Source organism: Schistocerca serialis, chromosome 5 (genome assembly GCF_023864345.2).
Source record: "Schistocerca serialis cubense isolate TAMUIC-IGC-003099 chromosome 5, iqSchSeri2.2, whole genome shotgun sequence".
NCBI classification, from domain to species: Eukaryota; Metazoa; Arthropoda; class Insecta; order Orthoptera; family Acrididae; genus Schistocerca; species Schistocerca serialis.
Genome location: NC_064642.1, coordinates 418925415 through 419069593, shown reverse-complemented (window position 1 = coordinate 419069593; position 144179 = coordinate 418925415). Strand labels below are relative to the sequence as shown.

Sequence of the window (144179 nt, the reverse complement as noted above, 5' to 3'; positions counted from 1 at the left end):
TTCTGATACAGGCACAGTATAATTTCCGAACTGTGATCGGATGTGAACAGTGGGCGCTATACATCTCTGAAAAGCTGTATTGTACACGTATCGCACAGAACCAATGTTTTAAGGAATTAGTGTTTTCGTTTTACTGCTTGATAACATAGTTTATGGTAGAGAAATGGAGAAGAAGGGTGTATATCCTGCGCTTGAAATATATTTATTACACTGGAATATTAACAGCACTACATTCCATATGACTGATAGGTTGGAAACGCAAGCGATCTAACATTACAGACCGTTTTAAGTGTAGAATGTTGTAGCCTTTGGAAGGCGTGTGTTTATGTTCTGTCTTAGCAATACCTTCCAGGTACCGATCCTAGACTCTAGATCAATAGTTCTACCTTGGTTGATTCACATAAAAATGCGTCGAACTGCATCCGTCTGAAGCTCCATCGCGCATAAAAATCATTCGTTTGTTGTTCTTCTTAACTGTCTGCTATTACATAACGAGACTTTGAAATCTGTTGCTGCTCATCGATAAGGAGTTTTAAGCCTCTCGGCATGGGTGCATCTCGAGAAATCGAGACGTGATATGTAGCGGTCTACTACTGATCGGTTGCAGATTAATTAGGTAACGGTGCTGCAGGGCGGATTGGTCAATGATAGTGTGATGAGGGTCTTTCACTCTCTAATTTTACCCTAAGACAGCGAGAATGCTCTCTGACTGTCATACGCAGAGAGATAGATCATAAATTAAGCAATGCAGTCGAGGTGTTAGAAAAATGAAGAGCGCTGTCTGGTATACTCTGATGATTTAAGTGTTCGAGAATTAACACTGAATGGATGTACTGCGCAGTCATCTATCTAGATTCGCAATGATACTCGCCAAGTAGAGAAGGGGCGGTTTAGTTATGATAATGAAATTGGGGAAACATGCTGTCACATCATTGGCTGATGTTGAAATTACTGTAAAATTGTTAAAATTGTTTGTGCTATCAACTGTCATGCTTATTATTACAGTACATTGGTGGTGTCTTTTCCATCCCATCCATGCATTCGCGCGCTGTTGGTTACCGCATAATGATTGACTAACAGCTCTTGTTTGAGATTGGCTATGAGTTTTGTGGATGGGTGACACCTTCTGAGAGTTGCAAGCACTGGGACAGTGATCACGTACTTGAGTGCAATGTGAGGAATCAGTCGAAAGGGAACACAGAGCTATCATCTATTCCGTCACTGTGAAAGATGAGTTTGAATGTAGAGGCCGTCAATCATTTTTGGACATCAGTATGGAAACTCTCCACAACGCAGCCAAACTCTTCTAGTTTCCTTATGTTGTAACTGTCTTTTATTTAAAATCATCCACCGTGTGTCACGTGTTATGGTAGCTGCAGTAACAAAATTATTTACACCGTGCGATGTCTAGTTTTCTGCGAGAGGCCGTGGATCAGAGCGTCTTAATGTCAGTTTAGGACCTGACACGCACCTCAAAGTCGTAACAGAAAAAGAAAATGTATGGCAGTGTACAAAGCGTGTTAGAAAATAGTGTTTCAAACAACGACACATAGTCACAGGGAGTGTCTCTTGCGACTTACAGTATACTCTGTGGGATGCGGTCATCATCCTACAGTATAGGTGATGAAACCTTAAACTGCCCTCTGCAGTGAATGAAAAGCTGTATATTTAATAGGATCGTCCCGGATAGACAGCAGCAGCAGTTTGACAGGTAAAATCGATGACAGACAGGGTGTCCCATTAGGAATGCTATTCTGGGGAGCATCGCACAACACTCTCTCTCTGCGCTGGATCCACATCGCAGCTATGCGTCATTGCGCCTGCAACAGCGCCTAGGTGAGTTCTATAGCGGATGAAGTTAGTAGAGCTTTTATACTTCGTAATTTTTCTCTGCTGGATAGTGCAGAATAACGATGATAGCATGCTGGACTGATAGATATGAATGGACGCGGATCTGCATCGGACTGTAGTATCTGCATCTAGTTTGGAGACGTACCGCATTGCACGCATTTCCACCGAATGGTCAAACACGGTCCTGTTGCACTAACTCAGGTCGTTCTGTTTCTACATGGGTTGCAGAAGGTGGTGGATATGTCTTCCTCCGACTTCTGCTCAGTTCCGACTTAAATTGGAACGATCACAAGCGCAAAGTTGTAGAAATGTGAGCCGTTGCAAGATGCGTATTGGGTGACTAAAACCACGTTGGAATTTTACTGTAGTAGCCAGGTTCGAGAAAGGTAACTCATTTCGAGATATGAGAGAGCCGGAAACATGATTGGGTAGTGGTTGTAATCATTAAAGGACTTGTCAATAGAATCCAATGCAGGGGTCAAAACACGTGTCCTGTTACACTAACTCAGGTCATTCTGTTTCTACATGGATTGCAGAAGATGGTGGATATGGCTTCCTCCGACTTCTGCTCAGATTCGACTTAAACATGACTGATCACATGCGCAAAGATGTAGAAATGGGAGCTGTTGCAAGATGCGTATTGGGTAACTAAAGCCACGTTAGAATTTTTCTGTAGCAGACAGGTTAGAGAAAGGTGGCTCGTTTAGAAATATGGGAGTGCCAGAAATATGACTGAGTAGTGGTTGTAATCATTAAAGAAATTGTCAATTGGATCCAACGCAGGTATGTGCTTGAAGGGAAAGACCTGATTCCAAATCATAGACATCGTTTCTAGCAGATAGCGTAAAACTAGAGATCTGAAAAGCTAGTGTACATTCTCTTACGACCTCAATCAGCACACCATCTAATACTGTTTGTGATCCCTCTCAGTCAACCATTGCCTATACCTCAGTTGATATATCACCGAACTTGTGGCATGGGATCGAGACCGAATGCACTACAAATACTGTAGAAATATCTAGCCTCGGTGGCGTACAGGATTCGCCGATACTGGTTTCATACCACGTTCCATAGCCGAATCACTTTCTAGATTGGGTAATTTTATTACGAGGGTGCACTGTCAGCGAGGTGTAAGTGCACTGTTGGTCTGATATTATATACTCCTGCGATCACCGTCATGGTATTTGTCTGGACATAAAAACCATCTCATTCAGAGGTAATGTCGTACCTCGATTTGTAAAGTGTGCATAGATTTTAACATTGATACTTGTATGCACCTGAAGAACCAAGACCGCTTGTGACAGTAACATACAGTAGTTGTTGGGGTCGTTTTTCTTAACATCTGGTGGTTAAACCTCACTTTCTAGGACACGGTGTTAGCACTCACAATAATAACTTATGAGACACTTCTACCAATGGTTGATTTTCTCTCAGTATTATTTCGTATCACCAGTGATCAGTTATTGACAAAGTATTACACAGCTCTACAAAATAAAATTTTTTTTTCGTTGCCAGGGAAGTTTGAACGAAAATGGGATATTGTTATGATACTCATTCCGAGTATATTTGTACTTTTTCCAAATTGGCTCTGGTTTTTGAGATATAGGTTATTTGTGGAAATGAGAGTTTCATGTGGATAATATCGACTGCAGGGTCCATATATGGTGTAATGTATTTGCTACCTGTTTTTTAATTAGTGATATTGTACTATCTTTATTAAACAATTGTGCTCAGGGAGTGCATCTGTGTGGTTGAGGATTACATCATGCAAACATCACACTGTCAGCATGTGTTCAGTCCTGTTGTGCGGTGCGTGTGTTGAAGATATTGAGGGTTGTGCAGATTTGAATTCGGCGGTACTCGACATTCATTTGTTGGCCGAGGTAATCCCTGCAACAGCCGATAGGTAGCGTTCAGTGTAAACAAGAAAAATGGCGATGGTCGAAAGTCACACACATGTGCAGTGCAGCTTCAAGGAGATAGAACCTTTTCATCGTGACGTAGCAAATAAGAGGTGAGTATTCATTTCACACAAAACAATTAATGATGTTTGTTGGATGCGATTGACATGCAAATACAAGAAAGTTCTGCATAATATGTAGTATTTGTGCAATTTTGTTTTAGGAAAACATGAGTTCTTCACGCCGTCTTTGCGTGAACCATCCAGATGAGTTCTGCTACATTTGTGGTGAATACGTTCTTCAAAAGAACAGGAAGCATATCACTCATTTTGTGAAGGAAGCGTATCTGGCATATTTCGGAATTAGACTTGGAGATCAAGACAAGGCGTGGGCACCCCATAAAGTTTGTAAATGCTGTGTGGAGTGCTTACGGCAGTGGACAAAACGAAAAAAGAAAATCTTAAACTTCGGAGTGCCTATGGTATGGCGAGAGCAGAAGAACCATACAGATGATTGCTATTTTTGCATTGTTAATGTGAAAGGTTTTAATAGGTTCAAAAAACGAAAGTGGGAATATCCCGATTTGGAGTCAGCAAGAAGACCGGTGGTGCACAGGAACGATGTTCCTGTACCAACCTTCACAACATTACCCACGCTAACATCATCAGATGACGATGTGCACGGCGAGGAATGTACAAGTAGTGGTTCGGAATACGAAGGACGTGAGACACAACCCCAGCAGTTCGACCAGAAGGAGCTCAGTGACTTGATACGAGAACTCAATCTTTCAAAGCAAGCATCAGAACTCTTAGCATCCAGGCTTAAGGAAAGGAACTGTCTTCATCCAAGTGTTAAAATAACAGCTTACCGGACGAGAGAAGAAAACCTTCTTCCATACTTCAACCAAGAAGAGGTTATAGTGTATTGCAGCAATATACCTGGACTTTTACTTGAATTGGGGCTGCCGGAATATAGACCAGAGGACTGGCGTCTCTTCATAGACAGTTCCACTAGAAGTTTAAAATGTGTTCTCCTACACAATGGCAATCGTTACGCATCTATTCCAATTGCCCACTCAACAAAACTTTGTGAAGCATATGCTAACATCAAGATGGTTCTGCAGAAAATTCAGTATATGCAGCACCAGTGGTTGATTTGTGTTGATTTGAAAATGGTGAACTTCTTGTAGGACAACAAAGTGGATACACAAAGCACTCATGTTTTATCTGCATGTGGGATAGTAGGGCAAAGCACGAACATTGGAAGCAGAAAACATGGCCTCCAAGGGAACATATGGCTGTTGGTGAAGCAAACATCATTAATGAACCTCTGGTTAGTAGGGACAAGATTGTTCTTCCACCATTACATATTAAGTTAGGACTAATGAAGCAATTCACCAAAGCTTTAGACAGAAATGGTAATTGCTTCACATACATCTGCAATACGTTCCCTGGACTCAGTAGTGAAAAACTTAAGGCAGGAATATTTGATGGTCCTCAAATTCGCAGGCTCATCAACGATACCAATTTTACAAGTGTCATGACTGTCACTGAAGCATCGGCCTGGAACAGTTTTGTCGCTGTTGTAAAATGTTTTTTGGGCAATCATAAAGCTCCCAATTACGAGGAACTGGTCAAAAACATTCTCACTAACTTTCAAAACTTAGGAGCTAACATGAGCATAAAATTGCACTTCCTTCACAGCCACTTGGATCGATTTCCTCGTAATCTAGGTGATTTCAGTGAGGAACAAGGAGAGCGGTTCCATCAAGATATGAAAGGAATAGAGGAAAGATATAAAGGAAGATGGGACAGGCATATGATGGCAGATTATTGCTGGAATCTGCAACGTGACTGTTCTGAAGAGACCTATAAAAGGAAAGCGTGCAGGAAGCGGTTCGTCATGGACGGAAAATGATATACTTACAGAGAAACTTTTCAATTATGTTTTATACGTGGACAAATGCCTATCAGGTTTTCATAGAAGCTATTTATAAAGATTATTTTCTTTTTTCATTGTAGTTTGTAGCGCTCGAGTTCAGTATTAGCAATTTTTTCTATTTTTTTGAATAAATCATGCATTATCTCAAAAACTAGAGCCAAACTGCATAAATGGTTGCTATATTCGTCCTCAGCACCACTAACCCATCCTAAAGCCACTCAAATATCCTTGGCAAGAAAATGAGTGTTGACCAGTGTTATAGTTAGTAGTAGGGAGTGCGTGATATGTTCGCATTTGAGCATCAGACTTATAAAGTATGTGTTTGTGTTCCGATATGTGCAAAAGAAATGACTATGTCCAGTTGTAAGGAAGGTTTGGATATGACGTGGAGTACTGTGATAGCATTGTAAGAGTATGTCAAGTCATAAGAACGGGTACCGATATTTCTACACTCCTGGAAATGGAAAAAAGAACACATTGACACCAGTGTGTCAGACCCACCATACTTGCTCCGGACACTGCGAGAGGGCTGTACAAGCAATGATCACACGCACGGCACAGCGGACACACCAGGAACCGCGGTGTTGGTCGTCGAATGGCGCTAGCTGCGCAGCATTTGTGCACCGCCGCCGTCAGTGTCAGCCAGTTTGCCGTGGCATACGGAGCTCCATCGTAGTCTTTAACACTGGTAGCATGCCGCGACAGCCTGGACGTGAACCGTATGTGCAGTTGACTGACTTTGAGCGAGGGCGTATAGTGGGCATGCGGGAGGCCGGGTGGACGTACCGCCGAATTGCTCAACACGTGGGCCGTGAGGTCTCCACAGTACATTGATGTTGTCGCCAGTGGTCGGCGGAAGGTGCACGTGCCCGTCGACCTGGGACCGGACCGCAGCGACGCACGGATGCACGCCAAGACCGTAGGATCCTACGCAGTGCCGTAGGGGACCGCACCGCCACTTCCCAGCAAATTAGGGACACTGTTGCTCCTGGGGTATCGGCGAGGACCATTCGCAACCGTCTCCATGAAGCTGGGCTACGGTCCCGCACACCGTTAGGCCGTCTTCCGCTCACGCCCCAACATCGTGCAGCCCGCCTCCAGTGGTGTCGCGACAGGCGTGAATGGAGGGACGAATGGAGACGTGTCGTCTTCAGCGATGAGAGTCGCTTCTGCCTTGGTGCCAATGATGGTCGTATGCGTGTTTGGCGCCGTGCAGGTGAGCGCCACAATCAGGACTGCATACGACCGAGGCACACAGGGCCAACACCTGGCATCATGGTGCGGGGAGCGATCTCGTACACTGGCCGTACACCACTGGTGATCGTCGAGGGGACACTGAATAGTGCACGGTACATCCAAACCGTCATCGAACCCATCGTTCTACCATTCCTAGACAGGCAAGGGAACTTGCTGTTCCAACAGGACAATGCACGTCCGCATGTATCCCGTGCCACCCAACGTGCTCTAGAAGGTGTAAGTCAACTACCCTGGCCAGCAAGAACTCCGGATCTGTCCCCCATTGAGCAAGTTTGGTACTGGATGAAGCGTCGCCTCACGCGGTCTGCACGTCCAGCACGAACGCTGATCCAACTGAGGCGCCAGGTGGAAATGGCATGGCAAGCCGTTCCACAGGACTACATCCAGCATCTCTACGATCGTCTCCATGGGAAAATAGCAGCCTGCATTGCTGCGAAAGGTGGATATACACTGTACTAGTGCCGACATTGTGCATGCTCTGTTGCCTGTGTCTATGTGCCTGTGGTTCTGTCAGTGTGATCATGTGATGTATCTGACCCCAGGAATGTGTCAATAAAGTTTCCCCTTCCTGGGACAATGAATTCACGGTGTTCTTATTTCAATTTCCAGGAGTGTATATCCAGAGCCACAGCCGTCAGCAGGGTGTATTTCCGATACTTCACTCATTGACGAGTGTCACTCAACTGAGACCGCAATGGTAACATTTAGTTGTAAGTACAGGGATAAAATATATATGTGAACGATTTTGTAGGATCAATCTGTCTATGCGTGCTTGGCCTGCAGCGCCGGTGACCTGTGAAGGAATGATTCACGTTTCCCATAAATGGCAGCAGCCGTCTGAATGCAAAGGCCTGTTGGAATGCAGGAATGTATCTGAGTTAACTTTGCCATCCTCTTGAGGGCAAAATCGTAAACTAATACTTAGTATGTGTTGGGCAACTTTCGTGATCGCGTTGAAATTTGAGAAAATTTAATATGGAGGAGTGTTTGTGCTGGACCGTCATCCCCTGCCATGTAAATTGTTAGGTTCACTGCTTCTGCACATTTCGCGCCTTTATTTAGTTGAGGGAACATCGATTGTGGTGTGGGCATCTAGCAGGTGAAAGAGATGTTTGCTTGTTCTCCAGACATGAGAAACACCTTAGTTGACTTTGTAAATTATAGGGATGATTTGGAATCTTACATCACCGACATCGATATTCGCGAGTAGAAATATCATTTTCCTCTATTTGTTTCGAGTTCTCACATAAAGGTCTGCACAGACAGGATAAGCGCTAAAGTTTTGCGTTTGTAGAGAAATAATTTCCGGTCTGTATCTTCGGAATTATGTTGCATGAGCGATCGGTAAGCTACCGCTGTGTGCGTGATATTGAGAAGTACCGCGAAAATAGTATAATATTATGGCAAACCATGCAAAAATACTTGTGTTCTTGTAATCCCAGAGTCTGGAGATGGGTGTAGAAAAGCAAGCAAGCAAGCAGTGTCGGACCAGAAACAGTAAGGCGTTTGTGCCGAGGGGAAGCGAGCCTGAATTTGTAGAACAGCTCTGAGAGTGACCTTGGTCTTCTGAGGGTGCTGTGGCCTCCCATCGGGCGTGGATGCCCTAATGCTGTCTGTCTTCGCAGTATAAGTACGAATGACGTAAAAGGGGCGATTTTGTATGTTTACTACATCGACACGGTACGCGGTGATCTATTGCTAGGTTGGAGTTTGGTTCCGCACTCTAATATTCGAGCTCCTATCCTCAGTGGGAGAGCAGTATAATTAAGTAGGAGTCTTTCCATATTTGACAATATGTAGGGGCACTTTGAAGGGGTTTAATTGGCGGTGCAATATGCCTATCTGTGTAAAATAGAATTTTTCCCACTGAAAGTCTCGTCTGCAGAAAGAAAGAAAAGCCGGACGGTGCTTCCGCACCGGTCGCATCATTAATTCGGAGGGTAAATTCGATAAGAGTCAATCATAATGCTTGATCCATTCACATGACATTGTTTGTGCTGGGATATAGGAGTCTGTAGGAATTTCCTAAAGGTTGACTTGGTTCCGATTTTACACAGCCGTGTGGCTTTAGTATAACATTTAGAATATTGCTATATGCCCTTGCGATGGTATGCAGCTACGTGCGGCGATGTGTCAGCCACACGTCATGCGTGGTCCGTTAGAATCGCTTGGGAGAAAGCGGCTTGTGCCATTCTGGAACGGATTTCTGCAGCATCGCTCGTTAATTAGCTCTTCGCCGCACCGCCGGTAGAGGGAGGGTTCACATAAGCAGCCGCAAACACACGCATACGCGGCCCACCTTGGAGCGTCTGCGCTCTGTAAGTAGGTTTTCGCTCCCTTCTGGTTCCATCGTCAGCAGCGCCTAGGTAGTCACATATTTCGAGAGGAAGTTCTCAGGTGTCACGTATGAAGGGGATGCCGCCACCTCATGCTGGAGGGACCTGAACGGGAGCCTGTGCGTGGTTTGGCAGTTGATGGACGCGTCACTTAGCGGGTGCTACCCCAGCCTCCTTTGTGGTCCAGTGAACAGGGGGTAGTGGACGGCGCTTGCGAGCGTTGATTGTGTTTGTGTTGCATTATTTTGTGAGCAGGTCTGTAGGCTGTGCTATGCGCTATTTGGACTGTTTACAAGTTGATTTTGTGTCTGCACATCTGTGTACTGCATTATTTAGGAGGAGTTTGCATGCCTGTACTGAAATTATTTTGGTATTTTAGGAGGAGTTTGCGTGTCTGCAGAGCGTAATTTACGAATAGTTTACAGGTCTGTGGACTGTGTGGCGTTACCCCAAGCATGTCAGAGTATGTGTTCTGTATCAGTGTGATAAATGTACTCCATCCCAAAATAAATTGTTCAAAAATAAATAAATTACACTCCTTCCTTACTCTCTCCAGCAACCTGGCGTAGGCTGAGTCATTTTCGCTCTATTTCCCCCTCCAGACGATCATCTTGGATTACATCACAGGAAGGATGACAGCACTGTGTACTAGGTCAATTGGAGTCTAGATGTCGTAGTGGAGACACTGTCTGCAAAACAAAGACTTATGTCCAGCACAGGCAGAGTCACCTTTCCGTCATTTTCCCCAACCCCAGACGGCCATCTTGGGTTATATCACAGAACAGATGACATAGCCCTCTCGTGTTGGTACTGTCTACTAGGTCAGTTGGGATCTGGACCTTGTGGCGAACACACTGGATGATGGCAGGGGCTCTAATTGTTTAAATAAAAACTGGTCCATGATTTCGACAGTTGACAATTAGCAAGCAACTTTGCAGAGTCTTTTAGTGGTTTGCAGGACTGTAGTCTGTGTGGCACGACCCCAAGCATGTCAGAGCATGTGTTTTGTATTAGTGTAATAAATATACTATCTCTCAAACTCTGTTCCTAAATAAATTGTTCCAAAATAAATAAAGTACACTCCTTCTTCTCTCCAGCAGCCCAGTAGTGGTCGAGTCCTTTTCACACGAATCCCTAGGAGGAGGTTGCGGTCGGGTGACTTAGGTTAGTGGAGGTGACCTTTCTTTTCCGCCACTTTCTTAGGTTAGTAAAGACAGCCCAATTGACCTTTCTTTAGGTGTGTTTATTTTTTTCTTCGTGTCTAAAACGTGGTAATGGTGTATGAAACATTCGTTTGCGCGTAAAACCGTACACAGTGCAATAAACTTACGTCTACGTATCGTTTAGGTTCTACAGCTGTGTAACATATTGTGGAAGGAAATGACTCACCAAAATTCAGGGGCGCCAGCTTCTAGGACGATGTGGTGGTCGGAAGACTTAGGTTAGTGGGGATAGCCCAAGTAACCTATCTTCCTGCGATTCTCTTAGGTTAGTAGAGATAATCGTGGTGTGATGCATTATCCTGTTGGAATTTGAACTACCCGCCCTTTTTCCTGGCGAGGGGAGGGGAGGGGGTTAGGATGGTGGAGGGTAGCCTAGTTGACCTATCTCCTGGCCAAAATCAGCAACTTGAATGACGTCATGGCCGCCTTCTTGGATGACATCATGCACTGTTGCCAAGTCTACATGCCGCAATCTTGGATGACGTCATCGCCGCCATCTTGGATTCATCTGGCAACAATGCAGAGTGGCTCAGAATGCAGGTTTTCCCAATACTGACGCTCAAAAACGAAGCGCAAAAACAAATGAAATCTGCATGCAACTCATTAAGTGAGCATGTGAGATATGTGGGTGTGTGCATGATGAACTAAAAATGACAGTACTTCTTTGTACATGAATTTTCTGTGCTCGACAATGTCATAAACACATGAATTTTCTGTGCTCGACGACGTCATAAAAACATGAATTTTCTGTGCTCGACAGCTTCGTAGAAGGGGCAAGAAACTTACCTCGTCAGTGGATGTATGGCTGGTGTGCCCACTGAATCAGAGCGATCGACTAGTTGAAATACATTCTCGAGGCCGCTGATATGGAATCCAAATGTTATTGCACCAAAGATTTCACAAAGGATCACGCCCTGAACATGAGCTTCATGAATTTGTGCAGTGAAGACTATGTGAACGCATGGCACGGGCACTCTGACTTTGTGGTAAACACGTAAAAGCGAGCAGGGACGGTAACGGACCTCGAGCTGCGCGTACGTGCTATGCAAGCTAAACACTGGGCAGATACTGACTGATAATAATGGGACTATGCGCCTACAGCAAGCACTTTGTTACGAGGGAAAACTTATGTATGTATGTGTTAAGGAAATTGATATCCCTAAATAAATTGGTAACCATACAGGATAATTCCAATGGCCGAAAACGGCTATGCCCATACCGGCCAGGGTTATCAACCCATAAATTGAGAAATAAGCAGACTCTGTGCAGCTCCATATGATTTCAGTGCACGGTGGGGGGCAATTGTAATGTAACATATTTTCTTTTCTTCCTCATTCTTTTCTTTATATGTTGCTGTTGTTGTGGTCTTCAGTCCTGAGACTGGTTTGATGCAGCCCTCCATGCTACTCTATCCTGTGCAAGCCTTTTCATCTCCCAGTACCTACTGCAACCCACATCCTTCTGAATCTGCTTAGTGTATTCATCTCTTGGTCTCCCTCTACGATTTTTACCCTCCACGCTGCCCTCCAATACTAAATTGGTGATCCCTTGATGCCTCAGAACATGTCCTACCAACCGATCCCTTCTTCTGGTCAAGTTGTGCCACAAACTTCTCTTCTCCCCAATCCTATTCAATACTTCCTCATTAGTTATGTGATCTACCCATCTAATCTTCAGCATTCTTCTGTAGCACCACATTTCGAAAGCTTCTATTCTCTTCTTGTCCAAACTATTTATCGTCCATGTTTCACTTCCATACATGGCTACACTCCATACGAATACTTTCAGAAATGACTTCCTGACACTTAAATCAATACTGGATGTTAACAAATTTCTCTTCTTCAGAAACGCTTTCCTTGCCATTGCCAGCCTACATTTTATATCCTCTCTACTTCGACCATCATCAGTTATTTTGCTCCCCAAATAGCAAAACTCCTTTACTACTTTAAGTGCCTCATTTCCTAATCTAATTCCCTCAGCATCACCCGACTTAATTAGACTACATTCCATTATCCTTGTTTTGCTTTTGTTGATGTTCATCTTATATCCTCCTTTCAAGACACTGTCCATTCCATTCAACTGCTCTTCCAAGTCCTTTGCTGTCTCTGACAGAATTACAATGTCATCGGCGAACCTCAAAGTTTTTATTTCTTCTCCATGAATTTTAATACCTACTCCGAATTTTTCTTTTGTTTCCTTTACTGCTTGCTCAATATACAGATTGAACAACATCGGGGAGAGGCTACAACCCTGTCTTACTCCCTTCCCAACCACTGCTTCCCTTTCATGTCCCTCGACTCTTATAACTGCCATCTGGTTTCTGTACAAATTGTAAATAGCCTTTCGCTCCCTGTATTTTACCCCTGCCACCTTTAGAATTTGAAAGAGAGTATTCCAGTCAACATTGTCAAAAGCTTTCTCTAAGTCTACAAATGCTAGAAACGTAGGTTTGCCTTTCCTTAATCTTTCTTCTAAGATAAGTCGTAAGGTCAGTATTGCCTCACGTGTTCCAGTGTTTCTACGGAATCCAAACTGATCTTCCCCGAGGTTGGCTTCTACTAGCTTTTCCATTCGTCTGTAAAGAATTCGTGTTAGTATTTTGCAGCTGTGACTTATTAAGCTGACAGTTCGGTAATTTTCACATCTGTCAACACCTGCTTTCTTTGGGATTGGAATTATCATATTCTTCTTGAAGTCTGAGGGTATTTCGCCTGTTTCATACATCTTGCTCACCAGATGGTAGAGTTTTGTCAGGACTGGCTCTCCCACGGCCGTCAGTAGTTCCAATGGAATATTGTCTACTCCGGGGGCCTTGTTTCGACTCAGGTCTTTCAGTGCTCTGTCAAACTCTTCACGCAGTATCATATCTCCCATTTCATCTTTATCTACATCCTCTTCCATTTCCATAATATTGTCCTCAAGTACATCGCCCTTGTATAGACCCTCTATATACTCCTTCCACCTTTCTGCTTTCCCTTCTTTGCTTAGAACTGGGTTTCCATCTGAGCTCTTGATATTAATACAAGTCGTTCTCTTATCTCCAAAGGTCTCTTTAATTTTCCTGTAGGCGGTATCTATCTTACCCCTAGTGAGATAGGCCTCTACATCCTTACATTTGTCCTCTAGCCATCCCTGCTTAGCCATTTTGCACTTCCTGTCGATCTCATTTTTGAGACGTTTGTATTCCTTTTTGCCTGTTTCACTTACTGCATTTTTATATTTTCTCCTTTCATCAATTAAATTCAATATTTCTTCTGTTACCCAAGGATTTCTACTAGCCCTCGTCTTTTTACCTACTTGATCCTCTGCTGCCTTCACTACTTCATCCCTCAAAGCTACCCATTCTTCTTCTACTGTATTTATTTCCCCCATTCCTGTCAATTGCTCCCTTATGCTCTCCCTGAATCTCTGTACCACCTCTGGTTCTTTTAGTTTATCCAGGTCCCATCTCCTTAAATTCCCACCTTTTTGCAGTTTCTTCAGTTTTAATCTACAGGTCATAACCAATAGATTGTGGTCAGAGTCCACATCTGCCCCTGGAAATGTCTTACAATTTAAAACCTGGTTCCTAAATCTCTGTCTTACCATTATATAATCTATCTGATACCTTTTAGTATCTCCAGGGTTCTTCCATGTATACAACCTTCTTTCATGATTCTTAAACCAAGTGTTAGTTATGATTATGTTGTGCTCTGTGCAAAATTCTACCAGGCGGCTTCCTCTTTCATTTCTGTCCCCCAATCCATATTCACCTACTATGTTTCCTTCTCTCCCTTTTCCTACACTCGAATTCCAGTCACCCATGACTATTAAATTTTCGCCTCCCTTCACAATCTGAATAATTTCTTTTATTTCATCATACATTTCTTCAATTTCTTCGTAATCTGCAGAGCTAGTTGGCATATAAACTTGTACTACTGTAGTAGGCGTGGGCTTCGTATCTATCTTGGCCACAATAATGCGTTCACTATGCTGTTTGTAGTAGCTTACCCGCATTCCTATTTTCCTATTCATTATTAAACCTACTCCTGCATTACCCCTATTTGATTTTGTGTTTATAACCCTGTAGTCACCTGACCAGAAGTCTTGTTCCTCCTGCCACCGAACTTCACTAATTCCCGCTATATCTAACTTCAACCTATCCATTTCCCTTTTTAAATTTTCTAACCTACCTGCCTGATTAAGGGATCTGATATTCCACGCTCCGATCCGTAGAACGCCAGTTTTGTTTCTCCTGATAACGACATCCTCTTGAGTAGTCCCCGCCCGGAGATCCGAATGGGGGACTATTTTACCTCCGGAATATTTTACCCAAGAGGACGCCATCATCATGTAATTTTCTTTATATATATATATAAACAAAGATTATGTAACTTACCAAATGAAAGAGTTGATATGTTGATAGACACACAAACAAACACAAACACACACACACAAAATTCAAGCTTTTGCAACCCACGATTGCTTCATCAGGAAAGAGAGAAGGCGAGGGAAAGACAAAAGGATGTGGGTTTTAAGGGAGAGGGTAAGGAGTCATTCCAATCCCGGGAGCGGAAAGACTTACCTTAGGGGGAAAAAAGGACAGGTATACACTCGCACACACATATCCATCCGCACATATACAGACACAAGCAGACATATGTAAAGGCAAAGCATTTAAAAGTTTGTTCGTACATTCATGATGACCATACCCAACTGTTCATCATTCCACAACATGCGTAGAATCCTACATCAAGAGGGTTGAAGCAGACAAGAATAATTTGCATGAGTAGGTGAGGGGAGATCCTGAACCAGTACGAGTATTGTCATACCAAGCTCTATGCACAAATGTGGTAACAAGAAAAAGAAGTACATAAATTTAAATGCTGAATGTATGTATTGAATATTGAAGGTCTGTTGATATTAGTGCCTGTTAAAGTTCACTCAGGATATGTTTACTTTCCATTTTTTTCAATTATTCTTTCCAAATTTCTTTTTTTAATTATTTCAGCAGCAATTATTAATCAGTTTCCATTATATATTACATTTTATTCCCTGCATCGCTATTCAACTATTTGCTTGACATCTGCATATGCTGCAGCTACGTTGACATCACCCTCAGTTGTGATGGTTGTTTCGACATCTCTGCCTCATACAGTGGGCCTTCCGGGTCCCCCGATAACATCCGCCCCCTTGGTGGCTGGGAGCACCTCTTCTTCCATTGCTCCCAAAGCTCCTACTTTGTGAGCAATACCCCTCCAAGCACTGAGGACATCAGTCGCCTCCCCAAAGTCAGAGAGGCCATAGACTCCTCTGACTCCTCTGACACAGAAGAGGTCCCTCACAACTCTCCCTTTCAAGATCTCCACTAATGCCACAGTGGACACACGCCAGTGGCTGATGGAGCCAGAAGCTGCTGTACAAAGAGCTTCACATTCTTCCTCCATGCCTAAAGCTACTTCTGAGTTCTCCTCCCAGCAAGCCCCTAAAGAGAAGCGAGAGAGCAAGCAGACAAAGAAGAAGTCTGCTAAGAAACAGATCCCTCTGGTCGCCCCAACACCATCTCTCCCTACCAGTTCCGCATCTGAGGACGAGGTGGAGATTCAGCATCCCCCAAGGACCTGGTTCTTGCTGACGCCTCACCTGCAATGGCAATGGATCCAAATATTCAACCAGTGGCAGCATGTGATGCTGAGGCGCAATCTGCCTCCTTGGTCAGTTCATGCCTACTCCGTCTCCAGAAAGCATCATCCTCCAGTGGAACTGCTGCAGTGTTTTCTCCCACCTGGCTGAGTTACGACAACTCTTAAGTGTTACACCTGCTTTCTTGTATTGCCCTTCAGCAAACCTGGTTTCTGGCAATGTGGACTCCCCTTTGTGGCTATCAGAGGTACTACAAAAACCATACTGACTGTGACAGACTGTCAGGTGGAGTTTGTATCTATGACCTTACCTCTGTCTCTAACTAACCTGTGCCACACCTTTCCTACTTCCGGGTGATTTTAACACCCATAACCCTTTGTGGGGTGGAACCAAGTTTACTGGCCATTGTGAAGACATCAGGGACCTACTAACTCAACTTGACCGTCGCCTCCTAAATATAGGTGCCCCTACACATTTCAGAGTGGCACATGGCACATGGCATTGACCTCTCTGTTTGCAGTCCTAGCCTTCTCCCATCTATCCCCTGGAGAGCTCATGACGACTTGTGTGGTAGTGGCCACTTTCAACTCTACCCCACCATCACTCATCTGGACACTTGCCCAGATGGGCTCTTTCCAAGGCTGACTGGTATGCTTTCACCTCTACTACCACCACTGAATCTCCTTTGCCTGGAAATATCGATGAGGTGATCTGCACCATCACTACTAGCATTATTGGTGCAGCTTAATTGGCCATACCTTCTTCTCCAGGCTGAACTTGGCAGAAGTCTATGCCTTGGTGGTCACTGGAAATCGCTGTGGCCATTAGAGATCATAGGCAGGCCCTACAATGTCCTAAGCACCACCCACTCATTGCTTTCAAATGGCTCTGTGCCCGCGTCCCCCTACTCATTAAACGACGGAAGCAGGATTGTCGGGAACGATACATATCAACCACTGGAACACGAACCTATCCTTCCTGGATCTGGACCAAGCTCCAATGTCTTCTCAGCTATCAGATTCCTGCAAGTTTATCTGGAATTTCCACACATGGAGCTGTATTCTGCCGATCCAGACATAATCTCAGAGCATCTTGCCAAGCATTACGTTAGCACCCCTGTGTCTGAGAATTACCAGCCCGCCTTTTGTCTCCTCAAACAGCTGGTGGAACGACAACACCTGTCTTTTGCTCCATGTCACCCTGAGCCACATAATGCTCCTTCAGTTAGTGGGAACTTCTCAGTGTCCTTGCCGACTGTCCTGACACATCCCCTGGCTCAGACTGCATTCCTTCACAAATGATTAAACATCTGTCAGCGGATTTCCAGCCTCACCTCCTTGGTGTCTTCATCTGCATCTGGAGTGATGGCGAATTGTCGTCGCAATGGCGGGAAAGTATCATCGTTCCAGTGCAAATGCCTAGTAAGAATCCGCTCGACGTGGATAGCTATCGTCCTATCAGCCTCACCAACGTTCTGTGGAAGCTGCTCGAATGTATGGTGAGCCAGCTGTTGTGTTAGTTCTAGAGTCTTGGGGCCTTCTGGCTACGTCCCAGGGAGGGTTTCGCCAAGGGTGCTTCAACACCGACAGCTTGGACCACATGGAGCCATTCGATCGGCCTTTTGCCGGCGACAACGCCTTATTGCCGTCTTTTTTGATGTGACAAAAGCCTAAGATACCACTTGGCGACACCACATCCTTGCTACTCTGGATGGGTGGGGTCTTTGGGGCCTGCTGCCGATTTTTATATGGAACTTCTTGTCGCTGCACACTTTCAGAGTTCGCTTCAGTGCTTCCCACAGTGCGTTCCATATCAAATAGAGTGGAGGCCCACAGACCTCTGTCCTGAGTGTCACACTCTTTTTAATTACCACTAACAGTTTTTTACTAGTAGTGGGGTCCTCAGTATCTCCTCTCCTATCCGCTGACGATTTTTTAATTTCCTTCTGCTCCTCTTCTATTGATGTGGCAGGAAGCCATACGAAAACTGCAGTCGTGGGCTCTCACTCACAACTTTCAGTTTTTAGCAGCCAAAACTTACGTCACGCACTCCTGTCGTTGTTGTACTGTCCACCCCCACCCAGAACTTTACCGCAATGACCAACTATTGATGTAGTGGAGACTTACCGCTTTTTGGGACTGCTCTTCGACACCTACTTAACTTGGCTTCCCCATGTTCGTCATCTTAAGGAAATGTGCTGGCGGAGTCTTAATATTATTTGATGCCTGAGCTACACCAACTGAGATGCTGATTGCCCTAAAATGCTGCAGCTGTACAAAGCCCTCGTACAGTCCTGTATTGACTATGGCAGCCTCGTGTAAGGTTTACGATCGCCCTCTGCACTGCGGCTACTAGACCCTGTCCTTGACCGTGGAGTTGGGCTTATGAGGAGAGCTTTCCAAATGAGCCCACTGTAAACCCTCCTTGTGGAATCTGGTGTTCCCCCATTGTCGCTTCTGTGGAAACTACTGCTTGCAGATTAACCACCCACATTCATAGTTTACCTCACCATCCCAATTACCATCTCCTTTTTCTTAATACGGCGATCTATCTCCCACAACGCCAGCCCAGAACAGGGATCCCCTTGCAGTCTGTATCCTGTCGCTTCTTACTGAATTCGACACTTTCCCTGTACCACCTTTACTGTGGGTCTACTTACGTACACCTACATGGTCTTTGCCTTGGCCACAGCTTCGTCAAGACCTATCGGAAGACCAAAAAGGCTCAGTTGCATCTAAGGCCTTCTGTCGACAATTTTTCCCTATTCTCGGCGAGTTCCAAAGCTCGGAAATAGTCTACACTGATGGATCAATGGTCGACGATCTTGTTAGCTTTGCTTATGCTCGCGTTGGACATACTAAACAGCGCTCCTTGCCAGCTGGCTGCAGTGTTTTCACTGTAGAGTTTGTAGCCATCTATTGTACTCTTGAGCATGTTTGCTCCTGTGTTGGTGAGCCCCTCATCATCTGTAGTGACTCCCCAAGCAGCCTACAAGCTCTCGACCAGTGCTTCCCTCGCCATCCTTTTGTAATGACTATCCAAGAGTCTCTTTAGATGCTTGTCAATAGTGGACGTTCAGTGACCATCATTTGGATCCTAGGGCATGTTGGGATTCCGGGCAATGAACTTGCTGACCACCTGGCCAAACAGGCTACCAGTAAACCAGCTTTGGAGATTGCCCTGTCGGTGACTGATTTTAGACTGGTCTTCCACCACAAAGTTTCCGAGATCTGCGATACTGAATGGTGCACCCTGCGTACACCAATTAAACTACATGTTACCAAGGAGACAAGAATGTGTGGCGGTCATCCATGCAAGCCACTAGCAGGGACTCTATTGCACTTTGATGGCACCACAACGGCCATACTTGGCTAATACACAGTCACCTCCTCCACATAGGGATCCACCTCAGTGTCGCTGTGGCACCCACATGACTGTCGCCCAATTTTAGCCGCGCTGTGGCGTACTTTTAACCTTTCCAGCACCCTGCCTCCAGTGTTGGACGACAATACCCCAGTGGCTCATGTTATTTTACACTTTATTCGTAAGGAGTGTTTTTATCACATACTCTAACGGTGGGCATCTGTCCTTCCCTGCCAGGCCTCGACTCTCCCGCTATTTGAACTATTCATCACTTTTTTTGTTCGCCTTAGTGTTCGTCTTGCCTCTATGAGTGTTCATCTCGCCTTCTCATTTAAGCTGGAGGTATTAGTGTATTGCAGAATGGCTACCTCATCCTTTTTTATTCTTGTAATCAGACAGACTTGGCCATCTGCTTTTTTATTTTGGTACCTTCCACTGCTTTTCCCTTTACTGTACATTTTTCTCCTTTTGCTTAGCTTCTTTCGTTTTCTTTTTTCACGTGGTTCCCCATTAGTTCTCCGCCCTTTTCCTTTTCCTTTTTTTGACTCCTTTTGGGAATTGTGTCAACTTGGGTCTTGTTTGCATGAGGAAAAAGGGACTGATGACGCTGTAGTTTGGTCCCTTTACACCCCAAACCACGAAGGAAGGGAACCATAGAGAACCAGAGAACAGAGGTTGTAGACACTTGGCAATTTGCGGGACCGAGTTCCCACAACATAAAAAACCAGAGAGTAGAGGCAGGCGAATGAACAGGGCGAGAACTGATAAATAAATGAAAGGACATGGAGAAAGTGGTGGTGGCAGTTAGAGAATTCGTTTTGTTAGAGCAGATAAAATGATAAGATTTGGAGACAAAGTTGAACTCATTTACAACAAATATACTACTTAACCAAGAATAAAGGTCTGCATTTCACTATCATAACACCAGAAATTCGTCTAATTCTTCCTTACTTTAATAGGAGTTTGACCCTGTAGAAACGTTATTGGTTTCTTCACCAGCCATATTTAAAAGCAGCTGTCTATGTACTTCAATTTATAACAAAATGATTATACTTGGAAGAGAATTGTAGAGATGAGAAACATCAGTCACAGTCAGGTGGTAATACAAAGAAAGAAAGTTATGGAAGGGAAATATTTTGTGTAGAAAGAGAGAAAAGTTAACACGACATTCTAATACAAAGGGAGTCATCATAGGATGTATCATCTCTGTTTACTGAGTGGTCTTGCTTTTTGCCTTACAGCTATGTGGAGTAACAAGGAAAAGAGCTTGGCGTAAAATCATCAACAGATCTATATTTGGGATAGTACCAGTAAAATGCAGCTACTCATAGATGTAGAGTGTGGGCTGTAACTATCCTATGGCAGGGAAACTTGGTAATCATTCTAATGCATTAAAGTGGAATAGATTTATGCTAGAAAACATTAGGTTCAATTCTGACCACCAAGTGCAAATCTGGCGCTATGAATGCAAGAAAGACTTACAGGACTGTTTTCATTTGTAGTGCATTAGAAGTGAGACATGGGCAGAAAAGGTCAAACAAGTGAGAAAGATATAATGTTAATTTTATTATTAAATGCTACTTACGCAATTTGTTCAAAATGAGCACTGGAGATGTCGAGGGGATGCTCTACAGCGCCACATTAGGACCAGGTGGTAAAAATTGTAACTAATTTTTTCCTGCACAAATCGGCTCCGCACTTCACATTAGAATATCAACCAAGTTTCACTGCCATGTGATAATTACAGCACAAACTGCACCTCCGTGAGAAGCTGCATCTTAATTATAACCACACAGTATTTCAAGAAAACATTTTGAAGATAATTTGCAACAGCTGAAGGCATAAGTATTTCATCAAAGAAAGCTGAGAATTAGCATGATCTTGTACATATTGCTTTCCTAGTAGTAAAAGGTGAAGAACACTAATGTATTGTTACATTACATCTTACAAGTATGGTATTCTCTGAGGACCTACAATCATAGTGAAATTTTCATAATTAAATACGATTCAGTACTGACAAATTTAGTTATACCTACAGTATCTGCAGAAAAGAGAAGCAGTATCTCCAGTCGAAAGTGTTGCTGTAGGGGATTTTGTAACTATCTTCTGTAGTAATCAGAGACTTGGCACACAGGGAGCTAGATAGGAATTCACATCATACTACTACTACAAAAGTAACAAGTACATTTTTCCACTTTAACAATTTGTTAAAGTAACGGTATGTTACTACATGTTTCTCTTCTACGAAACATTTTAAAGATGATGCTCTTCACTTTAAATCTTCATTGACGCCGTGTTGTGTACCCATGCGGTCTAGGGTGTCTTGTCATGGTTCACAAAGCTCCCCCCATTGAAGGTTCGAGTCCTCCCTCGGGCCTGGGTGTGTGTGTTGTCCTTAGCATAAGTTAGTTTAAGATAGATTAAGTAGTGCGTAAGCCTAGGGATCGATGACCTCAGCAGTTTGGTCCCATAGTCCTTACCACAAATTTCCAAAAATTTCTTCGTTGACAACACACCGGCAGCAATCAGAAGCATCCTGATAATGAGCACAGTTGCTAAAAAAAGAAAATAACCAATAAGTAATCCTGATTTATAAAAGCTAATCCACACACACACGCACACACACACACACACACACAGTTTGCAGCTAACTCATACAGTTGTCTGAAAAATACATCTAACAGCTAGCTCATCTGTATCTACAGTACCACAAATGGGTCATACTGTTGCACACACACACACACACACACACACACACACACACACACACACACACACACACATATTCATCCATTCACTATCTCACTTCAGTCAATAGAGTGAGTATGGCAGGGTTGCAACCCCACTCTTGCAAACGACCTGTTTATCAGCACGACTAGAGAGGACAATTTTTAGTTAGACTACATTATCATCTACATGACTGAAAATGAGCCTACTGCACCACATGTGAAACATTATCTGCAGCGCCATATAGACACGCCAAGTATGCTATTATGAACTGCACTGTTATGAGTCACACTTACCACATGTGTCTGACCTTTATAATTTAAAGCCAATATTGAATTCAGCTTCAACGATCTTTCTGAACATCCCTTCTGGAACGCCACTGATGTTCTTCTGCTTGCAATAATAAAAGTAAAATGTTTTGTACAGGACAGAAACATTCATGTCACAGTCAAAATACTGCTTTCTGCGATTTTATTACCAACTGTAGTGGCTGGAATACTTTGGAATACTGACAAAGAAATAACAAAATATAAAATAACACTTTCTAAACAGGCAATATTTATAGGATACTAACTAGCAACACAGAGGGTATTCATACTTTGCAATGTTGTAAATATTTACTTCACCTCTCTGATTTAGTATTGGAGTAGAGCAGCCACTTTTCAGTTGTTTCCATAGTGCAGCAGCAGTGCAGTAGCGAGTCGCAGATTTAGCTTTCATATTTGTTTTGTAGTTTGATTCTTAATTTCTTGCATATTTAATTACATAAAATCCTTGCGTATTCTCGTATTTGAGAGGAGTTATATTGCTTATTGATAGCTGCAAAGTCATTAGTCAGTTGTTTGTTTTGGACAGCCAGTGCTTTCTGTTCATTTCGTAGAGTCAGTCAGCAGCAGACAGAGGACAATGCAGTTTCATCTTTCCTTGCAGAGTGACGTGTGCGAGCAGCAGTAGCAGAAACTAGTCATATATTCAGTTTTTCGTATTAGTTCCGCAGGTTTAATTCAAATTACTTTGTGTGTTTTTGCGCTTGCGTGGTGAAATTTGTCGGATCTTTGCGTATTTTAGAATTAGAAAGGGGTAGTATCAAATTTTAATAACAGTAGAGAGTAACATCGCGTAGGCGGTTGTCATTTGTACTAAGACAGCGGTAGGATCGCATTGTAATATCTGTATAGTAGCGTAGTCGTGGTCATTTGATTGCTTAGTTCGTAAGTAAATGTTCACATATTGCAGCTCAAACTGGCGCTGGTGACGCAACTGTGCAGTCGCATATTGCTGTTTTATTTGTCGCAACTCTATACGTCCAGATATTAGCACTACGATGGATAGGGTGTGTGTGTGCTGTGTGCGGGCGCAGGAGGAACTGGCCACAGTTCGCGAGCAGCTGGCTGTGCTGTTGGCGAAGGTCAGCCGCCTTCAGGCTGATGCCTTAAGGTGCAGCGACGGCGGAGGGTCTGGCGCGTCGCTTGAGACACCCCAGGTGTCGCTTGCTGCGTCCGCTGACTCAACCGCCGAGGCACCTTCTAGTGTACCCGGCGCGTTGGGGCTGCCCTCACCTCAGGGTGAGTGGCGGACTGCAACGCGTTCGCGTCGCTCGAGGCGGAGGGCCAATGTGGAGGCTGGCCAGTTGGCCTCGCCCGTTCATCCTGTCAGTGGGCAGGTGGCCACTCCGTCAGCAGGGCCCGAGCAGGCACACGGGGGCAAAGGCTTGCTGGTTATTGGGAGCTCCAACGTTAGGCGGGTGATGGAGCGCCTTAGGGAAATAGCGTACAGGGCTGGAAAGAATTCCATCGTGCACTCGGTTTGTCTGCCGGGGGGCCTCATCCAAGGTGTGGAGGCGACCTTGCCTGTGGCTATCGAGCGTACGGGGTGCAGTTGTCTGCAAGTAGTTGCTCACGTCGGAACCAATGAAGCCTGTCACTTGGTTTCTGAGGCGATCCTCAGTTTGTACAGGCGGCTGGCGGATTTGGTGAAGACTGCTGGCCTCACATGCGCAGTGCAAGCAGACTCTCTATTTGCAGCATTGTTCCCATAGTGGATCAGGGTCCTTAGGTTTGGAGCCGAGTGGAGGGTCTAAACCAGAATAGGAAAAAGAATCCTGCAATGTTTGAATACTCCATTAGTAGTGTAGCGCTTGGCACAGTAACGGCGATTAAATATTTGGGCGTAACATTGCAGAGTGATATGAAGTGTGACAAGCATGTAATGACAGTTGTGGGGAAGGCGGATAGTCGTCTTTGGTTCATTGGTAGAATTTTGGGAAGATGTGATTCATCTGTAAATGAGACCGCTTATAAAACACTAATACGACCTATTCTTGAGTACTGCTCGAGCGTTTGGAATCCCTAACAGGTCAGATTGAGGGGGGACATGAAGCAATTCAGAGACGGGCTGCTAGATTTGTTACTGGTAGGTTTGATCATCACGCGAGTGTTACGGAAATGCTTCGGGAACTCGGGTGGGAGTCTCTAGAGGAAAGGAGGCGTTCTTTTCATGAATCGCTACTGAGGAAATTTAGAGAACCAGCATTTGAGGCTGACTGCAGTACAATTTTACTGCCGCCAACTTATATTTCGCGGAAAGACCACAAAGATAAGATAACAGAGATTAGGGCTCGTACAGAGGCATATAGGCAGTCAAATAATGGCTCTGAGCACCGTGGGACTTAACATCTGTGGTCATCAGTCCCCTAGAACTTAGAACTAATTAAACCTAATTAACCTAAGGACATCACACACATCCATGCTCGAGGCAGGATTCAAACCTGCGACCGTAGCGGTCGCGCGGTTCCAGACTGTAACGCCTAGAACCGCTCGGCCACCCTGTTTGGGAGTGGAACACGGAGAGTAGATGCTAGTTGTGGTCTGAGGTACCCTCCGCCACGCACCGTATGGTGGATTGCGGAGTATGTATCTAGATGTAGATTCCGAATTCTTCTGATGTGACCCTGTACACCATGCATGTTTAAGAATGCCTATTTGCAAACATCTATTACTACACTTCTGCTACAAATTTTGTACTGAATTGTAACTCCCCTGCTAGAAACTTCAGTCTTTCTCTGTTTGGTGTACCTGAAATAAACTGAAAGCATTAATTATTCATATGAAAACTGTATTGTTTAAATTATCTCTTTGTGATCAATAAATATAATATTATATTCAAATTCTCTGTGCTCAGCTTTCTTACCTTCTCTTTACTTCAGCAATTTTCATTAGAATGCATAAGGTATGCATTTTGACAATTAGGATCAACCAAATCCCAAAATGCATCAAAAATGGTGTCTTTGTCTCTAGTTTTTTCGAAGTACTTCTTTGAACAAAAGCAGATTTTTCCAAGAACATCACGTATCTTTTTTATGGGTTTTATCTGGCATGTAAGCTCTTCCTTCATTTCTTCTCTTTTTGTATTTCACCTAAGAACAAGTTCTGACATTTTCATTTCTTTTCTGCTTTTTGGACGTTTAGATGTAGTTACTTCATTTTATATGGTTATTGGAGCCACCTGCAGCAGAAAATCCACATTGCCATGTTTGATCAAAACTCACAAAAAAGTAGTATGATTTTTGAAGTGTCTACTTCAAGTATATTAACGTTAATACTTCAAGTTATTTCTTGTCTCAGTCTATATATACACATATGTGTACAATTTTAGTCTGTTACCTCTGTTCAGTATTATTTTACTGCATCTGAATGATGGAAACACATGTTTTTGAAAACAAAGGTACAGGCCACTTAAGGTTATGTTCAAACAAGTAATAAAAATATACTGTACCGGTTCACATTCTAAATTTAATGCAGTTGTTTCACTATTCCATGAACTTCCACTGTTGGAAAATCTGTTGATTAATAATTAATGCTTAAATCTTCATTTTCTTTAGATGTAAGCGAAAGCTTCTTCTAAACTAAACCTATTTTACTATGGCTTGTGATTATCTTTCTAGAATTTTATGACTGATATGGTATAGTAGACAATAAGACTGACTTTTTATAATTACTTTTTTAGCCACCAGATGTCACAAAAGATCTGTAGATAGATACATGTATTGGTTAAAAACATAACCACTGACAAAACTCTAAATTGCTTGGAATGTGGCTTGTGACTATCTCTGGTACAGCTCTTCAATTGAGGAAAAGAATTTTGATGTCCAAAATATTCTCAGAGTATATAGGGAGCACAGCTGACTTTATGCTAAGAATTTCTGAGATACAGGGCTATGAAAAGTAGTAGTATGGGCCATATTACTGACTGAGAGTTGGACAAATTCTTAATCATTAATGACTGCTTCTGCTATTCTGTAGATAAAATCTGATGTTGTTGGTTGAATTGTTGGTTGAAGGGATGTAGGGGAAGGGATGAGAGATTCACTGTCTAAAAATCTATACTAAAATACAAGAAAAACAAATATTAAAATGCAAAACTTGAAACAACAAAGCAAACATGTTTCCTGAGTCAGTACTGTCAATATAGGTCTATAATTAGCAATGTTCATGGATAAATGCAGATGTTTACTGATATTTTTATATGACTCTGTCTCCATTTTTGTATAATTGGTTCAGCTGTTAAATGTACCTGCTATCGTTATATGACAATATACAGTTGTTGTTGTGGTTTCATTGTTTTGTGTGTCCAGGTATTCCGCTAAAGGCCTCCCACAGATCCGACATATAACCACATAGTTGGTTATCAGTGTTTATTTCTAATGATGTCTGACATCAAAGACATTCACAATGCATTTTATGCCATTCCTGAAAAGAGTAAGCAAGATGCATTCACTCTCAAATATTGTCATACTGAGAGACCCGATCTTCAAGGAAGGAGAACCAAGGACTTGCAGAAAAATCCATCACTTTTAAATACAGTATCCTCAACCAATGCACTAATAATATGCAATTCTGTTGTGAAATATTCTTCAAGGCATTGACACCAACAGCAAAGCATAGGATCACAGTGGTGTTCAAAAACTTCAAGAAAGGTAACTCTCACTTACCAGTAGAAACACAAAATGGCAATAACCAAGAGATCAAATTTTGCCCACTTAGATATGCAGTCCCCCCCCCCCCCCCCGCCCCAATGAAACATGGACCTTGCCATTGGTGGGGAGGCTTGCATGCCTCAGCGATACAGATAGCCATAATGCAGGTGCAACCACAATGGGGGGGGGGGGGGGGGGTATCTGTTGAGAGTCCAGACAAACGTGTGGTTCCTGAAGAGGGACAGAAGCCTTTTCAGTTGTTGCAGGGGCAACAGTCTGGATGATTGACTGATTTGGCCTTGTAACACTAACCAAAACGGCCTTGCTGTGCTGGTACTGCGAATGGCTGAAAGCAAGGGGAAACTACAGCCATAACTAGCTCCGCAGCTGACAAAGATATTGATGAAATGTATGATGAGATAAAAGAAATTAGTCAGATAGTGAAGGGAGACGAAAATTTAATAGTCATGGGTGACTAGAATTCGATAGTAGGAAAAGGAAGAGAAGGAAACGTAGTAGGTGAATATGGAATGGGGTTAAGGAATGAAAGAGGAAGCCGCCTGGTAGAATTTTGCACGGAGCATAACATAATCATAGCTAACACTTGGTTCAAGAATCATAAAAGAAGTTTGTATACATGGAAGAAGCCTGGAGATACTGGAGGGTGGCAGATAGATTATATAATGGTAAGACAGAAATTTAGGAACCAGGTTTTAAATTGTAAGACATTTCCAGGTGCAGATGTGGACTCTCACCACAATATATTGGCTATGAACTGTAGATTAAAACTGAAGAAACTGCAAAAAGGTGAAAATTTAAGGAGAAGGGACCTGGATAAATTGAAAGAACCAGAGGTTGTACAGAGTTTCAGGGAGACCACAAGGGAACAATGGACAGGAATGGGGGAAAGAAATACAGTAGAAGAAGAATGGGTAGCTTTGAGGGATGAAGTAGTGAAGGCAGCAGAGGATCAAGTAGGTAAAAAGACGAGGGCTAGTAGAAATCCTTGGGTAACAGAAGAAATATTGAATTTAATTGATGAAAGGAGAAAATATAAAAATGCAGTAAGTGAAACAGGCAAAAAGGAATACAAACGTCTCAAAAATGAGATCGACAGGAAGTGCAAAATGGCTAAGCAGGGATGGCTAGAGGACAAATGTAAGGATGTAGAGGCCTATCTCACTAGGGGTAAGATAGATACCGCCTACAGGAAAATTAAAGAGACCTTTGGAGATAAGAGAACGACTTGTATGAATATCAAGAGCTCAGATGGAAACCCAGTTCTAAGCAAAGAAGGGAAAGCAGAAAGGTGGAAGGAGTATATAGAGGGTCTATAAAAGGGTGATGTACTTGAGGACAATATTACGGAAGAGCATGTAGATGAAGATGAAATGGGAGATATGATACTGCGTGAAGAGTTTGACAGAGCACTGAAAGACCTGAGTCGAAACAAGGCCCCGGGAGTAGACAACATTCCATTAGAACTACTGACAGCCTTGGGAGAGCCAGTCCTGACAAAACTCTACCATCTGGTGAGCAAGATGTATGAGACAGGCGAAATACCCTCAGACTTCAAGAAGAATATAATAATTCCAATCCCAATGAAAGCAGGTGTTGGCAGATGTGAAAATTACCGAACAATCAGTTTAATAAGCCACAGCTGCAAAATACTAACACGAATTCTTTACAGACGAATGGAAAAACTACTAGAAGCCAACCTTGGGGGAGATCAGTTTGGATTCCGTAGAAATATTGGAACACATGTGGCAATACTTAGAAGCTAGATTAAGGAAAGGCAAACCTACATTTCTAGCATTTGTGGACTTAGAGAAAGCTTTTGACAATGTTGACTGGAATACTCTCTTTCAAATTCTGAAGGTGGCAGGGGTAAAATATAGGGAGCGAAAGGCTATTTACAATTTGTACAAAAATCAGATGGCAGTTATAAGAGTCGAGGGGGACGAACGGGAAGCAGTGGTTGGGAAGGGAGTGAGACAGGGCTGTATCCTATCCCCAATGTTATTCAATCTGTATATTGAGCAAGCAGTGAAGGCAACAAAAGAAAAATTCGGAGTAGGTATTAAAATCCATGGAGAAGAAATAAAAACTTTGAGGTTTGCCGATGACATTGAAATTCTGTCACAGACAGCAAAGGACTTGGAAGAGCAGTTGAACGGAATGGACAGTGTCTTGAAAGGGGGATATAAGATGAACATCAACAAAAGCAAAACGAGGATAATGGAATGTAGTCGAATTATATCGGGTGATACTGAGAGAATTAGATTATGAAATGAGACATTTAAAGTATTAAATGGGTTTTGCTATTTGGGGAGCAAAATAACTGATGATGGTCGAAGTAGAGAGGATATTAAATGTAGACTCGCAATGGCAAGGAAAGCATTTCTGAAGAAGAGAAATTTGCTAACATCGAGTATAGATTTAAGTGTCAGGAAGTCGTTTCTGAAAGTATTTGTATGGAGTGTAGCCATGTATGCAAGTGAAATGTGGACGATAAATAGTTTAGACAAGAAGAGAATTGAAGCTTTCGAAATGTGGTGCTACAGAAGAATGCTGGAGATTAGATGGGTAGATCACATAACTAATGAGGAGGTATTGAACAGGATTGGGGAGAAGAGAAATTTGTGGCACAACTTGACTAGAAGTAGGGATCGGTTGGTAGGACATATGCTGAGGCATCAAGGGATCACCAATTTAGTATTGGAGGGCAGTGTGGAGGGTAAAAATCGTAGAGGGAGACCAAGAGATGAATACACTAAACAGATTCAGAATGATGTAGGTTGCAGTAGGTAGTGGGAGATGAGGAAGCTCTCACAGGATAGAATAGCATGGAGAGCTGCATCAAATCAGTCTCTGGACTGAAGACCACAGCAACAAAACAAGATATGCAGTGAAGACGTTAATTTGTAGTCTGAATGTCAATGAACAGCATTATTCAAGGGGGGGGACATAAAGTCCTGCGTTTAACTGACCTCAGTTTCAGTAAACAGTAAATTATGGAGAATGTTCAATACAGAAAGAGATGATCAAGAGAAAGTCATACAAGCCGTTTTCAGAAACGTTTTCTGCACACAGTTTAACATAGGATTTTCTTACCCAAGTGTAGATGAGTGTAGCAAATGTACTGAACTGGGAAATAAAATCTCAATTGAACAAAATGGGACTGCAAAGTCAGGAAAGGAAATTAAGTTGGAGCTACAGAAAAAACAAGCATAAGCTTTTTTCCATCATTTGCGTATAGAACCACCAGGCAGTTACCTCTTGAGTTTCGACTATCTAAAGAACCTCCAGACAGCTGTATTGCTACAAACTTTCAGTTACTCAAGGCTTGTCAAGTGATTGTCTGAATTCTGCTAACGTATCAATATACAGCTGAACAGAATATCAAGGCAAGAAATTCTCAAATGAGATGGCTTGCATCATATTCAATGTGTTGAAAGCTGTTGACTTCTCGCACTATAACACTACCTTCCTGGTGGGCGATGGATGTGCAGGGCAAAACAAGAATATCAATATGTTAACAATATTGAACAAGTTCCTGGTTAGCTATGCACCAGAAGCATAATGATGATTGAAATAGTCTTCCTGGTTATTGGCCACTCTTTCCTACCTTTCAATAGAGTGTTCAGTCTAATAGACAGAGATGTAAGGAAAAAAGACACCATCTTTAATAAGCGTGAGTAACACATAGTTTGAGAAGTATGGAACTCTGAAACTAACAGGAGGAGATTGGATATCTCAAGATTGGAAAGCACAAGCCAAGTGGCATATGAAGCCAACATGTGAGCTCCACTTAAAACTATCAGCATGCAATCGCATAATTCTTCGTTAAACCAAGTCAGGCAAAGTGATGGTCAAAGGAGAAATTGCTTACAACATAGATATGGAAGCAGAGACCAATTTCTAAAGTCAACAGCAAGCTGGAAGAGATAAACTGTCAGAATATTCCCATTGGTACACCAATTAAGACAGAAAAACTTAGATATGTTGACACACTGCTAGTCAAACATTTTGGAGAAAACTGGAAGAATCTTCCCACTCTTGAGTGGTACAAAAGCATGCTGCAGAGCCCAACTCATGACTGAGATTTGCCTGATTATCGATGTGAATGTGAAACACAGCAGGATTATTTTGGCAGTGATCTCATTTTAAAATCTATTTGAGATCAGATTCATGCCTATTTGGATTTGGATTTTCAAATGTGAGTTAACATTTTAAATTCCTCTGACTATTTTCTCATAACGCAAGAACGTTAAAATATAAACAAGTTTCATTACTACTCAAAATCCTGTAAGTGAGAAAAAATTTCAAACATCATTAAAATCTGAATCTAATTTTGTAGGTAGCACACTAATTACTGTAGTTTTTACGGTTTTCTGTAATAAAATAGAGTTTAATACTTAATTTCTTTCACTTTATGTCCAAATTCCCACAATTTCCCAGTTGATACTCTTGTAAATGATTTACAGCATTATAAAGTAAATCCCTGTACATAAAAAATGGACACCTGCAAATATGCTCCCATCAAAAGTCGGTATCTATACTTTTAGTTTCAAAGATGGACATATGTATTTTCAGAGACAATTTTAACTGGTTTATCTAGTTAAATTGATATTGGGTGCTTTACAGAACCATTCCTGCAGTATTAATGTTAATGGTACATAAAGCAGCATAGAAATATTTTACCTCCACAATTTGTAATGAATGCATTTATCTCAATTTCTTGCAAACGACAGATGCTTGTCTTCGATAATAAGCTTTCGGCACCTATCTTGCATTTTGGATCCCACTGGAACACGGAAATGGTTCTTTGAAAAGACAGTTTGCAAGTAATTCAAGAACTACCGGTGTCGTTGTAATCATCTCCATTGGCGTCTGCTGTGTAAGAGCAAATGAACAAGCTAACGTTCAACAAAAAAATGGTTCAAATGGCTCTGAGCACTATGGGACTCAACTGCTGAGGTCATTAGTCCCCTAGAACTTAGAACTAGTTAAACCTAACTAACCTAAGGACATCACACACATCCATGCCCGAGGCAGGATTCGAACCTGCGACCGTAGCGGTCTCGCGGTTCCAGACTGCAGCGCCAGAACCGCGCGGCCACTTCGGCCGGCTTAACGTTCAACACCTTGCGGATTTGTTGGTTACTTTTCTTTGAATGCTGTTAAACGTAACGTAGATGCTGCAGTCTGAAAGAAACGACACTTAAATCTATCGCGCTACTGCTCCTGTAGACTCCGTGAAACTTGGCATCAGAGTCGCGAACACACCTTTAGTTGTGCACGTTTTAAGGAGCTTTTGCTCATGTGAAATTCGCGTGGCGTAATTGCCTTACGAGCCAAGTACATACGCATTTAATAAAAAAGTGCATGGTTCACGATGTGTACAGCTAGCCCTTGTCATTGAACTAGAAGTTTACGTGAGTGCCACGAGATGGTAGCACACTGTGGCAGATTTTTATCCCAGTTCGCTCGACATAAATCCTGCTAGATGATAGCACATTACTCAGATATGCTAATTAACTGACTATATAGTAAAATTAGATCGAATAACAGTGTATGTTAAAGTTGTACTAACAGTACACCATTGTGTGGGTTTCTGAATGAGTTATAGTATATTAAGTTATGAATTTTGTCATACAGTAATCCATTTGAGGCGCTGAGAATTATAATGGCTTAAAGCACATCGCTGTCGATTGTGAGATTGTAGCATTTATTCACGCTTCTGAAATATGTTGAGCTTATCGGCATTCCTGTGCAGTGTAAACATGAACTATATTGAATCTATTTTAAATAACTAACATAAAACTAAAGTTGTGAGGACGGATCATGAGTAGTGCTTGGGTAGCTCAGTCGATAGAGCACTTGCCCATGAAAGACAAAATTCCTGGGTTGAGTCTAAGTCTGGCACACTGCTCTATCTGTCAGGAAGTTTCATATCAGCGCACACTACGTTACAGAGTGAAAATCTCTTTCTGAGGACAGAAAAGTAAATTACCAGAAAACGTTTGCTGCAAACGATCTATGGCCTCTGATACACAGATCATTTGATTGAGAGAGTGAAGACATCAAATAAGCGTAACTACAAGCGAACATTTAACAAGGAAGTGTACAAAGGACAAGTTCTTGTGCAGCGCATGAATATCTGATTTTTCAGCCCAGAAATAAATTTATGAACTAATACATCTGTTAGGGATCTTCTACATTTGTCTGAAAAAATGGAAAAGTATGAAAACTCCCACTTACACAGAAATGCGAAACGGAGAGTTGCAAAAGATTACACATTATTTCGTTACTACCCTAAACTGTACTTGCTTATGTACAAAAGAACAAAATTCTACAAAAACAATTCTTTGTTTTGTCAGATAAGTTATGAATCTTATTTTTATTATTATTATTATTAATGTTGGTATTATTATTGGCAGTGGCTGTAGTTGTATAAACTTGTTGATAAACGTTAACTGTTATACAGTAGATGCTATTAATTTCACTCTCTGAAATTTATCTGAATCTATAAATCTGTGAACCCCAGAATGTATACTCACGAGACACCACTGATCATCTCACACATTTTATATCTGTATAATAAGTACAATAGATCTTTTTCTGAAATGTTGTCAACCAAAAAAAGCATCTCAAAAAATGGTTGTATTTTGTGGTGTTGTGAAAGAAACAAATGATTTAACTAAAAAGCCATTCAGCGCGAGTTTCATGGATAACTTTTTCCTGCCTTTTACTGTATTGAGTTAAATGACTGAAGTATCCATGAAATTATCAGTATTGAACTAGTAGTAAACCTTTTATTTTTAAATACATTTGTGTGTGAACAATAATATATATTTCAGAAATTATTGAATTTCACTCCCTTCTGTTAATGGCTGCCTGTGTTCACTCAGCTCTTTTTCAAATAACTGATGACTGATTCCTCACGCGAACCTTTGCGCTCCTTTCAGCTGGTGACTAATCAAAAACTTATCTTTTGTTACTTTGGAGGTTTTCATATCAGTGAGAGTGTGGTGTGTTGAAGCTTTTGAAAAGGAAAGGATAATCTTGTTTCTTTTTACTTGATGTGGGATAAAGACTAAACAATGTTCTTGTAGTCTAGTGAACTGTTGCTGTAGATCTGTTACATACTCTGCCTCGCTAGGCAACATTATAAGCAGGTCATCTATGTAGATGCAACAGATCTCTAAGTCTTTAGTTAGTTCATCCATGATGTGTTGGAAAGTCTGGACAACATTGCACAGTCCGAATAGCATTTACACACATTGCTTAAGTCCAAATGGATGGAGTGCAAACAGAATTTTGGGTATATATTCATGCTAAACAGCACAGATGCGGTCGACTGTGGAGGAAACAGTGTTACAATGAAATTGTGTTGCAAAGTCTTTGTTACTTGGGCAGGATAACGATCAGGTATCGTTCTGACGTTAAGGTAACGATGATCACAACATGGGCATCAACCGTTATTCTTCTTAGGAGCTTTATGGAATGGAGATGCTCAGCTATTATTTGAAGATCGACAGAACCCATGTGCTAGTGTAAAAGAGATCTCTTGCTTTGTGGTCCTTAGTTTTTCCAGATTCAGACGATGGGTCACTCCATGAGCTGGCAGTTTTGGTGTAATCGCAATGTGATATACCACTGCATGTTTTACCAATGCTGGAGTTGGTCACGCACATGTGATTTCAGGGAATTGCTGAAGTGGGTATGTGTATGGTGAATCACCTTCAATCACTTTCATGGCAGCAGGGTTGGTATGGCGTAGGTGCTCATAACTATACAATGTACTGTACAATCAAGCAGGCATCGATTGCGAAGATCTGGGAGGAGAATGTAAAAAGATGAGATGTGCACTCCAACAATAAGGTGCAGCACGTCGGCAACAATGAATCTCCACATGAATTCACGTCGAAGATTGAACTTACGATGTAAGTTGATGTAGCTGTAATTCTTGTTGGAAGATCCACTGGCAATATACAGATAACTGTCATTGACATTCCGCTGTGGAAGTCAAGAAGAAGAGTAAACTGACAGAGCAGCACCTGTGACAAGGAAAAATTGCGGTTTGGAAGAGTGCTTTGTCACGAACAGTTGACCACTGCCTGTTTGAAATCAGTAACCATGGCTACTGATTTCCAGCAGGATTTCCCTTGTCACAGGGTAGTCGTCTCTGTGAGCTTCAATTCCAGATTTTTGCGATAGCAGCAGATATTCTCTCTGATGAGCGATTTTCTGTTTCTTCTACAAGAGAATTACCATCAGGATGCACTTGCAGAGAGCCGTATTTGTATACTCACAGCTTGTTTGGACAGTTCAACTATGTGTCTCGCAGTGCTTCCAGAGAAGTCTTTCTTCTGCTGGAGACAGTGGTGATGCCTGTCGATGGATACATCTCGACTATTCGCTCAGCTGTTTGAGCAATAGCATCGAATCACAAGCGCAAACTGTATTTTCTGTGCATTCGCAGCTAAGTATGATAGCCAAATATTCCACAGAGTATCGTTGTTAATTGCATTACCTGCCAACGTGCGAAGTCGAAGAAGTAGTTGTGATGGTGTGCCGTAGATGAGTTCTTCAGCGTGGAGCAATTTTTCAAATTGTGTAGCTTCTGATGCAATAAATGTGTTGTAAGTGGTTGCTTGATAGAGTAATGCTTGGCAGCAAAGCCAGGATGTCTTGCACTTCTGTAGCCATTTGCTCGTTAAGTGCAGCCACTACATAACTGTATTTAATATAACATAAGTTATATAAACACAACAGGCACACATAACACAGACTTTAGTGATTAGTAACATATTCGCCTTCACAATTTACAACAGTCTGCCAACATTGTGGTAACTTTTTGATCCTGTGACTGCAGAAATCACTTGGTTTTCGGCCAAAGAATTCATTAAACAATATTCAGTGCGCATTTTATGCAGACAGGAAGTTCCTTGATGGCTGTTCGATAGAGAGAGTAAAAGATGAAAACATGAGTGTGCGAGATCAGGTGAATAGGGTTGTTGCAGAATGACGTACCTACCCAAATCCTGTATAGCAGTTTTTGTCAGTCTAGCAGAATGTGGGCAGGCATTATCTCCTGGATATCACTTCACACAGATTTCCTGGTCATTGTTCGTGAATTGCGTCTGAAAGACGTCGTAATTGTTGACAATAAATGTCAGCAGTGATGGTTACATCTCAGGGAAGCAACTCATAGTACACTACACCATAGCTGTTCCACAAAATGCATAACATTATCTCTTGTGTATGTGTGCAGGTGTTTGTATGGGGAGTTGCTTTTTCGTTTGGGCTCAACCGTTCCTTTCTTTTCATTATGTTAGCATAAAGACACAACTTCTCATCATCAGTAACGACACAATGTAGGAACAGTCGGTGTTGTTCAAGAGTCAGTTGATGATGAGGAAGCAGAGATGAACATATGGCCACTTGCTGGTTTTTGTGCTTTTGGCTTAGATCATGCGGTACCCATACAACCGATTTTTGAACCTTCCCCATTGCATGCAAATGTCACGCAGTGGTGGAATGATTACAGTTCATCACATTTGACAGTTCCCGAGTGCATGGATAATTGTGGATTGATGTGTTCAAGCGATTTCCAGAAAATCCTAAAGGTCTTCCTGATCACAGTGTCACTAATGTCAAAACGATCCTCCTTAAAACTAGAACACAATTTTCTTGCCATGCTCTGTGCAACGGCATTATCCCCATACATGGTGCAAATATTACTGGCTTCCTCCACTACTGTCATCTATCTATTGAACTCAAAGGGAAGAGTATATCGGAAATGTTCCGATTTTTCTAGTTTGGCACTCCATTCTCTAGTGTCCACAACTTCACCACCTATCTCCATATGACAAAATGACAATATGTAAGCTCAAATAGCGATAGTGAACTGCAAGTAAAAAAATGAGGGAATACCAACATGGAAAACAAAAATGCTTCTAACTTATGCACCAACCTAATAGTTTTGTCTGAGGTGATGTGGCTCAAAACAAACTGCGTCTCAAGTCGGGTATGATACATTACTGGATTATCAGACTAGAAGGGTGGAGTTTCACCACAATCGGGCTGTATATTACGTTTGCCAGTGTTAAGTCAGTGCTTGCACGATTCTGTATGTTTCTCTTGGTAGGCATTGACTAAAAGATGCAGTTGTTCACGAGTGATTCTGCATGGTGCGGTTGATGCGAGAACTTACGTAAGACGTGTTTTATAATAGTGGCAGGCGATTCAGTTTTTCCGTTGTGCAGTGTGATCACCTGGCGTGTAATTCAGAAACTTTTGGTCGATCTTCACATCTAGTATGTAATCAGTAGCTATGCCTGCCCATACATCGACAGATAATCTGTACTGATTCTCATCAGCCACAACATCACGATTGAGACTATTTAGCATTCCATCTCTGGTGAAACAGCTTGCATCGGCGAAAATTACATGTACAGAAAAGTGAGAATCTACTTCAAGGCACTGTAAGAACCATTGGCTGAATGTGAAACAAGGTCCAAAGTCAGCATGTTTGTCGCCCTCCTCAGTTGTTGTACTGTGATACCAATTGCCCTGTTTCACTTAATTGTTAGAACAGTTTTGGAAACGTGGTATGAGCTGCATGTCTTCTGCATGGATACTTATCTTGTACAGCCTTTCGTCTTTTCTGCTGCTTCCATTTCTTGCTCATACACGAAAATCGTGTCTGCAAGTTCCATCGCCGGAAACAACGCCATTTCGTTAGGATTGACTGAAGTTAGTACTGTATTTCTACTTGTAATTGCAGACTGCTGCATACTACTATACAGACACTGTACACCAGTATTGCACTTGTCAGTACACACTACGCCGTCTACACGTAAGTGCTCGTCCGGATTGCCTACCAGTGTTAGCAACGGTAGTATCGTTTCGTGTTTTCCATTGGCAGAGGTATCAGAACACTGTCGTTTATATGTTTCGCCTCGATCGTCTCCTGACCAGTCTCTCTTACATCGAATTCATACATTAACCCTTTTCCACCATCCCTGAAAGTTTGTTACATCACAGTGTAATGACGTCATCACGGAATCATCCTGTATTCTTTGTTTTTAGCTGTGGCAGCGCGGATAATCGAAGAGTTTGTACTGCACAACTGAACTATGTAGCAGACGAGTCACTGTCCCAAAAATATTTCATTGTTCAAGGATTCGATGTTGCTTGCGCTCTGGTTACATGACATTTGGTCATGGTCAAATTGTTAACTAATAGTCTATCAAATCAAAAGAGTAACGCCACAATGTGTGAAATAATTCTTGTCGAATCTAAGGAACACAATAGTTGCCATCCCTATGTGTAATCGATGGACACACTTTTTCAACTACATACTGTATATAGTAACTTCTTCGTCCATGAACTTTGACAAAATCAGCGGGAAAGCGTATTTACGTCTGCTGTTGATAAATAGAACTTCACGTTGTAATTGTTTTAAATGGAAAATTGCATTTCTCACTTATATTACGCCTAAAGAACACGCATTAAAAGCGTATGAATTTACTGAAAGTCGTCATTAAAACGGCATCGATGTGTTATTTGAAATACTGATAAGCCATAAGTTTCGGTCAGATCACTAACATGTGTATTATAAACATGAATTTTATGAGTAAATGTGGTAAAAGTTTTAAATTTTTCGAAAGAAATTCAGCACGCTTTCGCCTGTATTGTACAAAGTCATCTGATAAAGATGGACCACCAGTCCAAAAGTTCGAACATCCATTGAGTAGGACATTAAGGATATTAAAAGCAGACTTAAAAACTATAAAAAATTATATTCCCTTTATACATAAACAGCACTACGAAAATAAGTTCTTTAGTGATCACTGTGATATTGTTGTCATCGGTGGTGGCGTCATTGGTTCCTCAATAGCATACTGGCTACAGACTAGGGTGCGGGATGGTGTCAGAGTTATTGTCATTGAGAAAGATCCTTCGGTACTTAACAGAATTGTATTTATAAAATTGGTTAGTTTATTATGTTAGTTATAGATAATTAATAAATATAATCTGTTCTTGCTGTAGTATGCCAAGGCCTCTACACCACTTTCCTGTGGCGGTATAAGGCAACAGTTCAGCTTGCCTGAGAACATTCAGATGTCAATGTTCGGTGCAGAATTTCTTCGAAACATAAAGAGATATCTTCATGTAGAGGGAGATAACCCACCTGATGTGTGCTTTACACCTTACGGGCACCTTTTCTTAGCAACTGACAGATCTGCCCAACAACTGGAGGAAAACGTACGCCTGCAACAGTAAGTTAAGACATATTCAGTCATTTATTTATCCATCCATCCGCGCATCATCTCATGATGGTGCATAATTTCTCATCATAAACAGGGAGAATGATAGCAAAAATTTTGCATAAACATGGGATATGAAAGTGGGTTTTTATGAGATAATAGCGGAGGTGGTTGGTCGTGACCATGCTGAAGGAACCAGCCTGGAATTAACAGTACAAACCAATCTCCATCCTCACAAAAATAAGATCAGTGTCTCAACAACTGCGCTGCCTCATTTAGTTGATTCCTGTTGTACAGTGTTGCTTTGATTGCACACAGCTCACATCAGAGAATTTATAATATAAAAGATAATTTATCACTGTGTACACTATGGAGATCCACTGGTGACTCTTGGACCATGAACAGCTTACTATGCCCCTTGCACTCCCTCCAGTGCATTTGGAAAACTTGACTACTGCCGTAAACATCTGCTCCACACGTTTTCATGTCCTCTCTTCAGTCCATCCGAAAAACTGAGTCAGGGCCCTCCCATGATGAGTGAGATGTTGAGCTTATGAGAATACATTACTATCATGCACTATAGATCTTGACGCATGGTTTTCTTGTAAATGTATTACATTTGATCACATATTGTTATGTGACAGAGCGTATTAGTTATTTTCTTTCATTATTAATCACTACCTTAACTCATAACGCTAATTTTTAAATGTGTAGTATCCAGTATGTATGAAGTATATTGTAGTTGCCGTATCAGACAAAGGTGTTTTAGTGATCATTTTTATCTCCATGGCAGTTTACTATACACTTACATTTCTTGATAGAAAATACTGTTTTGAGTTTTTTGTGTATTTTTCCTATTGTTCAAACTGCCTCTTGTTCCATGATTACTTATAGAACTCTTAGTGAAATACTTAGTAATATTTTTCCCGATATGTGCACAACAAGGTGGTAGGTGACTAATTGGTACCCCTAAAGATACCCAGTGTTTTCAAAATAGTTCTTTACAGTGGACCCCAACTACTACTTCTAGTTGTTGTTCTTACTGCATCTTTCTCATGGCTGAACACTAAAATTCCAGAAGTTGGCTTACAGAAAAAGTGAGGTCACTGTGTAAACAAGGGGATCATGAAAAACTTCAAATGATGTAGCTATCAGTATGGTAAACAATGCCTACAACATATACTCAGTTGTATTGAATAATGGATTAAAGATTATTACAATGTGTTACTTCTAGAACAACAAAATGGTTATGTAAGAAGAAACAGGATTATAAACGATTTATTGCAGCAAAATAGCCATTATAGTTATACATTAGAATACAATCATTTGAGAGTGAATTACAAGGATGTATTGATTGTCTACATAATTCTTAGTAGTAGATTACATTTAGTGCAGGTATTATAACAGATTATCATTTGAACCATTTATTGCATAGTCTCAATTGATCTGGTCCTCTTGTTGCGTATTTTTATATGGTATCTCTCACAAGACTGTCCACATAGTGTATACTTGCAAAGGTTTGACGGTTCATGGTATATTGTATTTGCACAAATTTCATGGTGGAATCTGTGTACTGCGAGTCTTGTAAGTACGTGTCTCATCTCAAAATATGCTGCTGTTCAAGTGCGGTCGATCATGGCCCCGGATCCATAGAATTCCGTTGGTACTTCCTCTCTTTTCTTGAGTTGTGATCTTAGTAGGTTCTCCAATGCTGATGTGTTGGGAAGTGAGAACCTTGTCCTTAGATCCTCTATGATGAAAGATTCTCGGGCGGGAAGGTAAACTAATCTTGATCTTGTGGTTTTTGCTACCCCTAATGCTCTTTTGATATAGGTTGCTTTTACTATTTCCAATGTTTCTAAGTTCTTTTCATTTAGGTGTATCCATATGATTTCTATCCCATAAGCCAGCATCAGTATTATTTTTTATTTGAAGAGTGCCATAGCTGTGTCTAGATTTAGTGTTCTGATGGAGCTTATTTCTTTTATCGCTCTGTTGGCTTGTGTCACTTTCTCTGTTGTGTGTTTAGTGAAGCACTTTGCGGACGACTGGAGTGTTATCCCTATATATTTGTAATCTTTTGTGATAGATATTTGCTTTCCTTGTAGTGCAATTCTTGTCGTTTTTGGGATTTGCCCACCTGAATACCATCATTTCCGTCTTGTCGGTGTTGATTACGAACTTGTGTTTTGTGCACCATGTTTCCACGTCTTCTGTAGTCTCGTGTAGTTTCTTTAAGTTTTTTGAGCCCATCACAATGTCGTCCGCGTAGGCATATGCTTCGACATCTTTGTCTTGAGCGATTTCCATAATGTCCTTTGCTGCCAGAATGAACAGGAGCGGGCTTAGTAGGTCTCCTTGGAGTACTCCGTTTGTTTGCCTTGTTGGTTCAGACAGATCGAGGTTGTCCAAGATCCTTATCTCGTTCCATTCATTTATGGAGTTTATGATCCTCGTCCAGACAAGAAACAGTATTGTGAAAAGGAAAGTTGCTACTCACCATACAGCGGAAATGCTGAGTCGCAGATAGGCACAATAAAAAGATGGCCACAAATATAGCTTTTGCGCAGTAAGGCCTTTGTTAAAATTAGATGACAAACACACACATACATGCTCACACAAATGCAACTCCCACACATATGACTGCAAACTCAGGCAACTGAGGCCACATTGGCTCTGAAAGCTTGCCTAATTATAACCTTCTTTTCTCTGTGTGTCTGCCGTTGCTTGGTTAGAAGATTTTTTTACCTATCCAATTACATGATACTAAATATCAAATAATTTGTGTCTTCGGCTTTAGAGCTGGCGACCTGCAGCAGGGCAGCCAGCAACACAGACTAGTCCACACTGGATGCATCACAGCTCATGGCAAAATCGTATAGCAATCCCAAAATACTTGGGTGTCACATTAGCTGGAGCAGTCATTTTCGGGGAGCACTGATGAACACAAAGCATAAAGTAGCTGACAGAAACTGCATTGTGCGCAACCCATGGCGGTAAGGACTATGGCTATAGGTTTGTGATACTTAGCTGCGTAGTACACTTATCTTGTGTGGTATAACTCTGGCCATGCCAAATAAGTGATAATACTACTCAGTTGAATCATGTCACATCATCACAGGCTGTTTGAGACCAACAAATACTAAAAAACTGTATTGTCTAGCTGCTATCACTCCCCATAGCATCAGATGAAAAGTGGCATCCAAGAAAGAAGAAACTAAATCATTTACATCTATGACCTGCTCCCGTTTTGGAAACCAAACAGCCAGCTGCTGATTAAAATGAAGGATGAATTTCACGCACACAACAGAAATTCTCACTGATACACCACTACAAATCCGAGTAGAAATGTGGCAAGAAAAGAAATGTTGATCTCCAATATTGGTGTATATCGAGGGAACACTATTCCTCAAGACACACAGAGAAGTGGGAAGTATCAAGATCTTGGAGATTACATTCCAGAGTTGCAAGAATCAAAAGCACTATGAATAGATAAGGATTATCAGTTGAATGGGTGGTGTGTGATTGCGGACAAAAAGAGACTAGTACCCAGCTTATGGCAGTGAAAGCTATGCCACAGCACTTGCTCTGTTGGAGAGCTCATGAAGGCTACCCCAGATGTGCTAGACATGCCCAGTTCATGGTCCAAAATATATTAGCTTATATGTTTGTTTACTCACTGTTTTTAATCTTCCAATTTTTCACCTTTCCAATTGTTATCTGTTGTTTGGTGTTATATAAAGTGTTTGATGCTTACGACATGCTTAAATAATAAATCTAGAATTGTGGTTTGTATTCATGTGCAAATGCATTAGTATTTAATAAAATGTAATAATTATTATATTTCAAAGACTTGTTACTGTATAAAGTTCTTATTTATTTCTAGTCAGCTGGGTGTTAAAAATGAATTACTGTCACCAACAATGCTGAAGAAAAAATTTCCATGGTTGGACACAACTGGAATTGCATTGGGTTGCCACGGTCTCGAAAATGAAGGGTGGTAAGCTGCCTAGGCATTTAAGATGACTAAACTACATTGTAGTTGCAGTAGAGCGCAGAAGTCTGAGAAATGCTAATTCTGTTATTTTTCCTCTTAATTTACATCTTTTAGTTGCATTGTTGCTAGAAGCTTGCAGCAGTTGTGCCTGGGACCTTAACAGTAAAAGGTGCTAATGTCCGAGTAGTTTCAGTGCTTTAAAACCATAACCATCCACCCATCTTAATAGTAAGATACATTATAGAATAGCTGGATTACTACTTATACTCAAAGGCTATTTTTTACTTCTTTCCATTACTCATAATGAATATCGTTCTCTGTTGATCGTTGCAGTACAAGTTTCTCATTTAGATTCATAGATATTATACTCAAGATCACGTTATTGTTTTTTCAGGTAGAGTTCAGGGAGGTTTTATATAATAGAGGGAAACATTCCATGTATATATATAACCAAACGAGAAAGCGCTGGTAGATAGAGACAATAAAAAACACACAAGGGAGAGGGTAAGGAGTCATTCCAATCCCAGGAGTGGAAAGACTTACCTTAGGGGGAAAAAAGGACAGGTATACACTCGTACACACACACATATCCATCCACACATATACAGACAATGGTCTGTCTATCTACCAGCGCTTTCTCGTTTGGTGAGTCACAGCATATATAAATCTAAAAACAAAAATGATGTAACTTACCAAACGAAAGTGTTGGTATGTTGATAGAGACAATAACAAACACAAACACACACACAAAATTCAAGCTTTCGCAACCCATGGTTGCTTCATCAGGAAAGAGGGTAGGAGAGGGAAAGACAAAAGGATGTGGGTTTTAAGGGAGAGGGTAAGGAGTCATTCCAATCCCCCTAAGGTAAGTCTTTCCACTCCTGTATCAACATACCAACACTTTCGTTTGGCAAGTTACATCATCTTTGTTTTTGGATATAGCAGTTTTTTCATTGTGATGGTCTGTGTCTCAATATCTCCTTTATATGGAAAGTAGCAATCCGTCCCTTTCATAATATTGTTAAAATAATATTGGCACTTCATACCTCTATCACAGTGGTGATGTTGATATTTGAGGTGGTTTTTAACAACATTCAGGAAATAATGTGGAGACAGTTGGAATAGAGTTACATTAGATTAGATACTATACACATTGTTCATTCTGAGGACTCATATTGAGGAGATCCTTGATGATGTAAATGGATTAGAAAATAAAAGTACACAATACATGTTTACAAGAGAATTGATGTGCTCATGTTCCTTCTCACACGTTTCGAAGTGTGTGAAATTACCCTAAAATTTTAAAAATATTATCATTTACAAGTTACTAAAATATTTATCACCGTCGTCATACATTTTTACGTCAGCTGTTGATAAAGGGTTCCTCTAAACCTTCTCGTGCATTATGGTCAGCAGCTATATCCACCAGTGCTGCTCCAGCATGTTTCCTGATGTCACCTACTACCCTTCATAGGCCCTCATGTGACTGTCTTTCTTATCTCATGGACTTCAGTAAAGTACTGCTTTGGTAGATCTCGTATCCATTCATCTGGCTGTATTTCAAGTGTCCCTTCTGCTTCATTGCCATTACAGTCATAATTACATTTTCCATTCAGTGTGCTCCCCAATCGGCTTATTTGATTCCCTCTGCCTGTAAATTTACATATACTACAGTGATAAGATGATTCCTAGGTTATCATAGCCTGGGAAAGAAAATAGTTTATGAAATTAACTCACACTAATCCATTAGGCCCGTTACACTGAAGTGTGTAAAGTCATATATTATAAGGGGCAATCAAAAAGTTTCCGTTCGACGGCGTTGCTGCATTGTACTTGCAATGTAGCATGACTCCAGTGTCTTTCTGATGTGTTTGCAGTAAATATGGAAATGTGAACTGGGCAATGTTATTATCTAATGCATCCAACCACATGGCCAACATGCTGTTATTCTTTTCTTGGCTGCCAAAGGACAAACACTGGCAGGCATCATGGGGGGGGGGGGGGGGGGGGAGGAGTTGTGACCCCATCAAAATAAAAGCTTATCTAGGGGTATGAGTGTTTCGACGCGTAATCACAGAAGTTCCATACCAGTCCTGACATGGCACTGGCTGGACCCAGGGCACTAGAGAGTAAGGCCAATTTCATTAATAGATTTTTAAAAATTATTCTTGATTTGCTATTTTCCACAATGTTTTTATCATCTGAAAACAAAATAAACTTAGCATCTGATAATGTTTTTGATGATTAAGATCATTATCACCACCGCCACTTTTTAACATTAGTGGGCTTTTAAGGCCTACAGCAGAAAAACGAAAGAAATAACCACACTACAAAAGAAAAAAAAACAGCTCACTGTAAAAAAAAATTACAAAAGCACACATTACAAAACACAATAAAGGAGGAAGTCAGTCAGTCACAGCAGAGGAAATACCTACTGCAGACGATAGCCTACCGTTGCCAGTCATTAGCTTCATCTTCCACCACTGTCAGCTCGACTTGTTTAAGGATTGTTAATATTTGATCCTTCCATCATATCCTTGATAGCTTCTTGGGCATTTTCCAGCAGGATGACAATGAAGGACTGGCCATGGGAGAGATCCTTCAGCTACAAGGATGTGGACAAACTACTGTAGCCTCTTCTGCCCTTATATTTAGCCAATGTGTGGTTTTACAAACTGCTGGTGCAAATCATCTCTCTTTCATCGTTCTTGGAGCACTGACCAAGCAGTTTTCCTTGATATTGTAGACAGGTCCATAGATCTTTTAAAGTACCTCTTCTCAAGGGCACAGATTGCTTCTTCGGTTTTTACTGATGTCGCCTGGCTTTCACAGCCATGTAAACGTACTGGCTCTGCTAGCGTCGTGCAGCTGTATCTTATTCTTCTGTGACATTAGTCATGACTTGAATAAATTGTTCAGACTAAAGAACATGTAACTAGTATTTTATTATTCGTTGATCCTTTTCTTTTGTAACTTCACTTTTTATTAGTCAGTGTGGATCCCAGCCACTTGAATTTTTGAGCTCGTTTTCAAAGGTGTTTCCGTCAACAACAATGGAAGGAAGGAGAGATTGGTGGTGTGGTAATAAATATGCAAAAGAAAATGTAAGGGCCCTAGATGCAACCAAGTGGGACACCACATAAGTACTTCTCAGTCAGATTTGTGCTGATAGTTTAATACAGAACACTGTTCTGTTGTTAGAGATATAATCTGAACCACTCTGAAGTATTTCTTGTGGTATTGTCATATTCTAATTTATTCAAAAGGATTTTTAACAACTTGCAGAATCTATTGGTAACTTGTAATTGTCTAATTAGGAGCTTTTTCACTATATGTGTAAATAATTTTCTCATTAAATATTTTGAATGATGGTGCTCCACAGCTTGCATAAACTTCATTAATTACATTGTATTTCTGAAGAAACACCTCTTGGCTGTAATTAAATAATTTTACTATTAGACATGTTTTCAGACTTAGCACATCATCAGGAGGTTTGGGAGAATAAAAATACAAGTGTGCAGTGACATAATTATTCAGTTATAAAACCCTTTGTCAACTAAATTAATTTAAAACATGATAAAAACAGTCAGAAGAAATAAGGGACTTAATTGCATCCGCAGGAAAGAACTGAGGAGGATAGTACTGAAAAGACTGCAGAAAGAATTAGATGCAGAAAAAATGGAGTCATCCCCAGACTGGAAGTAAAGACGAGGTGTGTCCAGAAAGTAAGTACCATTTCATTGTATCGCCACCACAGCAGTAGTGTTGCTGTTCCGCTCATCTCTCTGGCTCATTGTCTTCTCACTGAAGCCTTTACAGCTGGATTTTGTTGTGTTTACATTTGTTACTGATCAGTCAAAATGTTTAATAACTTGAATATGACTTATTAATGTTCCACAATAATATTTATTAGTTTGTTATGAACCAGCTTTTGGTTTCTTAGGCCATCGTCAGATAACTTAATCCTTAATACACTCCTGGAAATTGAAATAAGAACACCGTGAATTCATTGTCCCAGGAAGGGGAAACTTTATTGACACATTCCTGGGGTCAGATACATCACATTATCACACTGACAGAACCACAGGCACATAGACACAGGCAACAGAGCATGCACAATGTCGGCACTAGTACAGTGTATATCCACCTTTCGCAGCAATGCAGGCTGCTATTCTCCCATGGAGACGATCGTAGAGATGCTGGATGTAGTCCTGTGGAACGGCTTGCCATGCCATTTCCACCTGGCGCCTCAGTTGGACCAGCGTTCGTGCTGGACGTGCAGACCGCGTGAGACGACGCTTCATCCAGTCCCAAACATGCTCAATGGGGGACAGATCCGGAGATCTTGCTGGCCAGGGTAGTTGACTTACACCTTCTAGAGCACGTTGGGTGGCACGGGATACATGCGGACGTGCATTGTCCTGTTGGAACAGCAAGTTCCCTTGCCGGTCTAGGAATGGTAGAACGATGGGTTCGATGACGGTTTGGATGTACCGTGCACTATTCAGTGTCCCCTCGACGATCACCAGTGGTGTACGGCCAGTGTATGAGATCGCTCCCCACACCATGATGCCGGGTGTTGGCCCTGTGTGCCTCGGTCGTATGCAGTCCTGATTGTGGCGCTCACCTGCACGGCGCCAAACACGCATACGACCATCATTGGCACCAAGGCAGAAGCGACTCTCATCGCTGAAGACGACACGTCTCCATTCGTCCCTCCATTCACGCCTGTCGCGACACCACTGGAGGCGGGCTACACGATGTTGGGGCGTGAGCAGAAGACGGCCTAACGGTGTGCGGGACCGTAGCCCAGCTTCATGGAGACGGTTGCGAATGGTCCTCGCCGATACCCCAGGGGCAACAGTGTCCCTAATTTGCTGGGAAGTGGCGGTGCGGTCCCCTACGGCACTGCGTAGGATCCTACGGTCTTGGCGTGCATCCGTGCGTCGCTGAGGTGCGGTCCCCGGTCGATGGGCACGTGCACCTTCCGCCGACCACTGGCGACAACATCGATGTACTGTGGAGACCTCACGCCCCACGTGTTGAGCAATTCGGCGGTACGTCCACCCGGCCTCCCGCATGCCCACTATACGCCCTCGCTCAAAGTCCGTCAACTGCACATACGGTTCACGTCCACGCTGTCGCGGCATGCTATCAGTGTTAAAGACTGCGATGGAGCTCCGTATGCCACGGCAAACTGGCTGACACTGACGGCGGCGGTGCACAAATGCTGCGCAGCTAGCGCCATTCGACGGCCAACACCGCGGTTCCTGGTGTGTCCGCTGTGCCGTGCGTGTGATCATTGCTTGTACAGCCCTCTCGCAGTGTCCGGAGCAAGTATGGTGGGTCTGACACACCGGTGTCAATGTGTTCTTTTTTCCATTTCCAGGAGTGTAGTTAGTCCGCACAACTTTGGGGAGAATTCATAACTTCAAAGAATGCTGTACAAAGGCATGCAACATTTTATGACTCTGTTGATACGAAACACAAGTGTGACGTAATACCTAAGGAGACACTGAACAAATAATCTTATATTACAGTATAACAGCTCTCCTTGTCCGCGGCTTGTGGTCTTGCGGTAGCGTTCTCACTTCCTGCCCACGGGGTCCCGGGTTCAATTCCCGGTGGGGTCAGGGATTTTCTCTGCCTCGAGATGACTGGGTGTTGTGTGTCTTTCATCATCATTTCATCCTCATTCACTTGCAAGTCGCCGTAGTGGCGTTAAAGAGCTTGTGGAGCGGCGGCCGAACCGCCCCACGAGGGGTCTCCCGGCCACCAATGCCATATGCTCATTATTATTCATTACAGCTCTCCTTTATCCACCTCAAGACAGCACAAAACCACACTGATAGCAAAAGTGCCCCCATTCTATGTGTGGGTAGGACTTCACAGGTTCTTGCCAGGACACTAAAATCCAGGAAATATACTCCAGCTTTTTGCACTAGGAATATTGTTGCCTGCCTTCTGTTCAGCAGTAAAGATAAGATTCCACCTTTAGAACAGAGTGGAATTTACGGAATTTCCTGCAATCTGTGTGGCAAATGGTGTGCAGTTCAATCATGTAGGGCTATAACCACTAGACTGGCTGAGCATGAAAGGAGTTGGAGACTGAGAAAGAAAGATTCCACCTTCTCTGAGTGTGCTCTTAACGAATGCCATTCATATGATGTGAAATGTGATATTCTCCATGAAGGAAATAAAGGGAGAAACCTAATATTACCTGAAATTGTGGCCATTAATAAACACCAATCAGAGAATCCTGACTTTGTCGTTAAACACAGTCCCACCACTCACAGTTGTTAAAGCAGCAGCCAGTTATTATTCCTCTTGCCACTAGCTAATAAGCGTGTTGAAACTGTTCCACATTCACATTCCATAGACGTCTTTCTTCCTCTCCCTTTATTCGGTCTGTTTGCCACATTCACCAGTTTGTACGTATGACATGGTAGCCTGTGCCATTACTCACTTGTAGAACATTTCTGTTTTATACACTCACATAGGTTTAATATTGGAATGTACTGTAATAAAAGATTTATTTGTTCAATGTCACTTTAAGTATTACAACATGCCTGTGTTTTGTATCGATATAGTCATAAAATGTCACATGATATTAATGTGGAACATAAATACGTTGTATTCAAGTAATTAATATGTCTACGTTCCTCCAAGAACCGACGGAATATTCCGTAAATATTATCAAAATGTTTAAGACTGCGAAGTGCATTCTGTAATACGGTTTTTGAATGCAAAGAGTGTGTAGGCAGCTGAAATTCATTGTCAACTTTTTGATGTTTATAATGAAAATGTAATGAGTGATGGAATGGTGAGAAAATGGGTGAGACAATTCAATGATGGACAAACCAGCGTAGGTGACGAAACATGGAGTGGATGGTTTCTTTTGTCAATGATAGTTTGGTTGAGAAAATGAATGAGAAAACTCACAAAAACAGGCAGTTCATAATAAGAATCCTTTGTGGTGAATTTCTACAAATTTTAAAAACTGTTTTGCATTAGACTGTCACAAAGCACTTAAATTTTCACAAATTATGTTCCTGTTGGGTTTCAAAAATGCTTACAGTTGTCAACAAAATGAAGGAACATGGCAATGCTACAGTGATGAGGGAGATGAATTCTTAAACAGAATTGTAACTGGTGATGAACTTTTGTCATGTCACTCCAGAATTAAAACAACAGTCAGTGGAGTGTAGGCATTCACAGTCCCCCAAGAACAATGTTGTCAGCAGAGAAAATTGTGCACTTTGTTCTGGGATTGATAGGGAATTCTTTCCCAGAGGGGAAACTGTCAATCCAGTACAATATTGTAAAACACCGAGGAAACTTTGGCATGTAATTCAAAAGAAAAGGTGTGGAATGCTCAGTCAAGGCACTGTGTTGCTTTATGACAACACACACCCCAATTTTACTAGTGTCACTCAAATCCTTATTCAGCAATTCAGTTAGGAGCAGTTACATTGCCCACCAAACAGCCCTGGTCTTGCACCCTCTGACTACCACTTGCTCTTGAACTTGAAGCATGGGTTTGGGTGAAGGTACTTTGGCAGCGATGGTGATGCAAAAAACAGTGTTCAATGGTGGCCGACTTCACTGGCACTATCTTTCTATGAAGAGTCCATAGAAAAGTTGGTTTCTTGCTATGAAAAATGTCTGAACAATAGTAGCAAATAGTGTAGAAAAATGATTTGAGAAATGGTCTTTCTTCTAAAAATAAATTTTGGTTTGGAAAAAACTGTTTTATGAGTTTTTTTCCAAAATAGTACTTACTTTCCGGACATGCCTCATAATATAATTTCTCTTATGACTGTTTCTGATGTGCGCCAGATCAGTGGTTTACAACCTGGGGGTAATTACCCCCTGAGGGGTAAAATTAAATTTTCTGAGGGATAAAACCTAAAGATTCGAATCTGTAGCAGTCATGAAACTAAATTATTTTCAAAAGATCATTACTATTATCACAATTTTATTAGACTCTAATATTGATTATGTAAGTTAACAATAATTACTTTTTTCAGTCAGTAGTATTAATGTGGTGGAGGTTACAGGTTCCTCGCATTGTGCACTCACTACACACATATGTTGTGCTTTGTCATGTGCATCACTGACGATAAAACTGAGATGTATACATAGCAAATGCAAAATAAATTGCTTCATTACTCTCTTTGAAACAGATAAATGAATTAATTACCAGTGCAACACAGCAGTAACTGCATCAGGGCTACTATAGTATTGTAACAGTTTTATATTATTGTTATTAGATTGGTTAGACACAAAGTGTCAATAGCCTGGAGTTATCCAGTTTCTGCCAGTTCGTAAATAAGGAGTGCAGCAATGAAGTGATTTATGAACAGTAAGTATAGTGCACAAATCTGAACTTGTTTGATTTCAAATGGGGTTACAGTGGGCTGGTCAAGCAGGTGCCACAATGGAGAGAAATAATGCCACGGAAGCATGTTTTGTAACAAGTGTGTACCCTCACTGTGGATAGTTAGCTTTCTTTTCTGAGAAGGAGTTGTGGGTGGCACTTGCGATGCACTGCAAATTCCTTTGTCATTAATTTTTTTTTTAAATTCATTCCACAGTTTAATAAGGGGAAAGTTGATGATAATGGGGGGAGGGGCGGATGGCGGGGGACTACCTAATGTCTGATATTGCACTCATGAATAATGGCTTAAGAAAGTTTAGGATCCAATTCTCTCGATTAATGTTGTTGGCAAAAGTTCCATTATTGATTAAGCATTTTTCTGGACTTCATTATTGATTACGCATTTTTCTTTATTTGTATCTTTTGTTAGATGTACTACTAAGATAAAACTGAACCTTAATCGGGTACCAGACTCATTTAAATACAGCTGAGAGATGGAGATTTTTCACTATGGGAGCTATTTAGAAACCCAAACTACTTTTATGTTATTTGCGGTCAGGTAAAAAGCCACTTTATATACAGGCTGTATCAAAAATATACTTGTGATGGCACAAGATTATACTGCTACATGAATCAAGATAGTAACATGGGGTGTATTTTAATTTATGCATAATTATTTAATTGGATAGGTAAAAAGTCTACTCACCAAGCGGTGCCAGAACACACACATAAAAGACGGTTGTAATTGGCAAGCTTTTGGAGCCAGTGGTTCCTTCTTCAGGCAGAAGGTTGAATGGGAAGGAAGAAGGGTGATGGAAAAGCTCTGGAGAGGTCTAGGAAAAGGGGTAGATTTCAGGAAAGTCACCCAGAACCGTGGATCAGGGGAGAGTTACCATACTTCTCATCCCGTATGGTAAGTCTCCCCTGACCTGCAGTTGTGGGTGACTTTCCCAAAATCTACCTCTTTTCCTAGACCTCTCTAGTTCTTTTCCTTCACCCCTCTTCCTTCCGCTTCAACCCTTCTGTCTGAAGAAGGAGCTTCTGGCTCCAAAAGCTTGCCAGTTACAACCATCTTTTATGTGTGTTCTGTCGCTACTTGGGGAGCAGATTTTTTATCTATCTGATTAAATAATTTTGTCAATAATTAATTTATGCATATAACTATAAAGTTTTTATTTTCAAAAGAGCTATCTGATTTTACAAAAGTTGTATCTTTTACATGCATGCACGTAAAATATTATGTTTAGGGTCAAAGTTTTCATTAACCTTTCACAAATGTTCAATATGCTCTCCACTGGACACACAAAAAAGTCCAGACATTAGTGAAATTTATCCCTTACTTTTGTAAGCTGTCTGGAAATACTGCATTTTCCAATTTGAAATACAGCACTGCCAACACTAGCATTCTTCTTTTCAGGCCTTTCTCTCGTATCTCAAACTGAGGACAGGGATCAATATCATCTCCCCTCTCCTCAGAAGCCCACTGCATCCAAACAGCACATCTTAACACACTAATGATAAACCCTATCCTAAAACATATAACCTTATCTAAACAACAATGTAAGAAAAGATAGATTGCTACTTATTGAAAAGATGACATGCTAAGTTGTAGGCAGGCACAATTAAGACACTTACAAATAAGCTTTCAGCCACAGCCTCCATTGGAAAAAGAGAAACACACATCCTTCAAGTGCTAGTACTATCCCTATCTTCCTGCTCAAACCATCTACATTTCCATTTCCTCCCACGTTAGTGGATTACTTCATACTCAAATTCACTAAGTTTCAATGCCCATCTCAGCAATGTACTGGATGGGTCTCTGAGACCTAGTAACCACTTGAAAGCAGCATGGTCTGTTACTGCCTTGAATTTCTTACCATACAGGTAACTTCAGAAGTATATTACTCTGTACACTAAGCTGAGCATCTCTCTCTTTGCTGTGGAATAATTTCTCTGTGCTGCACTGAACTGTCAGGATGTAAAGGGAAAAATATGTTCCTGACCCTCCTGCCTGACTCAAAACACATGCAGGAGTATGATTTGATCCATCATGTTATAATATGAACTCCTTTTGAAAGTCTGGAAACACCAACACAGGTCTTGATGTTAAATGCTCCCTGACATTCCTCTGACCTTACAAATTTAGTACCCTTTTTCAACAATCGTGTAAGTGGTTTTGCAATATCTGCAAACCCCCTCATGAACCTCCTATAATAATTCATGAGACCCAGAAAGGATTACAACTCCTTTATTGTTCCTGGTACCAGAAAATCTTGTATTGCTTTCATTAATCTAGAATGAAAAATTATTTTATTACATTATTGCAGGGTACTTCAGCAACCAGTTTTGAATTATTCCAGAATAAAAACAGTCTTGGTATTTAATATTACTGATGTGTTGTATCCTTTAGGTGCATTATCAGACTGTGTAAAAGTAGTTGGAAATGTAAATCTTCTGCCATAAAGCCATATAAAATGGAAAATGGATGCAACTGTTGCTGGATATGTAATCCATCGCTCATAAAAAATTATGAAACACCAGGTATAACTTGAGCGCACATGGCAGTGTCAGCTAATGATATGGTCCAACTAGTTAACTTGCTGTTGTGCAAAGTGCATTTTTCCGTGCTGAGTGTCAAACAGGTTGCTTGTAATCTTTTTAACACTTCCCTCTGACCTCTATTCTCTTCCATATCCCTTGAAAAGACGATTATGTAATCAAGATACAATAGATGCTGAGGTAGTTTCACTTCTTTCAGCACTCCATCTAGCAAGTTTTGGAATCTTCTTGTTGCATTCTGCAGCCCAAAAGGCATTGTTCTATATTGGTTGTTTCCCCAGGGTGCAGAAAACGCCGTTTATTTATCTGTTATCCAGAGCCATTTCGAAGCGATGGTACCCACTCCTTAAGTCCATTTTTAGGAATACTGGCTTTGCTGTGTGTTATCTATAGTTTCTGTGATGTCTGGAACTGGCTAAGCATCTATTGTAGTCTTATTATCCAAATGGTGGTAATCGCAATAAATGCGACACTTCTTTGAGCCATCCATCTTTGGGTACAATCACAGTTGCCGCCCCAAGGGGCTGCTGCTCTTTACTTTTCCCATCAGCCAATTGCTGATCTATAAAGTCCTCCAAAACCGGTTAAAGTCCTCCAAAACTGGTTGCAGTGATCATGGTATTCTGTCGATACACTGATGCTTCATTGCTTGTCGGAATCCTGTGTCATGCTACAGGTATAGCGGGCAAGGCCCTTGCAGAAGAAACAGATCCTGAAACTCCAGCAACAGGCCTCCGTCTTAGTTCTTCCTTTCCCCTTTAAGTGCTTCAATTTTTCACAAAATGCAGTCCTAGCAGCATCCCGTGCCCTCTTACAGCCTACATAATGTGCGTGGCAATCTTCCTCATCCAGAATTTATAGGGTAGCTAACAAAGTTTCCTTCAACAACTTAACCCCCTCAATACCAAAATTATCCACATTGATGAGTACCACTTTGCCTCTGTCCCTCTCTCATATACGTAGAGTTTTGTGTTTCACCAAACAACACTTTATATCCAATACTTCATTGGTTTCCAGCAGTTCTACTACACATACCAACTGGTAAGTCATGCTCCACAGTCACCGATAGTGACTTTCCAGCATCTCCTGATACACAGTCATGGGAATCAAATCAGGTCTTAATGTCATTGCTCGTGGTTTCACTGGATTGTCTCATATGTTAGACATTCCTTGCAGCAGATCAACATTGACACCAGTTTTGCCGAGCCGGAATTTCTTCCCACAAAGTTCCACTTGATGTCATCAGAGGTCATTTATGGCATGATGTCGATGCAGAAAGTCTAACCCTAGGATATTGCTGTAGTCCTTCCTTACATGAGACTCCATTTCCACACATTACATAAACTTGGTTGTCTCCAATGAAAAAGTCATCACCCCCGCAAACTGTAACATGGTGGGTTCCAAAGTCTCCTACCCACTAACTCCCTTGAGACCATCGACACGTGGGCCCCTATGTCCAACAGTACTTTATATCCCTATCTTTTATGACACCCACTACGGCACATTCTGCTTTCACATTCGTTTTTACTGCAGTCACCTTTGCTGGAAACTCCTTCCAGCAGCTCTGGGGCTCCCTCTTGAGTTTAATGGGTACTTCTTATCACCCAGACCACCTCTCCCATTACCCTAATATCCCTGCCATTGGTCCTTTTCCATTAAACCGTGTGTAGTCTACAGCATATCTATTACCCCTCTGTGGCTGGTTTCATGATGGTAAACCTCATATAATCACATCCCCTGATTGTCACCACACAAGAACAAAAATTAGTGCACTCACCCCAAATGAAGATTTTGTAGGCTGTAGCTTGGACGTCACACTGCAGAGGTGGCACACCTTCTGCTGTCAATTATGGTGACATCGGCACTTCTGACACCACTCAAGAAGTATGACTGACCCCTCCCTGAAGAGAGTGGGATGAGTGGTAAACCAAAATCCCTGTGGAAACACTATTGACAATGAAGAATGACTTTTATGGACTTCAAAACATGACGTAATGAGGCAGGCATTCGTCTGCCCCTGGCTGATGCTGATACATGGGTGGTGGCTTCTGCCTGTAGCTGCTGAGCCAACACCCTGCATTGCCAAGGCCAGCAATCTTTGGAGGCCACAGTTATTGATGTCAGTAGCACTGTGTATTGTGCTGTCACAGTGTTCCACTCAGGAAATGGCTCCACAGTGGCAGCGTGTGGAGTCAACCTGCTGTCCTCAAACAAGTGTCAGGTGGCAGGTGGCGCTGTGGTGCCGAGTCCCACTGGGAACTCAGCATTGGTTGTAGCAGGCACAGATGGCAGGTTGACAGGGCTGTGGCATCAAATCCTGTGAAGAATATAGTGCTGGCTGCAGGCGCAGTCCAATCTTGAAGCCATGGCTGCTGCTGCTGGCAATGATGCCCACTCGTCTCATCGTCCAGCATAATTGACATTGTGGGGATGCTGCTGGCTTCTGGTGATGAGAAACGATCTTCGTCTCAGAATTCAGACTTATTTATATGCCTCTGCCATGCATTTGTTTTACTAAAACCAGCACATAGTGATATCGCTCATAACGAGAGACCTGCTCTGTTGTGGTGACATTACCCTATTGGCTACACACTACACAGTTACCGCCGTGAGGTACACGTTATTGTTGCACTCGGTTGTCCTGGCTCCACAATCCACTTGTGTGTCTGTTGTTGTGATCCACATCCAGGTCATCACACTGGTGGCTACTGGCTCATCGTCATGAATGAATGCTCTACAGCAGCTTGCACATTCATCCCCATTACTTCTGCTAAAGACTTATAATTTTTGTGCAAAGAGGTAACAGTACTACATCATCTATTCAGCTCCTTTACCTTTACTGCACAAATTGTGACATTATGCTCCTGCCGGTGGCACACGCTCCAACTCTGAATGAAGCGATAGGCCTGGAAAGAGGGTGGCCGGTCAGAAGGTAAGTACCCAGTGTGTCTTGCAAAAACAGACTATATGTGTAACAATGGACTGTACCCTTATTTGTAAACTTTTCTCTGCCTGCGAAGTCAGATTCATCATTTTTCATAATATTCATAATGAAACTAATTTTGTTAATGCCATTGGTGGCCCACTCTTATACTCACTCAGTGCAGCCCTTTGGATTGATCTATCTCATCCGAACAGCATCTATGTGGACGTACTAATTCCTTTCTCCCAACCTGCTGGAACAGGGATGAGCCCATTCTGTTGTTGCCAAAGGATTCCTCTCCCCTCAAACTGCATCTTATGTTTTATTAGTTTGGTGCATATGTTCATAGCATTTTTGTTTTGCATGTTGATATTCCAGTTGCTATGGGTGTATTTGTCAATTGTCATTTTTGTTTATAGTTCACTGTTGCTATTTGAATTTACATGTTATCATTTTGTCATTTGGAGATAGTGAGTGAAGCTTTGGATGCTAGATAATGGAGTGCCAGGTGGAGAAATCAGAACATTTCTGACATATTCTTGTGTTTTTGACAAAGAAACTTGGCAAAAACCATGCAAATTGAGAAGTCATTTGATTTTGTTTTTGCTACAAGTTTTGACAGTTCAAAATGCCATTTTCAGGCCCCATATGCACCTCTAAAAAAGTGATCGATATTGGCATACTGGGGCAGTCTGTTTCTGGATGTCATGAATTCTCAAGTGCTTCCTTAGAAGACTTGACTGAAATTCTTCTGTTTGTGGGGTGACAGCAGTGAAGACAGCCAGAAACATTTGTGCCGTACATGGGAATAATACCAAGGCAAGAAAATGGTTTTCTCATTTTAATGAGAAGTGTTTTGACGTTAGTAACTCTGTCCTTATTCAGGAAGACATTTGAGATTTGTTGAAGATTGTGTGAACACATTAATCCACATGATCCACATCAGTGTACTCGAGAAGTGGAAAATGTGATTAACTGTGGTCATTCCACTATTGTGTGACATTTGCATGCAATGAGGGAGGTTCAAAAATTGGTCACTTGGGTACCACTTCCTCTAAGGCAAAATCACAAAAATCAATGGGTGGGTATATGTTCATCTTTGCTTGCTTGTCATCGATTGGCTCATGAACAACACCAACAATTCCTGTTATGTATCATTACTAATGGTGAGAAATGATGCCTTTATGCTAACATAAGGAAAGGAAAGGATGACTGAGCACAAACAAAGCAGCAACTCCCCCCACAAAGACCTATGCGCATCCGCAAGGCATCTGGTGGAATAGATCTTCTGCGGGCTTTCCGTGTCGCCTTGAGTAACAATGACCAAACATGGCTGTGGCATACTGCCTTGAATTCTGCTGATTGGCTCAATTAAAAATTACATAACCCAAAAATGAGACTTTGGATTTTGATCCACGTGGCATAAATTGCAAAATTCCAACCACATATTTTATGATCTGTTCTACAATAAGCTACGCTTTTTCTCAACTTAAGGGATTATGTGAGATTATTTTTGGAAATGAGCATTGACAAGGTAATCACACACCCATCGACATCTTATGATGGAAATGAAATGAAAAATAAACGATTGTATACTATAGACGCCTGGGAATCCCCCCCCCTAGTGCAGTTCACCCACTGAGGTGCAAGTCTTTTCAGTTGATGCCACATATTCCTTCTGTGTTGTTGTTGATGAAATGATGATGAGGACAACACAACACCAAGTGGAGAAAGTCTCTGACCCAGCCAGGAATCGAACCCTGACCCACTGCATTGCAGTCAGACATGCTGACCACACAGATAAGAGGGCAGACCTAATGGCGGAGATCTGCAGTCTGAACACACTTCAGTCATGGTTGTCAGGCAGCTTAGATGTTCTTCAAATGTGTTTGGAAAAATGACCATGTCATCCAGATTAGCAAAGACACATTATCCATTTAAGGAGTAGAAGCAGGTTGTACATCATACATTCAAAGGCAGCTGAGTTGTTATATTAGGCAAACAGCGTAACTTTCTACACATAGAGGTCTTCAGGAGTTATGAAGGCAGTTATTTCCTCGTCAGCCTTGATTTGTCAGTAGCCTGTCTGCATTTCCATATTTAAGAAGTACTTTGCTCCTTTCAAGCATTTTAGGGTGTCATAAGTGCACAGTAACTGGTAGACATCTCTTTTCCTGAGTTTGTTCATTCATTGGTAGTTGATGCAGAGACACCATGTACCATTCTTTTTCTTCATGAGCACCATACAAGAGGACAAAGGACTCTCTAAAGGTTCAATGATGCCATCTTGCAGCATCTTCTCCACTTGGTCCCAGATTGTCCATCGTTCAACCAGTGAAACCATACAGAAGGGCTGGCAAATTGTTGGATGATCCCTTTTGCTGATACAGTGTTTTACCATGGGCCACTTGATCTGCCTTTCCACTTCTTCAGATTTGAAAGCATCTAAAAACTGACACAGAAGAGATAAGACTCACCAACTTTGTTTCTCAGTCTGGCCAGATTATATTGACAGTTTGATTTTAGCTTCCTTCTGTGCTTTGTGTATTGTGGTAGCAGAACATGATTCTTTGTTGATGGCAATAAGCTGCTCTTCCTGGGTGGGTTCAGTTGTTCCCACCCACACACCTGTAGGGATGAGTTGCAGCTGCTCACGACAAGTAGTGATAACAAAGTTCTCCTTGATCAGCTGCAGTTCTTATGATTGGCACTGGAATGCAGATTTCTTTTGTGAGCTTGACTCTTTTTTTTTAACTGAAAAAGCTTCATAATGTAACTGAGCATCTACAAGAGCTTTGCCAATATAGAACTCTGGTATTTCAAAAAATAATCTTCTTTAACTGTTGATGATAAGCATTCAATGTTAGTGAAAAAGAAGCAATTATGGCGACTAGTGTCCAGACAGGTTGACAGTCAATGATGACATCAGTGAGATTTCGTGACATCTTGTTGACTGTCCATGGAGAATTTTCATCTGTGATGGCATCACCTCCATAAATTGTTGCCTCAATAAGTTTTTCTGGATTTGGAAGCTAGGCAAGCGGCAGGTATCTCTGTATGACAACAGAAAATGGCTACAGCATGTTGGGGAGTGACCTCATGCAGGGTAATGCAGTGGGCTTCAATCCACAGAGTGATCATAATCACGTGAAGTTGAGTGGCGGGAAAACAGCTGTTGTAATGCTTGATGTCTGGTAAAAACTTGTGTTCTTTCTCTGCATTAGTGTACAGTGTGTCCAGGGTGACCACATTGAAACATACTGGTGTATTTTCCTCTGTCATCCAAATGTCTTTCTTCTGCATAGCCTTTAACTTGTGGAGGATGTGGTTGCACCTGTGTTGATCAGATGCTGGATTGTTGTTTCATGTCTGTGGTATAAGCCCCAGTTGTCCAAGTCCTTTTTTCCTGGGGCATGGTATTGACATTCATGGCTACTATAATCCAACATTTCTGACCTTCATAAAATGCTATATCTGGCTTGTGAGGGAGGTGAGGTTGTGATGGTCTTCCCTAACTGCCATAGGGTGCACATTGGGGCTCGGTCATACTTCCTCATCCAACTCTCTTTTTCTGTTGCATTTCCTCAATGCACTGGCACCACTTGATGAATTTCTCAGTTGTTGTGACATCCTTTACCAGAACAGCCTGGTACATATTCTCTGCTACCATTTTCAAGTGTGAGATTTTGTCGGCTTCCTGTATGTAGTATTTTGTTGTTTCACCGTGACACTGAGGCCCTGTTCTTTATTTTATTTTATTTCTGCTAATTGGACTTGCTGTTGGTTGTCACCAAATGTTTTCTTCAGTTCAGCTGTGAAATTGTCCCAGCTATCAAGCTTCTCTTTCTTGTCCTTGGACCACTGCTGAGCAGTGACCTCCAAGCAAAAGTACACATTTGCCAAATGCATCATGTCACCCAACCTATTTTATATGGTGACTCAATAGAATCATGGATCCTGATCTGTGTCTCTGGTAAAATTGATGGCTACCTGATGTGTAGCTGACTTGTTGCCATTTTGGAATCTGTTGGGACCTGAATGTATGGACCTTAGGAATTATGTAGTGCTTGTATTCCAGTTTGTGTTTGTGGAGGCAACGGTGTCATCGGTAACCACAATCCAGTCCAAATCCAGAAGCAGACTTGTCAGTGAAGTACAATGCTTAACATTGAAAGCACATTTATAAGGAACACCAACATACAGCCAGAACAGAACTGAAGTCCTGGTTGGAGAGTGCTGCTGTTTATATAGACATTGAATATTCCACAAGATTCAAACATTAAAAACATAGGAAATCTCGAGCACTTTCCAGAAATGGTAGACTGTAAGTAACATATAATTGCTGATGGTTGGGTTTCAACTGGCAACTCATAGCATGCCAACCAGTGACTCTTAACTGATATGTGACATTGTGAGCAGCACAGCATGCAGCGGTATTCCTGGCAGTTGATTTCACACTTTTTTTTTAGTGTCATCAGTATTAGGATTATTTGATGATGTTCATCTCTTTCTGTATGCTACTTAAATTTCCATCTCTAAATAGCTAATACATACTACATTAAACCTATTTTTTTTAACCTAATGCATGTCTGCCTTTACATATTTTCCCTTTCTTAATGCTTCTTCCAGTAAGTATTCCTGTATGCTGCAACACATGTCTGGCTAACTTGTTTCTTTTCCTTGTAAATACTTATTTTCTCTTCTATTCTTTCAGTATGTCTTCATTTCATGTTGTGTAACTCCCCTTTTAGTTTTTAAGATCCTTCTATAGCACAGTATTTCAGATCGTTTTAGTTTCTATTCCTTCTCCAGTTTTTTAATGATCAGTATTTCAGACCCATACAGTAACTGCCCCAGAATTTTTTTCTTTCAGTTAATTGTCAGTTTTTAACTTCACTGCAACTAATTGTGCTTGAATCTTATTGCCTTTTATAGGAATAAACTTCGTCTGAAGTGTATATTAGTTGCCACATTATTAGGACTCTGTTATGAATTTTCATGTAATATTTCAAGAAATTAGCATCATCTTCTTGTCAGTAGCAGTTGGTCACTTTGTCATGGGTGACTACCATTGCAACTGTGCATGCTTCCTTAATTTCACAGTAGTTTTGCTGGTCTATCACATCAACATCTCCTCAAGGAGAGGGCAGGATTGTCATGTGTAAAACACAGAATGAGTTAATGAACGAGCATGTTGTGTCCCCCCCCCCCCCCCTTCCCCGCCACCCAGAGCTCCACTTCTCATCCCCCTGCTTTCTGAGCCAAGAATATTGCACTCAGTGCCCAGTTGATATTTCCAAACATAGAGCCATACGTATCCATCATCTTCATTGAAATGAATGGCAATTTCACCTTCTGTATTACAGAAACCTTTTAAGTAAATGTAAAATGTGATTTATTAGTCTTATTACTTACTTTGTCCAGATCATAAGATCTGTTGTACAGGAGACACATCAAGTTTAACAAAAATATAATGTATAATGATTTACAGAAATTCTTTTTACACAAATTTTAAGAATAATGCCAATAAATACAACACTAAAATATTTACTATAAATTAACAGTTTACCAATTTCCTTTGTTGTACACAGACAACACTACAATATTAGCTACAGATTTTTATTATTCAAAGTGTCAGACTGTCTTCCATGAATTCTTCAATGGTGTAGTAACATTTCTCTATTAAAATATTGTGGAGTAAACTTTTCAGTGAACCAAGGTCCATTGTTAATATGTTTCTTCCTTTTAATTTCTTATATATTCTTAGCCCCATGTACAGTGGTGTCTGAGCATAAAGCTTTTAAGTGATGCGAAGGAAATTTGATATTTTCCTTGTGGCGAGTACCATAGCTATGCTTAAAACAGAACTTTTCAAGATTATGCTGATTATCATATACAAAAATCAAAATTTCAAAAATGTACAATGGAGTAATTGTTAGTATTTTTAATTTCTTGAACAAGGCAACATGAATCATTTTTGTAGGCAGCACACATGTTTTTAACTATTTTCTTCTGAAGAATTAGTAGCCTTGTACTGCTTCTAGAGTTTCCCCAGGAAATTATCCCATACCAAATAACAGATTCAAAATATCTGTGGTAGACTGTCTTTCTTGTGTCCATATGAGTGCCACCAGATAAAATAAACGTAGCAAAAGCTAGGGAATTTGATTTATTTATCAGGAAGTCTGTATGTGTCTTCCAGTTTAAACTTTTATCAAGCTTTAGGCCCAGGAATTTCACATGGCTCACTTTTGTCATCATTTGATTATTATGGCTATTCGTACAGGACATGTTGCTGACAATTTAGAGACAAATTGCATTATCTGGGTCTTAGTGACACCGAGCTTTAGCCCATTTTTATGGAACTAGGATTCCAGTTTCACAAGAACATTTTCTATACCATCTGGAATCTTTTCTGTTGTATCATTTTCTATCAGGACTGAGGTGTCATCTGCGAACAAGACTGAATGAGCATCAATATTTAATGGTAAATCATATATATACAACAAGAATAGGTAAGGACCCAGTATTGAACCCTGTGGAACTACTTGGGAAATTGTTTTCCATTTGGAGTGGTGCTTAACTGGATTTGATGTTAAAATATCTCTTTGTTTCCTCTCTGTCAGGTAAGAGTTGAACAACTGTAATGCTGTAGTCTTCAGTCCAATAGCTCTTCAGTTGGTGAAGTAATAATGAGTGATTCACTGAGTCAAAAGCTTTAGATCACAGAATATTCTTGAGACTTTTGTACCATGTTCTAGTGAGGAGCTTATTTTTCTGTAAATTCTTTGGTGGTATTTATGGTGCTTTTTCCTCATTGAAAACCAAACTGTTATTTACAAATAAAGTCATTTACTGTAAGGAAATTTTTTCAGTTGTTTTGCCACAAGTTTTTCAGATATTTTAGAAAATAAACATATCTTCTGGTGATCTCTTTTTAAATAATGGCTTAATCTCTGCATACTTTAGGACATCTGGGAATGACCCATGTTCAAAGGACTGGTTTACAATAATAGTCGCTGGGTATGAAATAATATGGCGTACTGCCTTGATTACCATGGAAGGTATTCCATCCCATCCAGTTGAATTTTAATTTTTTTTCACATCATTCTGAGTATTTTTTCTGATTTTTTTTTTTAAACAAATGTTTTGTATGTCATCTCTATGCCTGAAAATCATATTGTCCTGATGGGCTGTCATGTCTATGTCAGAATTTGCTATATTGACAAAGAAATCATTGAAGCAATTTGACATTTGAACATGATTTACAATAATATCACCCTGAAACCTAATTTGAGAAATGTCTTGACTTTTAACATTTATTCCCAACTCTGATTTCACAACAGACCAGACTGCCTTTGTTTTATTTCTTTGTTTGTTTATGAATATACTATTTGCCTTTTTTTCCTGCCAGCATCACTTTTTTGAATATAATCTTATAACACTTAACATGTGTTATAAAATTAGGGTTTCTATTTACTTTGAGCTCATTGTGTAGCTGTCTTTTTCTGGCACTTGAAAAAATTTTTATGCCTGGTGTAATCCAATTTCGTTTATTCCTGACACTCTTTTGGAAAGATTGTGGGGGAAATGTTTCATGGGATATATATATTGAACGAAAGTGCTGGCAGGTCGATAGACACACAAACAAACACAATTACGTTTGTTATTGTTACTGTTGCATTTCGAAATCTTTCCTGTCATCTTATTTTCTCTTTCTGTTTTTGCTAGTAGTTCCACTTTGTATTCACCTTCTCCTCTTTACCGAAAAAGTTTGTGTTTGTTTGTGTGTCTATCGACCTGCCAGCACTTTCGTTCGGTAAGTCACATCATCTGTGTTTTTAGACATATTTTTCCCACGTGGAATGTTTCCCTCTATTATATTCATATCATTAATTTGAACCCAACAATTACGTTTGTTATTGTTACTGTTGCATTTCGAAATCTTTCCTGTCATCTTATTTTCTCTTTCTGTTTTTGCTAGTAGTTTCACTTTGTATTCACCTTCTCCTCTTTACCGAAAAAGTTGGTGTTTGTTTGTGTGTCTATCGACCTGCCAGCACTTTCGTTCTGTAAGTCACATCATCTGTGTTTTTAGATATATTTTTCCCACGTGGAATGTTTCTCTCTCTCTCTCTCTCTCTCTCTCTCTCTCTCTCTCTCTCTCTGTCCTTTTTTCCCCCTAAGGTAAGTCTTTCCGCTCCCGGGATTGGAATGACTCCTTACCCTCTCCCTTAAAACCCACTTCCTTTCGTCTTCCCCTCTCCTTCCCTCTTTCCTGATGAGGCAACAGTTTGTTGCGAAAGCTTGAATTTTGTGTGTATGTTTGTGTTTGTTTGTGTGTCTATCGACCTGCCAGCGCTTTTGATCCGCTCAGCAAAAAGTGTGTTTGGAAATTCAAATACTGCCATTAGTGCAATTTTATACAGAAGGTCAGTAAGTGATACATACATAAACAAGATAAACAGTGGAATCAGGGAAGAGCGTGACAAGCTGGGTGCAATTTTTGTACACTCAAATAAATTTGTATATATATATATATATATATATATATCACAGTGGTCTAAAGGCCAGGTTGTAACACTTATCACAAAACAACTCAAAATTAAGATTCAGATTTTAGTTTCTCTTTTTTGGGGAGCTCTATAAACAAGGCTGAGTGATCAGATGTCCCTAGATCTAGGCAAAACTTCCTTGTATCATCAAACTAATAATTTGTAATAATATTATCTATGCAGGGTGCTGAGTGGAAGTTTTTTCTAGTGCACATAGTAAAGTTTAACTTGAAACTAGATTTTTGGATTAAATCGCAAAATTTATCAATCTCACTGCTTTCAATTAATGTATTTAAGTTGATGTTTCCTACAATCACAATCTTTTTCTTGCTTTCTTTTTTAAGTTTATCTAAGAAATATTGAAATGTGTCTAAGAGCAGTTTAGTAGCAGAACTCCCAGGAATTCTACGAATTGGTATTATCGCAGTATTTAAATCACACAACTATACACAACAGCTTTCAAAAATACATTCTTCATTTAGATAACTAAAATCTTCTTTCACTTTAAAGTTTAAGGAGGCATGCAGTAAGATACAGGAGCCCCCACGAGATTTGTTTTTTCTACAAAAGCTGCTGGCAAGTTTGAAATAACTAATTTTATTCAGAATGTCTATGCATTCTTTTGTGAGCTAGTGTTTATTTAAGCAGACTATCTTCATGTTTGCCAGTTCAGAAAGTATAACTTGTAGTTCATCAATTTTAGAGTAACCTGGATTTGGATGTTTTTCTGCTAAACTGTTTCTATTTAGATGCATCATGATAGAATTTTTGAGGTTGTTTATACTTTGAAGAGCCCCACATGTGCCATTATATTTACAGTTTGCAGTTTGGATCACCACTTCTGTTTTCTCACCCCTTTCGAAAGTTTTCAGTTTCTGTTGCTTTTAATGATTCTACAATAATTTTGCTCAAAGTCATTGAACATAACCTATTCAAGTGTAGTCCATCATTTCCCACACACTTACTACTTACAAATTTATTTGAGTGTACAAAAATTGCACCCAGCTTGTCACGCTCTTCCCTGATTCCACTGTTTATCTTGTTTATGTATGTATCACTTACTGACCTTCTGTATAAAATTGCACTAATGGCAGTATTTGAATTTCCAAACACACTTTTTGCTGAGCGGATCAAGTTCCATGTTTCACTGATTATTTCTTCCTTACTGCTGTTCTGGATGGAATTTGTTCCAGCATGAATGAAAACACTTTCGTATTTGTCCTTTTTTTCATTTTAACTTTCAGTTTATCTTTGTTTCTAATTTAGAATATTTTGAAAGTGTCTGCTGATCTGATGTGATCAGATTCTAAGGATGAACATCGATTTCACAGCCTGGAGCTGTAACATTTTTCAGTATGGAGTCGCCAACAACCAGAAAGTCCCTTTTTTTCAATCGGTTTTGCTGCGGCACTTCCACGTTTGCCTTTTTGTAGGTCACTGTTTCCCATTTATATTTGTTTACAGATAGTCCAGTGGGTGGATTTTTGATCACATTTCGCACACCATATGTATTTTGAAGGTTTTGTTTCATACTTGATTGGTGCTTTTCAGAAACCCTGGATTCTGTTTCACTTATTTCCGTTTCATGGATATCACACACACACACACACACACACACACACACAAATGTTTTTCTTGAGTTAATCCATCATTTTCTTTCTTTTTAGTCAGTAATTCAGTTTTCAATGTCCTTGTGTAGCTGCTTTATAATTTAGTTTTTTTGTATCTTCTTTTATTTTCATTTCACACGCACATGCCTGTTTTTCCTATATTAATCACTCCATTTCTTTTTTTATAGTCACTATTTCGATATTTAATGCCTCAATGTCCTTTTGTAGCAACATTGTAATAACTGTACTTACAAGATCGGCTGTTTCAACTCATAAACAAACGTAGCATATCCATGGAATATCATCAATGATGAATTTTAGGTTCATTTTTGTGCACTTTTCGTGCAACCAGTAATTGCACTTGACACACAAAATACCCTTCATCACTCACTTTTCACATTCTCTACATGAAAAACTGTTTATTTTTTGCTTTTTTTTGACAAGAGTGAAACTTTACGTATGAACTAAGATTTTGTGTTCATTGTACAGTAGCAAACTTTTCTAAGCTTCTGATCTTTATGCACCAGTGTTGGTGTGACAGATTAATTCTGTATAACAGGTACTATACGGTGTGTCTTAAAATATGAGTATTTGTTTCATGAAATGACCAACAAGGATCATAATTTGTAGTAAACAGTATGTTGAATTTGATCCATTGGAACGATTATAAGCAGCAGTATTATTGGGTAAGAAAGATATGTAGGAAGACAAAGTTAACAGGAAGATTAGAATTTAATGTCTCTTCGACTCTGACATCAGTAGATGGACAAAATTCAGATTGGGCAAGAATAGATGTGGAAACCAGTCATATCCTTGTTGACTGAACCATTCAAGCATACATGAGAAGTGTTTTAATGGAGTCATGGAAAACCCAGAACAGAATGACTGCAAGAAGTGGTTTCCACTCTTCACAGATAAAAGCCTTTTCTCATAAGCATTTCTCCACTTTACACATTAAGAAATGATATTTTCCCTGGAAAGGGTGAGAGGTGAATTGAGGAAGTTTCAAAAGGCAAGGCAGGTCACTCAGAGCCAAGTATAATAGGAACTCATCTGCAGTGAGGACATGGGTAGACAAAGATGAAGGGCGAGTGCCAGAGAGAATAGGACAGACTTTGACACCTTTCCCTTAACCTTTCTCTACCCATGTTCTCACTACAGATGAGGCCCTCTTATAAAGGGCTCTCAGTGACCTGCCTTGCCTTTTCAACATTCCTCAACTTATGTCTCTCTCCTCCCAAGGAAAGCACCAATAGCTCTGAAAGCTAGGATAGTGTCTTCATATTTACTTTTATACATATCTGTCAGCAGTACTAAACATATTGTCTCCTGAAAGTAAGTACTGTCCAAAACTTCTATTTCATGTTTATTAGTTTCCTCAATTGAATTTTTCTGTTATACAAAAAAGGATGAAAAGATATTTCTTTTGAATCCAGGTAAGCAGGCACATGAGATGTGGGTAAAGGCAGTTGAGTCTCCAGAGGCAGCTTTTTTATTCTGCTCGGATGAGTCTTTGTGTAAAATTTTGCCACTGAGCAATCGGTGATCAAGAAAAAGAAAAGAAAACATGTTTACGTATTCGACGGGAGGCCCTAGCCACACGACATTTCCATATTTTATCTGACAATATGTACCCTATACTAATTAAGGAGGGAATGGCAGATAGCAATACAGCAAGAACAAAAATAGAACAAAGATATTTTGTACATTATTGAGTGTCTCTCAGTCCAAAGCTATGTTTGTGGTTATGTTAATTACTGTCATTGTTGTGGCTCATAGTGATAACTTTAAAATTCTGAATTTTGTTACAAGTAAGTGAATGAACATATTCATCGGGGTTAAATGCGTGTTGTTGGTACTCAATGTTAAATTTATGGAATGGTCTAAATTAACAATTCGTATCTTAATTTTTTCTTTGAACTGCTGTAACGATCTTCAGATGTGTATGTGGTTTTTCTTCAGGTTTGACCCGTGGTCTTTACTAATGGCATTCAAGAAAAAAGCAATTTCAGCAGGGGCAGAATATGTAACAGCAGAGGCTATTGGATTTGAATTTAGAAAAATGCCAGACATGTTGATAGAAGGTGTTGAGCCTGGAACCTATGAAACAATAGACAGAGTTTTGGTATGTAAGAAGTTTTTTATTGCTCAAATGTCTTTTTATCTGTTCTTACTACATTATTGTTTCTATTTTCAGGTAAAAACTGAAAATGGTGAAGTTAGACCCATTAAGTTTGGGATTGCAGTGATAGCTGCTGGTGCAAATTCAAAAAAAGTTGCAGAAATGGCGAGAATAGGTAAAGGTTCTGGGTACCTTAGAGTTCCTTTGCCTATTGAACCACGGTATGTTGTTTACTATGAACCCACTTGTTAACAAACTGAAGAGCCAAAGAAACTGGTACACATGCCTAATATCGTGAAGGGCCCACACAAGCACGCAGAAGTGCCACAACATGACATGGCATGGGTTTGACTAATGTCTGAAGTAGTGTCCAGAAGATTTCGAGAGGATGGAGATTTCTTCTGAACAGCATGTTGCAAGGCATCCCAGATACGTCCAATAATGTTCACGTCTGGGGAGTTTGGTGGCCTGCGGAAGTGTTTAAACTCAGAAAAGCAATCCTGGAGCCACTCTGTAGCAATTCTGGATGTGTGAAGTGTTGCATTGTCCTGCTGGAATTGCCCAAGTCCATTGGAATGCACAATGGACATGAATGGATGCAGATGGTCAGACAGGATGCTTACGTATGTGTCACCTGTCAGAGTCGTATCTAGACGTGTCAGAGGTCCCATATGACTCCAACTGCACATGCCCCATACCCTTACAGAGCCTCCTCCAGCTTGAATAGTCCACTGCTGACATGCAGGATCCACAGATTCATGCAGCGATGTTAGAGATTTGATGTTTTACCGGATTCTTGATGTTCACGGTACAGTGAAATGGTTGTATTGGAAAATCCCCACTTTATTGCTACCCTGGAGATACTGCGACCCATCATTCGTGCGCCGACTATAACACCACATTCAAACTCACTAAAATCTTGATAACCTGCCATTGTAGCAGCAGTTACAGATTTAACAACTGTGCCAGACACTTGTAGTATTATGTAGGCGTTGCCAACCACAGTGCCATTTTCTGCCTGTTTACATATCTCTGTATATGAATATGCAAGCCTATACCAGTTTCTTTGGCGCTTCAGTGTAGCATACCACATCTTTATGAATGTATAAGAAAGACCATATGAATATTTATGAATGTATAAGAAAGACAATATGGATGTACTGCCTTCATTTATGCAGTCATCTGTTGCCTTCCCTATGCGCTGTCCTCCTTAGGAAAAGAATAGTTCTACTTTTGGACCTTTATTTTTTCTGCTATGTAATTATTTCTGTCTTTTGAAGGAAATTGGTAGAATATTGTGTCTTACAGCTCACTGCATTGATACCAGTGGTCATCACTTTGAACACCTTCTGTAAATGGACATTCATGCCACCTTCTTGACCTTCGTTGACCTTCAAAGACCATACTGTTAAACATCATTGGATTTGTATTGATAGCCGCTATCAGAAAATAAATACCAAACTATAGCATCCCATTTAAAAAAAATTAAAGTTGACCTCCATATCTCTGGATGTGACCCCATTTACCAACAAAAAACCAATGTCATATTATGGCCCCCATTGTCCCATGCAACAATTGACCCACAAACTTTTCAGCTACTATCACACTTTTGGAGTTGTTCTAGGTGGCAATAGTTAGTGATTGTATATTTCCTTGACGGTCTTCATCCTGTTACTAAGAGGTCCCCCTTATGGCATCCACGCAAGTTTGGAAGCTCTGAGCCATGCTTGTTGTGACATTACAGGTGCTTGGTGACTAACTTCAAATGCTGCACACCACACAAGGAGCATCTTAAATAAATAATAATACAGTACAAATTATGCACTAATACAGGGCTTCACAACATACGTGCTCGCGGAGCAAGCTGTGAGCAGCAAGGCGCGAGCACGGAGCAGTGCGAGCATGCTATCCCCACTACCGGGCCAGAGCAGAGAGTGGGGAGAGTCACATGAGGCACACAACAGCTGCCGCCAGTCAATGTAAATCTGCGGCCACCTGCAGGGATATCACTCACGAATTATTACTGCGACAAATGAAACAAATAAAGGAGAATGTACACGTGCCACATAATTTTATTAGCTTAGTGTTGTATGCCTCTACATTCGTATTAATTTGTGAACTGTTATACAATAAAGGTGTCACTGAAGTGTGGGATTCTCGGTTATCTTGTACTTTTTGCCCTTTACAATTGCGTCTATGTTCGGAGTAATTGTTCTTGTGCATTGTAAGCGCAGCGTGCAGTTTAAATTTCGATCAGACAATGTGTTTCTCAGGCGCATCTTGTTACATTTCATTGCAGAGAACAGTTGTTTACAAACATACGTGGAACCAAACTTTGATATTATTGTAGCCGCCAGTTTGTGCAAGCGAGGAAATCTATCCTGAGGGAAGTGTCTGTAGAATTCGAAAATTTTTTCTTGTTCTGAAAGTTGTCTCTGTATTCTCTGTCACACTGCAGGTCAATAATTTCTAGTTGCGGCTCAGGACGAATCTCTTCAATATTCGCTGAATATGGAGAGGAGAACAGATAAAAATGACTCTCTAGTGCTGTCAGATCTTGAAAGTGTTGATAAAACTCTTCCTTAAGGGCAACTAAACTATGTGAATAACATTCACAGTCTTTGTGAATATCTTGCTTGGATGATAATTCAGGAAAATGAGCTAGATTTCCTGTTTCCAGCTGACTCACCCAAAGTGTCAATTTCATTTTAAAAGCTTGTATTCGATCTATGAAATGAGTAATTAGCAGATATTTACCTTGTAGTGAAATGTTCAAAGCATTCAGACGGCTAGTTAAATCTGCTAAGAACGCGAGATCACATTTCCACGAAGGCTCTTTCAATTCAGGAACACACATGTTATTTATTTCCATGAGCATATTTATCTCATCTAATAGGCAAAAAAAATCGATTTAATAATTCGCCACGACTAAGCCAGCGGACCTCGCTGTAATAAGGCAGGCTACCATACTGGCTTTCTACATCCTCAAGAAAGCTTTTAAATTGCCTGTGTTGTAGCCCATGCTTCCTTATACACTCCTGGAAATGGAAAAAAGAACACATTGACACCGGTGTGTCAGACCCACCATATTTGCTCCGGACACTGCGAGAGGGCTGTACAAGCAATGATCACACGCACGGCACAGCGGACACACCAGGAACCGCGGTGTTGGCCGTCGAATGGCGCTAGCTACGCAGCATTTGTGCACCGCCGCCGTCAGTGTCAGCCAGTTTGCCGTGGCATACGGAGCTCCATCGCAGTCTTTAACAGTGGTAGCATGCCGCGACAGCGTGGACGTGAACCGTATGTGCAGTTGACGGACTTTGAGCGAGGGCGTATAGTGGGCATGCGGGAGGCCGGGTGGACGTACCGCCGAATTGCTCAACACGTGGGGCGTGAGGTCTCCACAGTACATCGATGTTGTCGCCAGTGGTCGGCGGAAGGTGCACGTGCCCGTCGACCTGGGACCGGACCGCAGCGACGCACGGATGCACGCCAAGACCGTAGGATCCTACGCAGTGCCGTAGGGGACTGCACCGTCACTTCCCAGCAAATTAGGGACACTGTTGCTCCTGGGGTATCGGCGAGGACCATTCGCAACCGTCTCCATGAAGTTGGGCTACGGTCCCGCACACCGTTAGGCCGTCTTCCGCTCACGCCCCAACATCGTGCAGCCCGCCTCCAGTGGTGTCGCGACAGGCGTGAATGGAGGGACGAATGGAGACGTGTCGTCTTCAGCGATGAGAGTCGCTTCTGCCTTGGTGCCAATGATGGTCGTATGCGTGTTTGGCGCCGTGCAGGTGAGCGCCACAATCAGGACTGCATATGACCTAGGCACACAGGGCCAACACCCGGCATCATGGTGTGGGGAGCGATCTCCTACACTGGCCGTACACCACTGGTGATCGTCGAGGGGACACTGAATAGTGCACGGTACATCCAAACCGTCATCGAACCCATCGTTCTACCATTCATAGACCGGCAAGGGAACTTGCTGTTCCAACAGGACAATGCACGTCCGCATGTATCCCGTGCCACCCAACGTGCTCTAGAAGGTGTAAGTCAACTACCCTGGCCAGCAAGATCTCCGGATCTGTCCCCCATTGAGCATGTTTGGGACTGGATGAAGCGTCGTCTCACGCGGTCTGCACGTCCAGCACGAACGCTGGTCCAACTGAGGCGCCAGGTGGATATGGCATGGCAAGCCGTTCCACAGGACTACATCCAGCATCTCTACGATCGTCTCCATGGGAGAATAGCAGCCTGCATTGCTGCGAAAGGTGGATATACACTGTACTAGTGCCGACATTGTGCATGCTCTGTTGCCTGTGTCTATGTGCCTGTGGTTCTGTCAGTGTGATCATGTGATGTATCTGACCCCAGGAATGTGTCAATAAAGTTTCCCCTTCCTGGGACAATGAATTCACGGTGTTCTTATTTCAATTTCCAGGAGTGTATAATTGGTTGTACGAACAACAACACTCATCACATTTTTTAGAGTGATACTCTTTGCACATAAGTTTTCCTGGTGGATAACACAGTGAACGCCCCTTATTTCATTCGGCACAGTCAGTTTTTGCATTTCCTCCTTCAACAGCGCAACGAAATCTGATTTTTTCCCTGTCATCGCTGGTGCACTGTCTGTAGACACTGAAACTAAAGAATTCCACGACAATCCTATATTTTCAACACTACTTAAAATATCACCTCCGGTTGTAGTGTTCTTCATGGCTACTACATCGAGGAGCTCCTCCCTCACCTGAAGATCTCAATAATAAATATGGCAAGCTGTGCTGTTCCAGTGATATCAAAACTTTCGTTCAGAGCTAGGGAATATGCCATAAAATCTTTACAGATATTTGCAAGCTGGCTCTGGACGTCATCTGCCATGTCCTGTATGTGACACATAATGGTCATGTTAGATAATGGCACAATCCGAAACTGTTCAACTTGAGATGGACACAAATGTTCTGCTGCAACTACCATTCATTCTTTTATTAAATCACCATCAGTGAAGGCGCGCAGGGTTTTTGCCAAAAGCAAAGCAATTTTGTAACTCACTCTGCCTCAGTTGATTTTTCTTCGTCGTCCAGATCTTCGGATAGCCTCCTTTTAAGTTTAATAACTTCCTGTGCACGATCTGGTCCATCACATTTTCCACTTCCGTAGTCTTTCGCATGGTACGACATATAATGTCACTGCAAATTAAATTTCCTAAAAGAATTCAGCGTTCTGTGACATACTAAACATTTTGCAACACCCTCTTTTTCTGTAAACAGATACAATTCCTCGCAATGGGGGTTAACTGCGAAAGCATGGTTGGGGTTGTACAACGGCGACTTGGCATGATTCTTAACCAGCGAAGCGGCTGTTAGAGCTGATCGTAGTACTTTAAACGTTACACAGTCGGCGCGAATTCAATAGGCACGCTGCGGCCCTATTCAAACGTGCACACGCATTTCCCCTCCCTCCCACCACCCCTCCGTCCCTACTCAGCGACCTTGCACCTGCTTGCGAGCACATGCCTGAGCAGACGCGAGTGCTCGCGCTCAAAACTGGCCAGTTGTTAAGCCCTGCACTAATACATAACACTGTTTGCAAAACATGGACGTCAGCCCAGATACGTTTATCAGTAAAATGCATGATTACTCATGTCTGTGAGATGATGAGAGTATAGAAAACTTCGGGCTTTGACCTAAAAGGGAAAATTTCTGAATTTAATTATGATAAATTTTGTATTCTCACACCCCATACTTCATGCCCCATATAAATAAGTAAGGCTGTTACTATCTGTTAAATAATTCTAATTCAATGTTTAAATATGATGAATCTTAAACTGTCTTCCTTAAATGTCCTTTTACTTAATCCTTCTTGTTGATTATATTTGCTTTTTAAAAGCTACAAATTTCGATTACACAGGGTAAGTACACTCCTGGAAATTGAAATAAGAACACCGTGAATTCATTGTCCCAGGAAGGGGAAACTTTATTGACACATTCCTGGGGTCAGATACATCACATGATCACACTGACAGAACCACAGGCACATAGACACAGGCAACAAAGCATGCACAATGTTGGCACTAGTACAGTGTATATCCACCTTTTGCAGCAATGCAGGCTGCTATTCTCCCATGGAGACGATCGTAGAGATGCTGGATGTAGTCCTGTGGAACGGCTTGCCATGCCATTTCCACCTGACGCCTCAGTTGGACCAGCGTTCGTGCTGGACGTGCAGACCGCTTGAGATGACGCTTCATCCAGTCCCAAACATGCTCAATGGGGGACAGATCCGGAGATCTTGCTGGCCAGGGTAGTTGACTTACACCTTCTAGAGCACGTTGGGTGGCACGGGATACATGCGGACGTGCATTGTCCTGTTGGAACAGCAAGTTCCCTTGCCGGTCTAGGAATGGTAGAATGATGGGTCCGATGACGGTTTGGATGTACCGTGCACTATTCAGTGTACCCTCGACGATCACCAGAGGTGTACGGCCAGTGTAGGAGATCGCTCCCCACACCATGATGCCGGGTGTTGGCCCTGTGTGCCTCGGTCGTATGCAGTCCTGATTGTGGCGCTCACCTGCACGGTGCCAAACACGCATACGACCATCATTGGCACCAAGGCAGAAGCGACTCTCATCGCTGAAGACGACATGTCTCCATTCGTCCCTCCATTCACGCCTGTCGCGACACCACTGGAGGCGGGCTGCACGATGTTGGGGCGTGAGCAGAAGACGGCCTAACGGTGTGCTGGACCGTAGCGCAGCTTCATGGAGACGGTTGCGAATGGTCCTCGCCGATACTCCAGGAGCAACAGTGTCCCTAATTTGCTGGGAAGTGGCGGTGCGGTCCCCTACGGCACTGCGTAGGATCCTACGGTCTTGGCGTGCATCCGTGCGTCGCTGCGGTCCGGTCCCAGGTCGACGGGCACGTGCACATTCCGCCGACCACTGGCGACAACATCGATGTACTGTGGAGACCTCACGCCCCACGTGTTGAGCAATTCGGCGGTACGTCCACCCAGCCTCCCGCATGCCCACTATACGCCCTCGCTCAAAGTCCGTCAACTGCACATACGGTTCACGTCCACACTGTCGCGGCATGCTACCAGTGTTAAAGACTGCGATGGAGCTCCGTATGCCACGGAAAACTGGCTGACACTGACGGCGGCGGTGCACAAATGCTGCGCAGCTAGCGCCATTCGACGGCCAACACCGCGGTTCCTGGTGTGTCCGCTGTGCCGTGCGTGTGATCATTGCTTGTACAGCCCTCTCGCAGTGTCCGGAGCAAGTATGGTGGGTCTGACACACCGGTGTCAATGTGTTCCTTTTTCCATTTCCAGGAGTGTATATACATTTTTATATCATCATTTCTTCGCTCATAATGTTTCTTTTATTTAATTTTTCCCCAAAAACCACATAACCATATAGGTTTCAATAAAAAAGTTCTGTTCATTGAAGTAGTCTGGTTAATGTAAAAATATTTCTATACTTTGAAATCATTTGTTGTAGTACAATACATATATATTCATCCAACTGTGCCATTAGATGTCCTTTTATATATTATTATTATTATTATAACGATTGTTCCCCTTTAGGAGAGCGATTGAACTTGAATTCATAATTTCATCTTCGGATGTTTTTCTTCTTTGCTTCCCAAAACCTCCTCATCCTCTCAGAATGCTCCTTCTTCCGTTCTTCTGTCCATTTCTTACCAGGCTGGCGCGATGTTCTTTCCCCAAACTTCACACTTGTGATTTTATGCCGGCACTCGGTGTGATCTTTTGAGATTTTTTATGTTGATCTGCTGTAGATCCCTCTGGACTTCTTTCGGCCATTCTGTGCCACATTTACTCCTTGTTATAATATTGAATAATTTCTTTGCTGTTCTGGAGTCTTCCATCCTGTAGATGTGTGTATAAAATTTGGCTCGGCACTTTCTGATTTCATCTGTTACTATGTGTATCTTTCTATAGAGTTCGTTTTGTGGTCTCTTCATCCAAATGCCATTTTTGTTGATTGGACCATAAATCTTCCTGAGAATTTTTCTTTCCTGCATTTCTATTTCCTTAATTTTTGAATGACCATCAATCACCATTGTTTCAGCTGCATAGATTGCTTCTGGAAGAATCACTGTTGTATAGTGCCTTAATTTTGCGTCTGTCGAAATGCACTTCTTGTATAGTGCCTTAATTTTGCGTCTGTCGAAATGCACTTCTTGTTGTAATGCGTCCATGTTAGCTTGTAGGCCTTCTGGAGCTTGGTGATTCTTTGTTCATTGGCAATTCAGTTTAATCCTGAGGACTGTATAGTTTCACCGAGGTATTTAAAATGGCAGACTTGTGCAATTTTACCATATTTTGTTATTAAAGGGGATTTATTTTCTGGCTGCCTTTCCATATATTGGGTTTTTTCATAAGATATCTGTAGTCCGGTTTTTTTGTGAAATTTCATGTAGTTTTTCCACTGCGTGAATCGCTTCTGTTCTGTTATTGGTGATAATTGCAATATCGTCAGCGAAAGCAAGGCACTTGACTTTAAATCGGTTCTCTTTCTTGATACCAATTTGGATACCCTTTACGTGAGGTTCCCATTTCCTGATTATCTTTTCTGGAACAATATTGAAAAGGATTGGGGATAGATCGTTCCCCTGTCGGACTCCAGATTTGATTTCGAAGGGTTCTGATACTTCGCCCATGAATTTCACTTGGGCCGTTGTTCCTGTAAGTGTCTGTTCTGTGATTTTTCGTGTCTTTCGGTCGATCCCAAATTCTTCCATGATTTTAAACAGGGTTCTACGGTCCACTGAATCATATGCTTTCCTGAAGTCGATGAATGTAACTACTGTGTTTCTGAATTTCCTCATTTGTAATATTGTCTTTAAGCATCAGATCTGTTCCGCACATGAGCGTCCTTTTCTGAACCCGGCCTGGTATTCACCAATTAGTGTATCTGCTTGGGATTCTATCCTGTTTAAAAGCACTTTGGAAAGGATTTTGTAAGCGGCTGGGAGCCGGGAAATTCCTCTGTAATTGTTCATGTCTGTCTTGTCGCCCTTTTTGTGTAGCGGGTGAATTAGAGCACATTCCAGTCCTCTGGTATCTCGTTATCCATATGTCTGACATTATATGGTGTAATTTCTGCATAAGTATAGGATCATTTAGTTTCCAGAACTCAGCAATGATCCCATCTTCTCCTGGTGCTTTGTTATTTTTCAACTGCTTGACTATCTCCATAATTTCTTCAAGATCCAGGGCATGTGAGTCTGGGTGTGTGAATACTGGAGAAGAGAAGACAAGTTTTTCTTGGGGTGGTTCGCAGTTGAGGAGGGAACTGAAATATTGGGCTAAGATTTTGCAGTTATTTTTCGAGTTGGTTTCCAAAGAGCCATTGGGTTTCTTGAAGCACAAGCTAGGTGCTTGGTATCCCTGTAAGTTTTCTCTGAAAGTCTTATAAAAATTTCTTGTATTATTTTTGATGATACGTAATGAATGCTATAAAGAAAAGTACGTAGCTTCTGGAATACTTAACTTTAATCCACATTTGTAGAACATCGCTCTTGATGATACATTAATAGAATCTCACTATCAATTGAATACGGCGCCTTGCTAGGTCGTAGCAAATGTAGCTGAAGGCTATGCTAACTATCGTCTCGGCAAATGAGAGCATATTTGTCAGTGAACTGTTCCTTGCAAAGTCGGCTGTACAACTGGCCAGTACGTCTCTCTAGACCTGCCGTGTGGTGGCGCTCGGTCTGCTATCACTGACAGTGGCGACACGCGGGTCCGACGTATACTAATGGACCGCGGCCGATTTAAAGGCTACCACCTAGCAAGTGTGGTGTCTGGCAGTGACACCACAGTCTATGTATGTGCGGTTGGATATGGGTGTGTGTGCGAGTATATACCTGTCCTTTTTTCCCCCCCTAAGGTAAGTCTTTCCGCTCCCGGGATTGGAATGACTCGTTACCCTCTCCCTTAAAACCCACATCCTTTCGTCTTTCCTTCTCCTTCCCTCTTTCCTGATGAAGCAACCGTTGGTTGCGAAAGCTTGAATTTTGTGTGTATGTTTGTGTTTGTTTGTGTGTCTATCGACCTGCCAGCGCTTTCGTTTGGTAAGTCACATCATCTTTGTTTTTAGATATATTTTTCCCATGTGGAATGTTTCCCTCTATTATATCTGTGTAAAATCACACATAAAATTCTGAGGTCATGGTATTACTTAACATGAATGATTATCTCATCTGAGGATGAAGTGTGACTCCTGAGATGATTGACAAAAGGAATAAGGTAAAAAATTACACAGAGCGTACCTAGGAAAGGGGTTCCCATAAAGAAATATTGATGTTGAGAGATGACTTTCTTGGTTAAGTGAATGAAAGAGCCAGTCTGCACGGATTAGAGCAGAGGTTGGCTCAGAGGGTGATGGCTTCAAAAATTGAGGGAAATAGAAAGAAGTAGAAGAAAAATAGAGATACAAGGGACAAAGGAACCTAATGGAAATTACTGAAATTATTAATAATAGTAATTTATCATTACAAATACAGGCCAAATGAGAGAGAAGTATGGTAAAAAGCTAGGAAGGAAACACGATAGGAGCAGAACGGAAAAAAGCAGGAGAGAGGAAAGGGACCGACGGAGAGGACTAGTAGAGATCCAACCAGCAGGCTGTAAGACTGTAGAATGTGCTGGAACTGTCAGTCATCTTCTCTGTTTTGCTGTACATCTTTTCTGATCTTACTCTTTCATATTTTTGTTCTTAACCTTCTTATCTATTTTTACTTGTAAAGGAAACCACTCACCAAATAATAGCAGAGATGTTAAGAGGACACACACACACACACACACACACACACACACACACACACACACACACACACACACACCTCTCTCTCTCTCTCTATCTCTATCTCTATCTACACTCTTGTGCACCTATATTTTTTCCAATTCCCATACTTCTTTATTTTCTTAATTAAATTATTTATCTAGTAATTATTTCAAAATGTGAGTGCTCTCTCTTTATTTTATTATTTTATTTTTATTCTCTTTATCTTCAAGGCGAGTAGTACTCTTTTCTTGTAATAATCTTATATTTTGCATTCAGATTCGTTGTTTATACATTACATGTTTCTGACAAGTTTGTTGTTATCTCTTAAATGAAAATGTGTTTAAGATTTTTTTACTTATTCTACATCTGCAAGGGCAATTTAATTTAGGATCTGTGTAAGAAACATTAATGTTATTTTTTGTAAATATTTATTATGTGTACTTGTTTTATGGCATGTTTTTCAATTTTGAGGATCTCCTCGTTATTGATCTGTGGAAAAAATGTGTGTCTAATCTAATTTAATTTTCAGAGCTTTCCATATCATTGCTCCTAACTTACTCCAATTTTTTTTCTGCATTTTGTCTAACTTCTTTTCGTTGTCTTCATTCACCATGTTCTCTCCACAAATTTTGATCCAGACCTTCCTTTCTATCTCCTTTCGGTTAGTTACTCCATGCTGTATTCATTAGATAACCTAGTTACTTCATGACACAATGACATGAGAAATGCCAGTTATAAATAAATTACAGAGATTATATGAGTAAGTGAAGAAATCGTATTTTAAACTGGAAGTGTGATATATGTGAACAATTTATAGTTGAAAAACTCTACTAACTATTCAAAGACCTATAAAGAACAAACAGTGTAAATTTGTGTGAAACTAGCAAATCCTGGGTGGAATACAAGACAGTATATGAGGAAAGAGAACCTTTTACCAGAATGGGTAGATAAAAATTGTTAAACTTCTTTCTGTAACTGTTAACTGTTGTCTTCGCCTGGCATTTATAACAAAAATTTTCCTTCACTTTATTTCTTCTTTATCCTTTGAGTAACATGAATGGAGAACAGCACAAGTATGCAGCATATTAATTTGCTTTGTGTGTATTCATATCGGGAGAAGTAATTCCATCTGTTTGTTACAGAAAAAGATATGTGTATTGTGTTCACTGTCCAGAGGGTCCTGGACTAAATACACCTTTTGTCATTGATCCTACTGGTACATATTTCAGGTAACTACAATAACTGAGTGGTTAGCATGTCATATATAAACTTAAGACTATACATGTGCAGTTAGAAATTCGAAACTATTTTTAATTAACATTTGCATTTAGTAAATGAGTGGATTTTGTTTTAATTGTATTTGTTGTGATAAACTGCTGTGGACTGTTATTAGACTAATGTAGGAAGTCTCTGGTAACTGTGATAGTGTGTTCAGGATCTACAGATTGAAGAGTTATTACTTTGAGGATTTTCACTTTAGAATTTTGGACATTTCTGCAAACTTATATCAAGTTCCTATTTACTCTTCTTGTGTTCAGGTGGGTGTTGCCTTTAAATTCCCTCTAAGAGTACTGGATGTCTCTCATCAATGGTTTTACACTGCAACTACTTACAAATTTTAGAGGCAGGAGGAATTATGAGAAACAATGTCACCCCATACTTATTTTTATTGTTTTAACTAAGGTTGTGGGTGACAAAAAGTAACTTTGAGATAATAACATTAGTGCAGTGGAAGGCTGGCTGCTTTTTTAGAAATCCATTCAGGCTATTCCTAGAATTATGATTATGTGAACTGTGTTACCAGTTTTGGAGACATTTTTGACTTTGCAGTTGACACTTTAAGTACATGAACTTGTTGTTGTTGTGGTCTTCAGTCCTGAGACTGGTTTGATGCAGCTCTCCATGCTACTCTATCCTGTGCAAGCTTTTTCATCCCCCAGTACCTACTGCAACCTACATCCTTCTGAATCTGCTTAGTGTATTCATCTCTTGGTCTCCCTCTACGATTTTTACCCTCCACGCTGCCCTCCAATACTCAATTGGTGATCCCTTGATGCCTCAGAACATGTCCTACCAACCGATCCCTTTTTCTAGTTAAGTTGTGCCACAAACTTCTCTTCTCCCCAATCCTATTCAATACTTCCTCATTAGTTAAGTGATCTACCCATCTAATCTTCAGCATTCTTCTGTAGCACCACATTTCGAAAGCTTCTATTCTCTTCTTGTCCAAACTATTTATCGTCCATGTTTCACTTCCATACATGGCTACACTCCATACGAATACTTTCAGAAATGACTTCCTGACACTTAAATCAATACAGGATGTTAACAAATTTCTCTTCTTCAGAAACGCTTTCCTTGCCATTGCCAGCCTACATTTTATATCCTCTCTACTTCGACCATCATCAGTTATTTTGCTCCCCAAATAGCAAAACTCCTTTACTACTTTAAGTGCCTCATTTCCTAATCTAATTCCCTCAGCATCACCCGACTTAATTAGACTACATTCCATTATCCTTGTTTTGCTTTTGTTGATGTTCATCTTATATCCTCCTTTCAAGACACTGTCCATTCCATTCAACTGCTCTTCCAAGTCCTTTGCTGTCTCTGACAGAATTACAATGTCATCGGCGAACCTCAAAGTTTTTATTTCTTCTCCATGAATTTTAATACCTACTCCGAATTTTTCTTTTGTTTCCTTTACTGCTTGCTCAATATACAGATTGAACAACATCGGGGAGAGGCTACAACCCTGTCTTACTCCCTTCCCAACCACTGCTTCCCTTTCATGTCCCTCGACTCTTATAACTGCCATCTGGTTTCTGTACAAATTGTAAATAGCCTTTCGCTCCCTGTATTTTACCCCTGCCACCTTTAGAATTTGAAAGAGAGTATTCCAGTCAACATTGTCAAAAGCTTTCTCTAAGTCTACAAATGCTAGAAACGTAGGTTTGCCTTTCCTTAATCTTTCTTCTAAGATAAGTCGTAAGGTCAGTATTGCCTCACGTGTTCCAGTGTTTCTACGGAATCCAAACTGATCTTCCCCGAGGTTGGCTTCTATTAGTTTTTCCATTCGTCTGTAAAGAATTCGTGTTAGTATTTTGCAGCTGTGACTTATTAAGCTGATAGTTCGGTAATTTTCACATCTGTCAACACCTGCTTTCTTTGGGATTGGAATTATTATATTCTTCTTGAAGTCTGAGGGTATTTCGCCTGTCTCATACATCTTGCTCACCAGATGGTAGAGTTTTGTCAGGACTGGCTCTCCCACGGCCGTCAGTAGTTCCAATGGAATATTGTCTACTCCGGGGGCCTTGTTTCGACTCAGGTCTTTCAGTGCTCTGTCAAACTCTTCACGCAGTATCATATCTCCCATTTCATCTTCATCTACATCCTCTTCCATTTCCATAATATTGCCCTCAAGTACATCGCCCTTGTATAGACCCTCTATATACTCCTTCCACCTTTCTGCTTTCCCGTCTTTGCTTAGAACTGGGTTTCCATCTGAGCTCTTGATATTCATACAAGTCGTTCTCTTATCTCCAAAGGTCTCTTTAATTTTCCTGTAGGCGGTATCTATCTTACCCCTAGTGAGATAGGCCTCTACATCCTTACATTTGTCCTCTAGCCATCCCTGCTTAGCCATTTTGCACTTCCTGTCGATCTCATTTTTGAGACGTTTGTATTCCTTTTTGCCTGTTTCACTTACTGCATTTTTATATTTTCTCCTTTCATCAATTAAATTCAATATTTCTTCTGTTACCCAAGGATTTCTACTAGCCCTCGTCTTTTTACCTACTTGATCCTCTGCTGCCTTCACTACTTCATCCCTCAAAGCTACCCATTCTTCTTCTACTGTATTTATTTCCCCCATTCCTGTCAATTGCTCCCTTATGCTCTCCCTGAATCTCTGTACAACCTCTGGTTCTTTTAGTTTATCCAGGTCCCATCTCCTTAAATTCCCACCTTTTTGCAGTTTCTTCAGTTTTAATCTACAGGTCATAACCAATAGATTGTGGTCAGAGTCCACATCTGCCCCTGGAAATGTCTTACAATTTAAAACCTGGTTCCTAAATGTCTGTCTTACCATTATATAATCTATCTGATACCTTTTAGTATCTCCAGGGTTCTTCCATGTATACAACCTTCTTTCATGATTCTTAAACCAAGTGTTAGTTATGATTATGTTGTGCTCTGTGCAAAATTCTACCAGGCGGCTTCCTCTTTCATTTCTGTCCCCCAATCCATATTCACCTACTATGTTTCCTTCTCTCCCTTTTCCTACACTCGAATTCCAGTCACCCATGACTATTAAATTTTCGTCTCCCTTCACAATCTGAATAATTTCTTTTATTTCATCATACATTTCTTCAATTTCTTCGTCATCTGCAGAGCTAGTTGGCATATAAACTTGTACTACTGTAGTAGGCGTGGGCTTCGTGTCTATCTTGGCCACAATAATGCGTTCACTGTGCTGTTTGTAGTAGCTTACCCGCATTCCTATTTTACTATTCATTATTAAACCTACTCCTGCATTACCCCTATTTGATTTTGTGTTTATAACCCTGTAGTCACCTGACCAGAAGTCTTGTTCCTCCTGCCACCTAACTTCACTAATTCCCACTATATCTAACTTCAACCTATCCATTTCCCTTTTTAAATTTTCTAACCTACCTGCCCGATTAAGGGATCTGACATTCCATGCTCCGCTCCGTAGAACGCCAGTTTTCTTTCTCCTGATAACGACATCCTCTTGAGTAGTCCCCGCCCGGAGATCCGAATGGGGGACTATTTTACCTCCGGAATATTTTACCCAAGAGGACGCCATCATCATGTAATCATACAGGAAAGCTGCATGCCCTCGGGAAAAATTACGGCTGTAGTTTCCCCTTGCTTTCAGCCGTTCGCAGTACCAGCACAGCAAGGCCGTTTTGGTTATTGTTACAAGGCCAGATCAGTCAATCATCCAGACTGTTGCCCTTGCAACTACTGAAAAGGCTGCTGCCCCTCTTCAGGAACCACACGTTTGTCTGGCCTCTCAACAGATACCCCTCCGTTGTGGTTGCACCTACGGTACGGCTATCTGTATCGCTGAGGCACGCAAGCCTCCCCACCAACGGCAAGGTCCATGGTTCATGGGGGGGGACATGAACTTATTGGAGGAAAAATAACCAACAATGAGAGCATTACACTACATTACATGCTGACTATTTGAATTTGCTACTTTATTTCCTCCAACATGAACTTATTGGAGGAAATAAAGTAGCAAATTCAAATAGTCAGCATGTAATGTAGTGTAATGCTCTCATTGTTGGTTATTTTCGAAGTTTAGGTTTTATCTTGAGCAGCGAATGGTAAATATTATTTTGTCCACCTTCATTTCACAGTGCTTTTGTCAGTGTATGTACTATTTCTTCAAATTATGCAGTGTCTCCTGGACTACAGATATGTAGCACAGTGTCCATTTTTGTAAATAAATACAACTCTTTGAATGATAATATATTATTTCAGTTAAATAGCATGCACACTCCAATACAGTTGCCTTAATCTTTGTAACGGGATTGATAACATTATAACAAACTCATGATTTGATATCAGAATTAAGAATTAATATCTAACACTGTCTGCCTTTATCTTCTTAAGTTGACACCAGCATTATTCAGCATGGGCCTTTATCCCAGGGCATATGCACTACTCCAGTCTGGGAAGGAGATGCATTGAGCGTGTCCAAACACCCATGCAGGCACTTCCTCTGACAAAGTTACTGCAGTTGATGTTACCCCTTGAAGACACATATCGTTCCTCAGTATGACACATCTCATGAAAAATAAATAAGAAAATTGCAAAATAATTGCCCTCTCTTACCAAATGATTTCTTATATCATTTCATTGCTTGCAGGTATCATTCATCAGAAAGCTAAACATAGGGTTACAGGTCACTCTTTTGGAGTGATATGCAACACCGCAATAGTAAGCAATCGCTGTTTATTGGTGTCCCAGTGAAAACCGTATCCAGTGTGATTTTGCTCACTAATATTAGGTTTATTTAAAATAATAACAAAATATTTAGTCTGAATGCCCCCTCCCATAATATATTCCTGTCCCAAACTTATACAAATTACTCTTAATATTTATAATGCCACAGTATTTTAGTTTTATAATCAAAACTTAATACAAGGTGTATGAGAAAAGTAATAAAACTGACAACATTGCAAGCGATCTGGCAATGCTGTGTTCTTCTATGTTTGTAGATCGATGTGTTCATCCCTCAGATGCTCAGTCTGAGTTTAGCTCCGTACAGCCATCACATGATTTTTGATCTGAATCTGTTTAGCGTATTCATGCCGTGGTCTCGCTCTATGATTTTTACCCAATACTAAGTTGATGATCCCTTGATGCCTCAGAACGGGTCCTATCAATCGATCCCGTCTTCTAGTCAAGGTGTGCCACAAATTCCTATTTATAACCCTGTATTCACCTGACCGGAAGTCTTGTTCCTCCAGCCACTGAGCTTCACTAATTCCCATTATATCTAGCTTCAACCTATCCATTTCCCTTTTTAAATTTTGTAACCTACCTTAACGATTAAGGGATCTGACATTCCATCCTCCGATCTGTAGAAGAGCAGTTTTCTTTCTCCTGATAACAACATCCTCATGGGTAGTAGGGGGTAATGTTCATAAAGAAGTTATCCCTCCAAAAGAAACTGCCAACCAAATGCTTTACAAAGATGTCCTTGAAAGGCTCAGGAAAATGGTGGATCATGTGAGACTAGACATTGCAGGCAAGTGGATGCTGCATCATGACAATGCCCTATGTCACACGGACTCTTCTATCATGAAATTTTTGACCTCAGAAGGCAATCCTGTTGTTCCATGTGCACCTCCCCCCCCCCCCCCCCCCAATTAATCTGATGATCTGAGTCCCTTTCTCATTTTTTTTCTTTTCCCAAAATTGAAAAATGTCTTAAAAGGGTGTCAATTTGGGACTCTGGAGATCATTCAAAAGAATGTGACTGACATGTTAAAGGCCCTACCAGTTGAAGCCTGTCAGTGCTGCTACCAAGACTGTGAACATTGACTCTGCTGGTGTATAGCTGCCAAGGGAACTACTGTGAAGGGGACAATAAAAAAATCAGTCTCATATCTTTGCTCACACACTTCGTGTAACATCTTCAAGATCTGTATATTCTCCTCCAAATGGCAACAACCTGCACATCACTAGAGCAGTGCTACTTGATACTTTCCCCTAAGCCACTTAATAACTTTAGAAAAACTTCTGCAGAGTTCTGCAAAATAATGATAATGGAGCCAAGGCAGAAATGGTTACTGAAATAGTGAAGACAATTAGAAACTAAGTAGAACATGAGGTCAACAATTGCTGGAACCTGTGGATAGGAGGCAGCCGAGGCATTACAATTTTCATAATTGAGACTTCTACTGTATAATGTCAGTAATTTCTAAAAATGTTCAGTTATGATGATAATGTGTGTGGAAACTTGCGGTTACCACCTCAATCGCACCAGTATCTTGCCATCTGTCAAAGATCAGTGGGACACAAAGTGCTGGTCTGACGTGTTATTCAATCAGCCGACACAGGGTGTACAGCAGCGAAGCTGAGGCACCAGGAGACTCTACTTCCAGACGGCACTGACAGCCATGCTTCGTGCAGAGTGCTTCTGTTGCATTTGCACCTTGAAAATGGTGGGGTATTTGCCTATTGAAATATTGTCAGTTGTCGAATACATCAAACAGCTGCATTTCCATAACTTGTTTGTATTAGAATGATTTGAGGAATGCTTCATGCATATGGGCGTACACTGCATTGTCCCCATGTCACAAAACCCCAGTTATATTGAACACATTGAGGGTGCCACTGATTAAGATGTGCATACCCTGGATCCAGTTTCAACAAATCTTGAAATGTGGATAGCTGTTTCATGGGTCATATATCAGGATGACAACACAGAGCTTTTGGTTTCTTCTGGAGTTGATGCTGTAATTCATTACTGCCACCTCCTGTGTGGAAGGGGGATGCTGTTACATATTTGTACATAAGTGACTAATTCACTTTTAGCACGTGTGTACACTAATAATAAATTATTCTAGAACACAGTTATCACACATTTCTTTCTTCTCTGTTATCAGGCGTGAGGGATTTGGTGGAAATTTCATCTGTGGCAAATCACCAACAGAAGAGGAAGGAGAACCAAGCATAGAACATCTTGAGGTCGACTCTAGTTATTTTGATAACAGTGTTTGGCCCCATCTGGCAGCTAGAGTTCCAGCATTTGAACAGTTAAAGGTATTAAACTTAGAGCGTCTTTTAGTGTTGATGAATTTTTTGGCTGTTATGATTACAGTGTGGTAATTCCAGAATATAAACAACAGAATGAGGTGTGTGTGGTTCACATAAAGCTAAGTAATTTGCACTCTGTTTTCTCTTACCTTCTTATTGTAATGTACAGCCACCCTCCACATATACACTTGATGTACACACTTTTGTGACTGTAACAGCACTAAGTGTTTAAGTTGGTTACCTCCAAACTAGGGGGAAGAGAGAGAAAACCATTGTGTTGTCTTGGATGATGAAGACATTTGGGACAGGGAGGTGGTAGGTATATACTGGGTGGCAGGAGAAGGGTAGATACATTATGTGATCAAAAGTATTCGGACACGCCCAAAAGCATACGTTTTTCAATTTAGGTGCATTGAGCTGCCACCTACTGCCAGGTACTCCATATCAGCAACCTCAATAGTCATTATACATCGTGAGAGAGTGAGAGAACAGAATGGGGCGCTCCCTGGAACTCATGGACTTCGAATGTGATCAGGTGATTGGTTGTCACTTGTGTCATATGCCTGTACGTGAGATTTCCACACTGATAAACATTTCTGCACAAAAATGCACAGGCCAACCTCATCTATTGACTGACAGAGACCGCCGACAGTTGAAGAGGGTCGTAATGTGTAATAGGCAGACATCTATCCCGACCATCACACAGGAATTCCAAACTGCATCAGGATCCACTGCAAGTACTATGACAGTTACGCAGGAAATGAGAACACTTGGATTTCATGGTCGAGCAGCTGCTCATAAGCCACACATCACGCCGATAAATGCCAAATGATGTCTCGCTTGGTGTAAGGAGAGTAAACGTTAGACGATTGAACAGTGGAAAGACATTGTGTGCATTGATAAATCACGGCACACAATGTAGCGATCCGGTGGCAGGGTGTGGGTGTGGCAAATGTCTTCTGCCAGCATGAGTAGTGCCAACAGCAAAATTCGAAGATAGTGGTGTTATGGTGTGGTCGTGTTTTTCATGGAGGGGGCTTGCACCCCTTGTTGTTTTGCATGTCACTATCACAGCACAGGCCTACATTGATGTTTTAAGCACCTTCTTGCTTTCCACTGTTGAAGAACAATCTGGGGATGGCGATTGCATCTTTCAACATGATCGAGCATCTGTTCATAATGCACGGCCTGTAGTGGAGTGGTTACATGACAGTAACACCCCTGTAATGGACTGGCCTGCACAGAGTCCTGACCTGAATCCTATAGAACACCTTTGGGATGACTTGGAATGCTGACTTTGTGCCAGGCCTCACCACCTGAAATTGATACCTCTCCTCAGTGCAGCATTCCGTGAAGAATGGGCTGCCATTCCCCAAGAAACCTTCCAACACCTGATTGAACATATGCCTGTGAAAGTAGAAGCTCTCATCAAGGCTAAGGGTGGGCCAACACCAAATTGAATTCCAGCATTACCGTTGGAGGGCACCACGAACTTTGTAAGTCATTTTCAGCCAGGTGTCCGGATACTTTTGATCACATAGTGTAGGTGGCTTTCAGAAACAGCTGCAAAATTTTTATTAGTAGTGTTAACAATCACAGAGCTTTGGAATGGAAAATAGGAAAAGTAGAGTCCATTAGAATAGAATATGAACTGAAAATGACAAGAGAGGGAAGGTTGAAAGTAAGGCAATGGAAATGAAAAGGGAGTTGGGTTGGGGTGGCACAGGGGAAGGCTCCGGCAGCAACTTTGAACAGTGGTAAGTGTTTTTTTTTTATGTTTCAGTTTTTGAACTGATACTCATAGCAGGTGATATTAGTTCTGCATTTGTATAAAGACTATTTTACCATTCATGTTGAAGGGCAGTGCTTAAGTATTTGGTGAGTAATGATATGGTGAAATAATAACATTTAACACCATTTTGTTGTAAAGATATACTTTCTTGACTTTGTGATCACAAAATGTAACAACACAGAACAAAGCTAGACCTTAAGTGAGTTCAAAGATCATCATAAAGAGAGGTCACACTGGTTGATGTATTGAAACGCCACAAGTACATCAAATAATCATATGTGGAGTCCGTTCACTGAGAACCCAGTATTATAATGTAGTGTTTATAATTTGATTGGGGGTCACCTGATACATTTTAGAATTAATATGGAGATTAATATGCCATTAAGTTACCTGTAGGCGTTTCGCCCTTGTCTGCATTACTCAGTGGGTAGCTGATTACAGGTATCTGACTAGTCCTTTTATTAATTCAGCTGCAGATTTCAGCCAGAAAAATGAATGACTGTAAGCAGTAATTTATTTACATAAAAATTACAATGTGAACAATTTTCTGATCTCTTTAAGTGTCACATATAAAAAACTGTATTATTCCAGATTAAATCTAGTGAAGATGCCGTAACGTAAAAAGCAGAACACATCTGGAACATAAATAAATGTAGACATCAGAGAGGAAAAGTATATACTTACTTGCTATGGATAATTGTGACACCAAAAACTTATTACGTCTGACTAGTGATCATTTTTCAGCATGGATCCACCTGCTACATAGGCACTTCAGAAAGTAAGCTGCTAATGTCATCCCACACTAACATCATTGCATAACAGGAGTATCACATTGCCAGAAGAGAGTACATGGTCCAGGTTTCCTGCATACATGGTTCTGCTGCAGCATGGACAACATGTGCATCCCACTGTTTGAATGAAATGATGTGGATACTGGAAACATATTCCAAAGTAGAAGTATGTGGAGCAGTACAGTTCTTGTGGTCAAAGTGTCAAAATTGCACACAAATTCACTGTGAAATTCTGAGGATATATAGACCAAATGAACATCATGTCCAAAGAAATAGCGCCAACAATTTGACCAAGGCCATGATTGATGCTGGTAAGTAAGGAGGGCCATTGACATTGACCACAGACGGCAATGTCCAGGCAGTCAAGAAACTGATTTGAAGCAGTCACAGATTAAGTATCCCAGACATGGCTCAGGAGATAGGCATCTCAATAGGCAGCGCTTACTTCATCATCTGAGATCGTCTCCAATAATGGAAATTGTGCCCATGCTGGGTTCAACAATCACTGCCGCCTGCACATAGAGGTGCAGATTTTAAGGTGCCTCTGTAGAACTTCTTGAACAGTACTCCACAGAAACCAATGATTTCTTAAGCCGAGTCATTACAAGCAGTGCAACTATGAGAGCATTTCTGGAATGGAGACAGACCTTGCTTCTGCGGAAGAAATCCAAAGTTGCACCATCAGCAGGGAAGGTCATGGCCACAGTTTTCTTCATCCGTGAAGGAGTTGTGTGCACAGAGATTATAGCAAAGGGCACAGTCATTAATACCAATTTAATCTGTGTAACACCAACACCACTGTGCAGTGCCATAAAGAACAAGATGCAGGGTTGACTAAGCAAAGCCATTGTTCTCTTGCATCACAATGCAATCCATGGCAGTCACAACACAGGCATCAACATTTACAATGAGGGTTTGGAAACATCTGTGAAACAGTCAAAGTTTGGCTTCAGATTTCCTTGTTTTCAGCAAGCTGAAAGAACATTAGGATGAAAAGAGATTTTCTAACAAAAAGGGCATTCATACAGCAGTTCTTGAATGACCATGTGACCTAGGTTTTCTGTCATCTATCAACTGAATATTTGCTATAATGTTCTAACTGTTGTTTACAGAGACTTGGTGAATACACTGAAAACCAGTGTCACCTTGAAGTGCAGTGCAGCATTCAATAACAGCTACTTGGCCGACCATAGTAATGTTTAACTTACACTCCTGGAAATGGAAAAAAGAACACATTGACACCGGTGTGTCAGACCCACCATACTTGCTCCGGACACTGCGAGAGGGCTGTACAAGCAATGATCACACGCACGGCACAGCGGACACACCAGGAACCGCGGTGTTGGCCGTCGAATGGCGCTAGCTGCGCAGCATTTGTGCACCGCCGCCGTCAGTGTCAGCCAGTTTGCCGTGGCATACGGAGCTCCATCGCAGTCTTTAACACTGGTAGCATGCCGTGACAGCGTGGACGTGAACCGTATGTGCAGTTGACGGACTTTGAGCGAGGGCGTATAGTGGGCATGCGGGAGGCCGGGTGGACGTACCGCCGAATTGCTCAACATGTGGGGCGTGAGGTCTCCACAGTACATCGATGTTGTCGCCAGTGGTCGGCGGAAGGTGCACGTGCCCGTCGACCTGGGACCGGACCGCAGCGACGCACGGATGCACGCCAAGACCGTAGGATACTACGCAGTGGCGTAGGGGACCGCACCGCCACTTCCCAGCAAATTAGGGACACTGTTGCTCCTGGGGTATCGGCGAGGACCATTCGCAACCGTCTCCATGAAGCTGGGCTACGGTCCCGCACACCGTTAGGCCGTCTTCCGCTCACGCCCCAACATCGTGCAGCCCGCCTCCAGTGGTGTCGCGACAGGCGTGAATGAAGGGACGAATGGAGACGTGTCGTCTTCAGCGATGAGAGTCGCTTCTGCCTTGGTGCCAATGATGGTCGTATGCGTGTTTGGCGCCGTGCAGGTGAGCGCCACAATCAGGACTGCACACGACCGAAGCACACAGGGCCAACACCCGGCATTATGATGTGGGGAGCGATCTCCTACACTGGCCGTACACCACTGGTGATTGTCGAGGGGACACTGAATAGTGCACGGTACATCCAAACCGTCATCGAACCCATCGTTCTACCATTCCTAGACCGGCAAGGGAACTTGCTGTTCCAACAGGACAATGCACATCCGCATGTATCCCGTGCCACCCAACGTGCTCTAGAAGGTGTAAGTCAACTACCCTGGCCAGCAAGATCTCCGGATCTGTCCCCCATTGAGCATGTTTGGGACTGGATGAAGCGTCGTCTCACGCGGTCTGCACGTCCAGCACGAACGCTGGTCCAACTGAGGCGCCAGGTGGAAATGGCATGGCAAGCCGTTCCACAGGACTACATCCAGCATCTCTACGATCGTCTCCATGGGAGAATAGCAGCCTGCATTGCTGCGAAAGGTGGATATACACTGTACTAGTGCCGACATTGTACATGCACTGTTGCCTGTGTCTATGTGCCTGTGGTTCTGTCAGTGTGATAATGTGATGTATCTGACCCCAGGAATGTGTCAATAAAGTTTCCCCTTCCTGGGACAATGAATTCACGGTGTTCTTATTTCAATTTCCAGGAGTGTACTTTTGAAGTCTCCTGTACATAGTGCAGTCACAGGCATGAAACCATTAAAGCTGATGCTAACTTATTGCCCTTTAAATGTAGTAAGAATACCAGTAATCACCCAAAGAAACATTAGATTATTCTGTAAAACTTTCATTTTATCTATTCCAAAATTCTGATGCACTGATATTTGATTGGAATCATGATTATTTTTCGTACGATCGAGATGCTGTAGAGGGTGTTCATATTGCTCATCAGAAGTTAATCAGGTCACTGTATACTGACAGGTCACATTAGTAGCTGGTTTTAATCCCCAATCTACAAAGTTTTAGAAAAGCAGTATTACAGAAGTTATTTAATATACAGAATAAAATAAAAAGTCATGCATTATCTGATTTATTTTGGTTGGTTTCACTTGTCAGATTTGAGCATCCTCAGATCCGTTGTCCTCATGGCAACATGTTACAAGATAAAAGCATTGCTTGGCACCACACAAAGCATATTCAAGATGGTGCTTTTTTAACTTGTAATATCTTGTCACTAGTGCAATGAAAATCTGAAGATGCTCATGTCAGGCAGGTGAAACCGATCAAAATAAATCAAATAATATGTGACTTGTCTGTGTCCTGTACATTAATTACAACGGTCACTATGTCCCTCATAGGTAAAGCCGTGTGTTTTCTAAGTTTGCCCAACCATATAGATTTAGCTTTCCAGTGTTTCCTAAAATTGCTTCAAGCAAACACCAGATGCTTCCTTTGGAAAGGACATGACCAAAATCATTTCCTAATCCAAATTTATGCTCTGTTGTAATGATGTCATCATTAATGGGAAGTTAAACCCTAGTCTATCTTATTTGCTTAAAATATCTTGTACTAGGAGAGAGGGCACTGCCATACTCAGATGTCCAACAGATTTAATGTGCTGTATTAGCACTCATATATTAATATGGAAATAAGCAAACCAACTCAAATTACTAACCTGTTTCACTGCTTTCAGTATTTTCAAACATTTATGAGGCTTAAAATAGAATACACACTCATTTATATGAATAGAACTTATTAACGTCATCTTAGTGTGGTTTACATAAATGATTGTTTATAGAGAGAGTCTTCCGAGATCCTCATTGATCGCTGAACATGCCTGTGTCTACTACACAGCTATCACTTTGTCTTAGTTTCCCAAAGACTCACAACGACGAATTGCAAACAAGAAGATCAGTTCAGTATGATTTGATGTTCAGAGTATTTCTCATGTTATTGACCTTGAGACATGGGTTTTTTCTTATTTTACATTTTTTTGCTCCTTGTCATACGGAATTATCTTTTCTGTGGACTACTACTTGTCTGGTTTTCAGACTGGAGTTATGGACTCTGATATGAATGTATTTGAAAAGCTCTCACCTATTATAAACTGAGAAATTGGGAATATCTACCAATTCAAGAGAAAATTAAAACACCTATCTCATTAGCCACTCCTACTACTTATCTGGAGTTAAGCATTGAAATGTTTATCAGCTACATCTTAGTAGCAGTTTTCCTTGTAAAACTGTACAATAGGTAGTAATTTACTGTTAAGAGGCCTCTATTTTTACAATAGTAGGCAACTATTTTATTTGAAAAACTTCAACATAATCAAGTGACTGTTAACATAAATACTTAAAAGAAAAGGAGACCACTCACCAAATAGCAGAATCGTTGATTGATTGACAGGCACACACAAAATAGAAAGGAAACTTGCTAGCCTTCAGAATAAACCTTTTCAGTTCAGAGAACAATTACACACATGTACATGGTGGATTAATGTGGTGTGGGAGTTGTGTTTGGCGGAGTGGTTAGAGGAGAGAGATGTGGGAGACAGAATGAGAAGTTGGGGGTGGGTAGCTGGCAGCTTGGAGGGAGGCAGCAGGTTTGCTGTGTAGGGATGCAGGAGGGAGGGGTGGCAGTTGCATGTGATAAACTGATACTGGGACTGGTAGAGTGCAGCACACAATGAAGGTGGGAACAGGTGACAGGACTCAGGAGGGTGGCTTAATGGAAGTTGAGACCAGGAGGGTTATGAGAGCAAAGGATGTGTTGGAAAGATAATTCCCATCTGTATAGTTCAGAAGTCTGGTGGTGGAGGGAAGGGTCCAGATGGCCCAGGTTGTGAAGCAGCCATTGATTTCTAATATGTTGTACTGCACAACTAGTACCCTCTGAATCCTTGCTCCACCACCAGCATTTCTGATTTATGCAGACGAGACTTATCCTTGGAACACATCTTTAACTCCCATAATCCTCCTGGCCTCATGTTTCTATCCCCACAACCTACACTCCAGTTTCCTCTTCTTTTTTTTGTTAGCTGCTCCCAACGCACATCACGGTCATTGGATGTTGCTCCCCACTGGCTCTGGTACATGTCATATGCCTAGCCCATGTACCTGCCACCTTTCCCTTCCACATTCCTTGCTAGCAAACCTGTTGCCCCCCTCCAATCCACTAGCAACCCATCCCAGTCCCTCTATGCATTGTGCTGCTCCTCTCCCCACTCCATCCACCAACACTGTCCCAACCCTGCCCCCCAGCACAATTCCTACCCCACACTAGTCCACATGCTGAAATGTAATCCTGGCATTGTATGTCCATCAGGCGCAGGATAAGGTAAGGTGTGTGTGTGTGTGTGTGTGTGTGTGTGTGTGTGTGTGTGTATGTGTGTGTGTGTGCTCTAGATTGGCAAAGGATTTATTTCAAAAGCTAGAAAGTTTTATTTCTCATTTCTGTTTGCCAGTCGACAACCCAACGCTTCTGCTATTCAGTGAGTAGTCTCCTTTACTCCTAATGTATTTACATTCTGTCAGAACTTTCCTTATTATCTATATCGGCAAGTATCCATTGAGCTGCTATTGGAGATAAACAGTGCCTACTTAATATAAATAACTGAATAATAGAGTTTTTTCAAAATTGCAGCTTTCCTTCTGTTTTATTAGGTTGCATTTAGCTTACATAAGGACAAATAACATAATGCACTAGTTTATCGTCAATACAGTGTACAGATTAATTTTCCAAAAATTATGTATACATTGACTTGTGTTCCACATGCATGAATGTTCTCCTTCTTGTTGGAGTTCGCGGAACAGATGAATTAATTAATTAATTTGACCACTGTTGTGTTTTTTCAAAAAGCGATGAAAATATGAATACTGCAGAATTTATAATCTGAGATTTCTGTTCTGCCTTCTTCAAGTCCAGGGAGTCCCATTAATACATATGTAAGATTAGTGTTCAGTGCCCAAAACAGTGTAACAATATTTCACATTGTGTTTCACTGATTAAAGTAGCAGTTTTGACTATGTATGATGCAGTGGTTAAGACACTGCACGTACTCTTATTCAAATGTGGTGAGCTTCAAATACATGTCTAGACATCCAGACTTAGATTTTCCGTGAGTTTCCTAAATCCTATAAGACAGATGCAGAGATGTTTTCTTGAGAAGCCCATGGCCAAGTTCCTTCCTTGTCTTTGTTTGAGTGGGCCTTGTGCACAGCCTCTAATGACCTCAACATTGAACGTATGTTAAACTCCGATCTTCCTTTGCTTTTAATTTGATGATCCATCATACTGCATGCATCCCTTTATGAAAGAGAATGTATGTGGAATGAGTCATGGTATTCATTAACAAAGAGCAGCAGCTGCTGGACACACACACACACACACACACACACACACACACACACACACACACACACATGCGCGCACGCCCACACACACACACACACACACACACACACACTGTTTTGATGGCGGGTCAGGAGGGGAGCGAGTTAACTTAGGTGTAGGCCAGGAAGCTTACAGGAGTGAAGGATGTGCTGTAAGGATAACTCCCACCTGCGCATCTCAGAAAAGTTGATGGTGGTGGGGAGGATCTAAATGGCATGGATTGTGAAGCAGCCATTGAAATAAATCTCACATGTTGTGGTCTGCTGCATGTTGTGCCACTGGATGATCCATCTTGTTTTTGACAACAGTTTGACAGTGGCCATTCATTCTAGTTGACAGCTGGTTGGTTGTGATACCAATGTAAAATGCTGTGCAGTGGTTGCTGCACAACTGGTATATAACATGGGGCTGCTTTCGCAGGTGACTTATCGTCTGATGGGCTAGGATAGGCCTGTGATGGGACTGGAGGAGGTGGTGCTGGTTGGGTGGATTGGACAGGTCTTGTATCTAAGTCTTCCACAGGGGTATGATCCCTGTGGCAGTGGATTGCATGTGGGAGTGGTATACAGATGGACTAGGATGTTGTGGAGGTTGGATGGGTGGCAGAACACCACTTTGAGAGGGGTTGGTTCTTGGGATGGAAGTGAGGACCAGGTGAGTGTGAGGATAAGACACAGGAAATCTGTTTGTGAATTAGTTCTGGAGGGTATTGCCTGTCTGTAAAGGCCTTTGTGAGGCCTTCAGCATACTGGGTGAGGGAGTTCTCATCACTGCAGTTGCATATTCCACAGGAGGCTAGGTTGTATGGGAGGAATTTTATGGTGTGGAAGGCATGTGAGCTGTCAAAGTGCAGGCACTGTTGGTGATTGGTGGGTATGATGCGGACCAAGGTGTGGATGGAGCCATCCAAGAGCAGGAGATTGACATCTAGGAAAGGTGGCATGATGGATGGAGGAGGACCAGGTGAAGAGGTGAAGTAGTTATGGGTTAGGATGTAGCTGGCTAGGAGTATGAGGAGTGAAGTGGTGGATTTGAAATCTGCACGGCATAGGGAGAGGTAGTGTTCAATCGCAGCAAGGACATGGACATAAGCGATGTTGGTGTATGAAGAGGTTGAATCAACAGTGACGAGTAGGGATCTGGGAGGTAGGTGTGTGGGGTTGGTGGAGAGCCAGTGCAGGAAGTAGTTTGTATCTTTAATGTGGGAGGCTAGATTTTGGTCAATTGCTTGGAGATGTTGATCAACAAGGACCGAGATTCTTTCGGTGGGTGCACTTTAACCAGCCACATGGTATGCCCAGGACTGTTAGGTTAATGGATTTTGGGGAGCATGTAGAAGAAGGATGTGCGGGCTGTTGTTGGGGTGAGTAGGTAGATGGATTCAGGGGAGAGGTTCTGGGAAGGGCCTAAGGATTTCAGGAGGGACTATAGGTCATGTTGGACTTCTGGCAGAGCTTATTGATGGAAGTGTTGGATAACTGATGGAGGCCCTCTGCCTGGTAGTCACTTTGTTTTATCACAGCAGTGGTGAAACCTTTGACTGCCGAGGTATGATCAGGTCAGGATCCATTTTTAGGTTGTGTAAGACAGTCCTTTCTTCTGTTGATGGGTTGTTGTTCTTAGGGAGGGACCTGGGGAAGGATGGTGAGGCCAGGTTGGAAATTAGGAATTCCTGGAAGGTGACCAGGGGATGGTTGTGTGGAAGGGTCATGGTTGGATGGTGGTATGAACTAGGACAGGCAGGGTTCGATGTTGGGATTGGATTGGCTTCTGTTGAACAGGTTGGTGGCAAAGAAGTGTTTCCGCTGTAGGGGATGGGAGGAGGAGAGTAGATCTGTCACGAGTCCAGCATGGTTAAACCTGGGAATAAGGCTGAATATGAGTCCTTTGTGTAGGAATGAAACTTCTGTGGGACTGAGAATTTTGGTGGAGAGGTTAAAAAACAGTGATTGTTTCGGCACTGGATTTTGTGGAGTGTTTGTAGGGTTTTTTTGGTGGATGTGATAGGTTGGAAAGGTCAGCTTGGCGGGGCTGGGTGCTGTGAGGGGTTGGCGAGCAGGAACACCTAAAACTGAGGTAACTCACTATCTGCCTCCCCCCCCCCCTCTCCCCCAACCAGCTGAACAGTCTCTCTCTCTCTCTCTCTCTCTCTCTCTCTCTCTCTCTCTCTCTCCCTGCCCGCTCCCTCTCTTCATGCCTCACCTCACTCCACCCCAAACCATACCCCCACCCCGAACTCCAGTACAGTCACGGTGAGCCAGTAAAGAGCTGGCGGTCGACTGAGCACAGTTTAGGGAGACAAGCTCATGCCTGTGTGTGTGTGTGTGTGTGTGTGTGTGTGTGTTTTCTTACAGTTGAAAAAAGGTAGTGCATTCCGAAAGCTAGGTAAATTCTGTACCTTTTGTTTATGTACCTATCAATGATGCAGCGCTTTGCCTTTTTGGTGAGTCATCTCCTTTGCTTCTAAATAATTTGTAACTATTAGTAAACTGCTATATATTATATGCCTTTTCTGGTCCTAAATTTAAATTGTGAGGTGATCCATTGCTTTGTAGTTATGTTAAATATGTTCTGTTTACCTCCTATAGCTAGCTTAACCCATTTGCGGCTGCTAAGGTTGAGCGTACAACCTGCCTGACTGACTAAAGGGGGCAAAAGTTTTATGCACGTTGCTGGCGAGCGGCAGTCCTAGGACTGTTGCAGTCTTTGTCCACTGCCGGCTAGTCACACATTCCAGTGTGCATAGATCCTCTTGTCAGTAATGTTCTTTATAAAAGCAGTATCACACTGCACAGTTACAGTGGTTGCAGTTTTGGATCTCCATAAAAACGAACTTCAAAATTAATTCAAGCTTTCTGTTATAAGTTTACCTTGGGTCGAGAAAAAGTTAGTGTAGAAAAATAAGAATCTTTCTGTTTGTGATAGTAAAATTCTGCAACTTGTGACTTACTGTAGCAATAGATATGCCTGTAACCTATTAAAATGTCATTAATATCAGAATAATATGTTCCAAGATAATGTTTTAAACTGAACAGTTCCTAATGAAGATGCCCAATAGGCAGACTGTCATCTGTTTTGCATGGCAGCAAGTGTTACTGAGAATCGACACATATTTTGCTACAGTATTTACCTTTTTAAACATCTGACATGTCAGCTCATTAGGAGAACTCATGCCCTTTCACGTTATATACATTTGTATCATGTGTACTTTGTAGATCAGGAAATCAAATTACAGATACTTGGCCGTGTGTATTGATGCCACTTGTCTTGTGTATGGTAGGAAATCATACATGTTTGCTCATACCTGTGAAAGTTCATTTTACTATGTGTTATTTACCGGTGTTTAATACTCCAACAGTCTTATATTATCCCATAGGAAAAAATCCATAGGAATGAGATCCAGTGATCGCACTTGCAATGGTATACAACCTCCCCTTCCAATCCATTGACAAGGATATCTGTTGCTCAGGTGCCCATGGGTGTAAAGATTAAAGTGCGATGGTACACCATAAAGTTGAAGCTGCATCCTCTCACGGACATCAGGCATACAGTCTCCAACAGATCTGTCAACACATCTCAAATGAACACTAGATAACATGCACCATTCAAGTGGGCTAGTAGAAAGTAAAGTCATGTTAGTAGATCTTCTACTGTTCCAGTCTTCAGATTGATAGAGAATTATCTTATGGTCTGAGATGAAAGGACTTCTGTCACTCTGAACATGGCTGTTGCAGCATTTGAAGACAGTATCATGTTTGAAAGAGGTCTCATCTATAAACAGTACAAACTGAATGAACACTGCAGTAGTGTTCTGGAAAATTTTGTGATAGAAATAAACCCTGAGTTCCAAGTTATTTGGCCCATTTGCTTGCACGTGTTGTTTGTGATAAAGATGTAACTGTTACTCCAGCAGTGCTCTTCACTCTGTGTTATTTGTAATATACATTTTATGATCAAGTGAAATGGTGCTGCCATTATAATAACTTCTCATCGAGTTCTCGTGTCACTTGTGTGATTCATGGTTTCAAACAATGGTTTAATATTGCCAGCCCTGAACCTAAAGCAACAATCATTGTCCTGTATACTTTCCATACATACTTGAAACTTCTTCAATTCATTATTATTAGTAAGGCCTTGAACTTAATGGTGAAGGAACATTTAAATGTAAACACCATTTTCACCATTTTAGGTCATCCTGTCTTCACATAAACGAATTTAGTCTGTATTCACTGTATGGAAACCATCAAATGAGACAGGAGTTGCTACCATGTCACAGTGATTGTCCAAGAATTTATTGATTTCACAGAATGGTCAAATAGATAGGAAAAGGGATGAGTATGGAGTAAAAGATAAGGAATTATGAAGTCGAGCTTGTAAAATAAGAAGAAACCTAAGGAAAAAGTAGCAAGAGGGGAAGAATATAGCTAAAATGCAAAAACTGGAGAAGTTGTAAAAACAAAATAAATAATAAAATAAACACTGGAAAATCCATGATGGATTATTGATAGTATTATGAAAAGGATATATTACTACTCACCACATAGTGGTGATGAGTCACAGACAGGCACAAACAAAAAGACTGCTTAAAAAGTAAGCTTTTGGCCTAAATACCTTCTTCTGAATTAGACAAAACACACACATGACTGTGAGCAACAGTACAGGGAGAAGCAATGTGGGTGGTGGGGTTAGGGAGGAGGCTGGGGTGGGGAGGGAGGAGGGGCTAGGGATAGCAGGGTAGGAGTGGGGGACAGTAACGTGCTGCTTATGGGAGCATACCAGGACAAGGTGCTCCCTGCGATATATCCTATGTTCCTGTAACCCTCCTGCTCTCAACCTTCATTAGTCATTGCCCTGCACCTATCTATCCCCTTCCCTGTTCCCATTCTAGCAGTACACAGCTTTCTATTCCACCAATGCACCCAGAGTCTTTTTACTTCTCTCCTTTTCCACCCTCCTCCTCCCTCTGACCCCCACCCCCATCCCTGCCATCCATCTAACCTCTCCACTGCACCTAGCTGCTCTACCCTTTTCCCACCTCATCCCTGCATACTTCTACAAGTAGCACTTTACTGTGCACCTTCCCTACTCAGCTATCCCTCTCCCTCATCGCACCAGCCTCCTTAGTCCCATGTGTATGAGTTGTGTGTGCATGAATGTGTGTATGTTGCCTAATTCAGAAGAACGTGTTTTAGCTAAAAGCTTACTTTTTAGCAATCTTTTTGTTGTGTTTGTCTGCAACTCAGCATCTCCACCATATGGTGAGTTGCAATCTATCCTTTTCATAATAGTGTCAAAGTTGTAAAAATGTTCTTGAGTAATAGAACCCAGTACGTTGTCCTCGATGGTGAGTGTTCATCGGGGGTGAGGGTATCATCTGGAGTGCCCCAGGGAAGTGTGGTAGGTCCACTGTTGTTTTCTGTCTACATAAATGATCTTTCGGATAGGGTGGATAGCAATGTGTGGCTGTTTGCTGATGATGCTGTGGTGTACGGGAAGGTGTTGTCTTTGAGTGACTGTAGGAGGATACAAGATGACTTGAACAGGATTTGTGATTGGTTTAAAGAATGGCAGCTAACTCTAAATATAGATAAATGTAAATTAATGCAGATGAATAGGAAAAAGAATCCTATAATGTTTGAATACTTCGTTAGTAGTGTAGCGCTTGACACAGACACATCGATAAAATATTTTGGCGTAACATTGCAGAGTGATATGAAGTGGGGCAAGCATGTAATGGCAGTTGTGGGGAAGGCGGATGGTCGTCTTCGGTTCGTTGGTAGAATTTTGGGAAGATGTGGTTCATCTGTGAAGGAGATCGCTTATAAAACACTAATATGACCTATTCTTGAGTACTGCTCGAGCGTTTGGGATCCCTATCAGGTCGGATTGAGGGAGGACATTGAAGCAATTCAGAGGCGGGCTGACGCAAGTGTTACGGAAATGCTTCAGGAACTCGGGTGGGAGTCTCTGGAGGAAAGGAGGCATTCTTTTCATGAATCGCTACTGAGGAAATTTAGAGATCCAGCATTTGAAGCTGACAGCAGTACAATTTTACTGCTGCCAACTTACATTTCGCAGAAAGACCACAAAGATAAGATAAGAGAGATTAGGGCTCGTACAGAGGCATATAGGCAGTCATTTTTCCCTCGTTCTGTTTGGGAGTGGAACAGGGAGAGAAGATGCTAGTTGTGGTATGAGGTACTCTCTGCCACGCACCGTATGGCGGATTGCGGAGTATGTATGTATATGTATATGTATGAATGAGTAGTAGAGAAACAGTAAATCCCAGCATAGAAGAGAGTGAGCATTTGTACAGAGCAAAAGAAGATTTACCTTAGTTTGAGAATAATTGGATGGTAGGCATCACTTATTTGTTAGAAATAGAGCATTTGTGAAACATGCAGAACAGGATGTATTGGTGTAATTGAGTAGGTTGTCAAGTTGGTGCTACATAATTTCAATTCCAACTCATATGACTAATTTATTTATTTATCATCATTTACTGTCATAAAGTTGGCATTTTTCATTTGTACAATAATAGAATATTGAAAATCTGGGTGGGAGACAAATAATGCTGTTAGTAAACACAGCCACTCGTCATTGTAAGGAAATGTTGAGAAGTTGATTGCCAAATAAACAAGAAGCTGAACATTATAATTAACTGAAATTCACAGTATATGCCTATTGACTGCTCCATAATGCTTCTGTGTGCTGAATTGTTGCATTTACATATTTTGTGTGTGTAATTTCTGTAAATCTTTGTATGCCTACTCTTTAAGTTGCACACAGATCAGATAAACACAGATCTGAACAATGAAATTTCTCAAGCATTTTTGTTTTAGTAAGTTGTTGAATAATTGTGTTAATAGGAAAGATACGTGAGTATCTGATGAATGTTTAAATTTATTGTCAAAAATTGTACTTTGGGTATCAACTTGAAGCTTGTTTTCATTACGTGGGAAAGGAAACTTATGACATAGAATAATAACTGATGTTTATTTACAGGTAAAAAATGCATGGGCTAGGTACTATGACACCAATGTAGTAGATGAAAATGGAATTGTTGGACCTCATCCATATTACCACAATCTTTATTTAGCAGCTGGATTTAGTGGCCATGGTAAGTAAATAATTAGAATAAATGCAAAAATCTTGCATTACTATTCTCGGTAACAGATAAATAAAATAACATTGTGTTGTAATAATTAGATAATACAAACCTTGACAAACACACAAAACATGAAACTCCAAAAAGTGATGTGGAGAGCAAAGAAAATGGATCCTACAGTGTTAATCCATCTATTCACATATTAATATAATGGAAGGAAACATTCCACGTGGGAAAAATTATATATAAAAACAAAGATGAGGTGACTTACCGAACAAAAGCGCTGGCAGGTCGATAGACACACAAACAAACACAAACATACACACAAAATTCAAGCTTTCGCAACAAACTGTTGCCTCATCAGGAAAGAGGGAAGGAGAGGGGAAGACGAAAGGAAGTGGGTTTTAAAGGAGAGGGTAAGGAGTCATTCCAATCCCGGGAGCGGAAAGACTTACCTTAGGGGGAAAAAAGGACAGGTATACACTCGCACACACGCACATATCCATCCACACATACAGACACAAGCAGACATATTTAAAGACCAGGCATGTTTGCGGAGGGAATGTAAATAAAACTTAATGGGGTCATTGTGGGGGTGTTGTGAGGGTGACATGGTATTAGAAGGTGGAAAGTGTAACATGAGGTGAAATGAAAATGAAAATAAAAATATATGGGGAGAGATAAAGGTGAACCGGAAAGAAACTGGAGATCTGGAATGAAAAAAGGCGAATAGGCGTTGGTTACAGCTGGGCTATGTTGGACTTGGGTTGGTAGACAACGATGTGCATAAAGGTTAGGTGGTTGTGTTGCCGCCAAAACACGTTAAAGGACGGAGAAATTCGGGAAAATTTCGAAAAAACTGCGTGTAGTATATTAAAAGGAGTGGTATTGTGGTGGCAGATTATGAAAATGAGGCTAACAATTGTCTGACGAAGAAATAATCGCGTTAAAACCTGTGGGAAGCGGCTAAAAATGATCAGTGGTGTGGGAAAAACGGAAATGGAAATGAAGCGAAAGTTATTGGAACTGGCCGAAATGGTTGTTTAAAAGGTGAAAGGAGCTGTTTGTGAACTAGAAACGGTGGATATTATAGCGGCGGTAGTGCTGAAAGCGGCAAAAAAATTTTTTTGGTTATGGTTTGGAAGTGGGTTACGTATTATTGAGTATATATATAGGCGGGATAAAATAGTATAGCAGATTACGGTAAAAAGGAGAAGGTGAATACAAAGTGAAACTACTGGCAAAAACAGAAAGAGGAAAATAAGACGACAGAAAAGATTTCGAAATGCAACAGTGACAATAACAAACGTAATTGTTGGATTCAAATTAATGATATCAATATAATGGAAGGAAACATTCCACGTGGGAAAAATTATATGTAAAAACAAAGATGAGGTGACTTACCGAACAAAAGCGCTGGCAGGTCGATAGACACACAAACAAACACAAACATACACACAAAATTCAAGCTTTCGCAACAAACTGTTGCCTCATCAGGAAAGAGGGAAGGAGAGGGGAAGACGAAAGGAAGTGGGTTTTAAAGGAGAGGGTAAGGAGTCATTCCAATCCCGGGAGCGGAAAGACTTACCTTAGGGGGAAAAAAGGACAGGTATACACTCGCACACACGCACATATCCATCCACACATACAGACACAAGCAGACATATTTAAATATGTCTGCTTGTGTCTGTATGTGTGGATGGATATCCATCCACACATACAGACACAAGCAGACATATTTAAATATGTCTGCTTGTGTCTGTATGTGTGGATGGATATGTGCGTGTGTGCGAGTGTATACCTGTCCTTTTTTCCCCCTAAGGTAAGTCTTTCCGCTCCCGGGATTGGAATGACTCCTTACCCTCTCCTTTAAAACCCACTTCCTTTCGTCTTCCCCTCTCCTTCCCTCTTTCCTGATGAGGCAACAGTTTGTTGCGAAAGCTTGAATTTTGTGTGTATGTTTGTGTTTGTTTGTGTGTCTATCGACCTGCCAGCGCTTTTGTTCGGTAAGTCACCTCATCTTTGTTTTTATATATAATTATTCACATATTAATTATGACACAAAAAATGATGGAGTGAAACCATTTATAACAATTTTTTCTTCTGAAGTTGCTTCGGTCAAGAAAACCACACTTTAGTTCCTCCTGTTGATTGTTGTATGCATGAAAAAGTTGCAGGTACGGAGATAAGTGTTGGTGGGAATTGAAGGGCCACTAATGTCACTGATTGATCTTGGTGGGGTGCTTTTCTGAGTGTATATTTTACGAAAGAATTGGTGTTCTTGTAAAAGCAGATTTTTTCATAAATCTCCAGGAGAGCAGTGGGTCTTATATAACTGGAAAAACTCAAGAACTTAGACCAGTGTTTGATAACAGTCAGAGGACAAATATATATTCTCTCTCTCTCTCTCTCTAACTCTGAGTACCAAAAGGAACTGGAACTCACCTTTATGCCATTTTGCTTGACTTATATAGAAAGCTCTTAATACAGCTTGCTGCTACCTAGTAGTAAAGAAAGAAAAACTTATAGATCATCAGACTAGCTATTTAATTAGCCTAAAGACATCTTGAGAATAAATTCTTTTACTGTTACTGAAATATACATTTTATTGATAGTGTGTGACAAGTTAAAACTGTGGCAGACCAAGAGTAAAACTTGGGTCTCTACTTCTGTGGATAGTGTGCTGTTAATTACAGGTGTGCTATTAATTATGAGGGCTGTTCAGAAAGTATACGACTTTTATTTATAAAATCTATCTCTATTCAGATGCAGTTCTTTGACACTAATCACCTTCAGAGCAGTCCCCTTCAGCTTCTACAAACCTCTCCCATTGTTACTGCCACTGCTAGAAGAATTGCTGGAAAGCCTCTTTCAGTATGGTGTGCAACAGCTCTATCAAATTCTGCATAATGTCTTCCCTGTTCTGAAATCTGCATCCTTTCAGAGTCTTTTTCAGTTTATGGAAAAGCCAGATGTCACTTGGTGCTAGGTCTGGGAATAGAGAGGCTGACAAATCACAGCCATCTTGTGTGTGGCCAAAAACCTCTGATTAAATGAGAACAATGAGTGGGTGCGTTATTGTGGTTGAGGTGCCAACTACCACTGCCACAAGTCCTGCCAATTTCCTCTTACTGCTTCATGAAGCTGACACACAACCTCTTGGTAGTACCCCTTATTGACATTGGTACCTTATGGGGCATACTAGTGATGGATACGCCATTGGAGTAAGAAAGGATTGTCAGCTTGACTTTCACATTGCTGTGGACCTGTCTCCCTTTTTTGGATCTCGAGGATGATAGATGCTTCCATTGTGATGACTGGAACTCTGCTTCTGGGCCACTCCCAAAAAAACAGGACTCTAGCACCAACGATCACTGTGTTAAGAAAGTTGGGATTACTGTCCACAGTATCCAGCATGTCCTGTGCGATCTCAGATTAAAGTTGTTCTACTCAGTCGTTAGCAGCTTTGGCACAAATTTTGCTGAGATCCTCCTGAGATTCAAATGTTCTGTTAAAGTGGAATGGGTAGTATACTAATTTTAACCTCATCTGCAAGTTCTTTGATCATGATTCTTATGTCATGTGTCACCAGGGTCCTCACATGATCAAAGACAGCCTCATTTGCAGATGTCGAGGACCTACCTAAATGTGCTTCACTCTTCACTGATGAGCAGCCATCTTTGACGCAAGAATCACCAAGCTTAAAACAAAATTTGATGCAATAACATTGTTCCACATTTTCTGCCATTTTGCCCGCACACAATCCAGTCACTACCATATACATGTGCTCATTTGTCAAAGGCTAGCCAGTAACTGGTTGTTTAATCCATGTTTGAATGTTAATCTATCTAAAACCTACAGAAGCAGAAATTTCTGAAGGAACGATATGTCTAACAGACATTTATGACCAGGAGACTCACTAGAGTCATAAATGAGATTTTAATTAGCAAGAAACTAAACACTTGTTTGAAACTGTATATAAGTTAACACATGCAGTGCATAGTCATATTTCTCAAAATAGTAGTTTATGTATTGTATGTTCTTAACTTATTTACTATCAAATTGCAAAAGGGGACTACGTACATGTACGTGTACCTGTACATCACCATCTACATACAAACTCTGCGAGCACCATATGGTGCATGGCAGACGGTACCTTGTATCACTACTGGTCATTTTGTTTCCTGTTTCACTCACAAATAAAGAGAAGGAAAAATAATTGTCTGTATACTTCCATATGACTCCTAATTTCTCTTATCTTATGTGAAATGTATGTTGGTGCAGTGGAATCATTCTACAGTTAATTTCAATGAAGCGATTAAAATACAACAGAATGGAACAGTTCACACACTTGACAAAGGCAGCATATGGATGTGTTGCATCATTTCTGGTGTGCCCACAATGCAGTAGCTTAGTATTAAAAGCCATTATCCCTATTTGTGCCATGAGCTTTTCTATTCTGCTGTATTTTAGTCACTTTATTGAAACTCCACAGTTGCAGTTTAATGACGAACAAGAGAGGAACTCATGACAACAAAAGAACTTCTATTTTTGGAAATATGACACTGTAAATACTATGTGTATTAATGTATACTGTTTCAAGAAAAATATTAAGCTTTTGGCTAGTTCATATCTTCTGTATCTGCTCTAGATAACAACTTTCTGCATTATGTTCATTAAATGATTGTTGTTGTCCCTCCATATTGCTGGGGTGTTAAGAGCTGACAGCATATTAGGGCCAATTGTATAAACATCAGAGACTGGAGATCAGTTTTGATCTTAGTTCAGAAAATGAACCAAGTTCACAAATTTGGTGTGTTGTATAAGACTAAACTTGAACATACTGAATGAAGTTCAGTGTTTATTGTAATTAACGTGAGACACATTTGGCAACACCACTACATTAGTTTTCAACATGATTAGTGCACCTTCACTGCAGTTATTAATTGTACATATCACAGTATATATTATTGAAAGTTTTGTGTTGTGAAAATAAATATAAGCAGAAGGAACTTCTCAAGCTTCTTCAAGAAACTTCTATACAGCTGAAAAATTTCAAAATAGTTGGATGTAATTGTAAAATAAATGAAAAGAAACAAAATAATTCCCAACACACATGGCTCCTGAATACAGTATGCTGCCCACGACAGCGGCCCAGACTGCTAGGAGAACAGCAAGATGTGTAGTGAGGCAGTGTGGTTTCAAAACAAAGTGCTGTAGTAAATACTTTAATAACCAGTATCATAGAGAATAAATCATTTAGCTGCTGATAATTTATGGCCATCTGGCATTGGTCGTTAAGTGGTGCGGCCAATTTAACTCTGAACACAAGCAAACTGTAGAGACTTCTTTCATTAGTTTGTTGAACATGATGAAAACATACATATAAAAGATTGTTGGCCATGGATTTAGGCACCTTTCTGTATGGGTGAAAGTTTTAGTAGTTCACATGTTATAAAGCCAACGTAATTCAGTGCGAAAGAAATGATCGACACACGGAGTGGCAGTGTATATATTTGCATTTTCTGCTTAGTTAGATTTGTCATCAACTTGTAAGTTGGTTTGACCACCACAGCAATTTACTGAGCATCGTCCTTTGGGACATGGTATATCTTGCTTTCCTCATATGTTGCAACAGACCTGCCCATCCAGATATTTGAGGACCTATTTTTAAATGTGTACTCTGTATCACAACACAACTCAGAATTTTACACTTTAACAAACACTACAAGAGATGAAAAAAAAGGATAAATGAGAAGAAAAAAAAACCATGAAACTGACATAGATTTGAAGCCCAGACCTTTGAATCCATAGTCCAGCACATAACCGCTGACCCTCTAAGACACAACATCAGTTAGTAGTTGGCCAGTAAATACACCTCGTGCTAATTATCTTACATGTGCTTCATATTTCTGTTCATTAATGCATGGGAAGTTGTCAAATCAGTTTAAGCACACATTTGGTACTTCAAAAATTCATATGAATCATGTAATTTCTGCTATTCAACACATAGAACTCTTTTGCAAGAAATGTTCATTCACTAATGGTTACTCTCGAACTTTACCCACTTTTACTGTTGACTGTAAGTAGTTCAAATTTCCCTGTCTTCTTCTGCCATGAAGTAGCTGTGAAATGCTTTGAATGTTTTTCATGTTAATTACAAGCTATCTCCTAGATATCATATGGAAGCAAATACTACCTGCAATCATTACTTACATTCCCAATATTCTCCTTAACTTAGTGCCCATTTCATTATTATTAAAAAAAAGGTACATTTTAAAAATGTGACACAAATTGTATTGACAAAATTTAATGGACATAAAAGTTTAACTTTGCATCATGCACTCAGGTGATCCCAAATGACTTTTTACAATTATTCTGCTGCACTGTGACTGTTCTTTTCACTTTTATGTATTTTATCAGGAAGTGCATTACTGTTTGACCACTCATGCAATGTTTCTTTGTCTTAACATGATTCACAATATCAGACTTTCCATCATGCCCAATAGTGTATTTCGATTTGCACAATGTACAGGGTGATTATAATTAAAGTTAAACTTTCAAAACGCTGTAGAAATAACACCACTGGTCAGAATGAGGTCAAATTGCAATGGAATATTATCGGGGAATGGGGAAAACGTATGGCAGAAGAAAAAAAATAGCACGAAAATTGATCAATAGGTGGCACTGTATGTGTCAGAATACATAAATGAAAGCACCTGTCAATCATACGACCCATTGAAGTTAGTATAAACACGCCGGGTACACGGCTTTTCCTCCTTTCATGTCTGTGACGTTTGCCATGCCTGTCTCAATGCAGGATCGCGCTCTGCTTGTAAAGCTGTATTACAAGACTAATGACTCAGCAAATGTCACTCTGCAGAAGTTCCAGACACTGAAGGGTTTAAAAAAAGGCATTGGTCTGATGACTGCTGTGGGACTGGAGAAAATGATTCGGAAATTTGAAAAGATGGGTTCTTTTGGTGTGCAACCTCATAGAGGGAGGAAACAAATTGATTCGACGTCAGTGAAAGCAGTGGCCACAGCAGTGTAGGAAGAGACGAGCGGTGGTGTGCAAATGTGTAGTGCATGGAGAATTGCCTGAACATGGACATACCCATGAGCACGGCACGTAAAATCCTGTGAAACATCCTTCTTTGCTAGCTATTCGAAATTACACATGTGCATGAATTGTTTCGTGTTGACCTGCCAGCAAGAGAGACCTCTGCTTTAGAATTTCTTGCTTGCATGGAAGTGGGCAATGATTGGCCACAGAATATTTTTTGGACAGACGAAGCCCACTTCCATCTGACAGTATATGTCACTACACAGAATTGTTGAATATGGGCAACAGAAAATCCGCACGCAAATCAACCAGTACCACTGTATCCTGAAAAGGTCACAGCGTGGTGTGGGTTTACGGCATTGTTTATCATAGGACCATATTTTTTCGAAGATACAGGTGCTTCCGATCCTGTTCCCTGTACCGTCACTGGTAAGTCTTTTGCGCAACTGTGTCATTCCAGCTCTCCAACAGTGTGGGTGGGATCATTTTTATGCAAGATGGTGCACCTCCACACATTGCAAATCCAGTTAAGCAGCTGATGAAGCACCATTTCGGAAATGCTAGAATTATCAGCTGCCATTTACCTACAGCCTGGCTGTCCCGATGACCTGATCATAATCCGCATGACTTCTGGCTGTGGGGCTATCTGAAAGATGTTGTGTTCAGTGTTCCGATTGCAAACTTAACTGCATTGAAGGCACACATTGTGAATGTGACCCCAGAAACATTTCGATCAGTTGTGGAACATGCTGTTTCTCTATTTCAATTTGTTGCAGGAAATGGTAGTCAGTATATTGAACATGTTTTGCACCAGTTACACAGAAATTAATAATCCTATTTTATTTGGACTGATGCTTTTTATGCGGTTTTTGGTTTCAGGACAATTAAAAACCCATATGATTGGTGCTTTTTATGCAGTTTTTGGCCTCTGGACAATTAAAAACTGATTTTTCCCATCCGATGTGATATGACCTTGCCATTGTGGATGGGCTTCTGTAACTAACAGTAGCACACTGAGTAGTGCCATTTGCTTAACATTGAACATACACCTTAGGCATTGTTGTATGATTCATTTGTCATCTGCAGTCCACCACAATGAAATTATGACGATTACAGTGCCATTTATTGCTACATTTTGTAACTATTTAATTTTCTTCTGCCATATATTTTCCCTTTTCTCCAATAATATTCCGTTGCAATTTGACACCATTCTGACCAGTGGTGTTATTTATACAGCAGTGTGAAAGTTTAACTTTGACTATAATCGCCCTGTACATTCCACAGTTTCTTTACTGATAGTGATAAAAGTAAACCCATGTTTTATATTGCCATTGAAATTACACTCTCATTTTTGCATGATGAAACAGTGAACATTAATTGGTACTATCAATAGCGCAAAATGTTAACAGTAAATAAACAAAGATGTGAAGCAAATTGTGCAAGTCCCACTTTCTAGTGTACATAGTTGCACAATGCACAGCAAATTGCAAACCAAACATATGATAGCACAAAATACTTCTACCTTAATGTAACCTTACATATAAAAAATTATATTGAACTTCAGCAGTGTGGGAATGTTCACAACTACTTCTTTATTATTTCTTTCTTTTCAGCTTGTATATGACCACAATGAAATGTGTTCTTTTGTAGTCTCATGAGGTTGTAAAAGGACTGCAATTGAACTTGATGTGATCAACGAAATTTTGGACAATGGCAAAATAATCTCATATTTTCATTTATATAATGCAGATTTCCTAGTTTTATTTGATCCGTGTTTATCTTCTGTGCTTATTTAAAATCAGATCCTTTATACAATTGGCCTTAATAAGTTAGATATGACCAAGATATTGTTCAGTGCATAATCAACAGGACAATTTGAAGGATGACCCCGTGCATATTGATATAAACAATAAAGTGCTCAGACGGATTGATATATGAGCATTATGCATGAATATCTCAGAGATTGGATAAAGGAAGGCCATATCTACTTATGGTTGATCAGACATTTTTGACACATCAGTGAATGTTTTAACTGGATGTGGCTCGTGCATTTTCAAGATTGTTCTTATTTTTACTTCTGTAGTGCAGCCTGTTAATGTGACTCCCTGCTGTCATAAATTTGCATTGAAGAAGCAGATATCGACAACTGCCGTTAAGAAGCAACAGGCATTCTACAAAAACACAAATATTGAATTTAAATAGTAAAAAGGCGAGGATGAAGTAACGACAAAAGAGAAAGAATAGATTGTTACTCATGACATAGGGGAGTCAAGTCTTCGAAAGAAGCACTTGAGATAAGAATTCATGACATCCAGAAACAGATAGCGCCAGTACACTAATAACGATAATTTTTGAGAGGTGCATATGGGGCCTGAAGATGGTGCACTGAATTGCCAAAACTAGTAGCAATAATAAAATAAAATAACTTCTCAGTCTGTATGGTTGTGCAGCAAATTTATTTGTTAAACATAGGGGAGGTGTTGAGTTGCAGGCAGGCACAATTGAAAAAATTGCTAGAAACATTTCAGCTTTCTATTTCTGATGAAGAAGTTTGTCCAAAAGCTGAAAAATTTCTAGCATTCTTTTTCATTGTGCCTGTCTGTGGCCCATTGCTGAGTAGTAATCTATCTTCTCCAAACACTGTATTCATTAGTTCTGTGGACAATAAAGATGCCAGAGATGCAAAAAAAGAAATTAATAGATTCTGTAAACTCCAAAAAGGACAAAATCAGATTTAAATCAATCAAGACAACTAATAGAAATGCCATTGTTGAAACAGTAGACAAAGAGGGCTGCAAGAAATTACAGGAAAAGGTGAAACAGATCAGAAATATCAAATTTGAGCCTCTGAAAAAGCACTGGCCCCTATCCCTACTCATTATGTACAGGGTTCCAACAGACATCAATAGTGAAGAGCTGAATCGAGCTAGGCATCTAACAAAAAATGAAATTATTCATGAGGCTAAGCTAAGATTTAAAAATGTGCCATAAAGGCAAGGATTCGGTACGTCATGTGTTAGAGGTGTCTCCCAGAGTCTCGCCACGGCTAATGTCTATGTGGGCTTCAGGCTGCCGAATGTCAAGTAATATTACGGAGGTCCAAATGTTTTAAATGTTGTGACCAAGGACACAAGCCTAAACCACATATGAAGCACCAGGTTTGCACTCATTGTGTTGCAGTGGAACTAAATTGCATACGAGGGACCAGGATTGCACTCAGTTTGTTATTCCATGCTCAATGAACTTCAAGTCTTCAATGGACTAGGAAAAGGATGTGCAGTGTATATGTTTCTGCTTGAACGAGTAATTCAAAGAACTGACTATGGCCATGGCTAACGAAACTATTAATTTCTTACGTGCAACACCCTCAGTACTCAGATATATGTGCCAGTACATTGGAGTAAAAACAAAAGCACGTATCTCCTACTGTAGCTAGGGGCTGATGCCATTTTATAGTGAGACACAGACAATTAAAGTTATATGGACCATTCTCTGATATGTATTCAGTAGAAGAAATACCTTTTAGTGTAAGAACAGATGTATTTTGAAGACCAATATATACAGCAAGCTGGCTGCATTGAAAAGCTATTATTTCCAAGAAAGAATTGAATTCAAGGCCCTAATCTCATTGAATCAAACATCGTTCATAAGGATGATTTTTCCAGAATTAATGTGCATTAGGATAAATGAAATAGAATCATGGGCTCTCAGTGAAGAAGACTGTAAATAAATCAGATCCACACATGATACTAGATGCACAAGTGATAGGAGGAACATGATGTCACAGCCCTTACAGTCTACAACTGTCTCTTTGAGTAATGCTAACAGTGAATGTGCTCCTACATATGGTAATTCCGTATACTGAGGAACATTATGTACTGTATTGAATAGAGTAACAGGGGGTTATAACCCTACCATCACAGGCAAAATGTGCAGATACCTGTACTATAAAGGGATCGGTGTGTGGTAATGAGCATAATATACATACAATGCAAAAGTTAGGCTGCGAGTTTCCAGAGGGATTGAAATACAGGAGTGAAAGCGGTGACTAGTCATCAAGATATAAAAACTTAGTAGGTGTCTCCAGGAGTGACATAGATGATCCAGGTTACAGTAAAGAAAAAAATTCAGAAGGAAATGACTATAATTGAAGATGATAATACACAGACAAATGACTTTTGTGGTTACCTTGAGGCTAAGATGAGATTAAGTTGTCTAGAAGATCCAGCAACATTGCACTGTGATTTCGAGTGAGGATTTGCGCATTCAAAAGATCAGTCAGTCATGTATACAGATGTAAGAGAACTGTGTAACCTCTTCTACAGGTTTTCGCCAGGAGAGGTGAAGTTTTGTGTGTAGACAGAATGTCTGTGGACTTTGTCAAAGCATATGGCAGAGAACACTTACATCCATTCCTAAAGGCACTGATATGCTTAACATGCACTAGGTATGCCTAGTATGTTATGTCTACCACAATTGAATGCTAAAATGAGCTCACTAGTAATGAACAAAATGCATAAGATCCCTAAAGAAAAGATATTGGATATATTATGCATTCAGGGGTCGTACTTTATTATTTGAAGGATACCAACTTTCCATTAACAAACTGTGGCCACAACAGCTGATAACAGGCCAATATCAGCCATTGTCATACTTAATAGATGTTTTACTGTAACCAAGATAGCTGAGATGAGTGAGCAGCATGTGGTTACCATTGAAGCAAAATATCTTTGAGTGCAGTGTGGATTATCTCAACTATTTATATGCAGTTGTTGTTGTTCTTGTGGTCTTCAGTCCTGAGACTGGTTTGATGCAGCTCTCCATGCTACTCTATCCTGTGCAAGCTTCTTCATCTCCCAGTACCTACGGCAACCTACATCCTTCTGAATGTGCTTGATGTATTCATCTCTTGGTCTCCCTCTACGATTTTTACCCTTCACGCTGCCCTCCAATACTAAATTGGTGATCCCTTGATGCCTCAGAACATGTCCTACCAATTGATCCCTTTTTCTAGTTAAGTTGTGCCACAAACTTCTCTTCTCCCCAATCCTATTCAACACCTCCTCATTAGTTATGTGATATACCCATCTAATCTTCAGCATACTTCTGTAGCACCACATTTCGAAAGCTTCTATTCTCTTCTTGTCTAAACTATTTATCGTCCATGTTTCACTTCCATACATGGCTACACTCCATACAAATACTTTCAGAAACGACTTCCTAACACTTAAGTCAGTACTTGATGTTAACAATTTTCTCTTCTTCAGAAACGCTTTCCTTCCCATTGCCAGTCTACATTTTATATCCTCTCTACTTTGACCATCATCAGTTATTTTGCTCCCCAAATAGCAAAACTCCTTTACTACTTTAAGTGTCTCATTTCCTAATCTAATACCCTCGATATCACCCAACTTAATTCGACTACATTCCATTATCCTCTTTTTGCTTTTTGTTGATGTTCATCTTATATCCTCCCTTCAAGACACTGTCCATTCCGTTCAACTGCTCTTCCAAGTCCTTTGCTGCCTCTTACAGAATTACAATGTCATCGGCGAACCTCAAAGTTTTTATTTCTTCTCCATGGATTTTAATATCTACTCCGAACTTTTCTTTTGTTTCGTTCACTGCTTGCTCAATATACAGATTGAATAACATTGGGGGGAGGCTACAACCCTGTCTCACTCCCTTCCCAACCACTGCTTCCCTTTCATGCACCTCAACAAATTGTAAATAGCCTTTCGCTCCCTATATTTTACCCCTGCCACCTTCAGAATTTGAAAGAGAGTATTCCAGTTAAGATTGTCAAAAGCTTTCTCTAAGTCTACAAATGCTAGAAACATAGGTTTGCCTTTACTTAATCTAGCTTCTGAGATAAGCCGTAGGGTCAGTATTGCCTCACGTGTTCCAATATTTCTACGGAATCCAAACTGATCTTCCCAAAGGTAGGCTTCTACTAGTTTTTCCATTCGTCTGTAAAGAATTTGTGTTAGTATTTTGCAGCCATGACTTATTAAACTGATTGTTCGGTAATTTTCACATCTGTCAACACCTGCTTTCTTTGGGATTGGAATTATTATATTCTTCTTGAAGTCTGAGGGTATTTCGCCTGTCTCATACATCTTGCTCATCAGATGGTAGAGTTTTGTGAGGACTGGCTCTCCCAAGGCCGTCAGTAGTTCTAATGGAATGTTGTCTACTCCCGGGACCTTGTTTCGCGCAGTATCATATCTCCCATTTCATTTTCATCTACATCGTCTTCCATTTCCATAATATTGTCCTCAAGTACATTGCCCTTGTATAGACCCTCTATATACTCCTTCCACCTTTCTGCTTTCCCTTCTTTGCTTAGAACTGGGTTTCCATCTGAGCTCTTGATATTCATACAAGTGGTTCTCTTTTCTCCAAAGGACTCTTTAATTTTCCTGTAGACAGTATCTATCTTACTCCTAGTGTGTTAAGCCTCTACATCCTTACATTTATCCTCTAGCCATCCCTGCTTAGCCATTTTGCACTTCCTGTCGATCTCATTTTTGAGACGTTTGTATTCCTTTTTGCCTGCTTCGTTTACTGTATTTTTATATTTTCTCCTTTCATCAATTAAATTCACTATTTCGTCTGTTACCCAAGGATTTCTACTAGCCCTCATCTTTTTACCTACTTGATCCTCTGCTGCCTTCACTACTTCATCCCTCAAAGCTACCCATTCTTCTTCTACTGTATTTCTTTCCCCCATTCCTGCCATTTGTTCCCTTACGCTCTCCCTGAAACTCTGTACAACCTCTGGTTTAGTCAGTTTATCCAGGTCCCATCTCCTTAAATTCCCACTTTTTTGCAGTTTCTTCAGTTTTAATCTACAGTTCATAACCAATAGATTGTGGTCAGAATCCACATCTGCCCCTGGAAATGTCTTACAATTTAAAACCTGGTTCCTAAATCTCTGTCTTACCATTATATAATCTATCTGAAATCTGTCAGTATCTCCAGGCTTCTTCCATGTATGCAACCTTCTTTTATGATTCTTGAACCAAGTGTTAGTTATGTTTAAGTTGTGCTCTGTGCAAAATTCTACCAGGCGGTTTCCTCTTTCATTTCTTACCCCCAATCCATATTTACCTACTATGTTTCCTTCTCTCCCTTTTCCAACTACCGAATTCCAGTCACCCATGACTGTTAAATTATCGTATCCCTTCACTATCTGAATAATTTCTTTTATTTCATCATACATAAAAAAAGTATTACAGCATATGCTTATAAAGTAAAGTCAGTAGTAAACTTCAGTAATAATGCAGTTCTCATTCTGGCAGCTGATGTAAATGCAAAGTAAAGCCTATGGTGATGTACTGTCTCTTATGAGAGAGGAATGTCGCTGCTGGAGGCTCTAGAGGAAACAAATCTAAAAGTTCTGAATGTTGGTGGACAGCACACTACACACAAAGGAAGAGTAGGAGTGGCCACTTATATAGCTGTAACAACTGCCACCAGAGCAGCAGCATTGAGAGTCACAGGGTGGTAGGAGCTTCAGTACTTAACTTCGAATGACCACAGTGTGATTGAATGTATGCTAGAATGTGCCAATAATAATAATATTAGGGTATCGATTAGAGTACAATTGATAAAGCTCGGTAAAGCTCAATCTTCATAAAGCAGAACGGGAAGAAGTTGGTACCATTGTTGCTGCTCATGTGAGATCAATACTTCTGCTCGTTAACTTGGGTGCACAGCTACTTACAGTGTACATTTGAAAGGTTGAAGAACTCTACATTCCTAAGAAAAGAGTTGGTAACTAGCTAAAGCACCATGGAATATAGAGCTTATGTGCTTAAGATTGTGGCTTGGCGACACAAGGAGTATGTACCAATGTTAAGTAGGACAGGAGGAAAGTAGAATATTACACCTGTACAGAAGAGCTAGATAAGAGTTTAAAACAGTGTTGCCAAAAACAAAATGGACTCGCTGGGAAAAATAAATGAGGAGAGCAATGCATAGGGGCAGTTGTATAGGTTTATTATGAAGAAAGTTAGAGGTCCAACAATTTTGTCCACAATCAGAAGATGAGATGGGAAAATGGCAATGGGTTGGAGGGACTCAGCAGCATGTCTTTTTGGTTACCTTTTACATAATGGCAACTCTAACACTGATAATAATTATTATGTAAAGTTCAGAAAAGCCTTGGAGCTGTATTATGAGAAACTAACTGTAGTAACACCTTTTGTGGTGGAGGAGGTAGCAGCTGTGATCATGAAATTAAAGAACAATAAGATGCGGTCCAGATGGAATATACCCTGAAGCTATAAAGAAAACTGGATCACTTAGTGCTGAACTTATCCTATCTCTTTAATTAAGCTTTAGTACAGGGAGAAATTCCCACAATCAGGCTAGTGCCACTACCCATAACACTAAGCAGGGTACAGATAAGGGCCCAAGTGTTCCCATTAGCTACCCATTAGGTTAGAGAATCCCCTCCCTAGCCCCGACAAGACGCCTCCTGAGACGCAGCAAGGTAGGAGTAGGCAAAATGCAACAGGGAATGACAATATTAATGTGCTAATAGTAAACTGCAGGAGCGTCTACAGAAAGGTCCCAGAACTGCTCTCATTAATAAACAGTCACAGCGCCCATATAGTACTAGGGACAGAAAGTTGGCTGAAACCAGATGTAAATAGTAATGAAATCCTAAACTCAGATTGGAATGTATACCGCAGAGACAGGCTGGACAGTGAAGGGGGAGGCGTGTTTATAGCGATACGAAGTGTAATAGTATTGAAGGAAATTGACGGAGATCCGAAATGTGAAATAATTTGGGTGAAGGTCACAGTTAAAGCAGGCTCAGACATGGTAATTGGATGTCTCTATAGACCTCCTGGCTCAGCAGCTGTTGTGGCTGAGCACCTGAAGGATAATTTGGAAAATATTTCGAGTAGATTTCCCCACCATGTTATAGTTCTGGGTGGAGATTTTAATTTGCCGGATATAGACTGGGAGACTCAGACGTTCATAACGGGTGGCAGGGACAAAGAATCCAGTGAAATTTTTTTAAGTGCTTTATCTGAAAACTACCTTGAGCACTTAAACAGAGAACCGACTCGTGGCGATAACATATTAGACCTTCTGGTGACAAACAGACCCGAACTATTTGAAAAAGTTAACGCAGAACAGGGAATCAGCGATCATAAAGCGGTTACGGCATCGATGATTTCAGCCGTAAATAGGAATATTAAAAAGGGTAGGAAGATTTTTCTGTTTAGAAAAAGTGACAAAAAGCAGATTTCAGAGTACCTGTTGGCTCAACACAAAAGTTTTGTCTCAAGTACAGATAGTGTTGAGGATCAGTGGACAAAGTTCAAAACCGTCGTACATAATGCGTTAGATGAGTATGTGCCAAGCAAGATCGTAAGAGATGGAAAAGAGCCACCGTGGTACAACAACCGAGTTAGAAAACTGCTGCGGAAGCAAAGGGAACTTCACAGCAAACATAGACATAGCCAAAGCCTTGCAGACAAACAAAAATTACGCGAAGCGAAATGTAGTGTGAGGAGGGCTATGCGAGAGGCGTTCAATGAATTCGAAAGTAAAGTTCTATGTACTGACTTTGCAGAAAATCCTAAGAAATTTTGGTCTTATGTCAAAGCGGTAGGTGGATAAAAACAAAATGTCCAGACACTCTGTGACCAAAATGGTACTGAAACAGAGGATGACAGACTAAAGGCCGAAATACTAAATGTCTTTTTCCAAAGTTGTTTCACACAGGAAGATTGCACTGTAGTTCCTTCTCTAGATTGTCGCACAGATGACAAAATGGTAGATATCGAAATAGACGACAGACGGATAGAGAAACAATTAAAATCGCTCAAAAGAGGAAAGGCCTCTGGACCTGATGGGATACCAGTTCAATTTTACACAGAGTATGCGAAGAAACTGGCCCCCCTTCTTGCAGCGGTGTACCGTAGGTCTCTAGAAGAGCGTAGCATTCCAAAGGATTGGAAAAGGGCACAGGTCATCCCCGTTTTCAAGAAGGGACGTCGAGCAGATGTGCAGAACTGTAGACCTATATCTCTAACGTCGATCGGTTGTAGAATTTTGGAACACGTATTGTGTTCGAGTATAATGACTTTTCTGGAGACTAGAAATCTACTCTGTAGGAATCAGCATGGGTTTCGAAAAAGACGGTCATGTGAAACCCAGCTCGCGCTATTCGTCCACGAGACTCAAGGGCCATAGATACAGGTTCACAGGTAGATGCCATGTTTCTTGACTTCCGCAAGGCGTTCGATACAGTTCCCCACAGTCGTTTAATGAACAAAGTAAGAGCATATGGACTATCAGACCAATTGTGTGATTGGATTGAGGAGTTCCTAGATAACAGGACGCAGCATGTCATTCTCAATGGCGAGAAGTCTTCCCAAGTAAGAGTGATTTCAGGTGTGCCGCCGGGGAGTGTCATAGGACCGTTGCTATTCACAATATAGATAAATGACCTTGTGGATGACATCGGAAGTTCACTGAGGCTTTTTGCGGATGATGCTGTGGTGTATCGAGAGGTTGTAACAATGGAAAATTGTACTGAAATGCAGGAGGATCTGCAGCGAATTGACGCATGGTGCAGGGAATGGCAATTGAATCTCAATGTAGACAAGTGTAATGTGCTGCGAATACACAGAAAGATAGATCCTTTATCATTTAGCTACAAAATAGCAGGTCAGCAACTGGAAGCAGTTAATATCATAAATTATCTGGGAGTACGCATTAGGAGTGATTTAAAATGGAATGATCATATAATGTTGATCAGACCGAGCGAGGTGGCGCAGTGGTTAGACACTGGACTCGCATTCGGGAGGACGACGGTTCAATCCCGCGTCCGGCCATCCTGATTTAGGTTTTCCGTGATTTCCCTAAATCGCTCCAGGCAAATGCCGGGATGGTTCCTTTCAAAGGGCACGGCCGACTTCCTTCCCCATCCTTCCCTAATCTGATGAGACCGATGACCTCGCTGTCTGGTCTCCTTCCCCCAACAAACCAACCAATCATATAATGTTGATCGTCGGTAAAGCAGATGCCAGACTGAGATTCATTGGAAGAATCCTAAGGAAATGCAATCCGAAAACAAAGGAAGTAGGTTACAGTACGCTTGTTCGCCCACTGCTTGAATACTGCTCAGCAGTGTGGGATCCGTACCAGACAGGGTTGATAGAAGATATAGAGAAGATCCAACGGAGAGCAGCGCGCTTCGTTACAGGATCATTTAGTAATCGCGAAAGCGTTACGGAGATGATAGATAAACTCCAGTGGAAGACTCTGCAGGAGAGATGGTCAGTAGCTCGGTACGGGCTTTTGTCAAAGTTTCGAGAACATACCTTCACCGAAGAGTCAAGCAGTATATTGCTCCCTCCTACGTATATCTTGTGAAGAGACCATGAGGATAAAATCAGAGAGATTAGAGCCCACACAGAGGCATACCGACAATCCTTCTTTCCACGAACAATACGAGAATGGAATAGAAGGGAGAACCGATAGAGGTACTCAAGATACCCTCCGCCACACACCGTCAGGTGGCTTGCGGAGTATGGATGTAGATGTAGATGTAGATGTAGATATTCCTGTTGAACAGTCTAGCTAAGGTCCAGGAGTGCCTGTTCTATGACTGGTTGCAGGCCCACAGCGAGTTCCTGGGGCTGAGCCAGCACCAATATGGCCTTCAGAAAGCAGATCTATTGATGACACAATAAATAGAGCCCCTGAAATTGTTGGTGACTCTAAAAGTAAGTACATAATAGTGATTGTGATTCAAATCACAGGCGTTTTCATCAGTTTCTGGTGGCCCACAATGTTCAAGTGTCTGAATGATCTTCAAGTCCCAAGGTATCTGTACAAGAGATTCCAAGATTATTGTTATGGACATACTGTTGAATTGTGTTCAGGCAATCATAAAGTTGTTAAAAGGTAGCCAAAGGCCGCACAAAAGACTCTATAAGTGGTCCTATCTTCCGCGACTTAACTATGGAAACCCTCCTGTTTCTCATCATTGAGGAAGACACTGTCACTAGGGTAGTGGTATACACGAAATGCATCCTAGTGGTGGTTATTGCATACTGTCGGGCGAAACTGGAGGAAAAAAGTTTGTGATGTGCTCGAGTGTAAATGGCGTGGTGTTGAAATTAGAACCTATCTGTAGCAGCCCAAAAAACTACGTAGATGTTACTGGACTGGAAACTCTACGATTACAGCAAGTTTTAAACTATACATATCCACAGCTCAAGGTATGCATTCTTGAAAAATAAACAGCCAACAGTTGTATGAACCTTTAATAAAAAAAATGGTTCAAATGGTTCTGAGCACTATGCGACTCAACTTCTGAGGTTATCAGTCGCCTAGAACTTAGAACTAATTAAACCTAACTAACCTAAGGACAACACACACATCCATGCCCTAGGCAGGATTCGAACCTGCGACCGTAGCGGTCACACGGTTCCAGACTGAAGCGCCTTTAACCGCACGGCCACACCGGCCGGCCGAACCTTTAATAGTACTACTGATTTCACAGTGTTAAGAGTTGCATCTTTAGGTACATATGAATAATGAATACATGGGGGTATTAAAAATGAGAAGATAGCAGAATGTGATGTACAAAAATATGTAAACACAAAAGAACATTTAAAGATAGTCAACTTACTTATTTTGAGATCAGTTACAGTAAAAAAGTTGTGCGTATTGGACATCCCACCATTCCCAGTCAGGTTACAATGAATTCATCGAAATAGTTACAAAAGTCAAAATTTAATGCAAGCAGAATAATTTCCATAAAAGAAGTTTAGCCCTAAAAGAACAGTAAAGTTGTAAAGTCAGGAAAAGAGATTTAAAGATGAATAGCAATATTAAATAGTACTCACAATCAAAAGACTGGACATAGTGAAAAGTACCACAAACAAAAGACATAGAATGAATAAAAGAGTGGTAAAGAGATGCAAAGTGGATTAAAACAAGTCTTCCCATAACAGCTCTGATGCATATCGGTAGGAAGTGAAGGTCTACATCAGCTGTCTGACACCTCTATATACAGCATTTGTCATCAAGATTCCATCTCTCTAATTCAACGTGACCTGCAGTCCCTCCTTGAAACCTTAAGCCCGTTGTAAGGACTAACATCTCAATCTATAGAACTTCGTACCCCACCCAAACCATACACCCACACCTTTTACCTTCTTCCTAAGATCCACAAACCCAATCATCCTGGCTGTCCTATGAAGCACATACCAAACGTATACCTGCCTTAGCTGACCATCACCTGCAACCCACAGTACAAAGACATCCCTCTTTTATTAAAGACATAAACCATTTCCTAGATCATCTGAAATCCCTGCTCATCCCACTCCCACCTTGCTTTTCACCATTGATGTCACATTCCTCTATACCAACATCCCCCACAAACATGGTCTGTTTCCTCAATCAGTGTCCAACTGGTTCCAAACCAGATTTCCCGGACCATCACATCCAATTCTGGTACTGCTGATCCCTCCAAAAAACAACTTCAGAGTACACCACTTGTGATTCAATATTACCCTGGTCTTGAATGTATTAATCAGCTACTTCAACAAGGCCATGACTTCTTAAAATTGTCCCCTGGAGGAAAATTCATTCTGTCTGAGATTTTACCCGCCACACCTACAATAGCTTTCTGTTGCCATCCAAATTTCTGCAATATCCCTGTCGGACCCCATGCTCCTTGTGCATCCATCTCCCTACCCTATAGCTCCTAGTGCTGTGACCATCCCCACTGCAAGACTTGACCTGTGCACCCTCCTACCACTACCTATACCAGCCCTGTAACTGGCAAAACATATACTATCAAAGGGGTAGCCACCTGTAAAAGGACACATCATGTACCAGCTGTTATGTGGAAACTGTTCTGCTTTTTACATTGGCATGACTTACCATCAAGTTATTAGTTAGGATGAATGGGCATGGGCAGGGGTGTATACCAGCAACACACAATATCCTATTGTTGAGCATGCGCTACAACATGACAGTCACGACATCTACATCTACATCTACATCTACATTGATACTCCGCAAGCCACCCAACGGTGTGTGGCGGAGGGCACTTTACGTGCCACTGTCATTACCTCCCTTTCCTGTTCCAGTCGCGTATGGTTCGCGGGAAGAACGACTGTCTGAAAGCCTCCGTGCGCGCTCTAATCTCTCTAATTTTACATTCGTGATCTCCTCGGGAAGTATAAGTAGGGGGAAGCAATATATTCGATACCTCATCCAGAAACGCACCCTCTCGAAACCTGGCGAGCAAGCTACACCGCGATGCAGAGCGCCTCTCTTGCAGAGTCTGCCACTTGAGTTTATTAAACATCTCCGTAACGCTATCACGGTTACCAAATAACCCAGTGACGAAACGCGCCGCTCTTCTTTGGATCTTCTCTATCTCCTCCGTCAACCCGACCTGGTACGGATCCCACACTGATGAGCAATACTCAAGTATAGGTCGAACGAGTGTTTTGTAAGCCACCTCCTTTGTTGATGGACTACATTTTCTAAGCACTCTCCCAATGAATCTCAACCTGGTACCCGCCTTAGCAACAATTAATTTTATATGATCATTCCACTTCAAATCGTTCCGCACGCATACTCCCAGATATTTTACAGACGTAACTGCTACCAGTGTTTGTTCCGCTATCATATAATCATACAATAAAGGATCCTTCTTTCTATGTATTCGCAATACATTACATTTGTCTATGTTAAGGGTCAGTTGCCACTCCCTGCACCAAGTGTCTATCCGCTGCAGATCTTCCTGTATTTCGCTACAATTTTCTAATGCAGCAACTTCTCTGTATACTACAGCATCATCGGCGAAAAGCCGCATGGAACTTCCGACACTATCTACTAAGTCATTTATATATATTGTGAAAAGCAATGGTCCCATAACACTCCCCTGTGGCACGCCAGAGGTTACTTTAACGTCTGTAGACGTCTCTCCATTGATAACAACATGCTGTGTTCTGTTTGCTAAAAACACTTCAATCCAGCCACACAGCTGGTCTGATATTCCGTAGGCTCTTACTTTGTTTATCAGGCGACAGTGCGGAACTGTATCGAACGCCTTCCGGAAGTCAAGAAAAATAGCATCTACCTGGGAGCCTGTATCTAATATTTTCTGGGTCTCATGAACAAATAAGGCGAGTTGGGTCTCACACGATCGCTGTTTCCGGAATCCATGTTGATTCCTACATAGTAGATTCTGGGTTTCCAGAAATGACATGATACGCGAGCAAAAAACATGTTCTAAAATTCTACAAGAGATCGACGTAAGAGATATAGGTCTATAGTTTTGCGCATCTGCTCGACGACCCTTCTTGAAGACTGGGACTATCTGTGCTCTTTTCCAATCATTTGGAACCCTCCGTTCCTCTAGTGACTTGCGGTACACGGCTGTTAGAAGGGGGGCAAGTTCTTTCGCGTACTCTGTGTAGAATCGAATTGGTATCCCGTCAGGTCCAGTGGACTTTCCTCTATTGAGTGATTCCAGTTGCTTTTCTATTCCTTGGACACTTATTTCGATGTCAGCCATTTTTTCGTTTGTGCGAGGATTTAGAGAAGGAACTGCAGTGCGGTCTTCCTCTGTGAAACAGCTTTGGAAAAAGGTGTTTAGTATTTCAGCTTTACGCGTGTCATCCTCTGTTTCAATGCCATCATCATCCCGTAGTGTCTGGATATGTTGTTTCGAGCCACTTACTGATTTAACGTAAGACCAGAACTTCCTAGGATTTTCTGTCAAGTCGGTACATAGAATTTTACTTTCGAATTCAATGAACGCTTCACGCATAGCCCTCCTTACGCTAACTTTGACATCGTTTAGCTTCTGTTTGTCTGAGAGGTTTTGGCTGCGTTTAAACTTGGAGTGGAGCTCTCTTTGCTTTCGCAGTAGTTTCCTAACTTTGTTGTTGTACCACGGTGGGTTTTTCCCGTCCCTCACAGTTTTACTCGGCACGTACCTGTCTAAAACGCATTTTACGATTGCCTTGAACTTTTTCCATAAACACTCAACATTGTCAGTGTCGGAACAGAAATTTTCGTTTTGATCTGTTAGGTAGTCTGAAATCTGCCTTCTATTACTCTTGCTAAACAGATAAACCTTCCTCCCATTTTTTATATTCCTATTAACTTCCATATTCAGGGATGCTGCAACGGCCTTATGATCACTGATTCCCTGTTCTGTACATACAGATTCGAAAAGTTCGGGTCTGTTTGTTATCAGTAGGTCCAAGATGTTATCTCCACGAGTCGGTTCTCTGTTTAATTGCTCGAGGTAATTTTCGGATAGTGCACTCAGTATAATGTCACTCGATGCTCTGTCCCTACCACCCGTCCTAAACATCTGAGTGTCCCAGTCTATATCTGGTAAATTGAAATCTCCACCTAAGACTATAACATGCTGAGAAAATTTATGTGAAATGTATTCCAAATTTTCTCTCAGTTGTTCTGCCACTAATGCTGCTGAGTCGGGAGGTCGGTAAAAGGAGCCAATTATTAACCTAGTTCGGTTGTTTAGTGTAACCTCCACCCATAATAATTCACAGGAACTATCCACTTCTACTTCACTACAGGATAAACTACTACTAACAGCGATGAAAACTCCACCACCGGTTGCATGCAATCTATCCTTTCTAAACACCGTGTGTACCTTTGTAAAAATTTCGGCAGAATTTATCTCTGGCTTAAGCCAACTTTCTGTACCTATAACGATTTCAGCTTCGGTGCTTTCTATCAGCGCTTGAAGTTCCGGTACTTTACCAACGCAGCTTCGACAGTTGACAATTACAATACCGATTGCTGCTTGGTCCCCGCATGTCCTGACTTTGCCCCGCACCCGTTGAGGCTGTTGCCCTTTCTGTACTTGCCCAAGGCCATCTAACCTGCCTGTTTCACCACACGTGCCATCTGGATTCTTCCCCCCGACACCAGTTTCTCAGAACTCTGCAGTTGGGAACTTGTGCTATAACATGTCCTTAGTTCTTGTCACTCTCTTGGCCATAATTTATATTAATCTCTTCTATCTCAGTGTTTCTTCACAGTAACTACTCCTTTCTTCCCTCCAGTTTAGTTTTATACATCTTTCATTTTCTGACCTGTCTGTTTTTCACAGTCCACCTCCCACATCTGTTATGTGCAATGCACTTAGCTTTTCACTCTTATTAGCCGGCTGCTGTGGCCGAGCGGTTCTAGGCGGTTCAGTCCGGAACCGCGGTGCTGCTACAGTCGCAGGTTCGAATCCAGCCTCGGGCATGGATATGTGTGATGTCCTTAGGTTAGTTAGGTTTAAGTAGTTTTAAGTCTAGGGGACTGATGACCTCAGATGTTAAGTCCCATAATGCTTAGAGCCACTTCACTCTTATTAACTCATGCAGAAAGTTGTAGCAGTAATCTCTGTCTTGCATATTACCCTATCTTCTGCTGTGGAAGTTCTCAGGTTTTCAAATCTCATCCAGTGTCATCCCCAACAATCAATTTCATCCCATCTGGTAAGTCTCCCCTGACCTGCAGTTCTGGTTGATTTTTCTGAACTGTACTCCTTTTCCTAAACCTCTCCAGTCATTTTCCTTCAACTGTCTTCCTTCGTCTACAACCCTTCTGTCAGAAGAAGGAACTACTGTCTCTGAAAGCTTGCATAAGTATAACGTCCTTTTATGTGTGTCGTCCTGCTGCCGCTTGGTGAGTATATTTTTTTAATCTATCCAATTAATTATTTTTTAAGTATTAGATTGACAGAAACTCCTGAATGGCTGAATGGAACATATACAAGGTGTGTGAGAAAAGTAATAAGACCGACAACACTACAAGCGATCTGGCAACACTGTGCTGTTTTACTTGTGTAGTCTGGTATGTTCATCTCTTAAGGATGGTCAGTCCAAGTTTCAGCTCGTACAGCCATCATGTGATTTTTGAGAATGCCATCAGTGAAGTTGTTTTTTCGTTGTGTATTAGTTGAATTTAGAACAACACTATGGCATCAAGTTTTGTGTTAAGCTCAGGGAATCCAGGAGTGTGGTCTTTGACAAATTGAAACTGACCTATGGCGGACATTCCGTATCAAGAACACAAGATTTTTGCTGGCACAAATCGTTTCTGGAAGGCTGAGAACATGAAGAAGATAAATCTCACTCAGGGAGACCATTAAGTTTGAAAACTGATGAAAACGTTGAACGTTTGCATGCGTTTGTGAGATCAGACTGATGTTTAACAATAAGGATGATGGGTGACTGATTAAACTTGGACATTTTTGCTGTACATGAAGTATTGACCAAAGTTTTGCAGAAGTGAAAGATTTGTGCCAAGATGGTGCTGAAAAACCTCACAAGGACAATCAAAGAAACATGTGCAATGATCTTCTTGAGAAGACTGCCAATTACCACTAATGGTTCAGTTCTGTGATTGCAGGTGATGAATCTTGGGTTTTTGAAGACAATAATGGTACAAAGTGGCAAAGTGAGGAGTGGCACACTGGGACATCTCCTCAACCTAAAACACTTGGTTTGAGCAAATAAAAGATCAAAACAGTGCTGATTTGCTTTTTTGACACTAGTGGTATCATGCATAAAGAATTTATTCCCCCATAACAAACTGTCAACCAAGTCTTTTACATAGTTTTCCTTGAAATGTTTAGGCAAATGGTGAACTGAGTGAGACTGGACATTGCAGACAAGTGGATGCTGCATCGTGACAATGCCCCTTTCACACGGCCATTTCTGTTATGGAATTTTTGCCCTCAAAAGGCATTTGTATGTTTCCACAGCCCCTCCACTCACCTGATCTGAGTGTTTGTGACTTTTTCCTTTTCCCAGAATTGAACAATGAGACTGGGAACGATAACTCTGCCATTGTATAGCTACCGAACGGAACTACTTTGTAGGAGCAATATTGTTGTTTGAAAAAAATAAAAACTTTGGTAGATTAAAAAAACCAATTTCATTACTTTTCTCACACAATTCATATATGAGGGGCTCAGAGCAAAAGTGGACCAAATAAAAAAAAAACAAAAAAACAAAAAAATCCTGGTTTTATGACAGTTGAATTCAAAATACCAATAATTATTCAGAGCAATGGTGAACAAAGTTTGTAGTGCGATATTCAGGATTCAGTAGTTCCCTGGTGCTCTGAGACAATAATGTGATCTTTCAGAGCAATGATGAGTGTCATAGTTGAGTGTCCAGTCTGCATTGTACAGTGTTTATACTGAACAAAACTGTACATAATATAGCAGCAAGACATGGTAGTTTAATGTCAGGCTATGCTGTAGGGCAAGGTTTTCATGCCAGAGCTTCTAGTACAGAGGACAGATATCATGCAGTGGATTTCTTGGCTGTATGTAAGCATAATTTTGTAGCTGGCATGAGTGAGATTGTTAGGAATGATTTTATAAAGAGGAAGTTAGTAGAGGCAGCTCCGATCTGGCCTAACAACAACCCTTAGCAATTTGTAGACTACAAAGCATGTGGGGCAGTACATCTATTCCCCAGAGGATTGGTTCAGGATTGTAAAATCTGCAAAATGAAAGGCACTGAATTTTGAAGTCACTGTAATGAAAATTACAAAAAATAAAAAAAAGTAGAGGCAATTTCAAACGACAAGCAAACTATTGATAGCTATGAGGTAAATTGGTTAAAAGGTATGAAAGAGGCATGCATTTTACAATGACATTTAAAGAGACAGAAATTTTGTGGGATTCAGTGAGATAAATTTTGTGAAGAAGAAGAGGAAAGGAAATAAACTAAAGTCATCAGCCAGTGTCCATCAGGAACAACTGTACAAGAGTCAGAGGTCAGTTACAAATGAAAAGAGAAGGAAATGCTTATTTTAATGAATTTCATGCATACTGCAAGAATCTTCCAACTCTAGAGATTGCTTCAAGAGGAAGTTCATAAAATAACCAGCAAGATTTTCATGAATGTGGTAATTCAGTAAGTGAGGATGAGATACTGTTTGTGTGAAGAAAAAGAAGAATAAGAATAAGAAGAGGAAATGTTAAGTGAACTTGATTGTAGGTTTTTAGTTGCATAATTAATTAGAAGACAAAAAATAAGAGGGCACCTTAAAATAGAGAAAGAAACAGAGCAACAGGTTTAATTGCGTTTGAAGCCATTAGTGAAAATTGTTCAGTGCACTAGTGAACAATGCCCAGTAAATTGAAATTAGGCTGTAAAAAACATTTTTATCTTAATGAAAATGTCTGGATACCGTGTATCCTAGATTGGCTTGTACTTGTTCTTTTTCGCTATAAAAATTAATTTGAGAGTCTATTATCCTTTTAGAACACTTTATTGCATAGATTGCAAATTTAATTACATAGCTAACCAGTTTCAGCCAGTTCAATGGCCATCTTCAGATCGGGTGTAATGGTTTACAATGAAGTACAGATCAATAAATCTTATCCAAAGCAAAAATGTAGTAATACAATGAAGTAGAGTATATAACCTGTACAGTACGCTGTTAAGGGGGTAGGATGACAAACTTGCTGACTTTGAGCAGTAAAGGCACCACAGGATATTTTAATTTCCACTGTGTATACTTTTACAAATAAATTCACAAAACTTTGTCAGAATGACCAGGAAGGATTCAGGATTCACACTCATCGAATTTTCCAAATCTATTAAAAACTGTGGTAAAAAAATGAGATAATTAACTATAAAATTTGAGTTTTTTCTAAACATGAAGTTTAAAATGTAACAGCTCATTCATTTTTTCATAAATTAAATAAATTCAGAGTTCCATACACCTGTGAGTATGGCTTGTACGCTGTACAAAATTCATCGAAGAATCTCTCTTACTTATGTAGCAGAGTGTACCTATAGCAACAAATGCAGCCAATAGTAAGTGACAAAAATGATGAAATTTCACCTGTAAAAAAAGTTTATTTTGCTATGTTTTTGAACTTCCACTGCTATGAGTGTGAATGCTGAATCCTTCCAGGTCATGCTGACAAAGTTTTATGAATGTATTTGTAAAAGTATAGACAATGGAAATTAAAATGTCCTGTAGCACCTCTCCTGCTCCAAGCTGGCGCAGTTTGATGCCCTACCCTGTTTAAGTATCTTTTTGCATGTTTGTGTTCAACACACACACACACACACACACACACACACACACAAAATAAAATAAATTATGGAACTGTTCCAAAGTCGTCTTAACATTTACACCATTGTGATATATGTACATTACCTATCCATAACCACAAAACTTCCAAAATATTAGATGTTGTATAGAGTTCTGAAAACTCTCACACTGTGCAGATGAACAATGCAGAATCCCATGTGTATGATGATCTTACAGTTTCTGAGTTAATAACCATAAGCAATATAGCACACCATACTGCATGGCACAGAAACCAGTTGAAGTCGTCCACTGACAGAAACAGGCAAACTAACTGCTGCAGATTGTTTAGGCCTTAAGTCATAGCTGTTGTCACCAGGTGGCAATACAGTATGATCCATCTAACATGTGAGGTTACAACACTGCTTTTCCGCTATAAATTAAATAAAAGACATCAGTTACCTAAAGTCTGTTGGTAGCCATTAGACAATATGTCAAACATAACCATGTATAATACAATATAATGGAACTTGTTACCTAAACTTAAATACTTAAAACATAAGCTGCACAGATATTTAAGGTAAGAGATTTAAGTTCATTTATCAAAATCTGTTGCCTGAAAATGCCGTGGGATGGTCAAAAATGTATGTAAACAACCTGACATGCAGAAATATGTTAAATACTTTAAAATATATGAGTTGCACAGACCCTTAGGGTATGAGATCCGAGTTCATTTTATCAAATTTGTTACACGAAAATGCCATGATACAGAGCACTACCAGTGCAATTTCATATAAACAATCTTACATCCAGTGATTAAATAGATAGGAACTTTTGACAATAACTACATTCCATTTCACGAACAGAACAGGTAATGAGAATGTTACAAACCTAGAAATATATTTTTACATTACCTGTCTCTACTGTTCATATACCAGAACACATTACGTCAATAAAGCAGTAGATATTATTCCAACATACAGTATTATAAAATACAACCAGAACAGGTACATGGTAAAGTCTTGCAAACCTTGTATTATGTTTCAGGATATATACTCTACCTTCCATATGCTGGAGGACATTACATCAATACAGCAATAGACAGTATTTTTATTCTGTATCATGAGACAGAGTTATGGTGACATTATGAAATACAACTTCCCTTAAGTATAAACTTTAGGGAAGCTTTGTTTGACCTATTCCTTCCCAAGTTCAAATCCTGTCTAGTTGATGTAAATTACAGTGAAACCCTATGTGTTCAGGCACCCCAGTTTCTCTGCAATGATCGAGAGCTGTCACCTGTCTCCCTGTTCTGTATAGGTAGTTGGGTCATCTAGGCATGCTCATAGTTTGTCTTTAACTTATGGGAAAAAGTCATATATATACATACCAGTGGTCCTATGTTCCAGTCATTCCACCATTCATCTGTTCTTCAGGTCCAGAATTGGATTTTGTTATTGATATTTACCCCTGTAATCACTTGCAGTTGGTAGAGTCTGTGTCAATGCAGCCAGTAGCCTGCTACCCTGTACTACTGATGCGGCAGATCCCCAGCATTACCAGTATAGCTTTGACAGGTGTTGTACTGAAGGCCCCAGTAAGCATGAGAAGTACACCCCTCTGTACTCATCTAAGGATGGATCTGCAGTTCTTGAATCAGAGCTGATGTGTCCATGCACTGGTTGCCAAGCCAACTATAGCATTGAAGACAGTGTTGTTGTGTGCCCTAAGAGCATCCAACAGTTACTTATAATTGGTGGTACTGGCTCACACAGACATTTGTGCATAATATTCACTGCTTTTTCTATGGGTAGCTTAATACACTCAAAAAGGAAGGAAGGAAAGAAAGAAAGAAAGAAAGAAGAAGATGCACCATGAAGGAATTATCCAAATGGGGAAAAACTCGGTAGATATGATGTAGATGTACATACAAACAAATGATTACAATTTCAGAAAATATGGATGATTTATTCAAGAGAAAGAAGTTCAGATGCATTGGGCAACCTCTGGCCATTATGTAAATGGTTATTCGGATTGGTCTTGATTGATAGATTTGTTGGACGTCCTCCTGAGAGACATCATGCCAAATTCTGTCCAGTTGGCATGTCAGAACATCAACATCTTTGGATGGTTGGTGGGCCCTGCCCCTAATGCTCCAAACATTCTCAATTTGGGAGAGATCTGGTGACCTTGCTGGCAAAGATAGGGTTTGCCAAGGATGAAGAAAAGCAGTAGAAACTCTCACAGTGTCTGGACATGCATTACCTTGCAGGAATGTAAGTAAGTCCAGAATGATTTGTCATGAATGGCAACAAAATGGGGCATAGAATATTGTCAACGTACTGCTATGCTGTAAGGATGCAGCAGATGACAACCAAAGGGGTCTTGATATGAAAAGAAATGGCAATCCAGATCTTCAGTCCTGGTTGTCAGGCCATATGGTGGGCAACAGTTATGTTAGCTTCCCACCACTGTCAGGAGCATCTCCAGACACGTCTTCACTGGTTGTTGGAGCTCAGTTTGAAGCAGGATTCATGACTAAAGACAATTATACTCCAGTCAATAAGATTCCACGCCATGGATGTGTGTGGAGAAGCGTCGCACACCAGTGGGATACCAACCTGATTGTCACATGCATGTGGCCCAACAGCTAGGAGTAGTGGTCTGTGGTGCCATTTGATTGTCGTCTGTGTTATAATTTGTAAGGGCACCTACTAAAATTCTTATTCAGATTATGTACAGTCTTGTGTGCCGTCTGTCTCTTCTGAGTTAGCTCCACCTGCTGTTTACCTGTCACTCGCTCACGAACTCAGTGTTGTGCTGGCAGCCGCCCATGTCAGTTCTTACTGAAATGCATCAGATCGTTCAGTTTCAGCATTTCGTTGACAGGGAACATCAATTTTATTTAAATTCCTTAAAGCATTTATTAATGGTTCTGTCAATAATTGCAGTTATTTGTTAGGTGAATAGTTTCTAACCCTTACAGGTTCATTTTCAAGCCTGGCCCACTGAGGCTACAAAAACAGTACATCGTTGTCAGTGAACAGTGAGTACAAAAGTGGTTCTTCTTCTGTAGTGGTCAATCCAAGGATTGGTTTGCAACACCTACAATGGCAGCTTGTCTCCATTCTGTGCGTCTTTCAGCTTTTCTCTTCATTTCTTTATAGGCGTTACATCCCACATCTTTCATGATTTGATCCATGTACCTCAGTCGTGGTCTTCCTCTTGGTCTTTTTCCATCAACATATCCCTCTATGATTGTGTTCAGGAGTCCTTTATGTCTTAATAGATGGCCTGTAAATTGCACTCTTCTTTTAACAATGAAACTCCAGAAGCTTCTCTTCTCACCTGCTCTTTCCAGAACCACTTTGTGACCTTGTCGATCCATTTTATTTTGAGCATGCGCCTATAGCACCACATTTCAAAAGAATTTAGCTTCTGGTCTTCCTCTGTCCCGAGAGTCCATGTTTCACACCCATAGCATGCCACACTCCACACATATGATTTCAAAAATCTTTTCCTGATATCAAGGCTGATGCTCTTAGATGTTAATATGTTTTTCTTCTTGTTAAAAGCAGCCTTTGCTTGAGCTATTCTACTTCTCACTTCTGCCTTGCTCCTTCCATCCCTGGTAATATTACTGCCCAGATAAGTAAATTTATCAACTTGTTCAAGCAGTTCATTGCCTACATGAACTTGGACTTTCACTTGATCTTCTTTGTCGCACGCCATTACTTTTGTTTTTGCTTTATTAATTCTCATATTATATTCTTCACCCATAACTTTATCCATTCTATTCAGTAGGACTACAAGATCTTCTTCACTTTCAGCCAGGACAGCTATATCATCGGCATATCTTATCATATCTATTCGTTGGCCATGAATTACTACACCTGTCTGTGAATTTTCCCTTACTTTTTTCAGCGCCTCTTCGATGTATACGTTAAAGATAACAGGGGATAGTGCGCAACCTTGTCGGACACCTCTCCGTATCTGCACCTCTTCTTGTTTTGTCCGTCCACGGATAACTGCTGTCTCGTTTTTGTACAGGTTCCATATCATTTTTCTATCTTTATGGTCTATTCCTACTTTTTTGAGTACCTCAAACATCTTATCCCATTTAACATTATCAAAGGCTTTCTCTACATCTACAAAAGCTATGTATGTTTTCAGGTTCTTATCTAGTCGTTTCTCTATTATTAGTTTTAGAGCAAATATTGCTTCTCTGGTTCCTCTATCTTTCCGGAATCCAAACTGGTCTTCGGAGAGTGTAGCTTCGACTTTTTGTTCTATGCATTTTAGGATAATTGAGGTTAATATTTTAGAGGTGTGAGTAACTAGGCTGAGCGTCCTATAATTTTCACATCTTGTAGCATTTGCCTTCTTTGGAATGGGGATCATAATGTTTTTCTCAAAGTCTGTAGGAATTTTACCCTGCTCGTACATGTTGAAAACAAGATTATACAACTCCTGATTCACTTTTGCTCCTCCAGATTTCAGAAGTTCGGCTGGGATATTGTCTATACCAGGCGATTTGTTGTTTTTCAATTTTTTCAGAGCTAGTTCAAACTCTTCCTTTAATATAGGTTCACCTATGTTGTGTGCATCTACTTCTGTTTCTTCTTCCATGATGTTTTCAGACAAGTCTGGTCCGCTGTACAGTTTTCCTATATATTGTTTCCATCTTCTTGCAACTTCATCATCGTCATCCAACATATTGCCATTTTCATCCATCACAGCCCTACACTTGTTTCTTCTGTCTCCAAAGCAATGTCTCACACTTTTATAGGCCTTGTCGATATTTCCCTTGCTCACGTTGTCCTCAACTGAAATACACAGATCATCAAGGTATTTTTCTCTTGTTTGTTTTGCCTCTCTGTTGATTCTGTTTTTCAGACTCTTGTATTTCTCTTGGTCTTCCTTCTTCACAGAATTTTTTAATTTCCTTCTTTCTTCCATCATATTTAGTAGGTCATTAGTGATCCATTCCTTCCTTTTCTCTGTCCTTTCTTTTCCTATTACTTCGTCTGCTACTTCTAAAATACCAGTTTTTATTTTTTCCCAGCTGCTTTGGATGTCATTGCAGCCCTGTGTATTTGTTTTCTTGTCTGTTTCTAGTTGATAGTGCTTCAGTGTATTTTCGTTTTTCAGGTTTGTCAAATCCCATTTACATGTACTTCTTTTTTTAATGTTCTTTAATTTTAGTTCAGTCGTCATCATAACGAGTATGTGGTCACTTTCCACATCACAGCCTGGATATGATCTGCTGTCCTTAACTCGGTTTTTAAATCTTTGCTTCACTAATATGAAGTCAATTTGATATCTGTTAATGTCACCAGGCATTTTCCAAGTATATCTTCTTCTTGGATGATGATTAAAGAAGGTATTTGTAATGCAAAGTTTATTTCTTTGGCAGAATTCTACAAGTTTCTCCCCTCTTTCATTTCTTAATCCTAATCCAAAATTCCCTGCCACATCCTCTTCTTTACCTTCCCCAACAACGGCATTCATATCTCCCATGATGACAAGTTTTACAGCTCCTTTAATTCTGCCAATTACTTCTTCAAGGTGGTCATACATCATGTCGATTTCATCATCCTCGTGCATCGTAGTTGGCATGTATACTTGGATTATGATTGTGTCTCTTGGTTTAGTTTCCAATCGGACATAAATTTCCTCTCACTATGTTGAACAAATCCTTTTACTCTTAACCCTATCTCTTTATTGAGGATAATTCCCACTCCTGCAATCCCGGGATTGTCTTGTGCTGTTCCAGTGTGTATGATTCTGTAATCTCCTGACCAAAAGTCGCCAGTGTTTGGCCATCTCATTTCTGAGACTCCCAGTACATCAATATCCATTCGTTTCATTTCCATTTTCAAGTTTTCCAGTTTACCACATTTAAGAAGTGAGTTGACGTTCCATGTTGCTATCCTTCTTATATTAATGCTTTTGTATTTTGGTATCTCTCTAGTTGTCCCCGCCCAGAGATCCGGATGGGGGACTATTTTACCTCCGGAGAATTTAACCAAATAGCTTTCCATCATAAGCTGTTGATACTTGGGATACCCGCCTGGGTCTTTAATGGAGTGGTTTCCCGTTGCCTTCTCCATTCTATGCCGTTGGCCACCTTGTGGCTCCTCCGCCTTTAGGAGCAGTTTCCCACCCCAAGGGCAAGAGAGTGCCCTTCCTTCTAGCCGCTCATCCGCTCTCCTAGAAGGCCAATGGCAATTGATACAAGGTAATCTCCTTATCCCGGGAGATATTCGGCTCAGTAGAAGTATAGGTTGGACATAGAAGACCCCCTAGCCCTCGAAACCTAATAGCGTCAGGGTCGGAAAAGAACAAGAGTTGGCCGAGGGTGGCCAAATAGGAAAGATAAAAGTGAGGAGCCTGGAATAAGTAAGTGGAAGCAATGCCAGGACTCAGCTCGGGACCCCGTGGTCGCCAGCCACGTACTCACTAGGTGTGAGTCCCTGAAGCAAAAGTGGTATTACAATAAAAAGTTGAAATGTAACAGAAATTAATTATTTGAATATAAACATACCTGCACTGACAGTGCCTGATCTTAATAATAAACTTTGAGTAGCAACACACGCTCTATAAATGTTTGCAGGCTGGATGCCGCAATCCACACATGCCCATTACCAAGTGAAAATCAAACTGAGGGTTAACGTAGCCATCAGCACCAGGAAACTTTCTAGGGCACTAGTGTTGCGCCTCACATACAAGCGCACGTCCGCGGCCAATGGGCATGTTGCGCTTTTCATGGGCAGGAGTCTAAGCACCTTTATTAAAGCTGACCTCAGTACTGAGAATGACAACATACAAATGCTAGTGTGAATGTGTACTTGTCAAATATTTGAACAGAAAACAAGCATTTCATGTTCAAGTGTGCGTCCACGGCCAGTAGACGCATCAAATTAAAATGTGGCGCCATCAAAAGTTTCCCGGTGCTGTTGGGTATATTGACTTCCAGTTTGATTTTGACTCGGCAACAGGCATGCGTGGATTGTGGTATTCATCCTTCAAAAATTTATAGAGCATGTGTTGTCACTCAGTGTTCGTTATTAAAATCACTATCAGTGCTGGTACGTTTGTATTCAAATAATTAATTTCTGTTACTTTTGAAATTTTTGTTCTAATACCACATTTGTTTTCACTCTTCACTGACAACTATGTATGTATGTATTGTTACTATAGCCTCGGTGGGTCAGGCTTGAAAATGAACCTGTAAAGGCTCAAAACTAGTCGTCTCATAAATAACTGCAACTGTTGACAGAACCATTAAAAATGCTTTAAGGAATGCATCAGATCCATTCCAATAAGACTTGTTTTATTTACTTTGTGTTCCTTCATCATTCTTTTACTCATTCTAATTTATTTTGTGGCTTCTTTTTGTTGTTATTTTCACTATGTCATGTCTGTTGATTGTGACCACTATTTAACATTGCCATTCATTTTCAAGTCCCTTTTCCATGTTTAGCAAAATTATTGTTGTTTTAGCTGAATTTCCTTTGTGGCTGTCTTCTTCATTCCACCAGTTTTAAATTTTGACTTTCATCACTATCTTGACGAAGTTGTTACAACCTGAGTAAGATTGATGAGGCATTCAGTACACACAACTTTTTCCCATAAATAATCTGAAAATAAGTAAGTCGACTACTGTTTTTCATTTGCTTTTATCAGTTACATATTTTGTATATCACATTACACTATCTCCTCCCTAGATTCTTGTTATTTCTATAAATACTTTTGTATTTTTAATTCCCCCACGTGCTATTCTTCTTTATTTAGATGCAATTATAACATTGTGGAACTGGTAGTACCGTTAAAGGATCATACAGCAGCTGTCTGTAATTGTAGGGTTTCCAATCTAAGATAATTGCCCTTTGAGTAACATTTAGGATTTTTTTTGTGCTGCTATGGATAGTTTGCATTTGAACACCACTGCCATACACACTGGAGCACACCACTAACCCTTTCCTCCAGATTCGCCCAAGAGTGTGCAGATACTGCCATCAGTACATAGTATACTTACACCACCATTCCACCAACAGTGCTCTCCTCATTGAGGGGAATCAGGAGGGGTTCAATAGTTAAACCCCAGAAGATAGGGAGGACGACGTTTCAATCCCGCGTCCTGGTTTAGGTTTTCCGTGATTTCCCTAAATCACTCCAGGCAAATGCCGGGATGGTTCCTTTGAAAGGGCACGGCCGAATTCTTTCCCCATCCTTCCCTAATCCGATGAGACTGATGACCTCGCTGTTCGGTCTCTTCCCCCAAACAACCCAACCCAGAAGATAGGACAACCTAAAGAGCCTTTTGGGCAGCATTTTGTCCAGGTACTGAAATTGAGACCAGCAAAGCAAAAGCAGAAATACTTAATCTGTATTCAAATTTTGTTTTAGGAAGGAAATAAACACGGGTATCGTTACAGTTCAATTCCTGTACCACTCCAAAGAAGAGTGAAAAAGATATTGGTGTCAGTGGCATAAAAACCGTGAAAATCAAACTTAGCTCTGTGGTCTGATGGAATCCTTATCAGATTCTATGGTGAATTTCCAGATTATGTTAGCCTTCCTGTTAACTATAATATGCCAGTGGGTCTCTGGTCAAAAAACTGTGCATATTGGATGGAAGAAAACACAGGCCACACGCATTTATAAGGGCAGCAGAAGTGATCACAAAACTAATGTCCAGTATCTGTGAAACGCATTTGTTTTAGAATCTTGGAATAAATCTGAGATTAAATGCAATAAGGTATCTCAAACAGAATGACCTCCTTTATGCCAATCAGAAGAGATTCAAAAAATATTGATCATGTGGAGCCCAACTCGCACTTTTCCAATGATATTCTGAAAGCCATGGATCAAGGCAGTCAGATAGGTGCATTGTTTCTCAACGTCCTGAAGGCATTTGACTCCATACCGCATTTATGCTTATTAGTGAAAGTATGATAATATTGTTATCAAGTGGGATTTGTGATTGGAAGGAGAATTTCTTGGTGGGGACACAGCATATTGTGTTAGAAGAAGAATCATTGACATGTAGGAATAACTCCAGGTGTGCCCTGGAAAAGTGTATTGGTACCCTTGCTGTTCAGTTTGTATATTAGAGACAATATTAACAGTAATCTCAGATTTTTCACAGATGGTGGAGTTGTCTATAATGAAGACTGTCTAAAAAAGCAGCACAAATATTCAGACAAATCTTGATAAGATTTGAAAGTGGTGCAAAGATTGGCAAGTTGATTTAAGTGTTTTTGAAATATAAAATTGTGCACTTCATAAAACAAAAAAACATAGTATTGCATACTAAAATATCAGTGAGCTGCTGTTGGAATTTGTGAACTCATGCAAGCACCTGGGTATAAAAATTTGTAAGTATATGAAATGAAATGAACACACAGGTTCACTTACGGGTAACTCAGATGGCAGACTGTGGTTCATTTGTAAAATACTAAGCAAATGCAATCAGTCTCCAGAACAGATTGCATACAAAACACTCATGCTACCTGGTTTAGAATATTACTCAAGCATGTGGTACCTGTAGCAAATACAAATAACAGGGTATATTGAATGTATACAAAAAGGTCAGCACAAATGATCACAGGTTTGTTTGACCCATGGAAGAATGTCACAAATCTGGTAATATACTACGACCCCTACCATCGCTCCCACAGGCATCATAAAGACAACATTAGACTATTACAGCATGCACAGGAGTGTTTAAGAAGTAATTCTTCTCACACTAAATACTTCAATGGAATGAGAAAATACCCTAACAACAAGTTCAATGAGAAGTATCCTCTACTGGGCACTTCACAGTGTTCTAGACCTGAGCCATCTGAAATTATCTAATTAAATTTGTGGTTATAAATGCAGTAACCAGTTACGTCGTATCTGATTATTACAGAGAAATATATGCAGAATCATAATTTACATCTGACGTGATTTCAGTTATTTGGGCTAATTTTAATTTGTAAAATCAATGAAAATTTTTTTGTACCACTGAATACTCTTATCCAAACATAATCCTCATTTGACTGTGTTTCTCAACTTTTGCTACAGGTATACAGCAAGCACCTGCTGTTGGACGTGCTGTTATGGAAATGATGTTTGAAGGTGGATTCAAGACAATAGATTTGAGTCGTTTTGGATTTGATAGGCTAATGTATAATGAGTTGCTAAGGGAAGTGAACATCATATGATTGCAAATCATTCCATTACATGGTAATGAGATCTGAATATTAAATAGTAGTGTAATTATAAAACACTGTATTTTCTCATCTGAATATAAAAACGAGTTTTTCATTGTAAAATATTGTATCATAAAAATGATCAAATATTCAAACACTTAATAAAAGAGAAAATTTATTCAACATGCAAAAATAATTAAATTCAATTTGTCTACCTGCTAGTGTAGAATTATAGCAAGCAGAATTGGACAGCGATTTACGTAAAGAAAAATATAAATTTTACTGACCTACCTGACTTAACTCAAGTTAATGTAAAGAAAAGACTGTTAGATTGCAGCTATAAAAATTACCAAATTCAGATTGGTTATTGCTAAAAAATGTTAACCTATCACCACCTGGAAATTTTGAACTTCTATATAAATTAATTGGAATCATTGCTAAACAAAGGGGAAAAAATGGAGTGTGATATGGTACTCTGTGAAGAGCTCAACATTGATTTTCTCCCAAACAGTATAAACAGGGAGACCCTTATGAGCCTTGCTCCAGGCCGCAGTTTAAATGTTGAAGTAGATACTGCCATCCGCGTAACAGACACGTGTGAAACATCTCTAGATCAATTTTGTGTCAAGAAGAGTTTATGCAGCACTTTCCCAAAATTTTCAATGCAGCCTTTAGTGATTACCTAACTCAGATACCAAGCTTGAAAGTAAAATGCAGTATTGGGCACAACCTGTCTTTAAAAACAACAGTTAAATATTATGGTCAGGATATATAAACTATTTCAACAGTTCACTAACAGTCATTACACACACACACACACACACACACACACACACACACACACATACACATATAATAGAGGGAAACATTCCACGTGGGAAAAATATATCTAAAAACAAAGATGATAAGACTTACCAAACAAAAGCGCTGGCAGGTCGATAGACACACAAACAAACACGAACATACACACAAAATTCAAGCTTTCGCAACAAACGGTTGCTTCATCAGGAAAGAGGGAAGGAGAGGGAAAGACGAAAGGATGTGGGTTTTAAGGGAGAGGGTAAGGAGTCAT

General features: G+C 40.8%; 1 protein-coding gene across 1 annotated transcript; it reads left to right on the top strand.

Annotated features, from left to right (window-relative positions):
* The first annotated feature begins 38605 nt into the window (after positions 1-38605).
* Positions 38606-143276, top strand: LOC126481415 (FAD-dependent oxidoreductase domain-containing protein 1-like). Its single transcript, XM_050105154.1, has 9 exons — positions 38606-39172; positions 39260-39489; positions 43364-43477; positions 69464-69626; positions 69699-69844; positions 81594-81680; positions 88599-88755; positions 104647-104761; positions 142980-143276. The coding sequence occupies exons 1-9, from the start codon at positions 38816-38818 to the stop codon at positions 143117-143119; spliced, it is 1509 nt and encodes a 502-aa protein (XP_049961111.1). The 5' UTR covers positions 38606-38815; the 3' UTR covers positions 143120-143276.
* Positions 143277-144179: the final 903 nt, after the last annotated feature.

Bases quoted from the DNA above. Each gene is read 5' to 3' on its own strand.
- LOC126481415 (XM_050105154.1), top strand. From the start codon at position 38,816: ATGTGTATTATAAACATGAATTTTATGAGTAAATGTGGTAAAAGTTTT. The intron at 39,490-43,363 runs GTAAGTTAAGAC...ATTTATTTCTAG, and splicing joins GAAAACGTACGCCTGCAACA to TCAGCTGGGTGTTAAAAATG. The intron at 104,762-142,979 runs GTAAGTAAATAA...CTTTTGCTACAG, and splicing joins AGCTGGATTTAGTGGCCATG to GTATACAGCAAGCACCTGCT.